The 144179-nt window shown below is 44.0% G+C and overlaps 2 protein-coding genes across 2 annotated transcripts; both read left to right on the plus strand.

Moving 5' to 3' along the window:
* Positions 1–58957: 58957 nt before the first annotated feature.
* On the plus strand, positions 58958–79367 carry LOC139240897 (protein S100-Z-like). Its single transcript, XM_070869446.1, has 2 exons — positions 58958–59098; positions 79203–79367. The coding sequence occupies exons 1-2, from the start codon at positions 58958–58960 to the stop codon at positions 79365–79367; spliced, it is 306 nt and encodes a 101-aa protein (XP_070725547.1).
* Positions 79368–92071: 12704 nt separating this feature from the next.
* crhbp (corticotropin releasing hormone binding protein) lies at positions 92072–109828 on the plus strand. The gene is made up of 7 exons (XM_070869584.1): positions 92072–92152; positions 92961–93051; positions 94678–94835; positions 97981–98191; positions 102913–103055; positions 108034–108151; positions 109671–109828. The coding sequence occupies exons 1-7, from the start codon at positions 92072–92074 to the stop codon at positions 109826–109828; spliced, it is 960 nt and encodes a 319-aa protein (XP_070725685.1).
* The last annotated feature ends 34351 nt before the right edge of the window (positions 109829–144179 follow it).

Genomic DNA, 144179 nt, shown 5'->3' on the forward strand with positions numbered 1-144179 from the left:
ATGGAATCATCTCATTACTTAACATCTGCAAATGTACATCTCACAGCTGTTCACTTGCCAAGCTCTGAAGCTGTTGCTTACTGCATTTGGAAGGCAGATTGAGCTTTATGCAGGTTGCAAGTGTTTGGAGTAAATTCTCCATCCAGTATCACCTCATTGGAACAACCTCTCTCACCATTGACCAGATCGCTTCTGTCATCTCAAAGTTTACCTGCATCAGCATTGATGTCCTTGAAACTACCTCACCTTGGTCCTCAGAATCCCACCTAGATCAGCCCCAACACCAGCAACACCAGGCACACCAGCAGCACCAACAACAACACCAACCTTCTCCCCAATCAACCGATGCTGCACAGGACACAGGGCACCTGCACCCAATCACATTGCTGCCTGGGATGCCAAGAATGGCCTCATCATGGCTAGATTCACTTCTCTTGATGCTGTACACATGATGCCACATGATGCGCCAGGTTGGCACCACCCTACACCAGCACCATAAAGCATCCCTATAATGTCCAATCCATTCCTTTCATACCCATCACCATTGCGGGGGTACCGTTATGTCTCACCATTCACTGCAACTCACTAAGCCACTTCCAAAGTTGCACACAGATCTGTCCAAGAATGCAAAGTGTTGAAAATAAAGGTTTCAATCTTTGACAACACAGTAACAGAAACTTTACATGAACATTGTATAAAACACCCAAGTACCTACCCTTGTGCGCTATTAGTTGGTATGATTAGACTAAGATGAGGGTGAGTGTGTGGGGTGGCTAGTGAGATGGGGAAGTAGGTTGAGCCTATACTCATTGGAGTTCAGAAGAATGAGAGGTGATCTTCTCAAAACATATAAGAAAATGAGGGGGTTCGACAAGGTGGATGCAGAGAGGATATTTCCACTCATGGGGGAAACTAAAACTAGGGAACATAGTCTTAGAATAAGGGGCCATCCATTTAAAACTGAGATGAGGAGGGTTGTAAATCTATGGAATTCTCTGGTCATTGAATATATTTAAGGCGGAGAGAGACAGATTTTTAAGTATTAAGGCAATAAAGGGTTATGGGGATTGGGCAGGAAGTGGAGCTGAGTCCATGATCATATCAGCCATGATCTTATTAAATAGCGGAGTAAGCTCGAGGGGCCAGATGGCCTACTCCTGCTCCTATTTCTTATGTTCTTATAATATAGATAGAAATGGGTGGAGGTGCAAGATAAGTTGTTGTGAGTAAGGATGTGCAGGGGTAGGGTAGGGAGGGCAGAGTGATGGGATATGATAAGTGGCACAGCAGGATGAGATTGAGGTTTTGCAGTAACGTTTTCGTGATCTACTGAGATCATTGAAAGGTTTGTGCCACTGCAACCTGGTCTTCCTGATGTCATCCCTGTTTGTGTCCTCCTGTCCAATGTGCAACTAGGCTGTGTTGGTCTCCTGGGGCAGCCTCTTCCACCTATTGGAAGGGAAGAGAACTATCCTGCGTGCGGTGACTCCCTCCATAAGCAAATGGAGGGAATCATGGGGGAGCCTGGGTGTGGCCGTGCACCTCTGTACAGTGCTTGTCAGTGTTTGCAGCACCTCAATGCACAAATGCCAAAATTAATTTGTGCATGGTCCCTTTAAGGAAACCGACTGGTAACACGTCATCAAGTGACGTCATCAGACCCACTTCCTTCAATTGGGCGGCAAGTGCGCTGCGCGGGTTTAACAAGCCCATTCAGGGGAAAATCATTCTACACAATGGGCTGGTGCCAGTAGTGGGTTGGGACCCGCCACCGACTTTGCCCACTACGGACCCGCTGAGGTAGGGGAAATCACGGCCTGGGTGTTTCTTTGGCTTGGCTGCATAATGATTTTTTTAGTACTTTGAGGGTTGAGTAAGTATTTCTGTTGCCACTTATATTTAGCTCTGCTCAAAGTATTGCTTTGGACTCTAAACATGGATTTCTCAATGGGAATAAATTTTATGATGTTATGTAGAGGAGGAGAAGGAACGCAGAGAAGCGGTTAGATTGGAGCCATTGGAGTCAGGCACCTCCAAAAGTATCTTCCCTACACATTGACACTTAGCCCCCCTCCCCCCCCGGATATACAGACACAGAAGGTTTTACTTAGGGTTCCTCACAGCATGACGTGGTGAACAAAATGGAATGGAAGTGGTACAGAAGAGCCAGCAGCCTGTTACCAAATTAAAGAGAGCACAAATAAGAGCTTGGAACTTTCTATAAATGCAGTTTGACTCACCAAATAAAATCACTTCACATCTTCTGGTTCTTCCCCCGTATAAGGGTACACCTATTTTTCTTGGAACAAGACACAGGAAGAGGCCATGAATAAACTGTTTTAAAGTAAAACTTTTGGACTAACTGGGAGGGGAAAAGGCACCAGCCTGAGGCAAGTGGTGACTCATCACCCATTAAAAGCAATCTCTGTGGTCAAGGACTAAACTTGGTTATGCATACAGACAAAGAGATTGATACTATCTATCAGAGGAGCACTGGAATTGATTGGCCGCACGGGGTAAAACAGTTCACCCCAAAGACTACAAGTCTGCAAGAAACCAGGACTAAAAGGACCCTACGAAATGCACATTTTTGGATAACAGGGCATTAAGGATAAGGAGTTATCTTTTGCACTGTCGACTCCGTGTGCAAATTAGTAGCCATTCAAACTCATCACCACAGCCAGTTAAACAAATCAGCACATCGATCCAGGCACATTAATTGGACCCCGGCTCAGTGGGAAACTTATTCATACTATGGATATAAATACACGAACACAGAAAGACAAGGAACGCAGAAGGGTATACAGAGAGATAGAAGGACAGGAACGGGAACAGCACTGCAGAGAACGGACAGAAGAAGAATCAACCAGTCACGGAATCAACGACCACAAACCTACAATAGCTACAGCCAGGAAAGGTGATTGTATGTCTTAAGTCAAATTTCTCTCAGAAGTCTAGTCCTGTAGTTTTAGTCGGTTTTTGTTGCATAATAAAACTGACACTGGGTTAAGCCTAAATTTTGTGCCGCATGTTGTCCTTTCCCACTATAAGTTCCGAGGTCTAAGAATCAGAGTAGAGTGAAAAACAAACACCTTACAGAAATTGGCGACTGCGGCAGGACCTCAGCGTTGGGAATAAGATCATGGACACAAAACTAGGGCAAGAACCTTGAGGGAGGCTTGGTTAAGTCTAAGGTCAGCTAAGGTAGTCGAAAAGGATCTTCTCAAGGGCAGCTAGCGCAACCAGGAGAGAAGCAGTCTCTGACAGGCAGGTGTAGTCTCGGTCGACCAGAGTAGCCATGGAGAAAAGAAGTTGCAGGTAGTTTTCAGAATGGTCTCAGGGAGACCAAAATACTCCCAAGGGCGACTAGGGTAGCCGAAGAGCTCCGGTTGATTAGGGCAGCCATTGGGAAAAGTAGTCGTGGGTAGTCTGTGAAAAAAAGGGGTCTCAGGGAGACCAAGGGTGATCTCAAAGGTGACTAGGGGACCAGGAGAGGAACAGTCTCTGACAGGCCAGAGTAGTCTCGTGTCAAATAGGGTAGTCAAAGAGAGAAGCCTGAGTAACAGGAACTGCAGGTCACTGCGAGGTGGTCTAAGGAGAGACCAAGGTAGTCAGGGAGAAATTCTCAGCCAGAGACACTGGAAATGGACTCACTGCAGCTAACAGCAGTCGTAGAAAGTCCATGGAGGCTAAGGTAGCTGCATATATATGCAACAAATTGGACATTTCAGAGCCATGGGCATGGGAAATGCTGCACTCTGGGGATCCACAGGTAAAAGCGGCAGAGTAGACAGTCAGCAGCAACCACAAAGGTTCAAAAGAGAAGGTGGTTTGGCTCATGTGCCTGCAAAAGCACAAAGTAGCCAGTTTCAAGAAAGAAAGGCAGGACAAGGATAGGAAGGAAGAAATGGCACGGAATCACTTAGAGTATTTACAATGCTAGGTGAGAAGGAAAAAGAATGGAAGAGCTATAGTGGTAGGGGATTTGCTAGTCAGGGGAGCAGACAGGCATTTCTGCAGCCACAGATGTGACTCCAGGATGGTATGTTGCCTCCCTGGTGCTAGGGTCAAGGATGTCACTGAGCAGCTGCAGGGCATTCTGGGGGGAGAGGGTGAACAGCCAGAGGTCGTGGTTCACATCGGTACCAATGACATAGGTAGGAAGAGGAATAAGGTCCTGCAGGCAGAGTTTAGGGAGCTAGGAGAGAGATTAAAAAGCAGGATCTCAAAGGCAGTAATCTCCGGATTGCCACGAGCTAGTGAGTACAGAAATAGGAGGATAGAGCAGATGAATACGTAGCTGGAGAGATGGTGCAGGCGGGAGGGCTTTAGTTTCCTGAGGCATTGGGACTGCTTCTGGGGGAGATGGGACCTGTACAAGCCGGACCGGTTGCACTTCAACAGAGCCGGGACCAATATCCTCGCGGGGGGGCTTGCTAGTGCTGTTTGGAAGGGTTTAAACTAACTTGGCAGGGGGATGGGAACCTGAGAGTAGATTCAGTAGGGAGGGGAGTAAAACTGGAATTAGAAAGCAAAAATAAAGAAAATGAGTTTGAAGGAGAGAGGAAACAAGCAGGAAAAAAGGGTTAAAAAAAACAAACTTAAAGGCACTTTGTCTAAATGCACGTAGCATTTATAACAAAATAGATGAGTTGACGGCACAAATTGAGACAAATGGGTATGATCTGATAGACATTACAGAGATGTGGTTGCAAAGTGACCAGGACTGGGAATTAAATATTCAGGGGTACTTGACAATCCGGAAGGATAGACAGAAAGGAAAAGGAGGTGGGGTAGCTCTATTGATAAAGGATGGAATCACTGCAATAGTAAGAAACAATATTAACTCAAATGATAAGGATGTTGAAACAGTTTGGGTGGAGATAAGGAACATAAAGGGGAAAAAGTCACTAGTGAGCGTAGTCTCTAGGCCCCTTAACAGTAGCAACTCTTTTGGTTGGAGCATAAACCAGGAAATAGTGGGGGCTTGTAAAAAGGGAACAGCAATAATCATGGGTGATTTTAACCTCTATATTGATTGGATAAATCAAATTGGTTAGGGTAGCCTTGAGGAGGAGTTCATAGAGTGCATAAGGGATGGGTTCCTTGAGCAGTATGTAACGGAACCAACCAATTTTGGCCCTTGTTTTTAATTGGATACCATCCTTTATTTCTTCAGTTAGCCACGGATGGATATCTTTTCTTTTACACCCTTTCCTCCTCACTGGAATATATTTTTCTTGAGAGTTGTGAAATATCTCCTTAAATGTACACCATTGTTCATCAACCGTTCTATACTTTAATCTATTTTCCCAGTCAAGGGGCTATAGGGTGGAGGAACTTAACACAATCACAATCACTAAGGAGGTGGTACTCAGTAAGATAATGGGACTAAAGGCAGTTAAATCCCCTGGACCAGATTGCTTGCATCCTAGGGTCTTAAGAGAAGTAGCGACAGGGATTGTGGATGCATTGGTTGTAATTTACCAAAATTCCCTGGATTCTGGAGAGGTCCCAGCAGATTGGAAAACTACAAATGTAACACCCATATTTAAAAAAGGAGGCAGACAAAAAGCAGGAAACTATAGACCAGTTAGCCTAACATCTGTGGTTGGGAAAATGTTGGCGTCCATTATTAAAGAAGCAGTAGCAGGATATTTGGAAAAGCAAAATTCGGTCAGGCAGAGTCAGCATGGATTTATGAAGGGGAAGTCATGTTTGACAAATTTGTTGGAATTCTTTGAGGATGTAACAAACAGGGTGGATAAAGGGGAACCAGTGGATGTAGTGTATTTGGACTTCCAAAAGGCATTTGGCAAGGTGTCACATAAAAGGTTACTGCACAAGATAAAAGTTCACAGGGTTGGGGGTAATATATTAGCATGGATAGAGGATTGGCTAACTAACAGAAAACAGAGAGTTGGGATAAATGGTTCATTCTCTGGTTGCAATCAGTAACTAGTGGAGTGCCGCAGGGATCAGTGCTGGGTCCCCAACTATTTACAATTTATATTAACAACTTGGAAGAAGGAACTGAGTGTAATGTAGCCAAGTTTGCTGACAATGCAAAGATGGGAGGAAAAGCAATGTGTGAGGAGGACACAAAAATCTGCAAAAGGAGATAGACAGGCTAAGTGAGAGAGCAAAAAATTGGCAGATGGAGTATAATGTTGGAAAGTGTGAGGTCATGCACTTCGGCAGAAAAAAAATTAAAGAGCAAGTTGTTATTTAAATGGAGAAGAAGTGCTGCAGTACAGTGGGACCTGGGGGTACTTGTGCATGAAACGCAAAACGATAGTATGCAGGTACAGCAAGTGATCAGGAAGGCCAATGGTATCTTGGCCTTTATTGCAAAGGGGATGGAGTATAAAAGCAGGTAAATCTTGCTACAGCTATATAAGGTATTGGTGAGGCCACACCTGGAATACTGCGTGCAGTTTTGGTTTCCATATTTACGAAAGGATATACTTGCATTGGAGGCAGTTTAGAGACGGTTCACTAGGTTGATTCTGGAGATGAGGGGGTTGACTTATGAGGAAAGGTTGAGTAGGTTGGGTCTCTAGTCATTGGAATTCAGAAGATTGAGAGGTGATCTTATCAAACCGTGTAAGATTATGAGGGGGCTTGACAAGGTGGATGCAGAGAGAATGTTTCCACTAATGGGGGAGACTAGAACTAGGGGGAATAATCTTAGAATTAGGGGCCGCCCATTTAAAATTGGATCTGTGGAATTTGATGCCTCAGAGAGCTGGGGAAGCTGGGACATTGAATAGATTTAAGACAGAAATAGACAGTTTCTTAAATGATAGGGGATAAGGGATTATGGGGAGCGGGCAGGGAAGTGAAGCTGAGTCCATGATCGGATCAGCCATGATCTTATTGAATGGCGGAGCAGGAGCGTGGGACCATATGGCCTACCCCTGCTCCTATTTCTTATGTTCTTATGTTCTTATGTGACCGAGTGCAAAAAGCAGCAGCAGAGCTATGTTGAACAAAGTGAAAGGCACTTAGAAAAAGCCAAAGAGGCAGAGGAACAGCTCAGGAGAATCAAGATAGCCTACCAGGTTGCACAAAAACAGGGTTAAGAGAGGGCAGATCACGGACCTTTTAAGGAAAAGATCCGCAAGTTAACGGCAGAGTTAGACGGGGCCAAAGGGATGGTTTGTCTTATGGCACCAGGAACAGGCGAGGAAGATGGGGATCCAGAGGGGAAAGAGTCAGATGATGGGCCCGAGTATAGCGAGCATCAGCCGGCTCCTGAGGCACCGGGACCCCCGAAACCAATGTGTCCTTTGAGACAGCAGAAATTCAGCCCACCCCCACCAAATGGTGGTCCGACTCAATAACAGAGTGACTATGTGATCCCATACACGCTGCTTCAGCTGCAGGAGATGCTGACGGGTGTAGTAAAGTTAAAACAAGGAGGAGATGCCTCCGTTCATTTTGCTAATAGAGAGCAGATAGGGGATATAAATAACTGCAGCGAGGAGGAGAAAGTGAAGCTAACACTGTTCTCGCTGGAGGGGAAGCTTTATCAGAGCTTGTCGACAGCCACCAAGTTAGGTGGAGGAACCCCATAGCGCTTAAAGGAGGGAATCATGACCGCGTTAGTTTACAGTCAGGGTAGTCCGTTCTGGCAGGTAGAACAGACTAGGCAGCAAGTAAACGAATCACCCGATATGTTTGCAAACAGACTGTGGCCAACTTATTTAAGGGCCACTGGAGGGAATATGGTACGGGATGGAATAGGGGAACCCAGAAACCATTGGCTGAGAACCATAATGGCTAACAGTTTGCCATCGCTCAGAGCAAAGGTCGAAGCATGGTTTGACCCAGACGACCTGCAGAATACAGAGGCAGGGGTGTTGCGAAGATTAACTTTAGCATTTAAGTCCGGGCAAGGGGAGGAGGAGAAACTAAAAGGGAAGGTGCATGAAGTTAAAGAGAGGTTAGGCAAAAGAAAGAATGGAGACAAGAGAGAGGTAATGTGGGTTGATCCCAAGAGTGTTATAACTGTGGGAAGTTGGGACATTGGAGCAGGGATTGTAGGCTCCCGAAAGGAGGGAAGCCAGGTTACGAGTGTGCTGAGGCAAAACAGAGCCACAGTAAGGCAGCCAATGACCCAGTAGAGATTTTAGTGGCCGCATTACAACAAGCTATGGGCATGGGTGGAGAAAATCAGTGAGAGAAAAGAGACCCAACGCATCAGCACCCCCACTGTGATGGCGCTCCCAGCCAGAATACCTGTGGTCTGTTCATATATGATGAGTGGGGCAGGCCATGTGTGGATGTGAAGGTGGAAACAGTTAGGGGAAGTTTTTAGTAGATACAGGAGCATTTAGCACGGTTGTCCACTCACCGAATCCAACCACTTCCCTGTGATCGAGCGGAGTCCCATTTACACTGACGGGTTTTACGGGTAATGAGCAGGCTGGGGCAGTATCGAAACCCTTAGCCATAGAGTTAGGACCTAACATAACGAAGTGGGAGTGCATTTAATGAAGTAGGAACAGCCCGGTTCTGGAGTTCTCGGGGCCAACTACATGTTGGCACACCACGCCATAGTGGATATGAAAAACAATTGTCGATGGGGGGCAGTTGATGCAGATCAGATGGGAGAGATCATAGTGATTCCCAGGGACAGTACAGAGAAAGGCAGCACCTGCACGATGAAGCCGAAAAGGAGTTATGATGTAGAAGGATTAATCGATAACATTCCGGCCAGGTATCAAAGGTATGTACGGGAGAATATGGATGCATTTGCCACGCACAAGCATGATTGCGGGAGAGTAACTGGGATAGAGGTGAAGATAGACAGGGATCCGATGGCACGGCCTCAGAAACAGTATCATTCTCCACGGAAAGTAGAAAGGGATTTGGAAACTGCTATAAATTCCCTGGTGGATCAAGGTGTGTTGAAGACCATAGCCACACATGTAAACTCACCCCTATGGCCAGTAAAGAAGCCCGATAACTCATGGAGGGCCACGGTAGATTACCGAGTCCTGAATAAAAATATTTCAGCCTGCGCACCCACGGTAGCAGTGGTAGCGGATTTGATAGGAAGTATCCCTGCAGCTGCTACAACTTTCACCGTGCTAGACATTTCAAACGGGTTTTGGTCCATACCCCTGAGATGGGAGGACCAGTATAAATTTGCCTTTACCTTTCTGGGTCAGCAGTATACATGGACATGTCTTCCACAAGGGTTTCACAATAATCCCTTGATTTTTCACCAAAGAATGGTCGAGGCATTAAAAGATTTTAGTCAGCCAGATCGGTTGGTCCAATATGTGGACGACCTGTTGTTATTCTCCGAAAGTGCGGAGGACCACGGGCCTTTATTGAGTGAGTTACTGCATTTGTTGAAAGAAGCAGGTTTTAAAGTAAATCCTAAGAAAGCTCAAATAGGCAAAGAGGAGGTGCAGTTTCTAGGTTTGACCATTAGGGCAGGAGAGAGAGCTATAGATGGAACTCAAAGAAAGACAGTCCAGGAACTATCTGTTCCTAAGGACGTGTCTGGAGTAAGGTCTTTCCTGGGAATAACGGGTTACTGCACGGAATTCATAGACGGATATGCAGCCATAGCAGCTCCTTTCTTGAGGCTTCTTAAAAAAGGAGTAGAGTGGGAATGGAGTGAGAGTTGTCAAGAAACGTTCATTCAGTTAAAAGAGGTGTTACAGACAGCACCAGCATTGGGAGCAGTAAATGAGGACCAGGACTTTAGTCTGTAGGTAGTAGCGACTGGGGACAGTTTGAGTGCAGTGTTACTCCAGGAGCGACACGGCAAGCTGAAACTGGTGGCCTACGCCTCCTGGGTTCTCACCGAAGTAGAGAAGAGCTTTTCAAACTGCAAACGACATCTGTTAACAACTTTTTGGGCAGTAAAGCATTTTCGGTCACTCACAGGGCTAGCTACAGTAACTTTGCTGACGTGTCATACTCCGACACAAATGTTACTGGATGGTAGAATGAAAGATGGGGCAGTGAGCAGTAACAGGATTGCTCGCTGGACATTGTTGCTTACTCAGTTAGACCTGAAGGTCGAGAGTTTAGAAGAATCAAAGCTAGCCCCAAACCTGGTTTATCTGGGGGTAGCTCACGTGTGTTCAGTGGAAGGAGTGTGGGATGTAGAGGTGGGATTCAAAGCAGGAGAACACCCGACAGGCAGGGACATCTACGTAGATGGGTCCAGTTCAGTGATGAACGGAGAGAGAAAAACAGGCTGTGGGATTTACGATCCTGAGGCAGCGATAGAGAATGCCATAAAACTCCTCAATACTTTAAGTGCACAACAGGCCAAGCTAGCAGCGGTAGCATACACCCAAACAAATTCCCAACTCCCGATACAATATGTTCGGACTCCATGTTCACTTGTAACTCCTGTACAGAGTATTTAACCATATGGGCTCGGCAAGGGTTTAAGTCCTCAGACGGAAAGCCGTTGGTGACAGCTCCTTTGTTAAAAGTAATTTTGGACATCACGGATAGAGACCAGAAGGATTATTACATCCAAAAGGTCAAAGCACACTCTAAGACAGAGCCCAAGTGGAAAGGAAGTGAAAAAGCAGACACACTGGCCAAAACAGGGCAAGAGAAGGGACACCTTGGGATCAATATCACTGTGGGCAGATTATGACTGTAACAGGCAGCGAGGGACCCAAAGAAGTACCATTGTCGCCTGATGTAAAACAGGCTTAGCTACGGGATGCAGATCTTAGAGCAGTGATTAGGGACAAGATAGACGGAAAGTCTGTAGTGGGACCTTTGGGAGCTGCAGACATAGTAATAAAGCAGGGAATGTTGTTTAAGGGAGATAGTTGGATCGTGTCAGGGCAGTGCAGGGAAGAATTCTTGCAACTAGCGCGTGGGGGTCCAGGAGCTTGACATCCAGGTCCAGAAAAGACGTGGAATAAAGTAGAAGTCGTGGGATGGTGGCCCGGGCTTAGAAGTGATGTAAGGGATTATTGCCAGAATTGTCTGGTACATGCCACAAACAATCCAGACCCCCACCAGAGAAATGCTCCATTGGGAAACACAAGGAGGGTAGAAGGGCCATGGCAGTCTATACAGATCGATTTCATAGGGCCACTGTCCACCTCAGGCAGAGGCAATAAATATTGTTTGGTGTTAATAGATCTCTTTATAAAATGGGTAGAAGCTTTTCCTTGTAGGGCGGCCACCGCAGTCACTGCAAAGATTCTGGTGCAAGAAGTATTTTCTCGATGGGGAGTGTCCCTGATAGTGGAATCAGATCAAGAGAGTCATTTCACCGGAGCGGTAATGCAGACCACCCTAAAGTTGTTAGGGATACGGGGGAAATGACATGTGGCATATAACCCCCAATTGTCAGGTCCAGTAGAAAGGACAAACCGGACCTTAAAAGAGAGGCTTAGAAAGGAGATAGGAAATACCCCGAAGAAATGGGATGAGATCCTACCCCTGATACTGATGAGCCACTGAGCCAGTCTCTCTAAGAGTATGGGACACTCCCCGCATGCACTGATGACAAGGAGACTTATGAGGACCCCAACCCATATCCTAGTACCAGTCCTGACTGAAGAGCAGGTTAAAGAGGTCACACGGGACAGGTTTGTCAGAGATCTGTACGATATTCTGAAGGGGCTGCATTGGGAAGCAATATGGGCAGACAGCATCAGCAGAATAAACTGCTGCTGGAACCCCATGTTACACATGAATGGAGGGTAGGGGATCAGGTAATGGTCAATAATTATGCCAGAATAAAGGCATTTGAACCACTGTACAAAGGACCATATAGCATTGTAGACAAGGCAAGCCCTATGGTGTACACGATCCAGCTGCTAAAACGTGTAAAATGTTTCCATATAAATCAGTGTAAGCTGTACAACCCCGGAGAGAAAAGTAAAAAGCGGGCCAAAGCCCAAGGAACTATGATGAGTTTGATCAGTGTAAGCCTTCCACCAATGATGTGGGATGATGAGGATGGAGAAGTAAGGGACGGAGCAGTAAGGCGGAGTGATCAGGTACTGCAACCTAGGGTGCCCTGGACGCCTCCACCATCTCCACCCCCGAGTCTCCGTCAGCCTAAGCATCGGGATAAGAGGAGAGGGAAGCAGTGATCGTAAAAAGGTGTTATGTACATATGTGAATAACTAAAGAAGGACCTGTGAGGGGGAGGCTCCCAGAGAGCAAAATAACTTTCTTTCATTTTTTGTCTTAATAGGAGCGAATCGAGCCAGGGATACGAGATGAGGTGGACGCTGTGGATAGGCCTGTGGATGGCCCGGATTATTAAAGGATTGGGAGATCGGGGAGACACCGAGCCACTCCTTATAGGAGGCAGATAAAAAACAGTAAACTATAGATCAGGTAGCCTAACATCTGTGGTTGGGGAAATGTTGGAGTCCATTATTAAAGAAGCAGTAGCAGGACATTTGGAAAAGCAAAATTCGATCAGGCAGAGTCAGCATGGATTTATGAAGGGGAAGTCATGTTTGACAAATTTGCTAGAATTCTTTGAGGATGTAACGAACAAGGTGGATAAAGGGGAATCAGTGGATGTGGTGTATTTGGACTTCCAGAAGGCATTTGACAAGGTGCCACATTAAAGGTTACTGCACAAGATAAAAGTTCATGGAGTTGGAGGTAATATATTAGCATGGATAGAGGATTGGCTAACGAACAGAAAACAGAGAGTCGGGATAAATGGTTCATTCTCTGGTTGGCAACCAGTAACTAGTGGGGTGCCGCAGGGATCAGTACTGGTACCCCAACTATTTACAATCTATATTAACGACTTGGAGGAAGGGACTGAGTGTAAGGTAGCTAAGTTTGCCGATGATACAAAGATGGGAGGAAAAGCAATGTGTGAGGAGAACGCAAAAAATCTGCAAAAGGACATAGACAGGCTAATTGAGTAGGCAAAAATTTGGCAGATCGAGTATGATGTTGGAAAGTGTGAAGTCATGCACTTTGGCAGGAAAAATCAAAGAGTAAGTTATTATTTAAATGGAGAAAGATTGCAAAGTCCTATAGTACAGCGGGACCTGGGGGTACGTGCATGAATCACAAAAGGATAGTATGCAGGTACAGCAAGTGATCAGGAAGGCCAATGGAATCTTGGCTTTTATTGCAAAGGGGATGGAGTATAAAAGCAGGGAAGTCTTGTTGCAGTTGTACAGGGTATTGGTGAGGCCACACCTGGAAAACTGCGTGCAGTTTTGGTTTCCATAGTTACGAAAGGATATGCTTGCTTTGGAGGCAGTTCAGAGAAGGTTCACAAGGTTGATTCTAGAGATGAGGGGGTTGACTTATTAAGAAAGATTGAGTAGGCTGGGCATCTACTCATTGGAGTTCAGAAGAATGAGAGATGATCTTATCGAAACGTATAAAATTATGAGGGGGCTTAACAAGGTGGATGCAGAGAGGATATTTCCACTGATAGGGGAGACTAGAACTAGAGGGCATGATCTTAGAATAAGGGGCCGCCCATTTAAAACTGAGACGAGGAGAAATTTCTTCTCTCAGAGGAAACTGTGTGGAACTATGGAATTCACTGCCTCAGAGAGATGTGGAAGCTGGGACATTGAATAAATTTAAGACAGAAATAGACAGTTTCTTAAACGATAATGGAATAAGGGGTTATGGAGAGCGGGTAGGGAAGTGGAGCTGAGTCCATGATCGGATCAGCCATGATCATATTAAATGGTGGAGCAGGCTCGAGGGGCCCTATAGCCGATTCCTGCTCCTATTTCTTATGTTCTTATGTTCTTATACGGGTGTATGGGCGGAACTGGCCGCACTGTAACTCAAGGGTGAGCCATACGGAGCAACAAGGGCACCACCGCCTATGCTCACACTGGGAGTTGGCCAGGATGGTTAGGGTCAAATCCGACCAAGTACTCCAGACAAACCGGAAACAAACTTGGAGAGGTGTCAGTATCCTGCCCCAGGCTAAACATCATGACCAGGAAGTTACGGGTGAGAGAGGGTAGATGAGTTTGTCTGGAATGTAAAGGGAGGATGGTGGTGGTTATGGAAAACAGACATAGGAAAAACTAATGCATCCACAGAGTGGGAGAAACTGGATAATAGTTCTAACAGGCGAACCACAGGAACTAAAGAAGGGGCGAAATTGTGTTGGGAAAAGTAGTGGAAGGAGGAACAAGGGATTTATGTCTGTGTGGTTGGATCTAGCCAAAAGTGCAGGGAGGTGTGGGGATTGTCTTTAACAGGAAATGGCAGGATTCTGGGTCAGGAATGAATTGGACACAGGTTTCTGATTCTTGTGTAACCTTGAGCCCGGCAAAAACAGTCAATGCAACTGAGTTGATTGCGAGCAGATTAAAATCTCTCCCTAAAATGCTGGAGATTCCAAACCAAGAAATTCCATGTCCTGTCCTAAAACCTGGGCCTAAGAATGGGCTGGTGTTAATCCCAACTGGGAAAATGTTGTATCATTCTGTATATTATGAAGTAGCACCGGTTATTCTAAATTTAACAGAGTTACAATTACCCCAATGGCGCCCACCAGAAATGGAAAAGTTATATGAAAAATTGTTAAAGGAAATGTTCAAACAATTCTATCAAAAGAATTATGGGGATGGGAGTCAGGGGAAAGCGTACAAACCAAGACGGAAAAGCGGGCTAATGAATGATGTAACTACAGCATTTACTACTGGGACATCACTGGTAAATAGTGTGGACAACACACAGTTGCAAGTCCAAGTGAATACCTTAAGTGACCAGTTAAAGAAAATACTGGAAGAGGGTAGTGACATAGGGCCCAAGTTTCGGGCCGCGCCTAGAACGCCTAGAACACAAAGTGTGCCTAAAAAATACTTCCGTATTCTCCGGCTCCCTGCAGGTTGTTTGCAGCTCGGCACAGCGCAGCACGAGCTGTAGGGAGCGGAGCTAGGTCCCTGCACTGAAAACAGTGCCGGGACCTCTGCACATGCGCGCTACAGTGGGCGCGCATGTACAGTAGCTCCAGGCGCCTAAAACTGTGTGGGAGGGGCCCGAAGCACGCAGCCCCTAGCCCTGGCCAAATGGCCTCACTGGGGCTGCGTGAATAAGGCTCCTCCCATGCTCAACTCCTGCTTCCTCCCGACCCGACTCGACTCCCGCTTCCCCCCACACCCCCGGACCGGACCCGACCCCGACACCGACCCCCGCTTCCCACCCCCGCCCCCCGGACCCGACCCGACCCGCCCCCCCGGACTGGACCCGACCCCGACCCGACTCCCGCTCCACCGCCCCCCCCCGCCCCAGGACCGGACCGGACCCGACCCCCCAGACTGGACCCGACTCGCGCTCCCCCGGCCGGCCTGACCTCCCTCTCCCTCCCTCCCTCCCCCGACCCGAACCGAACCGACCTCACCTCTCTCCCACCACCCCACCCCCGACCCGACCCGCGCTCCCGACCCCGACCCACGCTCCCCCCGGACCCGACCCACGCTCCCGACCTGACCCAATGCCACCTATCTGTAAATCTGGTGCTGGGGACGGGCCCTGCCCGAAGTCTTGGGCCCGACCGGGCCCGGCCCATTCAGCCTCCCCCCCTCCTTCCCCCCCTTCTCCTTTGCCCCCTTCTCCTTTTCCCCCCTTCTCCTTCCCCCCTTCTCCTCTCCCCCCTTTCCCCTTCTCCTCCTCCCCCTTTCTCTCCCCTTCTCTCCCTCCTTTCCCCTTCTCCTCCTCCCCCCCCTTCTCTCCCCCCTTCTCTCCCCCCATTCCCCTTCTCCCCCTTCTCCCCCTCCCCTTCTCTCCCCTCCCCACTCCCCCTTCTCTCCATCCCTTCCCCTTCCCTCCCTCACCCTCTGCCTCCCTCCCTCCTCTCCCCCTGCCCCCCCCTCTCTCCCTCTACCCCCCTCCTCCCCCTCCCCTCGCTGTCAGAAACACAGAGTGAGAGACACACACAGACAAAGAGATAGAGACGCTGACAGAGACACAGTGGGGGGGGGGGGATCCCAGCACGCTGTTGGAGGGCTCCCGGTGCTGCAGTCGGTAAGTAGAAAATGTTTTATTTATTGATTTAAAATTTTTTTATTTCTTATTAATTTTTTTTGATTGATTTATTGGTTGATTTATTGATGTTTTTATCATTTATTATTGATGATGGCTCTTTATTTGTAAAACTGAAGTGTTTAATGTTTGTAAACTTCCCTTTAAACCCCCCCCCCACCCCATTCCCTACGCCTGATTTTCTAAAGTGTAGACAAGGTTTTTTCGAGCGTACAAAAACCTTCACTTACTCCATTCTAAGTTAGTTTGGAGTAAGTTTTCACTGCCGAAACTTTGAAAACAGGCGTAAGTGGCCGGACACGCCCCCTTTTGAAAAAAAAATTCTGTTCCAAAGTGAAACTGTTCTAACTGACTAGAACTGGAGCAAACTAAATGCCGAGAATTTGAATTTCTAAGATACTCCGTTCTACACCAGTTGCTCCAAAAAATCAGGAGCAACTGAGGCCGAAACTTGGGCCCATAGAGGGTAACGAACTACAGGAGGACCAGGCAATGACAATCCATTTGAAGGAGATGGTAGCTGAGGTGGGGGACACACACTCAGACCATCAATACTTTAATCAAGGAGGGTAGAAACGCATCAGATCAAACTGCTCAGAATGACATGTGTGTCATGTATGGAGCTTGGTTGTTAAATGAAGGACTCAGTAATTTAGAGGATTTAAAACAAGGCCATGTGCCATCGTGGTTCAGTAACAAGCATCGAAAAGCATTGAGTGTATATAACAGCCTCCTGAATTCATGCCAGCTACGGTCAGCCTCCAAAGCGTATCCAGTCCCAGTCAACTATGGTCAGAATAAACAATCCATAATGAGGATAGTGCTTCGAATCCCGGTGTTGGATCAGTCACAACGACCCATACTGGTATACCAGGTGGAAAACATTGGGGTAATTCAGAACAGGGTACATGTGAAGCATCATAAAACTCTGCAATATGTAGTAAAATTGGGAGACTCAATAACCGGTGCTAGTTTGGAGGGATGCCAGAGAGGAGGTACACACGTAATATTGTGCCCCTATCATCTGAACCCTTTCGACCGGCCAGTATGTGGGTTCATGTACGAGGACGGGCCGCCTATAAGCTGTATCATGGAAGTGATGACTCACGACTATGTTCCGCCACAGGTGGCGTACAAGGGAAACAGGACATATTGTGTAACCACCAGCAAAAGTCGGTATAGAACACACCAGGACACTTGGTGCCCAGTGAGGGATTCTACCTTTTGTTTCAAACCCCAGGTAGAGACACAAGTAGCACAAGAAAGGATAATTCCTATTTCAGGACACAAACACATAAGTATCACAGTCAACGGTACTTTACCGAACCTCCAGGAATATATATCGCGTTTTGGGTAAGATATCCCGTCGTTAGCCAAACGTTTGACTGAACTATTAAAGAACATCGAGCTGTCCCACAAACATTATTCCATGTTACACCAGGAGAATGATAAAGTAAGAGGAGAAATCGTGGAAATGATGGGCACTCCACGATGGGATCTGGGACTCAATATTCAAATCCCCCCCCGCCCCGCCCCCACCGGGTTCGAATTGTATCACACTCATTAGTAATTGTACAGTTGATAATAGTGTTGTATCTACTTGCCCTGACCTGTAAATTAAAGAAAAAGACGAGGGAAGGGAATCTGGAAGGGTTATTAAAGTAAACCCAGGCTGAAGTGTTCGTAAAAAGGTATAAACCAAAGTCAGATTAAGGCCAAACATAGTTTTGTTGTAAGAAACACTGTTGTGTTGTAAAAACATTGGGTTTTTGTGGGTAAAAAGGAATGTAATAGGGAGATTTGATTGAAGGCTGCAATCACCCAAAACGCTCGTGAAAAAGAAGAAGCCACCCAGAGTAATGTCTCTGAGTTTATTATAAGAGACATTAAAAGGAGGGAATGTAAGGGTACACCTATTTTTCTTGGGACAAGGCACAAGAAGAGGCCATGAACAAACTGTTTTAAAGTAACAACTTTTGGACTACCTGGAAGGGGAAAAGGTGCCATTTGGATAACAGGGTATTAAGGATAAGGAGTTATCTTTTGCACTGTCGACTTCATGTGCAAATTAGTAGCCATTCAAACTCATCACCACAGTCAGTTAAACAACTCACCACATCAATCCAGACGCATTAATCGGACCCCGGCCCAGCGGGAAACTTATTCATACTATGGATATAAATATATGAACACAGAAACACAAGGAACAAAACGACGAAGAAAGACAAGCAGAGAGACAGAAGGACAGGAACGGGAACAGCACTGTAGAGAACAGACAGAAGAACAACAAAACCGGTCACAGAATCAACGACCACGAATAGCTACTGACAACACTTGATCAGCTCTGCTGGGCAGGCCACCTTGTTCGCATGCCAGACAGAAGACTCCCAAAGCAAGCACTCTACTCGGAACTCCTTCACGGCAAATGAACCAAAGGTGGGCAGAAGAAACGTTACAAGGACACTCTCAAAGCCTCCCTGATAAAGTGCAACATCCCCACCGACACCTGGGAGTCCCTGACCAAAGACCGTCCAGATCAGCCATGATCTTATTGAATAGCAGAGCAGGCTCAAGGGGCTAGATGGCCTACTCCTGTTCATAATTCTTATGTTCTTATGTTCTAAGTGGAGGAAGCGTATCCAAGAGGATGCTGAGCACCTCAAGTCTCATCGCCGAGAGCATGCAGAAATCAAGTGCAGGCAGCGGAAAGAGCATGCGGCAAATCTGTCCCACCCTCCCTTACCCTCAACGACTATCTATCCCACCTGTGACAGGGACTGTGGCTCTCATATTGGACTGTTCAGCCACCTAAGGACTCATTTTAAGAGTGGAAGCAAGTCTTCCTCGATTCCGAGGGACTGGCTATGATGATGACAACCAGGGATGGTGATTATATGTCTTAAGTCAAATTTGTCTCAGAAGTCTAGTCCTGTAGTTTTAGTCATTTTTTGTTGAGTAATAAAATTGACACTGGGTTAAGCCTAAATTTTGTGCCACGTGTTGTCCTTTCAACTTAAAGGCACTTTGTCTAAATGCACATAGCATTTGTAACAAAATAGATGAGTTGATAGCACAAATTGAGACAAATGGGTATGATCTGATAGCCATTACAGAGACGTGGTTGCAAAATGACCAGGATTTGGAATTAAATATTCAGGGGTACTTGACAATCCGAAAGGACAGACAGAAAGGAAAAGGAGGTGGGGTAGCTCTATTGATAAAGGATGGAAACACTACAATAGTAAGAAACGATATTGGCTCAAAGGGGTGCTGAAACAGTTTAGGTGGAGATAAGGAATAATAAGGGAAAAATGTCACTGGTGGGCGTAGCCTATAGGTCCCCTAACAGTAGCAACTCTGTTGGTCGGAGCATAAACCAGGAAATAGTGAGGGCTTGTAAAAAGGGAACAGCAATAATCATGGGTGATTTTAACCTCCATATTGATTGGACAAATCAAACTGGTCAGGGTAGCCTTGAGGAGGGGTTCATAGAGTATGTAAGGTACGGGTTCCTTGAGCAGTATGTAACAGAACCAACCAAGGAGCAGGCTATCTTAGATCTGGTCCTGTGTAATGAGACAGGATTAATAAACAATTTCCTAGTAAAGGATCCCCTCGGAATGAGTGATCATAGCATGATTGAATTTCAAATTCAGATGGAGGGTGAGAAAATTGGATCTCTAACCAGCGTACTAAGCTTAAATAAAGGAGACTATGAAGATATGAGGGCAGAGTTGGGTAAAGGGGACTGGGAAAATAGATTAAAGTGTAGGACGGTTGATGAACAGTGGTGTACATTTAAGGAGCTATTTTACAACTCTCAAGAAAAATATATTCCAGTGAGGAGGAAAGGGTGTAAAAGAAAAGATAGCCATCCGTGGCTAACTAAAGAAATAAAGGATGGTATCCAATTAAAAACAAAGGCATACAAAGTGGCCAAAACTAGTGGGAGGACAGAAGACTGGGAAGCTTTTAAAAGCCAGCAAAGAACAACTAAAAAAATGATTAAGAAAGGGAAGATAGACTATGAAAGTAAACTAGCACAAAATATAAAAACAGAGCAAGAGTTTCTATCGGTATATAAAAAGGAAAAGAGTGGCTAAAGTAAATGTTGGTCCCTTAGAGGACGAGACCGGGGAATTAGTAATGGGGAAGATGGAGATGGCAGAAACTCTGAACAAATATTTTGTATCAGTCTTTACGGTAGAGGACACTGACAATATTCCGACAGTGGATAATCCAGGGGCTATAGGGGGGGAGGAACTTAACACAATCACAATCACAAGGGAGGTGGTACTCAGTAAGATAATGAGACTAAAGGCAGATAAATCTCCTGGACCTGATGGCTTGCATCCTAGGGTCTTAAGAGAAGTAGCGGCAGGGATTGTGGATGCATTGGTTGTAATTTACCAAAATTCCTTGGATTCTGGGGAGGTCCCAGCAGATTGGAAAACTGCAAATGTGATGCCCCTATTTAAAAAAGGAGGCAGACAAAAAGCAGGAAACTATAGACCAGTTAGCCTAACATCTGTGGTTGGGAAAATGTTGGAGTCCATTATTAAAGAAGCAGTAGCAGGACATTTGGAAAAGCAAAATTCGGTCAGGCAGAGACAGCATGGATTTATGAAGGGGAAGTCATGTTTGACAAATTTTTCTGGAGTTCTTTGAGGATGTAACAAACAGGGTGGATAAAGGGAAACCAGTGGATATGGTGTATTTGGACTTCCAGAAGGCATTTGACAAGGTGCCAGATAAAAGGTTACTGCACACGATAAAAGTTCACGGGGTTGGGGGTAATATATTAGCATGGATAGAGGATTGGCTAACGAACAGAAAATAGAGAGTAGGGATAAATGGTTCATTCTCTGGTTGGCAACCAGTAACAACTAGTAACACCTATGGTAGTTAGGCGCAACTTGGAAATGTCAAATACGTGCTGTGGAAACATTTTCAAACATCATAAGCTTATTGATGCAATTGTGATGTAAGCCAGATGGCCATGTCCTGACCACAAAGGTCATATAACTGAACAATGAATGTACGCGCCTACTTGCTTTTTGTATAACTGTCACGGACCAAGACCGATTCTTTGAGATCGAGTCGGGATAGCTTACTGAAAAGCTAACTTGACCTCCCTTGCAGTAAATAAATGACTCTTTGACTTTTCACAGACTTCTCGTGGTGTAATTATTATTATACCACATCAAATGGCGTCACGAATAGGATTTCTTGGAAGGCAAACAGACGACCGTTGACAGAACATCACGGAGTGAGTATTTTAAATTACCACTCTAAAATCTGATGTAATCTGTGACGGGATGTGTTGGTCAACCAGGGAATCTGGACTTTGGAAGAAGTCTGCAGAACAGTAAGACTTGTATTATATGTAATTGAGTAATTTAGATTAAAGTAATTATCAGGAAAATTGTGGTAGTGATATATGTCGTCAAGTTGGAAGTAATTAAGTCATAATTGTATAAGTGTAGAAGATACAATATAATGGTAGTGGATAACACAGTCGCGGACAAAGTTGATCTGGGTCTAGGAAGTGCCTGAGTGTCTGATAGTTGTCTAAAGATGAGGCTAAATTATCAAGTATCAGTTCAGACGAGTGTATGGCCGACGGAGGTAAAATAGACTGGGGACCGGAAGAGTCGCTCACGAGATTTTACGCTGATGACCGCCAGGGACGTATAGATGAAATGATGAAGGACGGATGGGATCCTTCAAAAGAGCCACCAATTCAGAAAGAATGGTGAGAAAAAGAAAAACGAAAGAAGGCAACAATGCCTGGCATAATTGTAGCACGACAATTTCTAAAGTACAAAGAAGTGGTTAAACCAAAAATTATAAGAATTAAGCAACTTAAGAGAAGCTAGTAGACAACAGAGACCATCTCTGTTCGGACCAACTGACGACAACGACAGAACAACGAGTTCAGGGACAATGGGGAAAACCCCCTCCATATGTGTCCGCGGCCAGTGCCCTGGCACCAGCCGAGGATGACTATGATGAAGTATTAATGGCGCCACTGTTCACCCGAGGACGGGACCCCGATGCCAACAGTAATTTGCAAAACTTTAACTATAAGCCTTTCACAAGACAAGGCTTGTTGAAAGATCTGCCCACGTTAAAGGCATCACTCGGCAATACCGAATTTTGGAGAATATTGGGCGAACTGTCAGACATACATTATATGCATGAGCGTGACATTCATCAACTGGTAAGGGCAAAATGCCCAAGGGAAATTTGGGAGAAATTGTTTTAATGGCAGAAAAACAGGATACAAGTGCAAATTGTAATAAGCCTGCGTCTACCAAATATGGACCTCCCCTTCCACGTTTATTGCAAAGGCGGGGGCGGTTTATGGGGCTGTGGTGACACAAGTACACAGTGACAGGATGCAACCGGTAGCTTACTATTTGACTCAGCAGTCACTGATGGCAGCAGCTCTGTCCTGATGTATAGCCGCACTGGATTGTGCCACTTGAGCGGTGAAGATCAGCGAACCTGTCACCATGGCGGGAGAGATAGTGTTATACACCAAACATGCCTTGGAGGAAATGCTAAACATGGGAGGAGAGCTCCAGGCTGCCTCAAATGTACGAAGGGCAAAATGGGAAGTGATCCTACTGCCCAATGATGAACCAGTAAAAATAATCCAAGACATCAGAGAAAACCCGGCAGAGGGAATTTTAGCCCTGGAGGAACCCAACGAATGCGATGCACTCGAGTGGGAGGACTCCCCGGGAAATTTGAGTGAGGTCGCACTCGAGAATCCAGACCTGATGGACAGGTCTCGAATGTATGTGAATGGCTATCCCAGAATGGGATGGGCGGTGGTGGATCAACACCTGCAAGCATTAATAATAACTTTTATTTTTATAGAGCCTTTAACGTAATAAAGCGTCCCAAGGTGCTTCGAAACACTTGAGGGAAGTGTAAAAAGAGGTTAAAGGCTGGTGTCTGAAGTGCAAGGGGCACGAGACGGAGGACTATCGGCACAGGTGGCAGAACTGATCGCCCTGACCGAAGCCCTGATATTAGCAGAGGGGAAATCAGTAAACATTCATACCGCCAGCAGGTATGCTTTCAGAGTAGTACATGACTACATGGTCTCCTGGGGAAGACGAGGGTTCGTCACCTCAGGTGGTGAGGCCATCAAACATGAATGTGGGATTAGGCTGTTACTAGAGGCTGCTAGTAAACCCGCCAAGGTGGCGGTACTAAAGGTAAAAGCCCACCAGCGGGTGGTGGACAACATGCAGAAAGGAAACGAGGCTGCAGACAAGGCTGCTCGCGAGGCGGCAACATCTGCCCAAGTCAAGGCAGAACCAGTATGCAGCCTGACCATGGAAGAGGATATAAAAATTACATGCAGACGTTAGTAAGAAAGAAAGAGCAGAATGGAAAAGGAAGGCAGGAGTGCCTGGTTTGGCCTCTGTGTGGAGAAAGGACGGAACGGTATTAGCCCCTCCTGCATAAGGAAAATGCTCATGGAATTGCACCACAGCATCAACCACACCGGGCGCAACGCCATGTTAATAATTACCTCCCGAGATTGGTGGTGGCCAGGAATGGGACGTGACATTGCTAAGTATTGCCAGCAATGTATTACGTGCATCCAACATAATTCGGGGAAGGCCATCAAAATAAGAATGGCTCATCAACCATGCCCACGGGGAATATACAAATTGATTGCACTGGGCTATTGCCAAACTTTCAAGGAAGAAAATGCTCTCTAGTAATAATAGATTTGTTTACACGATGGGTTGACGCATTCGGCAACCGAAACTGCACCGCGACCACGGTAGCAAGAATTCTCGCAGAAGAGATAATTTCCCGCTGGGGAATGCCCATTCAAATTGACTCTGATCAAGGAACCCACTTCACAGGGCAGGTAGTAAAGTTATTGCGCACCACATTAGGAAATTTCACATCCCTTACCAGCCCCAGCGTTCGGGGATGGTGGAACGGATGAACCACACTATAAAGACAGCCCTGGCCAAGGCCATCCAAGAGAATGACAGGCCTGGCCTGAACTCTTACCTGCCATATTAATGAGGCTGAGAGCAACTCAGAACCGTACAACGGGTCTGACCCCATATGAACTCATGACAGATAGGGCCACGAGACTACCTGAGGGAGTAATTATAGGAGGTGTGGACTTGGGTCCATTAAGGGACCGCATTCGTAAATATGTAATGGAACTGAGCAAACAGTTAAAAGGCATGAGACAGGAAGTCAGGGAACAGCAGGCAGGTAGGAACCAGGATGAGGATTTAGAATCACCGGCAGACGTGCCACAGGTAGGAGAAAAGGTAATGGTAAAAGGTTTACCGGGCCGAACGAGATTTGCCCCGCGGTGGTCCGGCCCATATGAGGTACTCATAAGTGGCGACACATGCGTGTGTGTAGATATTAAGAGCGTTGGACGATGGAAATATTGGTCCCAGTTGAAAAGATACACTGACATGTAATGGATATCCCAAGGGCGTCCACCCCTTTTCCTATTTACAGGATGACCTGGAGGATTGTGGTTCTGATAATACTTTGGATCCACGGAACAGAACAGCTTCTGAGAAATCGACATCCAGAGGATCAGGGAGATTCGTATTACCAACAGGTCCTCGTGGGAGATGGAATCTATCTGACTGGCATATTCCGGTGAGAGGGCGCAGACACCCCCCTCGGATTATGCCAAATATTTCACGGGTGTAAGGGAACCCAACTCACAATATTGGGTGGCGCAATAGGGTACAATACGACTTTGAGCATTGAATGTGATATCAATAGAATATGGACCAATTTCCGGACCTATCAGAGATGCGTACAGATTAAGTTTGAGTATCTACCAGGGATGACACAGGTATTAGATGCCTGTAGAAACATATGGCCACATGCTAACTATATGCGGTGCCTTACAAAGGAGGGTAGCCACAGGGGTATCAATATAGAAGATGTCACATCAGACATCGTGCGAGATTGTTGGATATTTGACTGGGAAGTCATCCTGAATTTGGTCCAATACCAGCCTTACGATTTCACTATGTGCGTTAGGCCCACGCAAAGGTTTGAGCCTACACAGTATGTTTGTGCACGAAATGATGAGACATGTCTATCCCCAATAATGCGAGCGGAAGAAGGGACCCAGTTGTATGATAATGTAGACCACGAAATACTCCAGATAATATTCAATCTAACAGACTTGAACTTGCCAGAGAAATGCGACCCCAAGATATGAGCATCATACACTAGGTTGCTAGACATAGTACTCAGCAAAGCAAGGGACGCCTCAGGGGCCTCCCTATACTAGGGATACACAGGGTTCCAGTGCCACAAGCGAGGAATAGTCAATGATGTATTGACTGGAGCTAATATTGGCACATCCCTTGTAAATGCCCTGGATATCCAATCGGTAAAGGCAAGCTCCGAGAGTCTTAGAGAGACCATGCGGATATTACTCCAGAAGCACATGGGGTAGGCCGGGACAGGAGTATACTTGGGGCAGGAAGCCTCCAAGATACAATTAAAAGGACTGACAATATTGGAAGCACATGCTGCCACTATTAACCACCTAATTGATCAAGAATATCAGGACGTGTCTAATGGGGTAAAATGGGATATCTGTTACGCCTGTGGCGGGTGGATGATAGGGCAAGTGTGCCATAACCTGGACCAATGCAGGCTGGGAGGGTTCCGGACTGGATTAACAGCACCCACCTATTCCAGCCGGCACAGCACCCAGGACCCCTGGACGGCTGCATATTAAAGGGCATGACAAGGGTCTACCCTGTGACTTATGGGTGCACCAGTAACCACACCTCATTTGTCGGGATGGTAATAATGATCCCGGTGATGGCCGGAAACGCGAAACCATACCCACAATATGAGGTAGAGAATCTCGGGTTGATCAGAGAAAGGGACAACCTGCGGTACTCTCGAATGGATAATGGAATGATGAGAGGGGTCTAATTGAGTGGGTGCCGCAGGGTAGGAAGCCTGACAATTTGCCCTCTCCCGGTGGGACAAGGAAACATCGATGGGTGTGGATTTAATCAGACTATCGGATGCGTGCTGGAAATAAGCTTGGTAGAGTCAGAAACAACCCAGCATACTGGGGAGAGGTGAATACTGTGTGATGACCACCCAACGGATGTATAACTATGGCACACTGGTATGCAATATCACTAATCCCAATTTTTGCTTTACCCCCAAGCTTACCCGTAACCATTGGATGTGCACGAATGACGTACATTCACGCACGAAAAACAATCACTGAAAATTTAACTGATGAAATAAAGGAACCCCTCGCAGCACCCATACCGCACCACCCGGAGGATCTGACGAACCTCCTACACCAGATGCAGAGAAACATCAAATGGTATCACCTCCTGAAACAGAAACTAAACAAGCTAGAGAAGGAGATTGAGACTGAACTCTGTAAAATTCCCTGACATGAACAGGCCTGGAATTGGGGCTTGAATGTTGACATCCACTCTTGGATTCACATTATCTCACATATAGTGGTGGCAGTACAACTGGTTCTGGCTCTATGCTGGTTGGGAATGACGTGCTGCTTGCTCGAAATGAAATAATATAAAGAAAGCTAAAGCTATAGTTAAGGAGCAAGCGAGGTTACTCAAAGAAGATGTTATTTAGAGCTTAACAGGCACTGGACCTCCCTGACCCTGTAGTGGCTGCTGCATAAAGGGGGTGGGACATACAAGGTAGCATAGCATGTAGAGTGGCAACTGCAGGTTAAGATGAACATGCATCTTTATAGATAAGAGCATGCACTGTGGTCAAGAAATACAGACCATGGAGCTAAGAAAGATAACACGCACGATAGTTCGCCGCAACTTGGAAATATCAAATACGTGTGTGGAAACATTTTCAAATGTCATAAGCTTATTGATGCAATTGTGGTGTAAGCAAGATGGACAGGTCCTGACCACAAATGTCATGGACAATGAATGTACATGCCTACTTGCTTTTTGTATAACTGTCACGATGGTGATGCCGTTGAATGTCAACGAGCAGTGGTTAGATGCCCTCTTGTTGAAGATAGTCATTGCCTGGTACTTGTGTGATGCAAATGTTACTTGCCACTTATCAGACCAAGCCTGGATGTCATCCAGGTCTTGCTGCATCCGGGCATGGACTGCTTCATTATCTGAGGAGTTGCGAATGGAACTGAACACTATGCAATCATCAGCGAATATCCCGCCCTAATCTAGCCCTACATATAATAATTCTTGTCCTGCCTCAACAAACTTTCTCTTGCCAGCTCACCTCAAACTTTGCCCTCTCCCACAGCCTCTCTTGCCCATCTGTCTACTAAATCTAATGCCTCTTCATCCTACGGACCCAGTATTGTCAGTGACGGTGTTTCCCCTGCAATTATCCATCTGTGGTGCTGGTCGTATGCCCCTTTGTGCCTTTTGATTTGAGATCAAGCATATCATGATGATGAGTGGTGAAGGTGCCTTGTTCCTTTAAACAAAGTGTTGTTGAAGACTAGCAGAAGCTCTTTCAACGGGCAAAATGCGTTATGAGAGTGGTTTGGTGTAAAAAAGAAACTTGAGTTTTTGGCAAGGCTGCCCTGAGCAAAAGTGAGTTTCCATGTCACCCCACTGACAGAGAAGAGTATGATAAGTAAAGGGTGACTATAATGGTATGAGTGGTACAAGATTGGCACCAGAGCATTGACTTACCTTGGCCACTTTGTTAGATCATTCAAACTCTTTGTGCACTGTGCTCCACCACTTTCCTGCCCAAAAGTTAAAATCCACCACCAGTTTCTTTTACCTTCATCCTAAGCTATTTCAACACCATGAATTACAGGTGTTGCCTATTTTCCTTCTTATGTACAATATTTTACACTCGTCAGCATTAAGTTTCATCTGCCATTGTGCATATTTTTGTTGAGTTAATTCTATAATTTCTGTGCTACCTCTTCTAATTCCACTGTACCTCCTAATTTACTATCACATGCAAACTTACCAAGTTTGCATTAAGTTTCTGAGTCCAAGTCATTGATGTAAATTAGAAACAATCGTGATCTCAACACTCATCTCTGGGTCACCCAATCAATACTTTTCCCCATCTCAACATCAATCCTCGAGTACTTGTTGTTTTCGATCCTTTGGCCAATTTTTTTTCCTTACCCAAGGTTTAGCCTGATTACCCTAAGTTTCATACGGAACTTTGTCAAATGCCTTTTTGAACTCTAGGTACAACACATCGTGAGACTTGCCACAGTCCACTTGTGATGTCACTTCCTCAAAGAAATCAAGGAGATTGGTCAGGCAGGATTTCCTACTTCTGAATCTATTTTGACTGCTGTTTATTAAATAACTATTGTGAAGATAATCTTCAAATTTAGACTTGATAATCAATTCCATTATTTTGCATGTCATTGAAGTACGACTAATGGGTCTGTAGTTGTCTTTTTCAGATTTTTTGTCCTTTTAGAATATAGAAACATAGAAACGTAGAAATTAGGTGCAGGAGTAGGCCGTTCAGCCCTTTGAGCCTGCATCGCCATTCAATAACATCATGGCTGATCATTCAACCTCAGTACCACTTTCCTGCTTTCTCTCCATACCCCTTGATCCCTTTGGCCGTTAGGACCATATCTAACTCCCTTTTGAATATATCTAACGAACTGGCCTCGACAACTTTCTGCGGCAGAGAATTCCAGAGGTTAACCAATCTCTGAGTAAAGAAGTTTCTCCTCATCTTGGTCCTAAATGGCTTACCTCTTATTTTTAGACTGTGCCCCCTGGTTCTGGAACTCCCCATCAACGGGAACAGTCTTTCTGTCTTTAACCTGTCCAATCCCGTCAGAACTTTATACGTTTCTATGAGATCCCCTCTCATTCTTCTAAACTCCAGTGGATACAAGCCCAGTTGATCCAGTCTCTCCTCATATGTCAGTCCTGCCATCCCGGGAATCAATCTGGTGAACCTTTGCTGTACTCCCTCAATAGCAAGAACGTCCTTCCTCAGATTAGGAGATCAAAACTGAACACAATATTCCAGGTGAGGCCTCACCAAGACCTCCCTGCTCCTATACTCAAATCCCCTAGTTATGAAGGCGAACATGCCATTTGCCTTCTTCACCGCCTGCTGTACCTGCATGCCAAACTGCAATGACTGATGTACCATGACACCCAGGTCTCGTTGCACCTCCCCTTTTCCTAATCTGTCACCATTCTGATAATATTCTGTCTTCCTGTTTTTTCCACGAAAGTGGATAACCTCACATTTATCCACATTATACTGCATCTGCCATGCATTTGCCCACTCACCTAACCTGTCCAAGTCACCCTGTAGCCTCTTAGCATCCTCCTCACAGCTCACAACGCCACCCAGCTTAGTGTCATCTGCAAACTTGGAGATATTACACTCAATTCCTTCATCTATGTGTACTATGTTGGGCTGCTTCCAATCTCCTGGCATCCTAGTGTTTGGTGACCACGTCATAATGATTGTCAATGCCTCACAAATCTCCTACTCAAGTTCCTTCAGTACCCTGGGATATATATCATTCTCCCCTGATAATATCATGTTTTGGGCCCTTTTAGCCTATCAAAGTAATTAATTTTTCTGGATTAGCTCTGTTTGGGAGAGATTAGTTCCCAAGGAGGCACTGAATAGTTGCTAGGTGAGGATCTAAAAATAGGAAGAAAATGAAGGAATGGGAGTAGAAAGGGAAGGACTGTAATTTATATGGCAGCTTTTCACACCCATAGTGTGTTCCTCCTGCAATGGCCTGCATCCGTCTGTATTTTGATGTGTAAGTTATATAAATGTCCCAGATGCTCCTCCAAGTAAGGCCAATCCTGTGGAAGTAGGGGAGGAAATTCACCCATTGCCACCAACAATTTGGGCCTACTTGCCGTTGTCCAAGAACAACAACCAGATGGTCTCCAGCACCAATCCCTGACCCTGTTGAAAAGAAAAGGATTTATCTTTGGGACCTATCTCTTTGCTGCCTACCACCAACCCCCTGCCCCAACCCCCCACCCCACTCTCTTTCAAATCCTCCAATTGGAGAGGGGATGTACCCTAAAAGTGGGTGCCCTGCTGGTGAAGGTGGGCAATGAAGTTGCAATATCTCATTGAATCTGTTGTGTATCTGTAAACATGCACTCCCATGTTTCGCCACCAGGGAGCTCATCCCCTGAAGTTCCAAGGGATCCCAGCATCCCTTGGGAGCACTGTATATAATCCAGCCCCTAAGACCTATTCCTCACTCTGGATTGTCTTATTAAAGACTGAGGTCACTGTTACTTTAACCTCCCTGTGTGCAGTCTCATCTGTGTTAGGAACACAACAACTGGCGACGAGTATACAAATCCAACGCAAAGATGCAGCAAACTTTGGGCATCCTGGAGAAGTTCTCGGAGGGCGAGGACTGGAAAGCCTATGTCGAACAGCTAGACCAGTACTTTGTAGCCAACGAGCTGCATGGAGAAGGAAGCGCTGCAAAAAGGAGAGCGGTCCTCCTCACGATCTGTGGGGCACCGACCTACAGTCTCATGAAGAATCTTCTGGCTCCGGTGAAACCCACAGATAAGTCGAATGAGGAGCTGTGTACACTGGTTCGGGAGCATCTTAACCCGAGGGAGAGCGTGCTGATGGCGAGGTATCAGTTCTACACGTGCCAGCGATCTGAAGATCAGGAAGGTTAGCTTGGCGAGCTGCATTGCCGAGCTAAGGCGACTTGCAGGATAATGTGAGTTTGATGGCTACCTGGAGCAAATGCTCAGAGACTTTTTTGTACTGGGCATTGGCCACGAGACCATCCTACGAAAACGTTTGACTGTAGAGACACCGACCCTCAGTAAGGCATGCACTCCCATGTTCTGCCACCAGGGAGCTCATCCCCTGAAGTCCCAAGGGATCCCAGCATTCCTTGGGAGCACTGTATATAAGCTGGCCCCTATGGCATGTTCCTCACTCTGGAGTGTCTTATTAAAGACTGAGGTCACTGTTACTTTAACTTCCCTGTGTGCAGCCTCATCTGTGTTAGAAACAAAATACAATCCATTCTAAAAATGTTTAATTAATATGAAACGCTCAAAGGGATTTTGTTTCAAATATTTTAAAAAGGATGTCATACAGCCCTTGTGCACAGAAAAGAAAATTAGGTATGAGAGAAGATATTTGAGGCATTAATCGAACCACTCACCCTTGCATCAAACCACAGAAAAGAAGAGTGTTTACATCAGCGAATTAATCTTAAAACTCCAAAATAGATTGTAATAAAGCTTTCCTCCTGTAAGGTGAAACATTGGGAAGTAAGCAGATTTAACTGAGTTGAGTAATTGTAGCCTTTGTAGACTGTGCTTTTTATTCAGGTGGACATTCAATTGGAAGTCGTTCTAAGAGTTAATTCTGCCATGGATAACTCATTAATTTTAAAAGTTACACAAAAGATGTATGTTTTATCCACCTATAAAATGCTATACTTCAGCACCAGAGGGCGCTGTATCTATGATTTAGCAAACTGCGTCGATAAATTTATGGAAACATCTTCAGAGTATTTACTTCCAAAACAGAAAACCTTTGAGGGTTTGGTTTGTAATAACAAACATATGCCATATCCTTCCCTGTACATGATTCAAAGATTTCATAGACTGAAAATTACTTTATGCAATATTATTGTCGGAACACATATCGAATTCCTCTGTCCACTGTTTTAAATGAATTAATGCTCCTATTAAAATAGCAGATAAAGAGATCTGATATAAATGCAATAAAGTGTTTATAGGATAATATTGCACAACATAATTTACAGGTGAATATTCATTAGAATGTTCTCTGAATGTTTCATGTGCTTTGTTTCACTGTATTGTGTAATATCCGTTAAAAATTGGGAAGAGTCTTTAGGATGATGAGGTGAAGGAATGAGAAAAAATGCTTTACCTGCCAACCCTGCTCCGTCAAACAAATCAAATCAGAACAATGAAAAGTAGAATTGTGGAAATAATTTAGTTGGGATGTAATCCATACAAAAGTAGATACATTTTGTATATATTTTTCAAAGTGTTAACCATTTAGTTTGATCTTGTATGGTTCTTTACAGATCGCCTCAGCTCCATAATATTTGATGTGGAGCTATAGTTTGAGGAAATCGCACAAGCTTTGAACTGAATCAGGGAGCAGCCCAGCTACAGCGGCACATTCTCTGTAGATATGCTGTCTGACAGCTCATGGGCAGTCAGACTGGTAACATATCTGAGGTACATGTGTGCAACAAAACATAGGGCTGGATTTTGGGCTTTTGCGATTTTGGGGCGCTAAAGATAGCGCCTGAAAATAGTTTGCACCCTCGACTGCAAGTTAGCAAAAATGTAATTTGGAGGAGCATTGGCTTTACACTCAGGCGCACAACGGACTTTGTGCGCCTGAGCCGAAACTTGCGGCGATAAAGAAGTTGTATATTGTATGGTTTTATTTTGGTTGGGGGACTTTTTGTGATTTTGCTGCAGTAAACTATATGAATCATCACATGCCATTGGTGTCTTGTGCATCATTCCAACATTTACCAGTGATATGCCTTTATGGGGGCACATTGCGTGTCCAGTATTAGCTCCATCCCTTAGTTTCCTCCATTTAGGAGTGCCGGTCCATTACGAGCTGGCGACGTGCAACTCTTGGTCCGGCAGCATCTCCAAGCTGCCTCCCCTGTGGATAGGGTAGCTATCCAATGGGGCTGATGCCAGGCTCCTCTTCATCATCCTCCTCCTCCTGATGTGGGCATACAATCCCCATTGGCAATGCCTGACCCCTCATGATGGCCAAGTTGTGCAGCATGCAGCACACCACAATGAATTTGGATACCTGTTGAGGGGAGTATTGAAGGCTGCCTCCAGAGCGGTCTAGGCATCGGCCTGCCTGTAGGAGATGGCATATCTCTGTCAGCACTTCCTTTCGGAAGCGCAGCCTTCTCACACACTGCTCCTCAGAGAGCTGGAGGTATGAGCGTTGGTGCCTGTAAACCCGTGGGAGTAAGTCCTCCTCCCCAGGCGTCTTCGGCCTCTCCTCATCCGTGGGCCAACATGACCAAGAGCCCTTCTTCTAGCTTGATGCCACTGGCAATAGCATAAAAACATAAGAACATAAGAAATAGCAGCAGGAGTAGGTCATTTAGCCTCTCGAGCCTGCTCCGCCATTCAATAAGATCATGGCTGATCTGATCATGGACTCAGCTCCACTTCCCTGCCCGCTCCCCTTAACCCTTTACTCCCTTATCGCTCAAAAATCTGTCTATCTCCACCTTAAATATATTCAATGACCCAGCCTCCACAGTTCTCTGGGGCAGAGAATTCCATAGATTTACAACCCTCCGAGAGAAGAAATTTCTCCTCATCTCAGTTTTAAATGTGCGGCCCCTTATTCTAAGACTATGTACTCTAGTTTTAGTTTTCCCTATGAGTGGAAATATCCTTTGCATCCACCTTGTCAAGCCCCCTTATTATCTTATAAGTTTCAACAAGATCACCTCTCATTCTTCTGAACTCCAATGTGTATAGACCCAACCTACTCAACCTATCCTCGTAAGTCAACTGTCTCGTCTCCGGAATCAACCTAGTAAACCTTGTCTGAACAGCCTCCAATACCTTAAATATGGAGACCAAAACTGTACACAGTACTCCAGGTGTGGCCTCACCAATACCCTGTACAGTTGCAGCAGGACTTCTCTGCTTTTATACTCTATCCCCTTTGCAATAAAGCCCAACATTCCATTCGCCTTCCTGATCAGTTGCTGAACTTGCATACTAACTTTTTGTGTTTCATGCACAAGAACCCCCAAGTCTCTCTGTACTGCAGCACTTTGCAATTTTTCTCCATTTAAATTATAATTTGCTTTTCTATTATTTCTGCCAAATTGGATAATCTCGCATTTTCCCACATTATACTCCATCTGCCAAATAGGCTCCACTTAGACTGCCATTATCACTTTGCAGATTTTTTGTGTCCTCCTCACACATTGCTTTTCCACCCATCTTTGCATCATCAGCAAACTTGGCTACATTGCACTCGATCCCTTCATCCAAGTCATTAATATAGATTGTAAATATTTGAGGACCCAGCACCGATCCCTGCGGCACCCCACTAGTCACTGTTGCCAACCAGAAAATGACCCATTTATCCCGACTCTCTGTTTTCTGTTAGTTAGGCAACCCTCTATCCATGCTAATATATTGCCCCGAACTCCGTGAACTTTTATCCTGTGCAGTAACCTTTTATGTGGCACCTTATCAAATGCCTTCTGGAAATCCAAATACACCACATTCACTGGTTCCCCCTTATCCACCTTGCTCGTTACATCCTCAAAGAACTCCAGAAAATTTGTCAAGCAGGATTTCCCTTTCATGAAACCATGCTGACTCTGCTTGACTGACACCAACGATGTCTCCGAAAGATCCTTCAAATCCCCTGGGAGGACAGGCGCACCAACATCAGCGTTCTCGTCCAGGCCAATGTCCCCAGCGTTGAAGCACTGACCACACTCGATCAGCTCCGCTGGGCAGGCCGCATAGTTCATATGCCAGACACGAGACTCTCAAAGCAAGTGCTCTACTCGGAGCTCCTTCATGGCAAACAAGCCAAAGGTGGGCAGTGGAAATGTTACAAGGACACCCTCAAAGCCTCCCTGATAAAGTGCGACATTCCCACTGACACCTGCGAGTCCTTGGCCCAAAACCGCCCTAAGTGGAGCCAGTGCATCCAAGAGGGCGCTGAGCACCTCGAGTCTAAACGGCGAGAGCATGCAGAAATCAAGCGCAGGCAGTGGAAAGAGCCTGAGGCAAACCAGTTCCACCCACCCCTTCCCTCAACGACTATCTGTCCCACCTGTGACAGAGTCTGTGGCTCTTGTATTGGACTGTTCAGCCATCAAAGAACTCACTTCAGGAGTGGAAGCACTTGATTCCGTGTGACTACCTATGATGATGATAATGATGCTTGATTGAATCATGCTTTTCCAAATGTCCCGCGACTGCTTCCTTAAAAATGAACTCCAGCATTTTCCCAACGACAGATGTTAGGCTAACTGGTCTATAGTTTCCTGTCTTTTGTCTGCCTGCTTTGTTAAATAGGGGCGTTACATTTGCGGTTTTCCAATCTGCTTGGACCCCCCCAGAATCCAGGGAATTTTGATAAATTACAACCAATGCATCCACTATCTCTGTAGCCACCTCTCTCAAGACCCTAGGATGTAAGCCATCCGGTCCAGGGCACTTGTCCGCCTTTAGTCCCATTATTTTACATAGTACTACTTCATTAGTCATAGTGATTGTATTAAGTGCCTCCCTACCTATAACCTCTTGATTATTCACTATTCAGATGTTTTTAGTGTCTTCTACCGTGAAGACCGATAGAAAATATTTGTTCGTCTCTGCCATTTCCCTGTTCTCCATTATTAATTCCCCAGTCTCATCCTCTAGGGGACCAACATTTACTTTAGCCACTCCTTTTCCTTTTTATGTACCTGTAGAAACTTTTACTATTTGTTTTTATTTTTCATGCTAGTTTACTTTCATAATCTATCTTCCCTCTCTTAATCATTTTTTTAGTCGTTCTCTGCTGGCTTTTAAAAATTTCCCAATCCTCTGGCCTCCCACTAGTCTTGGCCACATTGTATGCCTTTGTTTTCAATTTGATACCATCCCTTATTTCCTGAGTTAGCCACGGATGGTTATCCCTTCTCTTACAGTCTTTCCTTCTCATTAGGATATATTTTTGTTGCAAGTTAGGAAAAATCTCATTAAATGTCTGCCACCGCTCATCAACCGTCCCATTCTTTAGTCTACTTTTCCCAGTCCACCTTAGCCAACTCTGCCCTCATATCTTTGTAGTCTCCTTTATTTAAACTTTGGACACTGGTTTGAGATCCAACTTTCTTACCCTCCAACTAAATTTGAAATTCAACCATATTATGGTCACTCATTCCTAGAGGATCTTTTACTATGAGATAATTTATTAATCCTGTCTCATTACACAGTACCACATCTAAGATAACCTCTTCCCTGGTTGGTTCCGCAATGTACTGTTCAAGGAAACTATCCCGGATATACTCTATGAACTCCTCCTCAAGGCTATCCTGGCCAATTTGCTTTGTCCAATCAATATAAAGGTTAAAATCACATGCTTATCACTGTTCCTTTATTACAAGCCTCCATTATTTCTTAACTTATACTCCGGCCAACAGTGTAGCTATTGTTAGGGGACCTATAGGCGATGCCCACCAGCGATTTTTTTCCCTTTATTTTTCCTTATCTCCACCCAAACTGATTCAACATCTTGATCCTCTGAGCCAATATCGTTTCTCACTAACGCACTGATCCCATCCTTTATTATCAGTGCTACCCCACCTCCTTTTCCTTTCTGTCTGTCCTTCTGAATTGTCAAATACCGTTGAATATTTAGTTCCCAGTCCTGGTCACCTTGCAACCGCGTCTCTGTAATGGCTATCAGATCATACCCATTTGTATCTATTTGTGCCGTCAACTCATCTATTTTGTTATGAATGCTACGTGCAGTTAGACAAGGAGCTTTTAAACTTGTTTTTTTACCCTTTTTTCTTGCTGGTTTACTCTGTCCTTCAAACTCACTTTCTACATTTTTGCTTTCTAATTCCAGCTTTACTCCTCTCCCTACTGAATCTATTCTCAGGTTCCCATCCCCCTGTCAAGCTAGTTTAAACCCTCCCCAACACCACTAGCAACCGCCCCCGCCCCACCCCACCCCACGAGAATATTGGTCCCGGCTCTGTTGAGGTGCAACCCTTCCGGCTTGTACCGATCCCACCTCCCCCAGAACCGATCCAAATGCCTCAGGAATCTAAAGCCCTCCCGCCTGCACCATCTCTCCAGCCACGCATTCATCTGCTCTATCCTCCTATTTCTGTATTCACTAGCTCGTGGCACTGGGAGTAATCCGGAGATTACTACCTTTGAGCATGGAGCATGATACGCATGATAAGCTGGCGAACTAGTAATGCCCCCATTAAATGTTATCACTGAAGTAGTAAGGGCACTGTAATGGCAGATAAAAGTGAAGGTTGCAAGTCGGAGTTTCATGAAGCATTATAGTCAATGTGACCTGTGATGTAGGATCCTCATCCCTCCATTTAAAAATGCTGCCAATACCGCCTGCCGCACCCTGGGACTGCCTGTTTTTTTCTGGTGATTCCTGGGGCGAGTGTTAAATGAGGCGTAAGGGCTGAATTTTCCATCCGGGACGCTAGCCTAGCGCAGCATTGTATGATGATTGTATCATGATCTCAATCAAAATGGATGGCGGGATGGTAAGTTTTTACGCTGGCACTAACCAGTAGCTGAATTTACCAACCGTGTGGTAAATCCTAGATGCCCGGCATTACGCCCAAAAACAGCAAAAACTCCCTGCCGGGGCACTAGCCGAGGTGAAAAATGCGCTGAAAATCCGGCCCATAGAATCATGGAATCATAGTATGGTTACAGCATGGAAGAAGGCCATTCGGCCCGTCGAGTCCGTGCCGATTCTCTGTAAGAGCACTTCAGCTAGCCCCACTCTGCTGCCCTTTCTCGTAGCCCTGAAAATCTCTTTCTTCGGGTACTTATCCAACTCTCTTTTGATAGCCCTGATTGAGACTGCCTCCACCACTCTTTCAGGCAGTGTATTCCATATCATAACCATTCGCTGCATTAACAAGTTTTTCCTCATGTGGCCTTTGGTTCCTTTGCTAATCACCTTAAATCTGTGTCCTCTTGTTCTCAAGCCTTCCACCAATGGGAACATTTTCTTTCTATCTACTCTGTTTAGACCCCTCATGATTCTGAACACCTCTATCAAATCTCCTCTCAACCTTCTCTGCTCTAAGGAGAACAACCTCAACTTCTCCAGTCTATCCACGTAACTGAAGCCCCTCGTCCCTGGAATCATTCTCGTAAATCTTTTCTGCACCATCTCTAAGGCCTTCACATCCTTCCTAAAGTGTGGTGCGTAGAACTGGACACACTACTCCAGTTGCGGCTGAACCAGTGTTTTATAAAGGTTCATCATAACTTCCTTGCTTTTGTTCTTGAGGACCTGAGGACTGGGAGAAATTTAGAAATCAGTAGAGGAGGACAAAGGGTTTAATTAGGAAGGGGAAAATAAAGTATGAGAGGAAGCTTGCTGGGAACATAAAAACTGACTGTAAAAGCTTCTATAGATATGTGAAGAGAAAATAATTAGTGAAGACAAACGTAGGTCCCGTGCAGTCAGATTCAGGTGAATTTATAATGTGGAACAAAGAAATGGCAGACCAGTTGAACAAATACTTTGGTCCTGTCTTCACGAAGTGTTGTGGGCGAATTCTAACGTGTAAATAATTGAGTCCGCACACTAGTCTGTCAAGGGTAAAATGTCAAACAGTTTATTAAGGTTTACCTAAAGGCTGATCAGGGAGTCCAGCTTAGAGTTCCGCAACTCGTTTTTGACTGGCTCGGAGTCTGACTTTCAGCATTCTGTATTTAAGCTTAGAAACCACAAATGTGAATCATTGTTCCATCAACAGACCGCAATATCCTTTTGGCATTTACAACGTTCATGGGGATATTGAGGGCTTTACAATTTTGACAGGCAAAGCGTCCTGTTATTTCAACACCTGGCATCACATGACATATTTCCACAGCCATCTCAAAGGTGCACCTGGCTCTGTGACCTATACTTTGTGACCATGGCAGATGCTCTTATCTATAGAGATGCACATTCGTCTTGACCTGTGTTTGCTACTACCGTTTGTTGGCCTAATTTTACCTAAACCATCTGAGTTATAGTATCGAGCAGCTGCGCTTAGCTGTGTGCAAAGCATGTGTGCAAATTTGCTTTTAGCTTGCTGTTGTCAGGCAAAAATGTCTTGACTGCTTATTCCTACCCATAAAGCTATGCTTCTGCTAAGTGTGATTTCTAAAAATCCACTTCGAAGGAAGACACAAATAACCTTCCGGAAATACTAGCGGACTGAGGATTTAGTGAGAAGGAGGAACTGAAGGAAATCTTTATTAGGCAGAAAGTTGTGTCAGGGAAATTGATGGGATTGAAGGCCGATAATTCCCAGGGCCTGATAGTCTGCATCCCAGAGTACTTAAGAAAGTGGCCCTAGAAATAGTGGATGCATTGGTGGTCATTGTCCAACAGTCTATCAACTCTGGGTCAGTTCCTATGGACTGGAGAGTAGCTAATGTAACACCACTTTTTAAAAAAGGAGGGAGAGCGAAAACAAGTAATTATAGACTGGTTAGCCTGACATCAGAAGTGGGGAAATTGTTGGAATCAATTATTAAAGATAAAATATTGCATTTGGAAAGCAGTGATAGGATCGGTCCAAGTCAGCATGGATTTATGAAAGGGAAATCATGCTTGACAAATCTTCTAGAATTTTTTGAGGATGTAACTAGTAGAGTGTACAAGGGAGAACCAGTGGATATGGTGTATTTGGACTTTCAAAAGGTTTTTGAAAAGGTCCCACACAAGAGATTGGTGTGGAAAATTAAAGCACATGGTATTGGGGGTAATGTACTGACGTGGATAGAGAACTGGTTGGCAGACAGGAAGCAGAGAGTCGGGATAAACGGATCCTTTTCAGAATGGCAGGCAGTGACGAGTGGAGTGCTGCAGGGCTTAGTGCTGGGACCCCAGCTATTTACAATATACATTAATGATTAGGATGAGGGAATTGAGTGTAATATCTCCAAGTTTGCAGATGTCACTAAGCTGGGTGGCGGTGTGAACTGTGAAGAGGACGCTAAGAGGCTGCAGGGTGATTTGGACAGGTTAGGTGAGTGGGCAAACGTGTGGCAGATGCAGTTTGATGTGGATAAATGTGAGGTTATCCACTTTGGTGGCAAAAACACAAAGGCAGAATATTATCTGAATGGCGGCAGATTAGGAAAAGGGGAGATGCAACGAAACCTGGGTGTCATGGTACATCAGTCATTGAAAGTTGGCAAGCAGGTACAGCAGGCGGTGAAGAAGGCAAATGGTATGTTGGCCTTCATAGCTAGGGGATTTGAGTATAGGAGCAGGGATGTCTTACTGCAGTTGTACAGGGCCTTAGTGAGGCCTCACCTGGAATATTGTGTTCAGTTTTGGTCTCCTAATCTGAGGAAGGAGGAAGGACGTTCTTGCTATTGAGGGAGTGCAGCGAAGATTCACCAGACTGATTCCCGGGATGACAGAACTGACATATGAGGAGAGATTGGATCGACTTGGCCTATATTCACTGGAGTTTAGAAGAATGAGAGGGGATTTCATAGAAACATATAAAATTCTGACGGGACTGGACAGGTTAGATGCAGGAAGAATGTTCCCGATGTTAGGGAAGTCCAGAACCAGGGGACACAGTCTAAGGATAAGGGGTAAGCCATTTAGGACCGAGATGAGGAGAAACATCTTCACTCAGAGAGTTGTTAACCTATGGAATTCTCTACTGCAGAGAGTTGTTGATGTCAGTTCATTGGATATATTCAAGAGGGAGTTAGATGTGGCCCTTACGGTTAAAGGGATCAAGGGGTACGGAGAGAAAGCAGGAAAGGGGTACTGAGGTGAATGATCAGTCATGATATTGAATGGCGGTGCAGGCTCGAAGGGCTGAATGGCCTACTCCTGCACCTATTTTCTATGTTTCTATGTTTCTATGTTCTTTATGCCTCTATTTATGAAGCCCAGGATCCCGTATGCCTGTGTAACCACTTTCTCAACCTCCCCTGCCACCTTCAACGATCTGTGCACACATACCCCCAGGTCTTTGTTCGTGCACCCTCTTTAATTTATATTGCCTCTCCTCATTCTTCCTATCAAAATGTATTACTTTGCACTTTTCTGCGTTAAATTTCATCTGCCACTTGTCCGTCCATTTTACCAGTTTGTCTATGTCTTCTTGAAGTCTATCATTATCCTCCTCACAGTTCACTAAATTTCAAGATTTGTGTCATCTGCAAATTTTGAAGCATTCTGCACATAACTGTCAGGTCCCAAATTTAAAAATTAATGTTCACCGCAATAGATGGAGGATCTGAAAAGTGCTGTAGCACATCACTAGTACACCTTCATTAATATTACTCGGCAGGGTTAATGTTACCAGGTTGGGTTAATTTTACTGGTGAGTTTTCCAGTTTAAGAACCCGCTGTCTCAAAGGAGAACTTTTAAAAATAAACTCACAGTTTGAATTTTATTTAAAATTACCGCCTCTAGCAGGATTCTCTAAATCCACTTCTTTAGTCCTCATTTTGGGATGTCCGGCGACAACAAACAAAAACAAAAGACTGGAACTGCGCATGTGCAATACTTCCAGTTCGTTGGCAGCAGTCGCATCCTTATCTATTTGGGTGAAGTCAGTTTGAGTAATAGTTCATAGTTCTCACATTTCCATATTAAATAGGAAGTGTCCTGCCTCTTTCAGCCTATTAGGTATGCTGTTATCCCTGGTATCTTGGTTGAAGTCCCCATGTTTTTCTTTTTCTTAATCCTATACTGGACAGTTTATATAACATATATGGGGAAAAATTGGGGAGCGTCTTGTTTGGGACGTTGGACTAGATTTTACACTTTTGTGCAGATCGCCCAAAAATGGACGGTATTTCCGGCGTGGGCGGTAAAAATGGGTTTTCAGATCGCCGGCTTGTCGTCCATTCTCAAAGCACCTAGTCTCCATTTTTAAAATTAGACGTTACCATATGAAATGGGTGGTAGCGTTAAATCTCTCTGACCTTCTGCCGTAAAGTCCTTAGCAACGTCATGGTATCGCTCAATTCCTGCAATTCAGGAGGTCAAGGGTTGTGGTGTATGAAATGATACAATGAACTCCCTACTGTGAGCCAGTGACTAGGTGTAACCTGATCAGTCTTTAAGGGCTTCCAGAAGTTAAGATACAAAGGTGAAGTTTAGGTTATACACGGAGCAGAGCACGAGTGTTCCTATGATCCTAGGACCTCTGACGGTAGTGTCCCCTGGTGGTGGGCAGACCTTATGTACATACATTACATCATTCCGCCCCCCCCCACCCCCCAGTTCTTGGCACAAGTCCATATTACAAGTTCAGATGATCAGGAGCCCTTTGCTCCCTGGTTGACCGTCTCAGTACAATCCCAGTGCTTTCCGAGTCTCTCATGACTTGGGGTGGGCGTTGACCACAGTGGGTTCTTCTGATGGCTGGACGTGAGTTGGTTGGTCCTCTAAGTTTGCAATGTCTTCTTCTAACTGTTCCGGTTCGTCAATGTGTCTTAGCTTGATTTGATCAATGTGCTTCCTACACATCTGCCCATTCTTGAGCTTAACCATTTACACCCAGTTACCCTCCTTATCTGTAACATTGCCCGGGAGCCACTTGGGCCCTTGACCATGGTTAAGTACATACACTGGGTCATTTACAGATATGTCGCATGACACTGTGGCGCGGTCGTGATACCACTGCTGGCGTTGACGTCGGGTTTCGACACGATCGTTAAGGTCAGGATGGACTAGAGAGAGCCTGGTTTTGAGGCCTCTCTTCATTAATAGTTCCGCAAGCGGGACCCCGGTGAGTGTGTGTGGCTTTGTCCTGTAACTGAGCAGTATGCATGACAGGCGTGTCTGCAAGGAACCATGAGTTACGCGGTTCAGGCTCTGCTTGATGGTTTGAACTGCCCGCTCCGCTTGACCATTGGACACGGGTTTGAACGGGGCTGACCTCACATGTTTTATGCCGTTGTGTTTCATGAACTCTTGAAACTCCAGGCTCATGAAACACGGTCTGTTGTCGCTGACAACGATGTCTGGCAGACCATTTGTGGCAAACATGGCTCTCAGGTTCTCAATGGTGGCAGTGGAAGTGCTGGATGACATGATCACACATTCTATCCATTTGGAGTATGCATACCCACCACAAAAAAACATTTTATCGAGGAAAGGGCCCGCAAAGTCGATGTGGATTCTAGACCATGGTTTGGATGGCCATGACCACAGACTGAGCGGAGCTTCCTTTGGGGCATTGCTTAACTGCATGCAAGTGCTGCACTGATGCACGCATGATTCTAAGTCCGAGTCAATGCCAGGCCACCAAACATGGGACCTGGCGATGGCATTCATCATGACAATACCGGGATGCGTACTATGTAACTCTCATACAAATCTTGCCCTGCTTTTCTTGAGCATTACAACACGATTACCCGACAGTAAACAGTCGACTGGATGGAAAGCTCATCTTTGCGATGGCTGTATGGTTTGGTTTCATCACCCATTTCCTTGGGGATGGTCGACCAGTCCCCGTTAAGAACACAATGTTTTACAACCGATAGGGTCGGATCCTGGCTGGTCCAAGTATTAACTTGTTTGAGCAATGACAGGCGACCCTTCACTCTCAAAGGCACCCATGACCATGAGTATCTCTGCAGGCATTGGCGTTTCCACCTCCGGTGTGGGCAACGGTAACCGGCTCAATGCATCAGCGCAGATGTCGGTGCCTGGTCTATGGTGAATGATATAATCATAGGCAGATAATGTCAGCGCCCACCTCTGGATGCGGGACGACGCGTTGGCATTGATATCTTTATGTTCCGTAAACAATGATATAAGCGGCTTGTGATCGGTTTCTAGCTTCAAGCAAAGCCCAAACAGGTACTGGTGCATTTTTTTTACCCCATAAACACATGCTAAAGCCTCTTTCTCTACCATGCCATAGACTCTTTCCGCCTTGGACAGACTTCGAGATGCATTTGCAACTGGTTGTAGTTTGCCTGACTCATTGGCTTGCTGGAGTACGCAGCCGACCCCATAGGACGACGCATCACAGGTCAAAACTAGATGCTTGCATGGGTCATACAGTACAAGTAGCTTGTGGGAACACAACAGATTTCTAGCCTTCTCAAAGGCTCTGTCTTGAAGTTCACCCCACACCCAGTCCTCTCCTTTCCTAAGCAACTTGTGCAAAGGCTCTAATACTGTCCTCAATTTTGGTAAGAAGTTACCGAAGTAGTTGAGAAGACCCAGGAACGAGCACAACTCCATCACATTCTGGACCTGGGCGCATTTTTGATGGCCTCTGTTTTCGCATCTGTAGGCCTGATTCCGTCTGCAACAATCTTCCGTCCAAAGAATTCGACCTCTGGTGCCATGAAAATGCACTTCGAACGTTTCAGCCTGAGTCCCACTTTGTCCAGACGACGCAGAACCTCTTCCAGATTGTGCAGGTGCTCGGCGGTGTCATGACCTGTGACTAGGATATTGTCTTGGAATACCACGGTCCTGGGGATGGATTTCAATAGGCTCTCCATGTTTCTCTGAAATATGGCTGCCGCCGAACGAATGCCAAAAGGGCACCTGTTGTAAATAAACAGTCCTTTGTGCGTGTTGATGCACGTAAGTTTCTTTGATGATTCAACCAGTTCCTGTGTCATGTAGGCCAACGTTAGATCCAATTTGGTGAACGATTTCCCCCCGGCTAGCGTTGCAAACAGATCATCAGCTTTCGGTAGCGGGTACTGATCTTGTTTCAAAATTCGGTTGATCGTGACCTTGTAGTCTCCACAAATCCTAACCGTGCCATCGCTCTTTAACACTGGAACAATGGGACTGGCCCATTCATTAAATTCGACAGGTGAGATGAACCCCTCACGTTGTAGCCTGTCCAATTCGAGCTCGAACTTTTCTCTCATCATGTGCGGGACAGCCCTGGCTTTGTGATGGATGGGACTTGCGACTGGGCCTAGGTGAATCTGCACCTTGGTTCCTTTGAAGCTGCCAATTCCCGGTTTAAACAGTGAGGGAAATTTGCTCAGCACTTGAGCACACAAATCATCATCCACTGATGACAAAGCTTTGATATCGTACCATTTCCATTTTATTTTCTCGAGTCAACTCCTGATGAATAATGATGGGCCGTTGCCCGGGATAATCCATAATGGTAGATCATGAACTGCTCCCTTGTACGACACTCTTACTGCTGCTGGTATGAGCTCTTTGGTGTAGGTACGCAACTTCACATTTATCGGACTCAGCTTGGGTCTCTCTGCCTTGGTCTCCCACAGCTTTTCGAAAGTTTGTGGCTCATTATCAATTGACTCGCACCCGTGTCTAATTCCACAGATACCGGCACATCGTTTAATTTTACCTCCATCATTATCGGTTGGCTCTTTGTTAGGAACGCACGTATGCTATACACTTCCTCCTTGGAGCTCTCAAATGCCTCGGGCTGCATCGCCAGATCCACACTGAATTGATCATCATCCACATGGTGTGTCGCAGCCCGCTTGCTCTGCTATGGACACGTCCGCTGAAGATGCCCCATCTTCGCACACCCTCTGCACTGATGGGGTCGGTGATTGCCCCTGCAATACCAGCACGTTGAGCTCGGATTTGTTCCCGATGACGGGCTTTGAGCGGCTCCCGTTCTCGCATACGTAGTCGAGTAGGCCCTCGATGGCGAACTTTGAGCGGCTCCCGGTCTTGCAGACGCAGTTGAGTAGGCCCTGCCATGTGCAGCTCTGTCGGCCGTTGATACAATTTTGTACACAGTACTTGCCGTTGAGTCCTGTTTTGTCACGATATCTGCTTCGTGCTTTTCTGCGTGACATGCAAGCCTGGACGATGGTGATGACCTTGCTGAGGTCCGGCGTCTCCGCAGCCAGCAGCTTACCTAAAATCGCCTCGTGGTTGACCCCGATCACGAAAAAGTCACGCAGCATGTTTTCCAATGCAGGCCTAAATTTGCAAAGCCCTGCAAGACGTCTCAGGTCGACAACAAATGCCACTATGTCCTCGCCTTCTGGACGAATGTGCGTATAGAAGCGATATCTGGATATGAGGATTTCTTCTGTGGGTTTAAGGTGTTCCCAAACTAGAGCACACAGTTCTTTGTAATCCTTTTCTGTAGGAAGAGTGGGTGAGAGCAGATTCTTAATGCATGCATAGATTGTGGGGCCACAGACGGTGAGAAGAACTACCCTGCGCTTCTCTGCATCCTTGTCTTTGTTTAGGTCGTTACCACGAAATACTGGTCAAAACGATCCGTGAAATCTCCCCAATCCTCTCCCTCATTGAATCTTTCGAGAATTCCAACAGTACTCGATCATGCGGTGCTCGCCATACTTTAGCGTGGGTTCATATTTGCCTCGTCGCCAGTTGTGGTGTATGAAATGATACAATGAACTCCATACTGTGAGCCAGTGACTAGGTATAACCTGGTCAGTCTTTAATAGCTTCCAGAAGTGAAGATGAAGTTCAGGTTATATACCGGGCCCAGCACGCGTGTACCTATGACCCAGGTCCTCTGACGGTAGTGCGGCAGACCTTATGTACATACATTACAAGGGTCATCATGACATGCACAGAAGAGGAGACAGAGAGAAAGAGAGCTGAGAGGGAGTGAAGGCGTGTGTGGGTGTGGTGTGGCTGCTTTGGGAGGAAGGAGGGAGAGTTTCGAGCTTTAAGCAAATTGAGAAAAAAAAATTAGCTGTTACCAGCCAGATATTTTCCCGAATTTTGTGCCTATAATGGAGGGTGAGGGGGAGGCGACACAGCACGCTGTGGAGACTGACGCTGGCGAGAGCAGTGAGCTGGGAGAGGAGCACATTGGAGGGCGCAAAAGAGCGAGGAGGTTCTCAGGCGAGGCTAATGCCTTCCTCCTGCAGGAGGTCGAGTTACGCTGTGATGATTTGACCCAGGCAGGGTGTGGGAAGTCCACCCCAAAGGCCTACCAGAAGATATGGGTCGAGATAGCTGAGGTCGTCTCGTCAGTGACAAACGATGGAACGATCTCGTCGGATCCGCAAGAGTAAGTATTACATTTATTTATATGTACTTATGTATTTATATAATTTGATTTGTAACAGTCATGAGTGACTATCATCAGATGTGAGGTCTTTCACTTTTACCGGGAATGTTGTACTCAAAGCCTGCAGTCACGCTGCATGACTTTAGGTAAGAATGATAATTATCCTAATGATCATGATTACATCTGTTGGTTATGTGTTGTATCAGTCTCTGTGACAGTACCTAGCAATGATATCACACAATGATCTCATGCCATGTCGTCCTGTCACCTTTTACAGAAGAAGCTATCGATGATGAGGTACGTGCAGAGGCGAACGGGTGGGGGGGCACCAGTCCCCAGAGACATCACTGATATAGAGGAGCGGGTGCTCACACTCGTGGGGAAGCACTCCCGGACGGCCACGGAAACATCTGCAGACGTGAGTAAATTTTACACCATTGCGTGATATAAAGTCATTAGATGTCACGCCCACTCATATCCGAACAATTATATATGATAGATGATTTCTAAAGTTGTCCTATAAATAATGCTGGCCTAATGAAAATCATTGTAATGCAGAATGTGTTGAGGGTCATGAAATGTGATGTCTGTGATGATTTTGATAGCGGTGGTGCTTTTGTCGTGCATATGCTGTATGTAGCGCTGGACTCACCTTGTGACCCTAGCACCCCCTTCTCCTCTAATAACCTCATTTGTATTTTGCAGCTCAGCCAGTAGAGCGTCCCAAGGCAAAACCATAGAGTCCAGAAGGTGGGGGCGCGGGACCAGACTCACCGGACGATCCTACATCTGGTGCTGAGGAGCTCCGATTCTCACCCATCAATCCGCTGGGTCTGTTCTCTACAGATGCGGACTGCGAGGAACCTGCATTGTCATGCTCCAGAAGCCATTCCACCCCAAGGCCATCTAGTGCTCCTCCGGCCATTCCCACCTCCACTCTGGAGGTACCGGGCCCAAGCACCTCACTACAGGGCACCCCATTTGTCCCCAGGACGGTGCCGAACCCGCGGAGGTTTTGTGGAAGCGGCAGGTCTGGTCCACGAGCACCAGATAAGAGCAGAGAGATGGTTAAGTTGTCCAGGAGGACTGTAGACATTGGTGACCAGATCCTCGATGCATTGGGGGGCATATCCCAACAGTTGGCTACCATGACCGAGTACATTCCGGAGATAGAGGAGACCCTGGAGGCGATAGCCAGGAACAAATCTGGCACAGGCCTCCCAGCGATCCCAGAGAGAGGCACTCCACCCCTAGGTTCCGCACCACCACAGCCATCGACACTTGAAAGACAGGACCAATATCCTGCTTCTCGATCCGAGAATGTTCCCCCCTCAGCACCCCCGCTCCCGTACCCGCCTCTGCCTTCATCCCCCCCCCCAATGAGGCACCGCCTGAGGAGTTCCTTGGCCAGGTGGCATGGAGCGAGGAGGGGAAGGGGTAGAGGTGGGGAGAAGAAGGGGAGGGGGAAAGAAAGTGAGGTGCATGCCTGCAGGTGATGGCTGTGTTATATCTCCATCTCGGTGTATGCAATTTGCTGTAATGTATGGGCGGAGGGGTCCACCCTCCTGCTTTGCATTTGTGTTCTGTGCTGCTGGACATGTTGACCATTTAATTGATGTCAATGGTCGAAAAAGTAGGGTGGGGGTTGGGTGTTTTTTGTCCGTGATACTTATGATTTCAAACCAATGGTCGTATAAAATGTTTTTTATTTAACATAACCTTGTTGCGCATTGTCTCAGATAACCGGACTGTTACACACTGGTGATTCCTTAACATGAAAGGGTTAACTAAACTTAACTTTAATCAACTTAAACTTTAACTGGCACCAAGGTGATGCCCACCATTGATGTCTGAGCAGCACACAAACAGCAATGTGTCAGCGTTGTCACTCACAGCAACGTTCTTTCAGGCAATTCATTCAGTTATGAGCTCCTGACGTAAGAGTGTTGCAGCTATGTAGCCACCATGGGCCCTTTCCTGTGGTCTGGAGGGGGGTGTAGGCATGGTTGCATAGCCAGCCTGACTGTCTGGCCCCAGGTCAGCATCCAGCTCCTCGTTCTCCTCTTCCTCTCTCTCCTGAGGTGGAGCATCAGTCCCTCTGACAATTCTTGTCCCCTCCTGATAGCCAGGTTGTGCAGCATGGAGCACACGACCACGAATTTAGCTTCTTGCTCAGGGTTGTATTGTAGTTCCCCTCCTGAGTGGTCCAGACATCTGAAGCGCTGCTTAAGCACAGTTATTGTTTTCTGGATCACATTGCGTGTGTCTCTGTGGCTCTGGTTGTATCGCTTCTCGGCCTCGGTGTGGGTGTAACGCAGGGGGTTCATCAGCCAAGTGGCTAGGCCATATCGTTTGTCACCAGGCATCGAGCATTGTCCTTGTGGCTGACTCTTAAACATGTCAGAGACAGTGCTTCCACACAGGATGTGAGCCTCATTGAAGCTGCCCAGATATTTGGCATTCACTACCATTATGATCTGGTTGTGGTCGACAACTAGTTGGACCTTCAGGGAGTAAAATCCTTTTCTGTTACGAAAAAGCTCTGGGTCCTGAGAAGGTGCCCGCATGATGATGTGAGTGCACTGTATTGCTCCCTGCACCCTGGGGAACTTAGCAATGCGGTAGAATGCTCAAGCCCGATCAGCCTGAGCCTCCGTGGTCAATTGTTACGTATTGAATAACTCCACGAGGCTAACTATGGTGAGCTAGTTCAGGCATGACCTTACTCCAGTTTATTTACTCTCAAAGTGAGGATTCAACATGGCTGCCAACATTATATACACGGCTTGCACGTGTCTGCCAGTGACCATTAGGACTCCAACAGTCGTGCCCTCCGGTGGCAGGTAAAACCCAGTTAACATACATAACATCATTCCCCCCCAAAGTCCTTGGTACAGGTTGTATTTACAAGTTGAGACGGTCCGGGGCCTTCCGTTCCCTGGTTAATCTTCTTAGTTCGAACCCAAGCTTAGGTGAGTTAGTAGGACCATTGCTGCATTGTGGAGCAGTCGGTCTGACAGGACTGTCGGGGATGGTAGGTTCGTCTTCGTGAATGACACAAGGGTCAACTGATGGTTGGATGGTCGATGATGATATCATCTTCAAGTTGTTCTGGGTTGTCTGTAAATCGCAGTTTGGTTTGGCCCTGTGCCTCTTGCACGTTTGGTCATTTAACAGTTTGACTACAAACACCCTGTTCCCCTCCTTGACCAAAACCCTGCCAGCAACCCACTTTGGACCATGACCATAATTCAGGACAAACACAGGGTCATGAACAGCAATGTCACATGATACGGCCGCGCGATCGTGGTACCATTGCTGCCGCTGCCTTCTGGTTTTGACATGATCATTAAGATCCGGGTGTACTTGGGAGAGCCTGGTTTTGAGGGCTCTCTTCATTAACAGCTCGGCAGGAGGGACCCCGGTAAGCGAGTGCGGGACAAGTGAGTCTGCAGGGAGCCGTGAGTCATGCGTTTTAAGCTCTGCTTAATGGTTTGGACAGCCCACCCCGCTTGACCGTTAGACGCGGGTTTGAAAGCGACAGACCTGACATACTTGATGCCATTACGGGTCATAAACTCGTGGAACTCCGAACTGGTGAAACACGGTCCGTTGTCGCTGACAAAGACGTCGAACAGGCCATGGCTGGTGAACATGGCCCGGAGGCCTTCAATAGTGGCTGTGGATGTGCTGGATGACATGATTATGCATTCAACCCATTTGGAGTAAGCATCCACTACCACTAAAAACATTTTGCCAAGAAAGGGCCGGCAAAGTCTATGTGGATCCTTGACCACGGTTTGGATGGCCATGACCACAGACTCAGCGGAGCCTCCACAGGTGCGTTATTCAGTTGCATGCAAGTGTTGCACTGATGCACGCATGACTCCAAGTCCGAGTCAATGCCGGGCCATCAAACGTGAGACCTGGCAATGGCCTTCATCATGACAATGCCTGAGTTGGTACTGTGTAAATCTCGCACAATAGTTTCCCTGACTTTTTTCGGCATAACAACACGATTACCCCTTAACAGATAATCAGACTGAATAGACAATTCATCTTTGCGGCGGCTATAAGGCTTAATTTCATCCTGCATTTCCCTGGGAATGGCAGACCAATTTCCATTTAGGACACACCTTTTTACACTTGACAGTACAGGATCCTGGCTGGTCCAGGTCCTAATTTGGCGAGCTGTGATGGGTGACCTCTCACTCTCGAAGGCATCCATGACCAGCACCAAGTCTGCGGGCTGCGGCATTTCCACCCTGGTTGTGGGCAATGGTAGCTGGCTAAGCGCATCAGCACAGTTTTCAATGCCTGGTCTGTGGCGGATGATATAATCATAAGCGGATAATGTCAGTGCCCATCTTTGGATGTGGGACGAGGCATTGGTGTTTATACCTTTGCTCTCAGAAAACAATGAATTGAGCAGCTTGTGGTCTGTTTCAAGCTCAAACTGAAGCCCAAACAGGTATTGGTGCATTTTCCTAACCCCATATACGCATGCTAAAGCCTCTTTCGCTACCATACTATAGGCTATTTTAGCCTTAGACAGACTTCTGGATGCATATGCAACCGGTTGGAGTTTGCCTGATACATTGGCTTGCTGGAGCACACAACTGACCCCAAATGATGAGGCGTCGCAGGCCAGCACTAACCGCTTACATGGGTCATAGTGTACCAGTAATTTATTGGAACATAGCAAGATCCTGGCATTCTCAAAGGCTCTGTCTTGAGATTTGCCCCAAACCCAATCATTACCCTTTCTCAGCAACATGTGCAAGGGCTCTAGCAATGTGCTCAAACTAAGTAGAAATTTACCAAAATAGTTGAGAAGACCCAAGAACGAACGCAGCTCTGTCACACTCTGGGGTCTGGGTGCATTCTTGATGGCCTCTGTCTTCGAGTCCGTAGGCCTGATGCCATCTGCTGCAATCTTTCTCCCCAGGAATTCGACTTCTGATGCCATGAAAATGCACTTGGAGCATTTTAACCTGAGTGCCACTCTGTCCAGACGATGTAGAACCTCTTCCAGGCTGTGCAGGTGTTGGGTGGCGTCACGACCGGTGATCAAGATGTCATCTTGGGACATGATAGTTCTTGGGACAGACTTCAGCAAACTCTCCATGTTGCTCTGAAATATGGCTGCTGCCGAGCGAATTCCGAAAGTGCATCTGTGGTATATAAACAGTCCTTTGTGTGTGTTGATGCACGTCAGTTTGTTCGACGATTCGACCAGCTCCTGTGTCAGGTAAGCGGAGGTCAGGTCCAATCTGGTAAATGACTTTCCCACCACTAGCATTGCAAACAGGTCATCAGCCTTGGGTAACGGGTACTGCTCCTGTATCGAGACTCGGTTGATTGTTACCTTGTAGTCGCCGGAGATCCTGACCGTGCCATCACTTTTCAACACCGGGACAATTGGACTAGCCCATTCGCTGAACTCAACTGGTGATATGATTCCTTCCCATTGAAGTCTGTTCAGTTTCATCTCGACCTTCTCCCTCATCATGTACAGAACTGCCTGAGCCGGGTCTTGCATGTAGGCCTAGGTAGATCTGCACCTTGACTCCCGTGAAGTAGCCGATGCTTGATTCGAACAACGAGGGAAACTTGCTCAGCACTTGAGCACACGAAGCGTCATCCACTGATGATAAGGCTTTAATATCGTTCCAGTTCCATTTAATTTTCTCAAGCCAACTGCTGCCGAACAGCATTGGGTCATTGCTTGAAACGATCCACAACGATAAATTATGCACAGCTCCATCGTACTACACCTTTACTGCCACGCTGCCAGTGACTGGTATGAGCTCTTTGGTGTAGGTATGCAGCTTCGCTTTGATTGGGCTCAGTTTTGGTCTTTTTGCCTTAGTGTCCCATAGCTTTTCAAAAGCCCTCTGCCTCATTATTGACTGACTTACACCCGTGTCCAATTCCATGGATACTGGAACCCCATTTAAGTTAACTTCCAGCATTTTTGGAGGACTTTTGGTAAAAGGATGTACCCCATACACTTCTTCATCTTGTACCTCGGGTTGAGTTGTCTGTGCCACTTGATCCACGCTGGATTGATCATCCTCAGCCATGTGGTGTGTCGCAGCACGCTTGCTCGGTTGCGGACACATTCACTGAAGGTGCCCCATTGCTGCACACCTATTGCTTGAATTGCCATTGATGGGCCCAATGATAGCCCCCGCAACGTCAACAAGGCGAGATTTGATTCACCCCCGATGGCGTACTTTGAGCAGTTACAGGTCGTATGAATGCAGACGAGTAGGCCCTGCCATGTGAAGCTCCGCCTGCCAATGATATTATTTTATGCACAGTACTTGCCGGTGAATTTTGATGCTGGGAAGATATCTGTTTCGAGTTTTCGTCCGTGGACATGCATGCCTGGGCGATCGTGATAGCCCTGCTCAGGTCTAGTGATTCAGAGGCCAGCAGCTTTCAAAGGATGACCTCGTCGCCAATGCTAAAGTCCCGCAGCATTTCCTCCAATGCAGCTCCGAAGTTGCAAGGCCCAGCGAGATGTCTCAGGTCGGTGACAAATTCTGCCATGTCCTGGCCCTCGGAGCGATTGTACGTATCGAAACGATACCTCGCCATGATGATGCTTTCCTTCGGTTTAAAGTGTTTCCGAACCAGCGTACACAATTCATCGTAAGTCTTATCCGTTGGTCAAGTCGTTGAGAGTAGATTCGTGATAAGGCCATAAATTTTTGACTCACAAACGGTGAGGAGAACCGCCCTGCGCTTAATTGCATTATCGGTTCCTTCCAATCCGCTGGCAACGAAGTACTGGTCGAGGCGATCAGTCAAATCCTCCTAGTCTTCCCCTTCCACAAATCTCTCCAAAGTTCCAACAGACATGGTTGCATGAAAGTTCATATTTTTAACTCGTCATCAATTGTTAAGTATCAAAATACTCCACGAGGCTAAGTACGGTGAGTTAGTTCAGGCATGACCTTACTCCAGTTTATTTATTCTCAAAGTGAGGATTCAACATGGTTGCCAACATTATATACACGGCTTGCACGTGTCTGCCAGTGACTATTAGGGCTCTGACAGTCGCACCCTCCGGTGGCAGGTAAAACCCAGTTAACATACATAACAATGGGGAAGCTGATAAAGTCCATCCTATGTGCATACAGGGCCTCCGTGACCTGTCGAATGCAGCGATGTGTGGCATGGTGAGACAGAGGGCAAATCTCGACCGCAGAGGCCAGAAAGGAACCGAACATGTAGAAAGACAGTGCCGCGGTGCCCTTGACCTCGACCGACACTGATGTCCTGATGGCAGGCTGCATATGTGGTCTGATGAGCTCTGATACTTCATTGATCACCACCTTGTGGAAGCCCAGTCTCCGAAGGCAGGAAATTATTGCTTCTGATTAATCACTATTATACTTTCATTGGAATGGGGCCAGCCATTTCTCAGCTTCCATTGATTAATATGCAGATGCTGCAGAGTGCAAATGGCTCAATGTCGAATGCACATCATTATGTGCCCAATTTAAGACACGTCAAGGTAAGACCTCTTCTCCCTGTAAGTGCGGGGTGTGTAAGGTCTGGACCGCCTCCTCATTCTGGCATGTCTTAAATTGGGCACATAATGATGTGCATTAGACATTGAGCCATTTGCACTCTGCAGCATCTGCATATTAATCAATGGAGGCTGAGAAATGGCTGGCCCCATTCCAATGAAAGTATAATAGTGATTGATCAGTAGCAATAATTTCCATACTAAAATACACCTACAGTAAACCCCAATCGTCCAGAGTCTGAAAATATGTCTGTTGAGATGGTCATTTCACCTGAGAAGAACTCCAGAGTCAATCCAAACTCCCCTGAAGTTGAAGCAGCCTTTTGAATGAAGTGACCTGTGATTTTAAAAATGGCGCCCTCACCGCTGTGATTCGTTCAGAACAGTTCCACTTTTTCTGTGCGGTGCTTTGGGTGAGCGATATTGTGGGCGAGATGTGTGCGAGGTGATGAAAGTGATGCTGGGCAATCTCCTGGGCGTTAGTTTCGGCAAATTTGATCTTTACGACCAAAAAAAGTGGGTGGTCTGTATTATTGAATCTCGGCCTGAATTACGTGCAAAAAGTAATGCTGGGCGATAGTATGGGTGCTGGTTTCACCCATTCTGATGATTCCGCCCAAAAAAGGTGGGCAGGCGGTATTATTTTTTCTCAGCGTTACTTACATGGCGAAAGTAACGCTCGCCGATAAGTGTCCGAAAAATGGGCGTCAGTTTCCATTTTGTAGCTAAATGGGCGATATATACCTCATTTCAATGGTAAAATGGACGTTAAGTGGGCGTTATGCATGCAAAAAAAGTGTAAAATCTAACCCGATAACTTTTAAAAGTTTGAAAAATTAGCACCAGGCGCTAATATTTTCAAACTTTAAAAAAATCCGCCGTTTGCATTCCAGGAAGGAAGTGGAGCGCTAAATCAAGCGCATTACTGGCATACATATGAAACTGACCCCATATTTATGATAATATTGCTTATAGGAGGGGCTAAAGATGGAACTGAGAGTGACCTGTGGGCACAGGAGGAGACACCATGGCAGGAGATATGCTTTTCAAAAATTAATTCTCAGGATGTGGGCGTCGTTGACAAGACCATCCCATTTATTGCCCATCCCAAGTTACAACTGAATGGCTTGCTAGGCAACTCTAGAGGGCAGTTTAGAATCAACTACATTGGTGTGGGACAGGAGTTACATTTTGGCCAAACCAGGTAAGGGCAGAAGGTTTCCTTCTCTGAAGGGCATTGGTGACCCAATAGTGATTTTACTTTAATCCGACAGCTACAGGGTCACTTTTACTGGTACAAACGTTTTTTTTTAAACTGAATTAAAATTTGGTGGTTTGGACTCATGCTCTCAGATGCAGTATAATGTGGATAGTGTGAGGTTATCCACTTTGGTGGCAAAAACAGGAAGGCAGATTATTATCTGAATGGTGACAGATTAGTAAAAGGGGAGGTGCAACAAAACTTGGGTGTCATGGTACATCAGTCATTGAAGGTAGACATGCAGGTACAGCAGGTGGTGAAGAAAGCAAATGGCATGCTGGCCTTCATAGCAAGGGGATTTGAGTATAGGAGCAGGGAAGTCTTACTGCAGTTGTACAGGGCCTTGGTGAGATCACATCTTGAGTACTGTGTACAGTTGTGGTCTCCTAATCTGAGGAAGGACATTCTTGCTATTGAGGGAGTGCAGCGAAGGTTCACCAGACTGATTCCCGGGATGGCAGGACTGACATATGAAGAAAGACTGGATCGACTAGGCTTGTATTTACTGGAATTTAGAAGAATGAGTGGGAATCTCATAGAAACATAATAAAATTTTGATGAGACTGGACAGATTAGATGCAGGAAGAATGTTCCCGATGTTGAGGAAGTCCAGAACCAAGGGTCACAGTCTAAGGATAAGGGATAAGCCATTTAGGACCGAGATGAGGAGAAACTTCTTTACTCAGAGAATTGTGAACCTGTGGAATTCTCTACCACAGAAAGTTGTTGAGGCCAGTTTGTTAGATATATTGAAAGTGAGCTGGATGTGGTTCTTATGGCTAAAGGGATCAAGGGGTATGGAGAGAAAGCAGGAATGGGGTACTGATGTTGCATGATCAGCCATGATCATATTGAATGGTGGTGCAGACTCGAAGGGCCGAATGGCCTACTCCTGCACCTACTTTCTATGTTTCTATGTTTCTATGTTTATTAGTCCAGGCCTCTAGATTACTAGTACAGTAACACAACCATTACACTACTGCACCCTATTATAGGGGGACAGGTACAATGAAGCCATGTGAGGACAATACTATAGAGGGAGGTAGACCGCAAAGGTGAGCTGCTGAAGGATGATGTCATATCAAATGCTACAGAAAGGTCAAAGGGAGACCACAGACATAGTCACAAAGAATGCCATTGGTGACTTTGACCAGGGTGGTGTCAGTGCAGTGGGTGGAACAGAAGCCAGAATTAAAGGATTTGAAAATGAAGTGATGGGACATGTGTGCACAGGGTTGGATGGGGACAACACATTCCAGAACGTAGTTGGAGATCGAGCAGTAGTTGCAGAGGGTTCAGGGGTCAGTGTTGGCTTCCTAAGCAGCAGGGTCTTTTCCAAAAGTGGATAACAGAGCCTGAAGCAACTGATCAATTCACAGTGTTGTCAAGCATTGGGCTGATAAGGTAAAGTTGAATGGTGCATGAGTGGTTAGCCAAGGGAACATGAGGTGGATCTCAACAAGGAGATGAGTCTGTTGATGGGTAGAACAGAGATGGAGAGAAGGTATAGATTGTTTTGCAGTAAGAGTTAGGTTGGGGGTGAGCTGGGGCTAGTCATGAACATTGAAGGGGCTAGGGTTAGTTGGGCTGATAGCCTCAATTTTAACAAATCATTTACAGCATAAATCAATCAAATGCTGTGATATTAAAAGCTGTTTAATTTTGAAATGTACACAGTCAGTTTTCCTATTTAAATTGTAATTATAATTGTTCATTTAGTTAGCCAGGGTCTCCACTCTAGATCATTATCATTGCTCCTGTTTTAAAATGCACTGTTGGGGCTGTGAAGGAGCTGGACTCAGTGACATTCCCGGGGTTACATTAAGCTACGAAGATTCAATATCTAGGCTGACACATGAAGAATGGTCACTTGGGCACACCAGAAGACTAACAGTGTCATCGCTCATCCAAAATTCTGCTGACCTTATCCTAACTCGCATCAAGTCCTGTTCATCCATCACCCCTGTGTTCGTTGACCTACATTGGTTCCCAGGCCAGCAAAACTTCTGGAATTCCCTCCCTAACCTCTCTGCCTCTTTACCTCTCTCTCTTCCTTTAAGACGCTTGTTAAAACCTGCCTCTTTGACCATGCCTATCCTAATATCTCCTTAGCTGGCTTGGTGTAAAATTTTGTTTGACAACCTTCCTGCCTTGGAACATTTTACTATGTTAAAGGTGCTGTATAAATGCAAGTTGTTGTTGTTGTATTGGATTGCCACTGCCTATGGGATTGTACTGCAGCATAGAGAGAAAGCGAGAGAAAGAGAGAAAGAGAGGAAATGGGGGACACTGTGTAATTAACAGGCTGTTTTATAATAGGTGACAGCGTTGAGCATATCTATTTCCCAGAGAGAGACAGAAAGGAAGGAAAAAGTATTTCCAACAAGGGGATTGTGACACCTGGCAGAAGATGCAGTAGGGAGAATAACAAACACCAATAACTTGATACTATCAATGCAAAGAAAACTAAAGGTCAGTGAATGTCGGAATTATTTTATATTGGATTACAGTGAGTATATAAAAAGGTTGGTTTTAACATGGTGGGTGGCGATTTTAGCGATTGTGTTAAAAGGTGCTGCATGAATCTTATTTACAAAGTGCAGCTGAGCCAATGCTGATGTGTAACTCATCTAAACACACCGGCTGTACAGAGACAGGAAATTACTGTTTGTGACCCTCATGGGTGATATTCCTGAATCCAACAAACTGGTGATCCAGCACTAACCTGAATACTTAGTTCAGTATCTTGGGAGGACTGTTTATGATTCTGTATATAACCAATCAAACTGTTCTTTTATGATTAATAGTTGATGCATTAATCGACTAGGTGTGTTTAAAATAATATTTCGACTATAAATCCTGCAGAAAGAGAGTTCCTAGTCAGTCCACTGTCTATCATCCCGATTGATTCCAGCCACCTTTCATACAGCAGGTAATCACTCCCTTGTTTTGCTTTCTGCTTTACTGCGCTCTTTTCATCTTCCAGTTGGTTATTGTATTTATGTGAACACTTTTTAAAACCATTTTCTGGTAGAAATTGCTATTGAGTGACAGTGCGTTCATTAATCGCACATATTCTACAGTGTTGTATTAACACTACTGCAAGGATTCATACCTGTGCTGGATGCATACTGTTAGGACAAAGACTGGCATTACTGTATTATTGACTTGGATAGATTTACCTGGCTATAATTGTACTCTTTTTTTCTGATGATCAGACTGTGTATACTCTGCCTATTTAGTGGGATCACTTGCATTTATGTCTATGTTGCTTGGTGCATGTAGGAGGCAGGTAGAGTTGCATTGTACTAAGGAGCAGATTTCCGCTTGTGCCTTGTTTCTCAGACCTCTGACAAGATGCCATCGCAGCTGGAGGGTGCCATGGATACACTGATCCACGTCTTCCACAACTACTCCGGCAAAGAGGGAGACAAGTACAAACTCAACAAAGGCGAACTGAAGGACCTTCTGCACAGTGAGCTGGATAATTTCCTGGCGGTAAGAGCATTAAGAGAGCCTGCGAAGGAGAAAGGGCACATTGGTCTCGACACAACAAGCTCCTTTCTCTTTCTCCTTTTCTTTCTTAACTTCTCTGTTGACAGTATGACTTCTTCATAGTGACCCCCCTCCTTTACCCTGTGACTCTAATGTGAAATTAAGTTGTACAGTTTCTAGTATTAAGCACCAAAACCTGTGCTAAATACTGGAGTGTAATTAAAAAGAAACTAATTAGCAGTTATACAATATCTGCTCGCTCTCTGAAGCCTATTCCCATACCTTCCATTTCCCATTAAGAATGCAGTTGTCACAGAATCTTACACACATTGTTCGGCCCATCATGACTGTGCCAGCTCTTTGAAAGAGCTATCAAATTACCTCCACTACCTGCCCTTTTTTTGAATGGTTACAGCATGGAAGAAGCCCATTTGGCCAGTTGAGCCTGTGCCAGCTCTCTGCACGAGCACATCAGCAAATCCCATTCCCTGCCCTTTCACTGTAGCCCTGCAAATTTTTTTCCTTCAGGTACTTATCCAACTCCCTTTTGAAAGCAGTGATTGAGTCTGCCTCCACCACCCTTTTCAGGCAGTGCATTCCAGATCCTAACCGCTCGCTGTGTAAAAAAGTTTTTTCTTATGTTGCCTTTGGTTCTTTTGCCAATCACCTTAAATCTGTGACCTCTGGTTCTTGACTCTTCTGCCAATAGAAACAGTTTCTCTCTATCTACTCTGTCCAGACCCCTCATGATTTTGAACACCTCTATCAAATCTCTTCTCAATCTTCTCTGCTCTAAGGAGAACAACCCCAGCTTCTCCAGTCTATCCACATAACTAGTCCCTCATTCCTGGAATCATTCTCGTAAATCTTTTCTGCACCCTCTCTAAGGCCTTCATATCCTTCCTAAAGTACGGTATCCAGAACTGGATACAATACTCCAGATGAAGCCGAACCGGTGTTTTATCAAGGTTCATCATATTTTCCATGCTTTTATACTCTATACCTCTATTCATGAAGCCCAGGATCCCCGCATTCTCAACCTGCCCCGCCACCTTCAATGATCTGTGCACATATACCCCCAGGTCTCTCTGTTCCTGCACCCCCTTTAGGATTGAACCCTTTAGTTTATATTTCCTCTCTTCATTCTTTCTACCAAAATGTATCACTTCGCAATTTTCTGCGTTAAATTTCATCTGCCATGTGTCCGGTCATTCCACCAGCCTGTCTATCACTGTCCTCCACACTGTTCACTGTTCACTATATGCCCTTTCCCCCATAGCCCTGAGAATGTTTCCTTTTCAATTATATATCCAATTCCCTTTTGAAAGTTACCATTGAATCCACCTCCACCATTGTTTCAGGCAATGCATTCTAGATCATAACAACTCACAGCACGAAAGAAATGCACCCCATTTTCCCTTTGGTTCTTTTAGCAAGAAATTTTGGGGTAGAAATTCTGGGCGTTTGCGCCTCCTGTTAGCGCTCCCAAAATTCCGCGAGAGTTTAGCGGCGGCGGTAACCGGTAGTGCCCCGCTCCGCTGCGCCGGCAATAACGACATCATCACCATATGCAGTGACCTGTTTTCCCCCTGGAGCGAAAATTCGATAGCACCCCCTGAAGCCGTCACGGGCAATGCCCACATCATCATCATCATCATAGGCAGTCCCTCAAAATTGAGGAAGACTTGCTTCCACTCTAAAAATGAGTTCTCAGGTGGCTGAATAGTCCAATGCAGGAATTACAGTCTCTGTCACAGATGGGGCAGACAGTGGTTGAAGGAAAGGGTAGGTGGGGGACCTGCTCTCACAGCAGTAACCCGAATATAGGTCGCGGGGACCTCTGCATCTGGTGCAGGAACTCCTGCTGCTACCGTCCCCAAACGGGGTGGTACGCAATTTTGGGGCAGTTGTGTTCAATTAGCACAAGGCTCTTCAGCAGTCAGGTCTGAGTAACATTACTTGTTACAATAGACTTAACCAGTTTATATCATTTATTCGTGCCATCTGAGGTTAAATATCGAAAGGGTTAGAGAATGTCAGGCCAAACCAATTGGATACTGTAATGCAAGGAGTGCAGATTCTTTCTGGCAGTACAGCTGAGCTAAGATTGGCCCAATAGCCTTCCTGGTCTATATTTATCTTCTAAGCCCAGGCCTGAGAGATTCTGTGTGGAACTCGTTACCACATGGAATGGCTGAAGCGAATAGCATAGATGCATTTAAGGGGAAGCTAGATAAATACACGAGGGAGAAAGGAACAGGAGGCTATGATGATAGGGTGAGATGAAGTAAGGTAAGAGGAGGCTTACGTGGGGCATAACCACCGGCATTGACCTGTTAGGACAAATGCTCTGTAAAATTCGATGTCATTGCTGAACTGTATATAACAATGACTCAGTCTGGTACTAGCTGGCGACCTCTGCTGCATGGTCCGCACTGAGATTTTCATGGAGTTGCTTTGTCATGAAATGGAAGCGAGGTCAATGAGGAACGGATTAGCTTTGCATCTGTCTGCATTTCAGGCGATCAGATCTCAAATTTTCACTGCTACCCATTCGTTTTTTGGGTCACAGCACCTACTTTTCCTTTTTGTTTTATGTCTATACTAACTCCATTTTTATGTCATGATTGTAATTTCATCACAAACAAGATCATGATGGTGTAAAATTTTTTTAAAGTATTTTTTTTTTAAAGTCTGTATTATTGAAGTTTGCCATTTGATTTTTTTTCTGTTTATAGCAAATAACTCTCGAATCAGGCACAGTACTGCACAACCAATTACAGAGTAAAACCTCAATCATGTACTTTAAACCCAACTTCAGAAAAGCACCTTCTACTGCACCAGTCTGGCATTTTTGCCAATTCCCACACCAAATCAAACATCCTGTTTGAATAACATTGGCAATTAATGCCAAATTGGGCTTCATTTGATCTGTTAAGAAAATGTCAATCCTAGAAGGATTTCTGTATAAGCACCAGAGGAGTGCTACTGATAGTAGGCAACACCTTCTGTACACTTAAATCACCTTTACAGAATTTGCTGTGGGTCTTTGATATGATCTAGTTCGTGAAAATGACATTACTAGTTATTATTACAAGCTGAAAGACTGAAAGGTCAATGGCACAGACGACTATCAACTAAGGTGCCCATGGCCTCCCTGACATATGTTTTTTTGTCTATATATTTATATAATAGTTTTGAGACACATCTATCACACTCAGGGTGTCACACATGCAAAATTCTATCACCATTTTTTTAAGAAAGCCTCTTTTTTTAAAAAGAAAAGTCAATCATTTCCAATTTGCAGAAAGAAAATCCCACCAACAGAAAGTAACTTCTTGGGATACAAAAATATTGGACAGCCAATTTGATCCAGTAAGTTTTTGTTGTGAGGGTTGCAAGTGACCATTGAATTTCTTGTAATGCTTGAAGCCATCATTAGACACATGTAATCAAGTCTGTAGCTCTGGACAATAGTTCACAAATCGTTACCAGTCAGTATTGTACCATTGGATTACATTTTGTTATCTTGTTTCAGCTATTTTGGCAAGCTATATCACTAAAACAGGATATAGTCCTATGTATCCTTGCTCCCTCACCCACCCCACACCCCACCTAACCCCCTGCCCATTTAAATTGTTTTTTTTTTCTTTTCTGCTTGCTTTTAGTCCCCAAACCCTATTTCCTCCACAAGTTAACAAATTCTGTTGGCAGACCTCAGCCAGTGCCACTCGATGTGGATGTTTGGAGCTTCATAAATGTTACATGGGGTGTATTAAGGCACTCGTAAATTCTGCAATCACAGTGGGTCCTTGACTCAAGGAGAGCTTCTGATGCGGAGGTGCACAAGTCTTACACAGCGCTGATCTATCTTTTCAATCTAGCTAAATTGATAAATAATATTAACTGTTGCTGGTTAGACTCATACAGCCTCACTCAGACATTTGTTTCCTGACTCTTGAACACAGAACAACTTGTTGTGTAACACAGTTTGCCAACACTGTGCACTTTGGCAGGAGACAACCACCTTTTTGGTAGTGCCATGCAAATCACTCTGCTGTTCCTTCACATCAGAATCACTGCTGATGTGTATGCTGCACTGCTAAATGTGTTGTTTTTGCTGGAACCAAAACAAATCAATATATAAAGCAGGGACTGTACTGCTCATTCGGTTGCTACCTGTCACCTGTGGGAACATGAGAAGAACTTTGGGATTCAATAAGATAGAGATGGTTATCGTGTCCACGAGATATCTAGTGTAAGAAGCTCAAACATATGTATCTGATTTGCAAATTTACAATGCTATACATTATAAAAGCTTTTTGGAGTCAATTAAAATATGAATAATTTTATGAATTATTCTCACTCACAGCTCAGGGCATCATCTACCAGGAATGCATATCACTCATAATTGTATTGTTACTGTGCCCTTCTGTTTTATAATCTATACCTATATGTTATTAAAAATCTTGATGCACACTTCCTGTCCACAATTGTTACTTCCAGTAACATATTTTATGTCAAAACTTACAATGGAAATTGTCTATGAAAACATTTATAGTGGGGAAACCCTTTCTAAGCATGTCAATATTTTATAATGAGGAAACCATATGAAAACTATTTGTTATCATGGTTTATTGGTTAACCAATCAAATCACGTAAAATTAATTTACATTTTTCCCTCAACAATTGAAATTTCCATGTCAAAAATTAAAATTTAAAAAATACATATTTCACAATAATAGGATTACATTTATCATTGAATTATAACAAACCTTAATTAAATTTTTTATCTGAAGGCCTCAGCCTCTCCCAAAAGCCCGGTACTCAGATTTATTTTGCTCAGAGCAGTGACTCGATAAGCTGCAGATCCTGCAGTCTGAGCATATGTTATGTGCACAGGTTGCTCATGCACTAATCAAATGTTCAAGGATTGCTGCAATAAAATAATACAGGATACCAGGGAATCTACTGGTGAGTCAAATCGCACATTCTATCCCTTGTTCTGTCAACCCCCAAGTTTCCCCTTGCGCAGCACTACCGAGTCTAAGGATCTCACCATGATTCCCACCCCAGTTCTGCTAAAGTCCAACAGGATTTTTCCCCAGTGCTACTAAAGTCTAGAACTGTCCTCTGTGCCCTGTAATAAAAATAGAATTTAACTTTGTAATCATTGTAAATCAGAGGCCGGATGTTATCTTTTACATGGGGTACACATCCCGATTGTAAAACAGCATATCCTCCAACTCACTTCAAGCAATAGCACAGGGGATTGGTTAGCTATATATTATTTCTGGTCGAGAACATTTATTGTTGTTGTGGATTGTCTGTACCCTGTATTATAATTGCACTAATTACAAAGATTATTATTGATATCTAGAAGGAAATGAGGCTGAAGCCTGGTGACAGTTTGCCGGACAAGGGACTGGAAAGCTGGGAGGAGGTTGATATAGAAGCCAAAGCTGTTTATTTGTGGCCCCAGGTCCAGGCCTGTTTGTGACTATTTAGCTGTCGTATCAGAGATATGACTAGGAAGCAATAATACAATAATTTCAGGGTTAGGAACATAGGAACAAGAGGAGGCCATTCAGCCTCTCAAGCCTGTTCCGCCATTGAATTGGATCATGGCTGGTCTGTGACCTAACTCCATCCATCCGCCTTGGCTCCATAACCTTTAATGCCCTTCCCTAACAAAAATCTATCAGTCTCAATTTTGACATTTTCAATCGACCTGTTGTATGGAAGCAGGCAGGTTAAGGTTGAGGCCTGGAGGCAGCAAGATGTTGATGAAATAAATCAAGTAAATAAAATCAGAAGTTCATCAGAGATGAAATCATACATCGAGGCAGATGTAAAGGAAGAAGTGTTTTCTGTTACATGTGCATTGGAGTCCTAGTCATGCAAAGGCTACTGGTAATTGTGGTCTTGCACACTGGAAGTAGGCTTCTGTACCTGGAAGCAAGCTCGTGTATATTTAGTTTGACTGCATTGGGCTGTTACTTTGTGCCTCCAGATATCAGTGGAGATTCAGTAGGCCGGGTAAGGATTGCACTGTTGGTCACAAATGTTCAGAGGCTCCTTGAGGTATATTGTGCTGTTTCTTGAAGGGTGTGGTGTGCAATATAGTTCCATCTAGTGGATCACTGTGGTAATGCAGCCATTGCCGTAAACACAATAAAGGCATCAAGTGACAGGTCACCTGACAAGTTCCTGTGTTAAGAGCCATCTTGTAAAGTCTGTGTGTTTGTGAAGTCATAGAGAATATACCACATGGAGGAGCAAAGTTTATGGGTAAGTTTGTTATTTTATAATTGTTGAATTTATACATTTGATTTTTAGGGTATAAAGTGGACTGGGTGAGGAAATATTATGGTGGCTGTATGCTACAGAAATTTATTTTGATCGAATGTGATTGGTCAATGATCAATTAGACAGGACACTCCAGAGATATTGTGGGATCTGATGAAAACCTGGTTTCATGGCTCTGGGAAACAAAAAAATAAAACACGGCAGATGCTGGAAATCTGAAACCAAAACAGAAGAAGCTAGAACCCTCTCAGCAGGTCAGACACAACATCTGTGGAGTAGTGACAAGTCAACGTTTCAGGCATAATCCTTCATCAGAACTGGAAGATATTACAGATGAACAGGTAAAGGAAGAATCAGAGCAAGAGAGAGGGAGAAAAGCACACAAAAGAATGAGCTGTGAAGTGATTAGATACAGAACAGAAAATGATTAAATGACAGAAGTGAGACTAGCATATGGAAGCACGATGAGAGAAATCAGAGAAATAAAAGACAAATAAGAGACCCAGAATACATGAACAGTTAAAGCAGGTTAGTTTAGTTAGAGAGGAGAAGCATGATAATCTACCAAAGTGGAGCAGACTTCAATGGCCCAGAAGTCTGGTAGAAGGAAAAAGGAAGTCAACACCAGGGGTTCAGATCACTCCGCCAATGATGTGTTGATTTGGTGATCTACATCCCAAGCTCCAACTCACTCCTCTCCCATTCACGGAAGCGCTGGTATACTGCTCCTACTTTATCAGCACTTACTGTCAAGGAAAAAATGGGAGTTGTGGTTAACGTCCAAAGTTGTTAAAGTCAATATTAATGCCCAGACAGCTGCATAGTGCCTAGTGAAGAGATGAGGTGCTGTTACTCAAGCTTACATTGAGCTTCACTGGAATACTGTAGATGGCCAAGGACAGAGAGGTCAGAGTAGGAGTGGGATGATGAATTAAAGTGGCAAGCCACAGGGAGCTCAGGGTTGCACTTGTGGACAGACTGGAGGTATTCAGCAAATTGATCACCTAATCTACATTTGATCTCCCTGATGTAGAGGAGACCGTATTGTGAGCAGCGAGTATTCTCCACTACATTGGGGAGACCAAACATAGATTAGTTGATCACTTTGCTGAACATCTCCGTTCTGTCCGAAAGTGCGACCTCGAGCTGAAATCAGTGAACTCAAACAATGCACTCAGTCACTTCTTGAAAAAACCCATGTAAATTTGTCAAACACAACTTGCCATTTAACAAATCTGTGTTAATTGTCTTCGATTAATCCTTGCATTGCTAACGGCTCAGGAATTTGATGGGGCAAACCCATATCCCTATTCCTTTGCCTTGTTAGCCCTCTCCAAATGCATTACCTCACACTTCTCCGGATTGAATTCCATTTGCCACTTTTCTGCCCACTTGACCAAACCATTGACATCTTCCTGCAGTCTACAGCTTTCTTCTTCACTATTAACCACATGACCAATTTTTTTTACCATCTGCAAACTTCTTAATCATGCCCCCTACTTTGAAGTCTAAATCATTGAGCAAAATAATTTGCCCACCATCGAGGTTAGACTGACTGGCCTGTAATTACTCAGTCTATCCCTTTCTTCCTTTTTAAACAATGGTACAACGTTTACAGTCCTCCAGTCCTCTGGCATCATACATGTAGCCAGAGAGGTTTGGAAAATGATGGTCAGATCCTTGCTTCTCTTGACAGCCTGGAAGACATTTCATTTCTACCTTGCAGATAGGCATTATTGAAAGGATCAGTATACATCTGCTCAATTGAAAAAGGATAGCACAATAATAATAGTGATTTTCATATCAACAAGGAGCAAAATTTAATTTCTGTAAACATATACTGACATAGTGATGCTTCAGTTAAGGACAAATGAAAGGGAAATAATGTTTGACAAATTTGCTGAAATTCTTTGAGGATGTAACCAGCAAGGTGGATAAAGGGGAACCAGTGGATGTGATGTATTTGGATTTCCAGGAGGCATTCGATAAGGTGCCACGTAAAAGGTTATTACACAAGATAAAAGTTCACTGGGTTTGGGGTAATATATTAGCATTGGATAGAGGATTGGCTAATTAACACAAAACAGAGAGTTGGGATAAATGGGTAATTTTCCGGTTGGCAAACAGTAACTAGTGGGGTGCCGCAGGGATTGGTGCTGGGGCCTCAATTATTTACAATCTACATTATTGACTTGCATGAAGGGGCCAAGTATAATGCAGCCAAGTTTGCTGATGATACAAAGATGGGTGGGAAAGCAAATTGTGAGGAGTACACAAAAAATCTGCAAAGGGATATAGACAGGTTAAGTGAGTGTGCAAAAAGTTGGCAGCTGGAGTATAATGTGGGAAAATGTGAGGTCATGCACTTTTGCAGAAAAAATTAAAGAGCAAATTATTATTTAAATGGAGATAGATTGCAAAGTGCTGCAGTACAGCGGGACCTGGGGGGTACTTGTGCATGAAACACAAAAGGATAGCATGCAGGTACAGCAAGTGATCAGGAAGGCCAATGGAATCTTAGCCTTTATTGCAAAGGGGATGGAGTATAAAAGCAGGGAAGACTTGCTACAGTTACACAGGGTATTGGTGAGACCACACCTGGAATACTGCATTCAGTTTTGGTTTCCATATTTACAAAAGGATATACTTGCTTTGGAGGCAATTCCGAGAAGGTTCACTAGGTTGATTCCAGAGATGAGGGGGTTGACCTGTGAGGAAAGGTTGTGTAGGTTGGGCCTCTATTCATTGGAATTCAGAAGATTGAGAGGTGATCTTATCAAAACGTATAAGATTATGAGGGGGCTTGACAAGGTGGATGCAGAGAAAATATTTCCACTGGTGGGAGAGACTAGAACTAGGAGGCATAATCCTAGAATAAGGGGCCGCCCATTTAAAACTGAGACGAGGAGAAATTTATTTTCTCAAAAGGTTGTAAATCTGTGGAATTCGCTACCTAAGAGAGCTGTGGAAGCTGGGACATTGAACAAATTTAAGACAGAGATAAATAGTTTCTTAACCGATAAGTGAATAAGAAGTTATGGGGAGCAGGCAGGGAAGTGGACCTGAGTCCATGATCAGATCAGCCAAGATCGTATAAAATGGCGGAGCAGGCTTGAGGGGCCATATGGCCTACTCCTGCTCCTATTTCTTATGTTCTATCATTGACAGAGATGAAGAAATAGGTTGTTGAATGGTTTTCAACATGTTGGGGTCCAAAAATATTGCCAAAAATACCCTATAAAATGGAGTAAATATGTCACAAATAGGTTGAACAGTATATAATGCAAAACAAATAGTTGTATTTTATGTACGTCATACTGTAGGGCTAATATATTTGATTATACCAAGCAGTCTCTTCTGTAGCCTCTCCAAAACCTTCACCTCTTTCCTAAAGTGTGCTGCCCAGAATTGGACACTATACTCCAGCTGGAGCCAAACTAGTGTTTTATATAGGTTTAGCATAACTTTCTGGCTTTTGTACTATGGCTCTATTCATGAAGCCCAGGATCCCCATTGTGTTATGTATGTAACTATGTAATACTTGCCACCAGAGGGCGCGACTGTTGGAGTCCTAATAGTCACCTGCACACACGTGCAGGGCCAGTATAAAAGGTTGGCTGCCATGTTGTTTAGGCACTCTGGAGTTGTAATAAAGAAGACTAAGGTCACTCTAAGTTTAACTCACAGTACTCAGCCTTGTGGAGTTCTTCTATACACAACTGGCGACGAGTAACAGAATACAAACCTTCACACAACCATGGCTACCGTTGGAATATTAGAGAGATTCGTAGAGGGTGATGATTGTGAAGCCTTCGTCGAGCATCTCGACCAATACTTCGTGTCCAACGAGCTGGAAGGAGACACTAACACGGCCAAGCACAGGATGGTTCTCCTCACCGTCTGTGGGCCTAAAATATATGGCCTCATCAATAATCTGCTCGCATCGACAAAACCAATGGAGAAGGAATATACAGAGTTGTGCACGCTGGTTCGGGACCACCTCAAGCCGAAGGAGAGTATCCTCATGGCCAGATATCGTTTTTACATGCACCATTGCTCCGGGTGGCAGGACGTGGCAGATTATGTCGCCGACCTGAGACGCCTTGCGGGATCTTGCGATTTTAGAGCTGCGTTGGGGCAAATGCTGCTGGACTTTTTCGTGCTGGGCATCAGCCACGAGGTCATTCTTTGAAAGCTGCTGGCTGCCGAAACCTTAGACCTGAGCAGGGCCATCGCGCTCGCCCAGGCATGCATGGCCACAGACGATAACACCAAACAGATATCTTCTCAACATCAAAGTTCACCGGCAAGTACTGTGCATAAAATAACATCGCTAGCAGGTTGAACTAGCCTATACGTCTGCGGCTGCAAGACCTGTGATGACTCAGAATCCGCCATTGGGGGTGAATGTGAATCCATTAGCACGATATTAGTGCTGCGGGGGTAATCATCAATGTCGATTCAAGCACTACGTGTGCAAAGGCTGCGCAATGATGGGGCACCTCCAGCGAATGTGCAAACGTGCTGCGACACACCACGTGACAGAGGATGATCGATCCAGTTTGGATCATGAAGCACAGCCAACTCAACCCGAGGAAGAAGTGTATGGGGTACATACCTTCACCACCAAGAGCCCTCCTATAATGCTGAAAGTCAAATTAAATAGAGTTCCATTATCCATGGAGTTGGACATTGGTGCGAGTCAGTCAATAATGAGCCAGAAGGCTTTCGAGAAACTGTGGGGCAACAAAGCACAAAGGCCCAAACTGAGCCAGATTAATGCAAAGCTGCATACCTACACCAAAGAGTTCATACCAGTCATTGGAAGTGCGGCAGTGATGGTATCGTATGATGGAGCTGTGCATGACCTATCATTGTGGATTGTTCCAGGCAATGGCCCAACGCTGTCTGGCAGAAGCTGGCTAGAAAAGATTAGATGGAATTGGAACAACATCAAAGCACTATCTTCAGTGGATGACGCCTCATGTGCTCAAGTGCTGAGCAAATTTCCCTCACTATTCGAACCAGGCATTGGCAACTTCACAGTCACCAAGGTATAGGTTCATCTAGGCCCCAATACACAGCCCGTCCATTACAAGGCTCGAGCGGTTCCATACATGATAAGGGAGAAAGTCGAGATTGAACTGGACAGACTCCAACGCGAAGGAATCATATCGCCAGTCGAGCTCAACAAGTGGACCAGTCCAATTATTCCGGTGTTGAAAAGCGATGGCACGGTCAGAATCTGTGGAGACTATAAGGTAACGATTAACTGAGTCTCGCTACAGGCCCAGTACCCACTGCCCAAGGCGGATGACCTGTTCGCAACATTGCGGGGGGGATGTCGTTCACCAAGTTAGACCTAACCCCTGCCTACATGACACAGGAGCTGGCTGAATCTTCGAAAAGACTGATGTGCATCAACACACACAAAGGGCTGTTTATATACCACAGGTGCCCTTTCGGGATTCGCTCGGCTGCAGGCATTTTCCAGAGAAACATGGTGAGTTTGCTGAAATCAGTTCCGCGCACCGTTGTGTTTCAAGACGACATCCTGATCACTGGTCGTGACACCATTGAACATCTACACAACCTGGAAGAGGTTCTAAGTTGCTTAGACAGAGTGGGACTCAGGCTGAAACGCTTCCAGTGTGTTTTCCTGGTGCTAGAAGTTGAATTTTGGGGGAGAAAGATTGCAGCAGACGGCATCAGGCCCACGGACTCAAAGACAGAGGCCATCAAGAATGCACCCAGACCACAGAATGTGACGGAGCTGCATTCATTCCTGGAACTCCTCAACTATTTCGGTAACTTTCTACCCGGGTTGAGCACGTTGTTAGAGCCTTTGCACATGTTGCTATGTAAGGGTGACGACTGAGTTTGGGGCAAATCTCAAGACACAGCCTTTGAGAAGGCCAGGAACCTGCTATGTTCAAATAAGTTACTTGTACACTATGACCCATGTGAAAGTTTAGTGCTAGCTTGTGACGCCTCATCGTACGGGGTCAGCTGTGTGTTACAACAAGCCAATGTATCGAGCAACCTCCAACCGGTTGCATACATGTCTAGAAGTCTGTCTAAGGCTGAGAGAGCCTATAGTATGGTCGAGAAAGAGGCGTTAGCATGTGTATATGGGATTAAGAAAATGCACCAATACCTATTTGGACTTTGGTTTGAGCTTGGAACCGACTACAAGCCGCTCATTTCGCTGTTTTCAGAGAGCAAATGTATAAGTACCAATGCTTCATCCCGCATCCAAAGATGGGCACTAACATTATCCGCCTATGAATATGTTATCTGCCACAGACCAGGCACTGAAAACTGTGCCGATGCTCTCAGTCGGCTGCCATTACCTATCACTGGGGTTGAAATGGCGCGGCCTGCAGATTTGCTACTGGTCATGGATGCTTTTGCGAGTGAGGGGTCACCCGTCACAGCTCGCCAGATCAGGACCTGGACCAGCCAGGATCTTGTGCTATCATTAGTATAAAGAGTTACGTCCTAAATGGGAGCTGGTCGGCCGTTCCCCAGGAAATGCAAGATGAAATTAAGCCGTTTCACCGAAGCAAAGATGAAATGTCCATCCAGTCGGATTGTCTCTTATGCGGTAACCGCATGGTTTTGCCAAAAAAAGGCAGGGAAAGGTTTATGTGCCACCTACACAGTACCCACCCAGGCATTGTCATGATGAAGGCAATTGCCAGGTTGCATGTTTGGTGGCCCGGCATTGACTTGGACTTGGAGTAATGCATGCATCAGTGCAACACTTGCTCGCAACTGAGCAATGCACCAAGGGAGGCTCCACTGAGGCTGTGATAATGGCCCTCCAAACCGTGGATCCCCCATAGATTTTGCCGGCCCCTTTCTAGGAAAGATGTTTTTAGTAGTTGTGGATGCTTACTCCAAATGGATTGAATGTGTAATCATGTCATCCAGCACGTTCACAGCCACCATTGAAAGCATCTGGGCCATGTTCGCCACCCATGGCCTGCCTGACGTCCTTGTCAGCGACAATGGACCGTGTTTCACCAGCTCAGAAATCAATGAGTTTATGACCCGCAATGGCATCAAGCATGTCAGGTCTGCTCCGTTTAAGCTTGCATCTAATGGTCAAGCGGAGCGGGCAGTCCAAACAATCAAGCAGAGCATGAAACGCGTGATGGACAGCTCCCTGCAGACCCGCTTGTCTTGCATTCTGCTCAGTTTCCAGACACTACCCCATTCGCTCACTGGGAATTGTTAATGAAGAGAGCCCTCAAAACCAAGCTCTCCCTAGCTCTCCCTTAATGATCACGTGGAAACCCGGCGACACTGGCAGATCATGTACCACGTGGCTGTTTCACGTGACATTGATGTTAATGACCCTGTGTTTGTCCTGAATGATGATCATGGTCCCAAGTGGGTTGCAGGCACTGGTTTGGCCACGGAATAGAATAGGGTGTTTATAATCAAACTGTTAAATGGCCAAACGTGCAGAAAACATTTAGATCAGACCAAATTGCGATTTACTGACAACCAGAAACGACTTGAAGAGGACATCACCATCGACGATCCACCAACACAAACCCAACCAGCAATCGACCTCACTGTCAATCACGAGGATGAACCTACCGTTCCTGACAGTCCGGTCAGACCAGCTGCGATGCAGTGCAGCAATGATCCGGCCAACTCACACACGCCAGGGTTTGAACTTAGACAATCAACCAGGGAGTGAAGGGCCCCGGATCGTCTCAACTTGTAAATAACTTGTACCGAAGACTTTGGGGGGCGCGGGGGGGGAGTGATGTTATGTATGTAACTATGTAATATTTGCCACCAGAGGGCATGACTGTTGGAGTCCTAATGGTTACCTGCACACACATGCAGGGCCAGTATCAAAGGTTGGCTGCCATGTTGTTGGAGTTGTATTAAAGAAGACTAAGGTCAGACTAAGTTTAGCTCACAGTATTCAGCCTTGTGGAGTTCTTCTATATACAACACATTGCGTTATTAACTGCTTTGTTAACCTGTCCTGCCGTCTTCAAAGATCTGTGCACAAGCACCCGCAGATCTCTCTGTTCTTGCATCATCTTTAAAATTGTACCATTTGGTGTGTATTGTCTCTCCTCATTTTTCCTACCAAAATGTATCACCTCACACTCTGCATTGAATTTCATCTGCCATGTGTCCGCGCATTCCACCAGCCTGCCTTTGACTTCTTAAAGTCTATTACAATAGTCCTCACTGTTTACTACACTTGTAAGTTTCATGTCATCTGCAAATTTCAAAATTGTGCCCTTTACCGCCAAGTCAAAGTCATTAATGTATATCAAAAACAGCAGTGGTGCTAGGACTGAACCATGGGGAATGCCACTATATACCTCCCTCCACTCTGAAAAACAGCCATTCACAACTCTCTGTTTTCTATCCCTTAACCAATTTTGTATCCACTGCCCCTTTTATCTCATGGGCTTCAATTTTCTAACAAGCCTAGTATGGGTACTTTATCAAACGCCTTTTGAAATTCCATATACACAACATCGACTGCACTGCCCTCATCCACTGTTACCTCATCAAAAATCTGAATCAAGCTAGTCAAATACAATTTGCCCTTAACAAATATGTGCTGGCTCTCATTAGTCCATGCTTCTCCAAGTGGCTGTTAATTTTCTCCCGGATTATTGTTTCTAAAAGCTTCCCCACTACCGACGTTAAATTGAATGGCATGTAATTACCAAGCTTATCTTTCTCCCTTCTTTGAACAAGGTTGTAACATTTGCAATCCTCCAGTTTCCTGGTGCCACATCTGTATCTAAGGAGGATTAGAAGGATGCGGCCAGCACCTCCACGATTTCTACCCTTGCGTCCCTCAGTAACCAAGCATGCATCCCATCCGGACCGGGTGACTTATCCACTTTAATTAGCGCCAGCCTTTCCAGTACCTCATCTATCTATTTTTATCTCATTCAGTATCCCAGCAACCTCTTCGTTTACCATAGCTTTGGCAAAATCCTCTTCCTTAGTAAAAACCAATACAAAGTACTAATTTAGTACCTCAACCATGCCCTCTGCCTTCACCTTGGTTCTCTATTTTGGTCCCTAATTGACCCCATCGCTCCTCTGACAAATCTTTTACTGTTAATATGCCTATAGAAGACCTTTTGATTCCCCTTTATGTTAGTCGCTAATCTATTCTTGTACTGTCTCTTTTCCCTCTTATTTCCTTTCCCACTTCTCTGTACTTTTTATATTCAGCCTGATTCCCATAATACAGTATGCTTTCGCCATGACAGACAAGCTTTAAAGCTCAGTATCTAACCAACTGAACCAATTATTAGCTCTTAAAGATTTGTTGTTCTGTTTTAGTTCCCATTTGAATCCACTTTGGGTTTGACATGTTTCCACCGGGTTGTAAATTATTTTCTTTTTCCTTTTACATTATAGATTTGATTTATTTGAACATGATTAATATTTTGTTGAAGTATACACAATTGCTTTTGTAACTTTAGGTAAAGCACAGGTAAGTGGCCGTGAATGCCTATGGGGGTTAAGGTTAACCAGATCTCCTGCTAGGTGGGAGATCTCGACTTCGGTCGTCCAGATCTCAACTTTGGCGGTAAATTGGCAAAATCCTCAGAGAAATGGCATAAACGGATGGAAACCGTCCCTCTCCTGGGGTTCTTCCGATCTCTCACTGAAGTTACCGCAGGAGATTGGAACAACACCCACTGAAAATCAGAGCCAATAATTTTAGAGGGTAGTTACAGTTTTGGGAAATCGCTCCATACACATACACATCAATCTGGAAAATTGGCAGAAACTGACTGACTGCTTCAAAAAAGCTGATACAACTCCAACAAGCTGATAAACATTAATGTGGACCTTATGGGACGTGAAGGCTAGGGGTTAGAATGAAAGTGCCTCATGAGCCCACTAAAAAAAAAAATTTGGTGGGCTATTCTTTTGAGTGGCCACCAGTTCTCCCTTTAAAGATTGCAGGGTAGGCCGCACAATGCCTGAGTGCACGGTCCATCCATTTGTTCCTGAAAATGACAATAGGGGTCCTGCAACCAGTGTAAGACCCAAATTTGCATATTTTAGCAGCCATCTGGTTGCATGTTACTTGCCCATTTACAGGCACGCCTGAAGATTGCATGAGGCAGACCTAGAGTGCCAAGGTACCCCCCACCTCACGATTTTCTGGTGAGAAACAGACACCGAATGTTGAAAATGTCCTTTATTTTCCTGCATTTTGAAGCTGACTGTAATTCTGCCTTTTGAGCTAAAAATAATTTCTTCTCAAATGGATTACAGATACCTTAAATGTGAAAATGGAAGTACCTGTACAACTGACCCCAAACACATCATGTTAATTTGTGAACTGAAATACTTTACAACACACACCTACCATAATCTCATGTAGTGATACAATCTACACCTACAAAGCAAGCTGCCTCATTATAAGTATTAGCATGGATAGAGGATTAGTTAATGGACAGAAAACAGAGAGTAGGGATAAACTGGTCTTTTTCAGGTTGGCAGGCTGTAACTAGTGGAATGCCGCAACGATCTGTGCTGGGGCCTCAGCTATTTACAATCTATAGTAATGACCTAGATGAAGGGACCGAGTGCAATGTATCCAAGTTTGCTGACAATACAAAGCTAGGTGGGACAGTAAGCTGTGAGGAGAACACAAGGTGTTTGCAAAGGGATATAGATAGACTAAGTGAGTGGGCACGAAGGTGGCAGATGGAATATCAGGTAGTGAAATGTGAGGTTATTCACTTTGGTAGGAAGAATAAAAAAACAGAATATTTTTAAATGGTGAGAAACTTTTAAATGTTGGTGTTCAGAGAGATTTGTGTGTCCTTGTGCAAGCAACACAGAAAGTCAGCATGCAGGTACAGCAAGCAATAAGGAAGGCAAATGGCATGTTGTCCTTTATTGCAAGGGGGTTGGAGTATAAGAGTAAGGAAGTCTTGCTACAATTGTACAGGGCCTTGGTGAGACCACACCTGGAGTACTGTGCACAGTTTTTGTCTCCTTATCTAAGGAAGGATATACGTGCCTTGGAGGCGGTGCAATGGAGGTTCACTCGATTGATTCCTGGGATGAGAGGGCTGTCTGAAAATGAGAAATTGTGTAGAATGGGCCTATACTCCCTGGAGTTTAGAAGAATGAGAGGTGATCTCATTTAAACATACAAAATTCTGAAGGGGATTGACAGGGTCGACAGGACTGAGAGGTTGTTTCCCCTGGCTGGAATATCTAGAACTAGGGGGCACAGTCTCAGGTAAAGGGGTAGGCCATTTAAGACCGAGATGAGGAGGAATTTCTTCACTCTTAGGGTTGTGAATCTTTGGAATGCTCTGCCCCAGAGGGCTGTGGATGCTGAGTCTCTGAATATATTCAAGGCTGAGATAGATAGATTTTTGGAGTCTAGGAGAATCAAGGGATATGGAGATCGGGCGGGAAAGTGGAGTTGAGGTTGATAATCAGGCATGATCTTATTGAAAGGGGAGCAGGCTCGAGGGCCGTATCACCTACTTCTGCTCCTATTTCTTATGTTCTTATGTTCTTATAATATCTATACTGTGTCTCCATACCCACTGATAGCCCAAAGCCAAGTGTGGGATTATGTGAATTGAGAGTACACTGAGGTAACTATTTTAAATAAACAACTTCTATTTTTGAGGAGCTTCAGGATGGATAAGGGTGAGTCAGTATCATTGAAAAAGAGAAAGTAGAACCGAGTTGTGATAAAGGGTCACACATAAACATTAACCTGCTTTTACATTGTTTAGATGCTCGCCAACATGCTTCGCATTTCAAGCATTTTCTAACATATGAAGCCGCAAATTGTCATCGGTGATAATAGCAGATAAATGCTTCATATGCTCGAATGACATTACTCTGTTTTTCTAACATAGTGATTTTACTTGCTTAAAGCATAGGGTATAATGTCCACCATTAATATAGCAGAGGAAAGTCATTTGAACATATTCATCTGCTATTATCACTAACAGTGATCTGCTTTCTACTCTTTTGACACTTTAAAAGAGGTATATTCTACTAGAAATAAAAACCTATTCCACACTGTAATTATTTAAAAAATACAAAAAATGAGCTTAAACATGGGGTCTGAAATTCTGGTGTCCCTGCTCCTCTCTTTGAAGGATGAGTGGGGGGAGGGGTGTAAATTCCAGCTGCCATTGATCCCTGGAGTTGACTCCATCTAAAATTGTGGGGACAGGGACCTACAGAAGTACAATTGAGACAACCACCCTGATGCTACTCTAATGGGGGGAACCCAAGACCTGAACAGGGCCGAAGAACAAGGCAGTTCTATTTTCTTTCCTTCGGGAAGGATTCACAAAGTAATCAATCGTTCCTGACATATCCCTGTGGTTGTTGCTCGCTCTAATATGGATGGTGTGAATTCTCTCACATATAATGCATGATAATAAAGGTACACCCACCATGAGTGTGTAAACAAATTGAAAGCTGCTTTCAAAGTTCCCGAACCTTACTGGTCACTGCAACTCTGTCTGAACACACATCATAGTAGCAGACTGTATTAAAATTGTATATATAGGCATTTCAGGGTAATTGTTTAAACTACGTAAAGCTCATCAGCTTTCCAAGCCTCTGCTTTGTTTCTAAAGTCCAGCAATTGGGTAAGTGCAATGACCAGAATGCTCAAGTAAAGCTAGTTAATGTATGCACAACTAGAACAGCCTTCAAGTATTAATAAAAACGCTGCAGCTAGTCTTGAAGAAAATAAACTTTCACATAAGTCAATTGTTTGGCATGCTCTAGAAAATTTCAAGAAAATTAAACCGATTTAAAATCAGCATTTAGCAGCTTAATTATTATATATAACGCTGGAAACTAGCACTAAATTAGCAGACCTGTAATTGCAACTCTCCAAACCCACCCTGCTCATCTGAAATTATTTCTGGCCCAAGATTGTGAGCAATTAACAGTGGGAGAACGTAATCTAACCCGTTGGATGGGGAACGGGTGGGTTTGGGTGGACTGTCCATTTTATATCCGCCTGATTTTAGTCTCTATTTAAAATTAGCTGAGTGTAAACTGGGTAGCCAACCTGATTCCGTCTGATTTCAGCTGTGTCGGGGGTTTGGGGGGGAGGTGGGGGTGGATAGGTTAAAATGATCCCCATTGCTTCTACCAGCCTTCAGTCCCAGCATTCAACCAATCTGGTTGATACTGACAAATTTCAATCCCAGGGAAAATAACATTATTTTAAAATGCTTACAAGCTGATATTGGGTTAAAATGCTGTCACTTAAAAAGCACATGATTGAAATGCCTGCACATAATCATTAATAAAAGCACAGCTTTTTGGAAGGGCTGTTGAATGCATGTGATGAATTAATCTACTTTTTCAGCAAACAGTTTTTAACACCAGAGCAAGTGTTCAATGGCAGCTATTATAATTTTGATATAGGCCTTAATTTTAATTCTGTACCTAATGCTAAATAAAGTTTTAATTCAAGTGTTTCCCTACCTCTAGGTGTCTTTGTGACATTTAACAGTGTACAAGTTCAAGGGTGGGGACAACCCATCCACCTCCAATTGAAATTTAGGAGCCACATTTTCATAAAAGTCTTAATTCTTATTCATTTTGTTTTCTATGCTATTTTTTCTTCCTTTTTTAACATTCAACTATATTATGTGGGATAGGAGTATTTAAATTATGTTGTATGATTGACATTAATTCTCTTCGGTGGTATTTCAATGAGTCATACCATTTATTAAGTTAAATGTGTCTAATCATCTTCCTCTTTTTTTTTCAGTCTCAGAAGGACCCATCTCTAGTGGACAATATTATGAAAGATCTTGATTCCAATAAAGATAACGAGGTGGATTTCAATGAATTTGTTATTTTAGTTGCCGCACTGACTGTTGCCTGCAATGAGTTCTTTGAAGAAAAGCTTAGAAAAAAAGGAAAAGCCAAATAGAACTGAATATCTTAAACAGGCATCTTGGTGAACACCATGTTAAAAAATGATAAAAGCCTGTCCCTTTCCCACGTGGAACTGCTATAACTTCTATGTCTATGTATTTTGTAAGTAAGAATATATAATTCACTTCGAAGGCAATAAAATGTCTAATAAGTTACACAAATGCTTTAAATGAATTATTTTACACCAGTTTATAACAAAGGAACATGCCCCCCCAAAAAAAATCCAGAGGTCGAAGGATGATGATCATTCATATCGCACTCAGTCATAAAGAATGACCATGTGAGTGTAGAATGCAGTGCCATCTATTACAGCTCCTCAGTGTCTGTTTCATTTAATTTATTAAAAATTAGAGTTGAAATAGTTTTTCATCTTCGACACAGATAATACACTATGGCGAACTGTGAAATAATCAGTTTATTCCAACCTTGAATCATGAAGTCATAAACACATATTGGGACAATATTTTGAATGCATGCCACAAGCTGGGAGCCTTGCAAGTTGGATACATGTATTGGGAAATCACAGGTGTACTGCTTTGCTTCCTCTATATGTGCTGCTAACAGTCGAGGCTCCCAGTCAGTAGCATGGATTTGTAAAATTACCCATATAACGAATACCTCCCATACATGGGATAAGCTGAGCATTTAGTGTTCTTTATCCTCAAATCATTTGGTTTGAAATTCAGCTTAAATTTTATATTTTTTATGTAATATTAATCACTATTATTCAAAGTATCAAAAAGAAAAAATATACACGACTACCAATTTGCATGCAGCAATGTCCCAAAAGCAGCAAATAAAATGAATGACCAGTTAATCTGTTTTTCCCTGATGTTCATTGATGGAACAATATTGTCCAGGATAGCAGGAGAACCTCTAGCTTTTCGTTGAATAGTACCAGAGGTTATTTAACTTAAAATAGAGTCTCAGTTTACCATTTTATCTAACAAATAGTACCCCTAACAATAAAATACACACTCAATGCTGCACTGAAGTGTCAGCCACAATTATGTGCTTAGGTCCCGGAGTAAGGCTTGAACTCACAATCTTCTGAGTTAAAGTCAAGAATGATACTAATTGAGCTAAGCTGACACTTAGGCCTGGATTTTACCAGCACTCAGATTGACAGTGAGTCCGGATCCTATTATGATCCTGCCTCTGTCAGTTTCCCAAGTGCCAGGTCTGCCTGCGCTTTACAGATTCGACACTAAGTGTCAGGTGAGCCAATTGAAATAGTTAAAAGGGTGTTTAAAGGTACTTAAACAGCATTTTACGATCTACTTACCATTTTCCCAACTTTTTGATGACTTTCACGACATTTGAAGATCACATCAGGTAAGTAGGCCAGGTTTTCATTCACTCTCCATTGCTCTGAATAGGTGACAGCTGCAAAAGTGGTATAAAAGCTACCATTTCACAGCTGTTCATGTTCCAATGTTAGAAGCTGGAGCCTTCAAGTTTTGGAAGACACTTTTGAGCTTTATGCAGTTTGGAAATGTTTGGACTAATACTGTCACCTCCTTGGAGCAAACTCTCTTACCATTGCCAGATCTCTTCTGACATCTCAATTTCAGCTGCCATTTATTCTACCAGCATAGTGCCCTTGAAAAAAATCTCACCTTGGTCCTCAGAATCCCACCATGATAAGCCCCAACACCAACATCACCAGGCACACCAGCAACAACGACAACACCAACCTTCTCCACAATCACCTGATGGTGGACAGGACATAGGGCATTAGCACATGACCACATTGCTGCTCAGGAGGCCAGGGATGGCCTCACCATGGCCAGATTTACTTCACTTGATGCTGTATACCCTGGCTGCCACATGATGTGCCAGGTTGGCACCACCCCTCGCTGGCACCATAAAGCATCCCTGCAATGGCCAATCCATTCCTTTCACATTGATCACCATTGCGGGGGGTATCCTTATGTCTCACCATTCACTACAACTCACTAAGCCACTTCCAAAGGTGCACACAAATCTGTCGAAGAAGGCAAAGTTTTCAAAATAAAGATTTAAATGTTTGACACCACACTAACAGAAACTTCACATGAACATTGCATAACACACTCAAGTGCCTACGCTTGTATATTGTTACTTGGTATGATTGGACTACGATGAGGGTGATTGTGAGGGGTGGCTAGTGAGATGAGGGAGTGATAATGTAGATAGAGAGGGATGGGTGGAGGTGCAAGGTAAGTTGGTGTGAGTAAGGATGTGCAGGAGTAGGGTAGAGAAGGCAGAGTCATGGGGATATGATGAATGGCATAACAGGATGAGGTTGTGTGTGGCTTTGCAGTAATGTTTCATGATCTATTGAGATCATTGAAAGGTTTGCGCCACTGCAGCCAGGTCTTCTTGATGACATCCCTGCTTGTGACCTCCTGTGCAATGTGCAATCAGGCTGCGTTGGTGTCCTGCGGAGGTCTCTTCCGCCCGTTGGAATGGAAGAGAACCACCCTGCATGCTGTGGCTCCCTCCATAAGCATCTGGAGGGAGTCATGGGAGAGTCTGAGTGCACCCGTGCACCTTTTTGCAGTGCTTGTCAGTGTTTGCAGCACCTTAATGCTGTAGACACCGACAGCACAACTGTTAAAATAAAGTTGGCCATAGTCCCTTTAAGGAAACCGGCTGAGGACGTGTCATCAATTGACATCATCAGACCCGCTTCCTTTTAATTGGCCGAAAACCAAACAGGATGGGCTTAACAAGCCCCATAAGCAGAACATTTTTCACACAGAGCGGGATGGCGCCGGGAGCAGAGTCGCAGTCTGCTAGCTACCTTGGCTGCACTGGACCGGCCTCGGTAGGCAAAATCCAGGCCTTTGATTGGCTTTCAAGCTTCTCATCAGATGTGATTGGTCACCGTCCTGAAATAAATCATCTAAATTAAGTTTTAAATTGATGGCATACCTCAGCCACAAACAGCAATTACTTCTTTCTGCATTGACTCATGGAGCTTATATTAATAGTTAGATTCCGAACTCTACAAAAGGAAAAAGATGGAAACCTGTGCAGAAAGTCAAACCAGTTGCTGCCTAAGTGCTATGCAAGAGACCATGGGACCGAAATTCAGCTCCCCAAAAAGGTCCGTTACCGTCAGAAAGCGGCGGCTAGGCGGCAAGTTCAGTGCTGTTTCATAGGATGTACGACAAAGAAGCAAGCCATTCAGCCCAACCAGTCCATGCCAGTGTTCATGCTCCACCCAAGTCTCCCCCCGTCCCTCCTCATCTAAATCCATCAGCATAGCCCTCTATTCCCCTTTCCCCCATACGCCCGTCCAGCCTCCGCTCGAATGAATCCAAACCACTCTACCCAACCACTCACTGCGGCAGCGAGTTCCACAACCTCACCACTCCCCAGGCAAAGAACTTTCCTCTCAACTCCATACTGGAAGTGCTTGGAAATAAGTATGAGCGATGGAGGTCTATAGTATTATGCTCTCTAAACAAACAAAATTATATTTACTTGAGAATATAGTTTAAACAATCATTACAATGGCTGTTGCTAAATAACATAGAAGGGACATTTAGTAAGTTTTATGCAAACCTATTAACTTGATGGTTCAAGATAGTTAATGTGATAAATGTGCATATGAATTACATTTTTGTACCTTCTTTGTTTAATCACCAATACACCCATCAGGCAATTTGAGATAGCATAAATGATGGATAGCATACACTACTTATGTAATGGACTCCAATTATCTCTGTGCATTGGTTCCAACTGGCCTATGATGTAACTGAAAAACGCTTGGTTACTTCTGAGGCATTCCATGCTAAGAGTCATTTTCAAACAAGCAAAGCACCAAATAATCATACCTGCATGCCTGCAATTCAAGTGGGTCAACAATAACGAATGCCATATTTTAAATAAAGGAGCTGATTCATATTCTGTAAAGAGCATCTTTAAATATTATTACCAATGAGTCACTTCACCCATTATTTTTATAACTAGCCACAGGCAACATCCATAAAGGACAAAGTTCTAGGAAGCACATTGCTATCTCATATCATGGTAAAAAATATTTTCATATTCACTACAAGATTAAATATCACAAAACTTTATTGTAAACTAAAAGCTTGCCAAACATCAGTAAAATATTTTGTAACTATTTTTGTACTATTTAAACCAAAATTTGAAACATTTTACCGTAAGTCATTCATGAGATTCTTGCCTAGTTCAATAACAAACAATGTGAGTCTTTGAGGAAAATTAGTGTATTGGAAACAAATGATCAAATCTAGATTGGCCTAAGTGAGCACACTGCACTTTCACCTCTATAACCTGCGGTTAAATCCAATGCATTCGATGGTTTGAAAGTATCTCACTGCCAACTGCAACGTTCTTTGTGACGTCCATTTGCCCAGTTTCACACTTCTTTCCAGCAAGAATGGGCCCACATCTCTCTCAACAAAAAAAAACTTTTATTTGTAACAGCTAGTGATGTTGTCACAATGATTAGAATCAGTCCCCCATCTAAAAGTTTGGCTCGATCAACTGGGAAGAGTAAAAGATGCATTATCTGCAGTTTCACTCTGGCCCAGTTAGCACAGGTGCCCTCTGCAACCTCGCTCACCAAGCGAGGCCCTGTAAGATAAATGTAAAACTTCTTATTGTGGGGCCTGGAGAAACAAGAGCTATGCCGGGACCCACAAAGAAAGCTTGGGGGCTGCTCCCTCTTCCCACCCACGAGAATGGGCGCAGCAAGTTCCAATTTAATCCCTGCCATCTTTCAAAGTTAAAGTTGGAGCTGGATTACATAATTCATAATAGCAGTGTCTGGCCCACACAATATCCCACCTGCACACACCTAGAAAATTATTCAGAACTGAAAACATTTTACTATATTAAAGGCACTATATAAATGCAAGTTGTTACTGTTGTTGAATGGGGCACTTAGGAAACAATTGGTGTTGCAATTTCTAATGCATGACCGTTAACCAAGTAGAAACCTCAAGAAGTCATTTACAAATGTGGCACCTCGATTAAACAAGCTGTGGCTTTAGTGCCATCCAATTTTCAGTTTGACAAGGTATAAAGCACTTTCTAGTGCTACCAATTTACATGTAAACCATCGAATTAAGTTCAAAATAATTAAATCATTGATGGATAGGAAATGGATGCTAAGAATTCATGGGGAGCTTAGAGAGCTCATCAAAAACACTAATCACTATTACAGGTACAAAGGCAAATGCAATTATATATAATATACATATATAAATAATGCATAACTTCTGGCTACCATCGTCCTTGCAGAGACTTAGAAGATGAGTCAGAGTACGTGGGTTACAATGTATCGAGCAGCTGGTAGTTAAATTCATGCATTTGCTTTATGAAATTGTTGATTGTAAAATGTTTCAGTCATTCCCTTAGAATTATCAACCTACTGTTAAAGTTTGATGTTTTTTCAACCAAACACACCCAATGACATTTCAGTGTACCCTGCCTATTCATCCAGCAATCTTATCAATACTTGAACTAGGTTCCCATTATCCACGATCAGAAGAACTCTGTGATGACATGTGTTGCACACACTGCTTTCTATGGCTTACAAATCAATATTCATCAACGTCTGTTATGGTCAGTTATTGAAAGGTTAGAAGCAATATGTGTCACTGAGCACATCAGTACCTGTCTGTCCTCAAGGCAATGCTTTGCCTTTTTATACTTTACAACATTACATCAGATGTGTAGCGTGCGTCATTCCTTTTACTCAGAATAACCCCAGGAATCAGTTTCATTTTCACATGTATTTGAAAATAACTATGGCAACTGAGAATGGACTTCATACCATTCTAGCTGGCATCATTCATTGTTTTTTAGATTTTAGTCAATTTTTAAGAGTGACAGGGCTTAACTGCTATCAATTCTGCTTCTAGTCATGTTCTATAGATAAGTAAACATGGATGAAGCTTTAGCCTGCTAAAAAAGGATTCAATGTGTGGCCAAAGAAAATGTGTGGATATAGGTAGATGCAAAGAATTATAAACAAAGAAAAGATCAACATAAACTGTTCACTTTACTGGTTCAAATCCAAGGTCATTATCAAAATGCCATCGACATTTATAATCTTGTAATTTACCTCCAAAATTGAAAGATGTCACTTTTTAACAGCAACATTTAAAATATATGGGGAAAGCCGAATTAAATTTTGAAGGACTAAATAACTAGCATTTAAATTTTAGTAAAGATTCTTTTTGTGAAGTAGATTATAAAGGAATAATTTTCTGACCACATGTTCCCAGCAGGGAGCCTCATCCATCAAGAATACATATTCAAAATTTACATGTGTACTGACCATGATTGTTCAATCAAAATAGTTGCAAGCCCAAATCTATGACATGCACTCTCAGTAGGCAAGGCATCCTGTTGGGACTGCAAAGTCAGAAAATTACCCCCTCAAATGTTTATATGTTACAAACTTGTACCTAACAGGCCTGAGATATTCACACCATGAAAATATTGTTGAATCTTTTAATAGTTTTCTCTTCATATTCTCCTTTCCTCTCCTGACGACATTGACCTCATGTTAAGCTATGGTTCTAAATGCTTCTGGTACCTTCCCCAAGGGGTGATTTTTTTGTTTGTTTTGTATGAGCTTAGACATTGAAGAGGTGATTCTGTGATTCACCATTGCTGGGGGCAGGGGGCAGGGGGCAGGGGGCAGGGGGAAATTACATTTACTGGGAGCACATCTTTGAAAATCACAATCGCGTGGCCCATGAATTTCCATCCATAGTGATTGGAAAAATATCATCAAATGTCGGCTCGCACTATCCCAAGGTGCACCCACTGTTTCCAACATGGAATCGCCCCATGACTGAATAGTTGGATCTGCAACCACAGATGGTTCTCTAATCATCCTTTTCTCACCAAACATGTTCACTTTTCACCGGGTGTCATTGGATAATGATCAGAAGTAGGAACTCTTCCTAATTTTATTTCTCTCTCCCGAGCACAAGGGCACAGAGACCATTTGTAGCCAAGAAACTGCATCCCTAACAGAAACCAACCATCTCAGCACAGACCATCAGCTGAATCAGGAATCTTTCTGATCTATATAGTTCAATTGTAATAGCACCACACAGGAAGCCCAATTTTTGTTAGACGTTGCGCACGAAGCTTTGCATTACAGATGTTACTAACCAGATATCCCATTCACAATTCTGCTGCTGTTCATCTAAATCCAGAAAATTGATTGTAAATCTTTTATGATGCATTTACCATGCTCTTATAACATTTATACCAAGTGTGGTGATACTTGGTATGAGGATTACAAAGCCAGTATACAATAAGCAGATCAATTCATTCTTCCTGGAATTTTAATGCCAAATGTTTTGTCAAACTTTTTAAAGCAAAGGTGCAGAATGCTCTGTGGCAATTACCCAAAAACAATAAAACTGTTAAATCAAATGTATGTCCTTCTTTCCCCAAGGCTAGATCTGCAACAACCTATTGCCTGTCAGGCATAAAGCAGAATGTATGTTATTGAGTGAAATTTTTCAACTTGGAGCAACCTTGCCTACCAACTTATTGGATATATTTCAGCCACCCTACCCTCGGGCTTTCAACCATTCTCTTAAATGGTCGTCAAATCATGTGTAGCATGCTTTGCAATTTCTGATATGCATTCTAAACATGTGAGGCTTTCTGCTAGTAAATCAGAATTGGGAAATTATCCCTTACAATTGTTGACTCAGAATAACGTGCAAAAATTAAATGTAATGCATCGTTCCCAACCCCATTTCTAATTAGACAGAAAAAGGAAAGCATTTTCATATAAAATCCTGAGGCAAGCGATGTGATCCAAGATGTGATCCAATTATTTGATTCTGACTGCTTTCCATAAGGGTTAATCTAATGCCAAGTTTTCATAAATATATTTCAGAAGTCTGAGCAATTCTGTGTACATCATGGTTTTGTTGAGTGTTTTCTTTTGTTAAATTAAATTACTAAATCATTGATTAGTTTAGTTCTGGTAAAGATTGTTTTGTCAGATTATAGAAGTCAAGATCTTAGCACATTTTTAAAGATTTACTTCCAATTTACTAACCAGCCTTGGTTGATTGCTAAATACACAGCCTGACTCTAGTAGTCTGACTCACAAGTTGTTTGAGCAACCACTCCTATCTGTTACATTGATTTTAAATATATATATTCTCACACTGCCCTCAGATCATATCCTGATATGTTCATTCAACCTGTGGGATGTTAAAATTCCCCATGATTAGTGCATTACAAAATTCTACAGCCCTATATATCTGCCATCTGTCTGTCCACCTTGTGTAAGTAGTCTATTGCAGCTATCAGTTAATAGTTTGCCATCCTTATTTTTATTTCGTTTTATCCATATTGCTTCTGCTATTATATCAACTCGTTCTATTGACACAGATGATCAAACACTATGGAACAACATCTAGCTGTGACTTTATCCTTACTGGATTCCCAGGCTCCAATGGTATATAATCTATCACTTGCATCTTATCTCAAACTAGGCTCCACTCAGTTATCACCACTGTCTTTGTTGCCCTTCATTAGCTGGGCTCCAAAATTCTCCTATTCTTTTATAAACCCCTCCATGACATCACCCCACCTATCTCTGCAACTTTGTCTATGATCCAGCTTGCATCCTCCACACTTCTGACTCTGTCTATAATGTATTCTCCCTCCCACTTCCTTATTGAGGAAGAAGGAGGGAGAATACATTAAATGCCAGAGCATTTAGCTACCACACTATTACGTTCTGCAATTCCTTTCCTCAATCCTTGCACCTTGCTATACTTCTCCTCACATTCAAAGACTTTCTCACAACCTATTACTTTGGCTGTTCCTTCAGTTATTCCTTTAACTTTTATCCTACTCCTGTTTTGTATACATTCTCCCCATTGTTGTGAAGTACCTTGGCACGTGTTGATACATTGAAGGTGCTGTATAAGTGTGAGTTGTGTTGTTGCTGGTTGTTGTTGTCACAATGGCACATCATTGTGAATGTTTGATTGATATTCTGGGATTTACCTCTGGTTCATTTTTAAAGAGTTTTACCAGTTGTTATTATCTCCATTAAGAAATTAAATGCATTAAGAAGAGTGCAAATTGTATATATGAAAGTTGGGTATCGGGGAAACCATTAGGGCTTGATAGAGGAACTGACATTGACTTTTCCTATCACAGTTTACAAAAACAGCAAACTTGATTTAGAGACTGGAAATGGATTGGGATAGGAATTTACAAAAAATACTATCATGGCTACCTTGCCTAAGAATGTAAGAACACAAGAATTAGGAGCAGGAGTAGGCCATACAGCCCTTCAAGCCTGCTCCACCATTGAATAAGATCATAGCTGATCTTCGACCTCAACTCCACTTTCCTGCCCGATCGCTATATCCCTTGATTCCCCTAGAGTCCAAAAATCTATCGATCTCAACCTTGAATATACTCAATGATTCAGCATCCACAGCCCTTTGGGTAGAGAATTCCAAAGATTCACAATGCTCAGAGTGAAGAAATTACTCCTAATCTCTGTTTTAAATGGTTGACCCCTTATCCTGAGACAATGCCCTCTAGTCATAGACTCTCTGGGCAGAGGAACAACCTCTCAGCATCTACCCTGTCAATCCCCCTCAGTATTTTATATGTTTCAATGAGGTCACCTCTCATTCTTCTAAACATAGAGTATAGGCCCAATCTACTTAATCACTTCTCATAGGATAACTCTCTCATCTCAGGGATCAATCTAGTAAACTTTAGTTGCACTGCCTCCAAGGTAGGTATATCTTTCGTCAGATAAGGAGACCAAAACTGTGCACAGTAGTTAAGGGGAACTAAGTTTTCTGAATGTTGGTTTAATGTATTTTTTTACTAATCTTAGGAGATATGCTTTTGATACAAATGTGATTATAGTCCCAATAAAATCAGGAAGGAAAAATGTTTTTTTTAACCCTATCTTTGGCTGTAGACCACTTAATTCCATAAAACATTTGAATACAGGTTGAAGTAAAGGATGCTTTGACACATTAAAGGTAGCTTGATTTCTTATGGATATTTTGATACAATACCATTGCCTCTCCAGATACTGAATTCAGGATAGTGAATGAGTAGGATTGGATTATAATGGATCCAATAGAGAGTTTCAGGTTATATTATAAACTATGATTAAAACTCAAATAATTTCTTGGAATGAGTTTGCATTCTTTTTGGTGCAAAGCTGAAATTGCTTCAGTTCACACCAGGTGTTAAGGCCTGAACTGACTCTGAAGTGACATGGAGTGTGACTCCTCCTTCCAGGGGATCTCTTTTTCACTTTGGGGCTACATTCTGCTTTGCTCAGGTGTCCCATCGCCCCAACACCAAGTTCAGGCTGGATTTATACTATAACGATGACTATCTCGAACCTGCCAGCAATTAAGTAATTTTAAAATTGCATGTAATTTGTTTTTCTGCCTGTACATCGGTTGTTGAATGATGATATGAAATGACACAGGTTCTCCCAGAATATTAGGTAGTGGTGCAAAGTATATAAATAAAGTACAAAATATCTAATACTTCCACCACATCCATACATTCCCTATAGTGATTACTTAAACAGTCCACAACCATTTGTGCTTGTACAATTTATCAAAAATATCTCCCGAGATTGCAGGTATTATTTAATCGTCCAGATGTTATGGGGCCTATGATGGTGTACGCACCCCATCTTAAGTGCCCCACAGGTTTCCTCATGCGATGGGCATGCACGAAAACCCGGAACTTGCGATCTGTCAAGTTGCAGCTTGACAGATCGTACTCATCTGCTGGAAATTAATTTTTGCTGGTGCAGATTTGGACTATTTGTCCAACTACTGCCCAGTGAATACCCATCAAACTCTTATGCCTGGTAAAAACAGAAGTAAGGCCTTCTGTTACCAGGTAACGGGTTTAAGTAAATGTTTAAATACTTTTTTTATAAACATTCACTTACATTTAAACGTAGTTTAGGTCAATTTTGTCCCAATTAAAAATGTTAAAATTTATTTTTCAAAAAATTAAAGTTTTATTTTAAATGTTTAATCAATTTTGAACCTGTGATCATTTAGTTTTATTTCAGTGTTGTGAAATTGTATGTCTTAGGTGATTTCTCATGTTTATTGGGATTCCGTATGTAAATAGAATCCCATAAGAATAATAGGAATCTCCCTTTGTCATTGGTTGGCCTGGCCCACATGATCCCAGAGTCGTTTGCGAACTGCCTGCGCCCCTGGGATGCGTGAGCCTGTACCGTACACCTGCAGGCCCAGAACAGCAAGAGTCCGAAGCTCCGGAGACAGCAGGTAAATGTGGAGTTTTCTTGCGTTTCGGAGGTATATGCGGGTGGCAAGCCTCCGACTGCAATTTCCAGCCCAATGTCTTTGCTTTATGAAATACCTATAACAACTCCCCTTAAATGGGTTTGCTCCATGATTTCTATTTCCCTCTAAACAGAATTCTATGCAAGACCCTTCCAAGTTATGAAACTAATCCAGAGTGTGTCTTTCTTTTCATTTAGAAATGTAAATACCGATACACTGTATCACTTTGGCAGCACCTCCCAAACCGGCGACCTCTACCACTTAGAAGGACAAGGGCAGCAGGCACATGGGAACATCACCACCTGCAAGTTCCCCTTCAAGTTACACACCATCTTGATTTGGAAATATATCGCCGTTCCTTCATCATCGCAAGGTCAAAATCCTGGAACACCCTCCCCCCCCCCCACCATCAGCACTGTGGGAGTACCTTCACCACAAGGACTGCAGCGGTTCAAGAAGGCAGCTCACCACCACCTTCTCAAGGGCAATTAGGGATGCACAATAAATGCTGGCCTTGCCAGCGATGCCCACATCCCATGAACGAATTTGTTTTAAAAACCATGGCAGCTCATGCCCTTAGAGTACGAGGTATTTTCGCCCTGCTTACACCGTTGATAGAAACGGACAGATAGCATTATATACAAAATGAAATTTCCAGATTTGTACATTTGTAAAGGCATTGATGTAATCTTGTTTAATAAAGATACAGACATTAAGCTGTTTAGCATTAACTGAAAGGTACACCCCCACCCCTTTTAGCTTTTCTGGAACATATATGCCCGCAATTGCAAAAGCGTGAGAGTGGCCCCCCAGCAGATTAACAACAGAATGTGCACAGCATTCCGAGGGCTGCGACAGACCCATCCGTATTCTGTAGTTTGGAAGAGTTTCCCGTTTGTTAATAATTCAGTGTAAATGTTAATTGGGAAGTTTGGCCAGTGAGGGAAAAGTTCAAAAATTCTTTTAACGTTATTTTTTTAAATGGAAAGCAGAGAGAAGAACTGGAAATTCTAAAGTGGAATATTTCCAACTATTCCCCTTGGTGGGAGATCAGCGTTGTTTTGTTAATTGCTGATGGAGGCCCGCTGTTCGGGTTATCGCTTCTGGCGTCGCATTGCATCTAAAGTGAACATTTGGGCTGATTTTTCTGCCTCTATGATAATGAGAATCCGTGTTCTGCCACCGTCACATTCACGCAACTTAGATGAAAGCGATAGGGTAGCCTAGTAACTCGATTGTTATCCGCGACTTTTGCCCACAGCATAAATTACAGACAGTATAAAAGGGGGGCGGGGGGGATTGCAATCCTGTTCTCCAATACTCGTCAGTCACTGAAAGCTGCTAACACACCGAGAAAGAAAGAAAAATGTCTTCTGGCTTCAAGCTCCCGCTGCACATCGCGCTGCTGTGGATGGCGATTCTCCAGGGACAAGCCAGACACATCGAGGTGGGACACTGCCATCAGTCTGTCCATCCATGTATTCACCCACTCAGCTGGCTCTTTTAGTCTTTCCTTTTTTTCTGTGATAATAAGAAATATATGTTTTAACTTGTTACTATATTTTGATATCCTTCTGCACTGAAATAAATCTTTTTTTAAAATGTTGTATTGATAACTTTCACATGTAATTCTCAATGTACGAGTTAAATTAAGTAACCCATTCTCAGTCCTGTATTCCATTTGATGTCTGCAGCAACGTTATCTTGTCTTTTGTCATTTTATGGACTGTAAAAGGTGCGGACCCTTTCCCTCCTTACTGTCCAACTACAGAAAGAAACTTTACAGAAAGCGTTTTATTCCTTGCTTTTGTTAAAGCTTTTTTCACCTTTTCTTTTACCCGTCATGTTGAATTTATATTGGAGACTGTCTCTCAGCTTAGTGTAACAGTGTGCAGAGGCGTCCTATAATCAGGGTTGGAAAATCCTGATTCAGGTACTGCACATTATATAAAGCTGGTTCAATGTGCTGGTTCTCAAAGGTTAGGGGTAAGATTTGTTCAATCTAATTGATGGGAACTAAAAGGGGGAGACTAGTATCCAATCTGCCCGTGTAAAGTACTAAATCTGGTCCATCTCAACTTTTGTTTTAGAAATCCAGTTTAATACATTTCGAAGGAAGTTTGCAAAAACTTTTTTTCCGCACACTTTAATGTGGCTTACGTTTCATTTTCAGTACAGCATAACATGGCTCTATAATTTGTTTGTAGATTTCAAAGATGTCTTATATTTAACATATCATTTCCAACATTTTAAAGAAAAATGAAATAATCAAGGACGCATTTGGGCTTCTAAACTCGGAGCTGAAACGAGAACTTTCTCAAGACTACATTTACAGGCGAAGTCTGAGTGAGTATTATGGGCTGGGTGGGTGAGAGGGTCTTTGCTGTTTGCGATTCCAGGCTGCACTGGGTGGGAGGATTCACACACCCTGAACCGTTCAAGTTCAGTTTGAAGTTCTGGTTTAAAGAAACAAGCACAGATTCTAAAGTTGCAATCCTCAGGATGTGTGCGCTATTGAACGAGACAAATCTGTTCACTTATCTAACTCCTTGTTATAAGGATGCTACAGTGATAATCTTGCCCATTGATTTATTGACTCATGTACTCTTGACAACTGGTTAGGTTTGCCGCCCAAATTTGTGTTCTTAACGATTTTAACCATCTTTTTTTTCGCTTTATTTCAATTCTAAATCGGAGCCCCAATGCGACCTGTCTATTTGGACCGAATGGCCTCCTGTGCTGTAAATTTTTATGATTCTATGTTGACTAAACTTGAATGGCTGGGGTTTGCACATGACCAGGCCTCTCTCTGAACTAGAAACTCTTTTTGGAGTTTATCTGCAAAAACAAAAGACATTAATGTCTCTGAACTAGAAACCAAAAGCAAAATACTGCAGGTGCTGGAAATCTGAGGAAATCTAAAAAAACGAGAAAACGTTGGAGCTCATCTGCGAATTCTAGTTTAGAAAAGAATGTGCCTGAGATGGGCTCAGTTTGGCCACACCTGAAAGAGAACCTGGCAAGTTGGGTGTTTGCTCAGAGCCGCGTCCTGGCTCGAGAGGGAAGTTTCCTGCAGACACGGATGAGGTCATGAAGCGATGGCATTAGCCACACCATGCCCGCTGTACCAGCTGTTGGAGCTGTACCAGTGTTACGTTGGCTCAGGTTACTTTGGAGTGAAGGTTCCTAAATTAGATTTCTTGAGAGGGAGTGGGGGTGGGGGGGGGCGGGGGCAGTGATGTGGACACGGACATATTTACATCTATTAGTATTTAAATGTAAGCCTTGCCATCAGTAGGACTTTTCGAATCGTTACTAAGATTCTCGATTATTCCACTATCTTTTAACTTTGTTACTTTTTTTTTTGTTCATAGACAACAATAAATAAATAAAGATTGCTGCTTGTGTGCTTGTTTGATAATTGGTTTGGAAGAATTACTGAGACCAGCATGATGAAAGCTGAATTAATATCAACAGCCCATGGTACTGTATGTAGCATTGCATCATTTTAACTGCTTCTGTTAATTTGATTCTGTTACACTTGAGGGGCTCAGAAACTCCTCCAGTCTCATTTCCCAATGTCGCCATCATTGTCTAAACTACATGCAAATTTGATTTGTTGAAAAGGAGCACTGATGGCGAAGCCTGTTTCTGTGCAGTGTATCCTGTGTAAACCTACTCTTCAATAGCAGGTATCTTTTAAAAACACAACTCTGACATGGAACTCGCTCACAGTAATTTAAAAGAATTGAAAACATGCTAAATAAATGGTAAAAAGACAGATTCTTCACCAATTCAAAATCTTTATCGAAATTACTGTTATAATCTGCAGATTATTAAAATAAATGTTTAATTGTTTTCACTTTAGAAGACTTGTAATTTGGAAGCTCCACAGTTCAATTTTAGTAATCATTTAATGGCAGTCTTCCACTTGACTTATGGGTATCTTAATGCAATCCCTTCTGTCTGCAGAATGCATTGACATGTTGAGTGTAGACGGACAGTTCACATTCAGTGCAGATCGACCACAGCTCTATTGTGCTATCTTCTTCATTGGCAGTCCAGATGAGATTATCTCCTTTGAATACAATTATGTCAACATAGATTGTCAAGGTGGAGACTTCCTCAAGGTAAGCACAAACAAGCTTGCTATTAAAAGCAAATATTCACACTTTAATAAATACTGCTGTTTCAAATGCGTATTGCTTGATCTTTGTCGAAGGAAGCCCAATCTGATTAGTACTGTCATCTTTTATGTTTGTTGGTTCCATTGTTTGTCATTTTTCATCTGATGATGTTCTTGGCGGTACATCCCCTCTGATTCAAATGGAGCCCTCACAAGTCCTTCATTACTGAAATTTCCTCTTTCATGTGATAATTTGTTTTCCGCTCCACAATTATTAGCTTTCTTTTAAAACCAAGATCAGGGTAATGCTCATCCTCTGGGGAAAACTCTTGTAATAATTCATGTATTGCTGGATAGAATATAAGAAAAAGGTTGTTGTCTGACAGACAACTGCTCTCTCACCTCCACAGTCCAAGTTTTCACTCTCTGTTGGAACCTTTCTTACTATTTTCACAATACTATTACAGTCAGTTTGCTTCTGAACTTCCCTTCCTTGATTATTACAGTCTCCTAAATGGGTTCAATAACTTCAATGGAGAGGAAATATCAGGCAGGGTGTAAAACGGTGTCTGACTCGAACTCGCCCATTTACACCCAGCATGTTAGGTTAAAAGTTCCCCATTCTTTCCCTGGACAAAACTATTTGGGACTCCTTACCTCCCTCAGTCTTTCCTTCCTCCTACAATCTGCAGGCTCTTAAAATATAATCACTACTTCCTGATATATTCCATATTTTCCTTTACTACTGAGAAATAACCCATTAAGTGACATCCATCTCAGCTCATCAGTTGCTGATGTGCTCCAAGATCAGCATGCTGGTTTATTTCCCAGGTAACTTTAGTGCTTCATTCTTTGTTCTAGTTAAACCAAACATTGTATAATTCTTTGTATTTAAAGAAAGAATAATTTATTTCATTGTTTACAGAAGGAGCAGGGGCACAGAAAAGCAAAAGCCTGAAGCTGCATAAAATGGCTGTGTGGCACTGCCAGACTCAGTTTCATACTGATAGCTGTGGAAAGAAGTTGGCAGCAGATGGAATCAGAAACATAGGCGTGGGAGGAAAGAAAGCAATTGGGCTGCTGTCAGCCCTGGGAGTTAGAGAAATGTGCCAAGTGAGTGACAGACAGTGGTTAAAAAAAAACAGCAGAAAAGAGAGAGGAGATGGCAGCGATAATGATTAGAGAAATGTAAGACCTAGAGAAAGTCAGCACGATGGAAAGAAGTTAACATGATGGAACAGTTCCAATTTCTTGGGATGTGGGCATTGCTGGAAAAGCCTGCATTTATTGCCTTTGTTGCCTTTGAGAAGGTGGTGGTTGACCTTCTTGAATCGCTGCAGTCCATGTTGTGAATGCAATGTACTTCCACAATGCTGCTGGGTAGGGAGTTCAAAGATTTTGACCAAATGGCAATGAAGGAACGGTTATATATGTCCATATCAGGATGATATGTGACTTGGAGGGGAAGTTGGAGGTGATAGTGTTCCCATGCACCTGTTGCCCTTGTCCTTAGAGGTAGTGGAAATCACAGGTCTGGGAGGTACTGTCAAAATGTAACAAGAGGAGGGGATCAAAGTGGAAGTAGAATGATTAGAAAAAAGTGGATGTTGAATGACAGGTTGAGAGAAAAAGCAACATAAGATGGATGGTGCAGTAATCCATTAATCCAGCATCTTCCTCTCTCTCTAATAATCAATGAGATGGAGAGAGAGAAATGAGACTTGGACTAGGAATAGAAAAATGTGTGTGGTTATCTGAGAAGCAATAAAAGCAGTGAAACATATAAAAATCATAGAATCATTGAATCTTAGAATGATTACAGCACAATAGGAGGCCATTCATCCCCTCGAGCCTGTGTCGGCTCTCTGCAAGAGCACTTCAGCTAGTCCCAATGCCTCGCCTTTACCCTGTAGACCTGCAATTTTTTTCTTTCAGGTATTTATCTAATACCCTTTTGAAAGTCACAATTGTGTCTGTCTCCACCACCCTCTCAGGCAATCTATTTCAGATCACTCGCTGTGTAAAAGTTTTTCCTCATATCGCCTTTGGATCTTCTGCCAATCACCTTAAATCTGTGCCCTCTGGTTCTCAAACCTTCCACCAATGGGAACAGTTTCTCTCTATCTACTCTGTCTAGAACCCTCATGTTTTTGAACACCACTACCAAATCTCCTCTCAATGCTCTAAGGAGAACAACGCCAGCTTCTCCAGTCTATCCACATAACTGAAGTCCTTCATCCCTGGAACCATTCTTGTGAATCTTTTCTACACCCTCCCTAAAGCCTTCAGATCCTTCCTAAAGTCCGGTGCCCAGAATTGGACACAATACTCCAGTTGAGACTGAACTAGTGTTTTATAAAATTTCATAACTTCCTTGTTTTTGTACTTTATGCCTCTATTTATAAAGCCCAGGATCCCGTATGCTGTTTTACCGTTTTCTCAACCTGCCCTGCCATCTTCAACGATTTGTGCACATATACCCCCACGTCTCTCTGTTCCTGCATCTCCTTTAGAATTGTACCCTTTAGTTTATATTGCCTCTCCTCATTCTTCTATCACTTCGCACTTTTTGGCGTTAAATTTCATCTGCCCTTTCCACCAGACTGTCTATGTCCTCTTGAAATCTATCCCTATCCTGTTCACAATCACAGTGACAGACTAGTACTGGAGCAACAAAAGTAGTCCAGGTGGATAAATATATCATCATGTCTCCGAGCATATGTGGCATAAAAGTTATCAAACCAGCCCCATTTTATTTATGTACAATGCACACTTCATTAGTAATGCTAGTTATGGCTCTACTGGTAAAACACAGAAAATGTTGGAAATAAGCAGCAAGTTGATCAACGTCTTGGAGAAAAAGATAAATTAACATTATCCTATCTTTCTCTTTCAGATGCTGACTTAACTGGTTGTGTGTTTCCTACATTTATGCTTTATTTCAGATGCCCAGTGTTTTTTTTTCTTTTTGCCTCTTCCTATTACTGGCTTTTGTTCAATTTTCATCTTGAAATTTCCTGCTTTAGAACTTCAACATGGTTCATTGGCTGTGAAGTGCTTTGTAACATCCTTGGGCCATGAAAGGCTTTATATATCTAAATACAAGTTCCTTCTTCTGTTCTTCTAAATCATTTTGTATTGATGCACAGGTCTTTGATGGCTGGATATTGAAGGGGGAGAAGTTCCCAAGCACAGTAGATCACTCCCTCCCCATCTCAGAGCGTTACATTAATTTTTGTGATGGCAGCAACACCAGGACAATAATCAGGTCCTCACAAAATGTGGCAATGCTATTCTTTAGAATTCACATGCCTGGAAATGGATTTTCCTTAACAATAAAGAAATTAATCAATCCTTTCCGTAAGTATAAAGAGGTATTTATTTTAAGGAAAATTTTTGCATAACATGTACTGTTTAGAAGTGATAAACTATCATGATGTATTTTAGGAGTTAATTCTTTGCTCTCTGAATGTATTCCAAATTTCTCATTGTTGTCTCCTGAAGGCAGCGATTCAGGCCGGGTTACAGTTCCTTTATCATTGGAAACCCTCACCTAAGAGACCATTTGTCATATGTGGCCTTAGACAGTGACTGCTATTTAACTGCATGTGTGTGTGTGTGGTGGGGTATGTGTGTGTGTGTGGGGGGGGGTGTTACCACAGCCAAACCTGACATCCATAGGTAAGTATTTTCTGACATGGGTCACTGAACAGCTAATGAGTGGTAACACTGGGTGATTAGTCTTTTTTTTCCCCTTTCTTAGCCGATGATGCTGAGGCCAGTTGTAACATCTCATTGCCATTCAAGCTGAGACCAACTAACCAATAGTCAAGTTATTGAAATTTGGTAACTTTCTTATTTCTTGCCATTAAAGCATCAAGTAGGGAGCCGATCAGCTGGCGTGTTAAACTTGGCAGGGGTATAATACAGGCAATATTTGGATCGCTCGCCCGGTATACAACTGCCTAATTTTCCCTTCCATTGAAGTCAAATATCACCTGATTTACACCGCTGCTGAAGTTGAAAATTCCACCCAACATGTCTGCATTCTTAAGAAAGTACCAAATCTAAATCCTACATTGGATTTGAATTATGGTACACCATTAGCCTGTGTGTCTAAATATTCCCTCCCTCCACCATCGGCATATCATGGCTGCAATGTGTTCTATCTACAGGATGCACTGCAGCAATTTACATGGGCTCCTTTAGTCCTAACATTCAACCTCCACCACCTAGACGGACAAAGGCAGCAGGTGCATGGGAACACCATCACCTCTAAATTCCCCTCCAGCTTGACTTGGACATATATATCCATGTTCCTTCATCGCCACTGCATCAGTATCATGGAATGCCCTACCTAACAGCACTGTGAGAGCTCATTCACCGCATGGATTGTACTGGTTCAAGTAGGCAGCCCACCACCACCCTCTCAAGGGCAACTACGGTTTTGGCAATAAATGCTAGACTTACCAGCAATGCCCACACCTCGAGAATGAATTTTTTTTAAGTGCCATGAAATTTGTCAGCAGATTTTTCCCTTAGGCTGGATGTTATCCTCTTATGTAGTCAAATTGCAAGAATAAAATAGAATGTTGATCATCTATGCAACCCAATCATCTAATGAATAAAGGACATCCAAGGGGGAAAAACGTTTTCAAATGAAATAAATTAAATTACCAAATAGGAAGATGGGGGTGATGGATGAGTGAGCAGGGTGGGGGGATGTCAATTACTAGCTACCGGGAGCTTTGAAAACTTGAACACCATACCAAATCTGATAAAGTAACACATAAATCTAAAGTAGCACAACAAATTGCAAGGATATGGGGATAGGGAAGAAAAAATTGCAGGGATATGGGGAAAGAGCGGGACTAACTGGATTGCTTTTTGAAAGAGCCAGAGCAGACTCGATGGGCCAAATGGCCTCCTTCTTTACTGTACTATTCTATGAAATGCCTACCAGAAAATGACTCTGTGAGAAATTGTGGAAGCTCATCCTAACGCTGCCATTGCTCCCCAGCATTGACCGCCGGGGTTACCCATAAACCATACTATCAGTCTCACTCATGATCACAAAATATGCAATGAATATGTAACAATATATTGGCCCTGAAATTCTGGCCCTCCCAGGTTCGTACGGAGTGTGTATGGACCCGGGAAGGCATTGGAAAAGCCGGTTTGCGGCGCGCAATGCGCATGCACTGAAAACCAGCTTTTCCGATCTGTCAAGTTTCTGGCCGCATCTCGGGGAGAAGGACATTTCCATGGAGAGATTGGGTTATTTGTCCATCTCTTGCCCTGCAATTGTCCTTAAGACTCTTGCGCCTGGTAAAAGCAGGCATCAAAAACATATTAAAATAACATTTAAAAATACATATTTATGTTAAAAACCATGTCCACTCAGGTAATATTATTTTAAATCATAATTAAAACTTAAAAAAAAATCAGCAAATATTTTTTTTTCAAAAACATTTCTAGCAACTTTAATTTCTATAATGTATTTATGTGGGTGTTTTTTTAATGTTTTATGTCGTCTTTGGGTGTTTGGGGGTGTTTCTCATTCATAGTAATAGGAGTTTCGGAGTTATGAAACTCCTATTACTATAAATGAGAACATACTTTACCGTGATTGGGTGTCCAGGCCCACGTGACTCCTACAGACTCCTAACTTGAACGCGCTCTGTTGTGCAAGAAGAGGAGGCCTCAGGACCAGGATCTCTGGTGAGCGTTCGACCGAAAGGTAAGTGCGCATCTTTTCTCCTATTGTTAGTCGAACGCCCGCGGGAAGAAGAAGCCGAGATTTCAGGGCCAATATATGAAAACACATTGCAACATGAGAACAATTGCAATATTAAAAAAATATATCTAATAATCTTTGGAGAACATTGCAATCATAAGTAAGACAAACATGTAGAAATGAGGAAGGGTTGGGACATCATTGTTGCATTGAATAAACATAGCACATCCCTATGAAAAATTGTATTATCTAAATTTTAGTCATATACCATAAATCAACTGAATGGCATTATTAGACTAACATCAGTAGCACAGACAGCCATTGGGAGCTTTAAAACATGGACTCACATTAATGTTTGATCATTCTGAATCCACTAGGTTACGGTAATACACATGAATATTAATACAGTTTCATTTTGAAAAATAATTTACCAGTATGCCATTAGCCTGATCCTCTACAGACATCTGCTGTAATATTTTACAGTGGAGCTGTTAAATTATGTTTGTCTGAAAGAAAATCCTGAAACTATTAAACAAAGCTGCAAAAATTGTAGAATGTTTACATTTGACCAAATTCTTTCATTTTGTTTATTATTGTAAAATAAAGACAATACAAATTGGATATCTAGCCAAGCTGTCGAGTGTGGCAAAGAAATTGGTATCGAGTATGCGGAGCAGGCTTGAGGGGCCATATGGTTTGCTCCTGTGCCTATTTCTTATGTGCCTGTTTTTCAGGCATAAAATCGGCGCAAAGGACACAAATTCAGCAGTGGGATAACCTGCGCAGGCGTTACCTTACCTGATGGTCACTGCTGGTGAGGCAGGTGGCCCAAAATTGATGTGTCCCTGTTAGGCGTGCGGCGCAAGGAGGGGTGACTAGCGGCAGCTCGCCCCAATTATTCAGATGAGGCCCGAGGACCAATTTCTATCGATCCTCAGGCTTCTTGCTTTGACCGCATGCTCCCTCTGCAGCATTGAGTCTGGTCCCGCAAACTGGGCAGGACTGATTTCAAGCCCTATATCTCTCTCAGAACTCATATTTGGGAATTAATTGGTGAATAAATCAACACAAATTTCACCTGAAAACCGTGTTTTTTTAAAAACAAATATGCTTTAACCAAAAGGTATGAAGCTTTCGTCACAGTCTAGAAGCAAAAACAAGCTTCCAAGTACCTACCACGTGCTACAGTTAGTACAACAAGCACTTAGTAGGGCCTCATGCATGATATCTTTCAAACATTATATAGCCATTAGCTTTTTTATGGTTATAGCTGAGCGAATACTTTATGAGAATTGTATATCGCCCCCCTCAGACAGAAGTAACACAGCACACTGAACACTTGCATTAGAAAAAAAATCCATAAGCAAATGCCATTCTAACCGATATAAAATACAGAATATAAAAATTACAATAGAGTCATTTATCCTTTCAAGGTTGCAAACTATATTAACTGTATGTGCATGGTCATTAAATCCAGCTAGAATTGTTTGAAATAACTTGTTTTAAGGATCGTTTGAAAAATTTACGAAGTGAGAATCGGTAATAATCCAGTGTGACATGTGTACTCATCGGTACCATGCAGAAGAAAGTCAAGCGCCAGTGCACTTTCAGGGGAGATTGGGTGCAGGAGATCCCGACCCAAAATTTGCCCCTGAAACGTTGATTCTTCACCCAAAGAATGTTGCAACTATGTTCTATTTCTCCCCCCATATATCAACTGCGATGGAACATTACCCTAAGAAAGTCACAAAGTATACCCACATTTGTTTGAAGGTTACATTTAATGCCTCATTCAATTGACTTTAGTTGAACTGTAAATGGCAGTAGTGAACTTAAGTTTCTTTAGAATACTTTTGGCCCAGGTTTTATGCTCTGATGGAAGTAGGCGACATTTATTCGCCAAATTGATGCATTCCTAATTTGGGCCAATTATCCAGGCCATTTGGTAGACTGCATGGGCTGCAGTAGGGGTCCGCTTCTACTGGGGACAGAATTTCACTTTTTAGGCCTCCAAGCTAATGGTAAAATCCAGAATGTTTAAAAATAAAATTTGAATTTTTCCTCTGGCCTATGTAATCAATTGACGTTGAGGGCTTTTTGGATTTAAAAAGTTCAAAATCCTTCTCTCCACTCCTGTAGCAATGTTGGGCTCCAGGGCTGAACAGGTTTCCGAGACATCCAGCATTGCTATGGTGCAGGTGATGAAAAATACACCAACAAAAGAAAATGATGGAAAAAAATCATTGGCATTTGAAGCAAAATGCCACTGCAGAACATTAAGAGCTGAAGAATTTGTACGTTGTAGCTATTCTGACTCTCAAATATTGTTTGTTTTTCCTCAAAGCTTGCAATGTGATTTCCCAGACTCCTGATGGAAGGTTCACGATGGTCATTCCTCATCAGAAGAGAAATTGCAGCTTTTCCATAATTTACCCAGCAGAAATCAAGATCTCTGATCTGACCCTGGGACACTTCAATTATCTGCAGGTAAAGATGATTCCCAAAAGGATTCGGGTTGGGTTGTAATGTCATATCATTTATCACATCACATAATAATTTAGCACATATATAATTTATTTATAAAATTATGATTTAAAGAGCATGCTGCTGGATCCTACATACTCTGAAGAATCTTACAGGTCAGTATGCTGCAGCATTTTGGATATTTTAGGGACAGAAGCAAATACATGAAAGCACATTAAAGCTGCTCACAAACTTTCCAGGGACTGACGAGAGCAAGAGGTTATAAAACTGCTTACTCCAGATTGGAATAACGGATTGAAGCCTCCCTGTATGTCAGCCAGGGATTTTAAGTTTATGGCTTTCTCTGTCCTGGCCATGCAAAGCTTGGGCCTAAAGCACGGAATCAACCGCGGTTTGGCACTAATTGCCATTAAGTTGCTAATTTCACTTCAGATGTCACAAAGGTGATATAATGGGAAATATAAATATGACGCTAATGAATGTTTTCCTGGGACTGGTTTTAAGGCATTATGTTGGGGTAGACTAGAGTTAATAGAATAGAAATAGCTAAAATTTGCTTATACCTGACTATACTTGACCTAGAAGACTTGTTGCTAATACTTGATGCAAAAGTGTAAAATGTTCCATTTCTCAGTTTGATGAGCAAGAAATTCATACTCACGCTAAAAAAAGCAAATTGGAGAAAATTTAGCAAATTTCCGTGTATGAGTAAGTAGGAATCATAACTCCTTTCACAAAATAATTGTCAATAGTATATGCTAAAATAAGCCTATGTCACAAATCTGCCATGTATTAATTTTGTACAAATATAACCAACCCACCATTTTAATATATCTTGCTGCCTGGTTTCACTAATCATAGCTACATTAGTTGCAATCTACATTACATCATCCTTTACATAGAAATAAATAGTCAATCTTCCACTCACACATTAAAATTCAACTCATCATCATACTGAAGGTAAAAACTAAAAATGACAAGAGTCATTAGATGTGATGGGGGAGTTTTAACCACAAAAAATTGGAGGGTTGTGGTCGGGTGGGCTGTTAAAATGTTTAAAAAACAGAATCCCGACCCCAACCCACCCACTTCCAGTTTAAGCGGAGGCGGGCAACCAAGTTAAATATTATAATGAGGCGTGCCTCAAATTTAACTCCAGTTGGTTGCGTCTCCTGAACCTCGGGGAACCCACTAGCTAAAGTAAGGTGAGAACTGCCTAATCCAGGAGGTGCACTTACCTCCTGGATCCAATACCACAGCCTCACCCACCCTTGCGACTGGAGACTCTTCACAAGACCTCCAATACCCCCTCGCAAGGTCTCCGATCCCCCCCATGAGGTCTTCGATCCCTCCCCCGAGATCTCTGACCCCCTTCCATGGTGCCTCTGATAACCCCTTCCCGCTGCCCCCATGAGGCCTCCAATCACCTTCCTGGATTCCCCCCTCCAGTCCTGATACTTCTCAGGCCCCAATCCTCTTCTCCTCCCTGTTGCTCTACCCCTGATGCTTCCCTCCCCCTGATGCTCTGGCCCCGATGCTTCCCACCCTCCCTCCTCCTCGATGGTCCGGCCCCCGGCCACCCTCCACCCGATCCTCCCTCCATCCTCTCTACTGCCTAGTGCCACAGGCCTATCCACTTGCCTGGGTGCAGGAGGGAAAGGGAGCTTTGAAATGCTAAGGCCTGGGGGAAACCCATTCTCCCAGATTTCCCGACCACTTCCTGGACCACTTCCCCACTCCTAACCCGCCTTCAGATTAAACTTCCAGCCAGTGTCATTCTCTGGCCAGTGAAAATGGATTTCTGCTCATGTGAGTTTGCATGCATACGCAAAGCTCTGCTCACCGACATCCAAATGCTGGCTGGCTCCCCGCTAAGAGAACAACTTTAAATTGAATCTTTGAATTATACTGCAGCTGCTGAGAAGACAAAGCAGTGTGACACAACCCCCTGAAGTTATCATGGGCGACTTTAATCTACATATAAATTGGGCTAACCAAACTGGTAGCAATACGGTGGAGGAGGATTTCCTGGAGTGTATTAGGGATGGTTTTCGAGACCAATATGTCGAGGAACCAACTAGAAGGCTGGCCTTCCTAGACTGGGTGATGTGTAATGAGAAAGGACTAATTAGCAATCTTGTTGTGCGAGGCCCCTTGGGGAAGAGTGACCATAACATGGTAGAATTCTTTATTAAGATGGAGAGTGACACAATTAATTCAGAGACTAGGGTCCTGAACTTAAGGAAAGATAACTTCGATGGTATGAGACGTGAATTGGCTAGAATAGACTGGCAAATGATACTTAAAAGGTTGACGGCGGATAGGCAATGGCAAACATTTAAAGAGCACATGGATGAACTTCAACAATTGTTCATCCCTGTCTGGAGTAAAAATAAAACAGGGAAGGTGGCTCAACCGTGGCTAACAAAGGAAATTAGGATCGTGTTAAATTCAAGGAATAGGCATATAAATTGGCCAGAAGAAGCAGCACACCTGAGGACTGGGAGAAATTTAAAATTCAGCAGAGGAGGACAAAAGGTTTAATTAGGAGGGGGAAAATAGAGTATGACAGGAAGCTTGCTGAGAACATAAAAACTGACTGCAGTGTGAAGAGAAAAAGATTAGTGAGGACAAACGTAGGTCCCTTGCAGTCAGAATTAGGTGAATTTATAATGGGGAACAAAGAAATGGCAGACCAATTGAACAAATCTTTCTTCACGCAGGAAGACACAGATAACCTTCCGGAAATACTAGGGGACCGAGGGTCTAGTGAGAAGGAGGAACTGAAGGAAATCCTTATTAGTCAGGAAATTGTGTTCGAGAAATTGATGGGATTGAAGGCTGATAAATCCCCAGCCCTGATAGTCTGCATCCCAGAGTACTTAAGGAAGTGGCCCTAGAAATAATGGATGCATTAGTGATTATTTTCCAACACTCTATCGACTCTGGATTAGTTCCTATGGATTGGAGGGTAGCTAATGTAACACCACTTTTTAAAAAAGGAGGGAGAGAGAAAATGGAGAATTATAGACCGGTTAGCCTGACATCAGTAGTGGGGAAAATGTTGGAATCAATTATTAAAGATGAAATAGCAGCGCATTTGGAAAGCAGTGCCAGGATCAGTCCAAGTCAGCATGGATTTATGAAAGGGAAATCATGCTTGACAAATCTTCTAGAATTTTTTGAGGATGTAACTAGTAGAGTGGACAAGGGAGAACCAGTGGATGTGGTGTATTTGGACTTTCAAAGGCTTTTGACAAGATCCCACACAAGAGATTAGTGTACAAAATTAAAGCACATAGTATTGGGGCTAATGTATTGGCGTGGATAGAGAACTGGTTGCCAGACAGGAAGCAGAGAGTCGGGATAAACGGGTCCTTTTCAGAATGGCAGGCAGGCAGGCAATGATTTAGATGAAGGAATTGAGTGTAATATCTCCAAGTTTGCAGATGACACTAAACTGGGCGGCAGTGTGAGCTGGGAGGAGGATGCTAAGAGGCTGCAGGGTGACTTGGACAGGTTAGGTGAGTGGGCAAATTCATGGCAGATGCAGTATAATGTGGATAAATGTGAGGTTATCCACTTTGATGGCAAAAACTCGAAGACAGACTATTATCTGAATGGCGGCAGATTAGGAAAAGGGGAGGTGCAACGAGACCTGGGTGTCATGATACATCAGTCATTGAAAGTTGGCATGCAGGTACAGCAGGCGGTGAAGAAAGAAAATGGCATGTTGGCCTTCATAGCTAGGGGATTTAAGTATAGAAGCAGAGAGGTCTTACTGCAGTTGTACAGAGCCTTGGTGAGGCCTCAGCTGGAACATTGTGTTCAGTTTTGGTCTCCTAATCTGAGGAAGGACGGTCTTGCTATTGAGGGAGTGCAGCGAAGGTTCACCAGACTGATTTCCAGGATGGCAGGACTGACATATGAGGAGCGACTGGATCGACTGGGCCTGTATTCACAGGAGTTTAGAAGCATGAGAAGGGATCTCATAGAAACATATAAAATTTTGATGGGACTGGACAGGTTCGATGCAGGAAGAATGTTCCCGATGTTGGGGAAGTCCAGAACCAGGAGTCACAGTGTAAGGATAAGGGGTAAGCCATTTAGGACCAAGATGAGGAGAATCTTCTTCACTCAGAGAGTTGTTAACCTGAGGAATTCTCTACCGCAGAGAGTTGTTGATGCCAGTTCGTTGGATATATTCAAGAGGGAGTTGGATATGGCCCTTACGGCTAAAGGGATCAAGGGGTATGGAGAGAAAGCAGGAAAGGGGTACTGAGGTGAATGATCAGCTATGATCTTATTGAATGGTGGTGCAGGCTCGAAGGACTGAATGGCCTACTCCTGCACCTATTTTCTATGTTTCTATGTTTCTATGAAGGTGGACTTGCATCACTTTGATAAATTGAATTCAGGTAACTTTACATCTGAATTATACTTCACAGCTTATGTTAATGCAACGCCAAGAACTGCGTCACATTTATGTAAGCTGTGTCGTATAACTGGAACAGCGGAGTCAGCTATTTCAATATAGATAGAATTGGCACATCGCTACCATCTCTATTTCCATTTCCTACCTGTAAACATTCAGAAAATTGAACATGAACCTCCTGCAGAAATGTCACACATCCCCTGACAGATATGACGTCTGGAACATGTTTCCAAGTTATACCCTGTGGGCTATAATGTGAAGTCTGATTTACATAATTCCACAATAGTGTCACCAGAGGAGAGTGACTATGCATGGTTTTAGAACAAATACAGGATGGATTCATTTCATCAATGTAAACATTAACCAATATATCATTTTTCAATTAGAATTTACATTTTCAGTTAAATGTAACGGATTTGCCCAATGTCTTTAGCTTCTGTGAAATGTGGACTTGGGTAGATTATTTTGTTCCGTTTTATGATATGCCCTCTATGGAGTACCGTATGTGGAAGAGCTTCATGGATTTCCTTGTGTCTCCTCCATTAGATACCTGTTAAAAGTTGTGGTGGAGCAACTGATTTTGTGCAACTTTTGGGAGGGAATAGACTAGATCCCAGCAGGATGTACCCAATGGCTGACATTTGCTATTCATTCAGTGGACCAGGTGAGAAAGATTGAATTCATAAATCCAACCATCCACAGATGGCTCAAAAGTACATTTCAACTTAAAAGAAAATGTATTTCTATGTTTCGAAGGACTTTTTTTGAATATATATATCTATATTTCTGTCTGTATATTGGACTTATTAATTTATTCATTAATAACTGTAATAATTACTTCTGTGCTGATCTTTTGGGATGTTTATTGGGATTTGCAGGGCCGTGGTGAAAGAGCAGGTGAGTGGGATTAATTGAATGTTTTTTTCAAAGAGGCATGATGGGCTGAATGGCCTCCTTCTGTGCTGTATGATTCTGTGATGTCAACCTTTTAAATTCAGTTTTGCCTAGTCTTGAGGATTCTTTCCTGTCAGTATTTTAATTCCTTGGGATATGAAAGAAATTTTTGATCTAATGAATAAGTCTGATAGTTTTAGAATAATTCTCATCCACAACAGTGCTCATTGCTTCAACAGTCATTATCTGTTTGTTTAACTAATAAGCATGTTTTTAACAATACTCTGTCAGGTAATGGAAATTACATATCATCAAAAGCCAACAAAATGAAAGAAAAACTTGCATTTATATAGTGCCTTTCATGACCTCAGAACATCCCAAAGCACCTTGCAGGCAATGAAGTACTTTTTGAAGTGTAGTCACTGTTGTAAATGCCACTGGTTATGCTGGAGGCCTGCGGCAATCTGGTAACACAGGTGATAGAATCCCAGCCAGAATGTTGTGAGCTATCCCAGCCTTGTTGCCACTCAACCTCGGGAACTTCAGCTGGGAAATTTTCATTAGTTCTAGGCTGCCAATAGTTCACTCAGGAGAAGAAAAATTGACATTATCCAATTTATCTATGCAAAGATTTCATTTCCTGCTGGCTTATCATCAGGTATAACTGATAACATTTGCAGGGACATCTGTAGCCCAGACCGTCATGTTCCCCAGCCTCTGCTGGATATATGACAGTAAGCTTTTGTGAGGAAGATTTTTTTAATGTAATAGGGGAAGCAGGAAAAAATATAACAGCTGTAAAACAAATTTGTAAAATATGTGAATATTCTGACTTTAATTTAATGCTGTTCCAATCTTTTGACTAAAATCTTGGTACATCTTTTACCATAGCTATACTGCATTTTGTATCAGTATAAAGTAGTTTCTTGTACCAATGCAAGACACATATTACAACTCTAGAGAATTGGATATATACTTGAAAAGGAAAGGTTTGCATGGCTATGGGGGAAGAGCAGCGGAGTGAGACTAATTGGATAGCCTTTTCAAACAGCCGGCACTGGCACAATGGTCAAATAGCCTCCTTCTGTGCTGTGAGATGCTGATAGTATAACTTTGCTGAACTTTAGAATGTGGGAATTTGAGTTATTGTTTAGACTGCCATACAATTCTTTCAAATCCTTCTGTGCTTCCAGGAAACCACTGCAGTCAGATTCACAGTAGCTGCCTTTGATTCTTTTTCGTTCCAGTTGAAAAATATTTTTTTTAAACTTAAAAGTCTTTAATTACAGCACAAATGAAGATCGGCTGTGACAACACCGTGGTGCGCATTGTGTCCAGTGGCAAGTACATAAATCGGCTGACGTTCGAGTACCGTCAGCTGGGGCAGCACGAGTTGGATAAAGAGAATGAAAACGGGGTGGAGGATTTCTGCTACCCTGCTGATTGAGTGGACTCCTCTGTGCAGATTCCTCTTACTCACCGATTAAAGGATTAAAGCTGTGACGTAACTGTAATTCTCTCAAAAATACATTGTGGGATCTGTGGTGGGTGTCTGCTGCTACTTTGTTAATTCATTTATTAGAACTTTGCCAGGTAGCTGCTGTTTTATCTTTCTGATTAATTGATGAACTATGTGATGGGTTCATGCTGCTTTCCCAGCCAATTAGCCAGCAAATGTCTAGTTAGATCAGTAGCCAGAATGTTCAATAGGCCAACAGAAAAATATTCCATTGCTTGCTAAGACTTTATTTGATTCAATAGTGATGTCAAAATATACTGACTTTTATTTATTGTTTAGAAACAATTCTGTTACACCGGACCAGCAGCACTGTATAAACACTTTGTGAGGAAATGAAATATTGTGTAAATAAAGATCATTAACAGCAATGTCTTTGATCGGTGCCATGTGCTGCAAAGTGTAGCCATTTTCTTTTGTTCTATCAGAAAGTGAAAACTCATATAGTTGGACAGTGTTAGAATTCGTCCGAGTAAGGAGCAGTATTCCCTCTTAACTTATCTGTAAATTTCAAAAGCGTAGCACAATCATATTTAACCTATTGATTGCAAATACTGAAAGAGAGAAAGGAAAGATTAGACAAGTGTTCTCCTTAATGTGCTGATACAGCATTACCATTATGAGTATAGCCATATCATTATATAATATCTAGTTGTAATTAAATCCTTTTTAATAAACTTTTAATGGCATGGGAATCTGTATATTCAAGTCCAATCATCTATATCTAACCCAAAGAAAAAATAAGGTACCGTAGACCATCCACATTTTTCAAACATACTGTTTTCATCATCATCATAGGCAGTCCCTCGGAATCGAGGAAGATTTGCTTCCACTCTTAGCATGAGTTCTTAGGTGGCTGTACAGTCCAATATGAGAACCACAGGTGAGACAAATAGTAGTTGAGTGGATTGGTGGGCAGGGAGCCTGGTTTGCTGCACGATCCTTCTGCTGCCTGCGCTTGATTTCTGCATGTTCTCGGCGATGATACTCGAGGAACTCAGTGCCCTCCCGGATGCACTTCCTCCACTTAGGGCGGTCTTTGGCCAGGGACTCCCAGGTGTCAGTGGGGATGTTGCACTTTATCAGGGAGGCTTTGAGGGTGCCCTTGTAACGTTTCCTCTGCCCGCCTTTGGCTCGTTTGCCGTGAAGGAATTCCGAGTAGAGCGCTTGATTTGGGAATCTCGTATCTGGCATGCAAACTATGTGGCCTGCCCAGCGGAGCTGATCGAGTGTGGTCAGTGCTTCAATGCTGGGGATGTTGGCCTGGACGAGGACGCTAATGTTTGTGCATCTGTCCTCTCAAGGGAGGACAGACGCACATCGACGCAGCCCTCTTCTCAATACTGTTTTATTGACTACCAGTATCACTAGTCATGACATCTCCTTCCTGTTTATACCCTGCAATTCATATTAAATATATTTTACTCTGTAAAACAGTTCAAGTCGCAGTATGTTAACTCGAGCTGCAATCTAGCACGTTTTATATGGATTGATTCTGCATCACTCAATTTTTAATCTCTATTATCTCTATTAATAATTACATAGGAACATAGGAACATACAAACAGGAGTAGGCCATTCAGCCCCTCAAGCCTGTTCCACAGTTCAATGAGATCATGGCTGATCTACGATCTGACTCCCGCTTTTGGCCCATATCTCTTAATATCTTTGGTTAACAAAAAGCTATCAATCTCTGATTTAAAATTAACAATTGATCTCGCATCAATTGGCGTTTGCGGAGGAGAGTTCCAAACTTCTACCACCCTTTGACTGGAATCTTCCCAGCTCTGCGAGTTCGGATTTGGCCCTGATTGACAGCGGGTTGGGATCCCACTCCAAACCTGCCTCCGTGTGAGTTTCTCAGCTGTCAGGCCTACTTTTGGATAGCAGACCCGACAGCAAGCGGTGGGATAGGTCATCTACATAATTGAAAAGTACTTAAATGCTAGTTAAGAGGCTTAAAAGAAGGCAGTTAAAATTTTACCAACCTTTTGACTGGTTTGCTGTGCCACAGAGATTACGCCAGGTAAGTGGAGTCGGGTTCTCAGTGACTATTGCTTTGGCTAGTTGACAGCTGCAGAAGTGGTACAAAAGCTATCATTTCACAGCTGTTCACTTTCCAATGTTAGAAGCTGAAGCCTTCAGGCTTTGGATGAGACTTATGCACTTTGGAAGTGTTTGCAGTAAACTATTCACTGTCACCTCCTTGGAGCAACCTCTCTCACCACTGACAGGGCGCTTCTGTCATCTCAACCTCACTTGTCATCTATTCCAGCAGCATCGGTGCCCTTGAAAAAAATCTCACATTGGTCCTTAGAATCCCACCACGATCAGCCCCAACACCAACATCACTAAACATACCAGCATCACCAACAGCAACACCAACCTTCCCAAGCAATCACCTGATGCTGTACAGAACACAGGGCATCAGCACCCGACCACATTGCTGCCCGGGAGGTCAGTGATGGCCTCCCCATGGCCACATTTACTTCACTTCACACTGTACACCCTGACTGCCACTTGATGCACCAGATTGGCACCATCCCAAACCAGCTCCATAAAGCATCCCTGCAATGTCCAAACCATTCCTTTCACACTCATCACCATTGTGGGGGTACCCTTGTGTCTCACTAAGCCACTTCCAAAGGTGTCCACAAATCTGTCCAAGAACACAAAGTGCTGAAAATAAATATTTCAATGTTTGACTACACATCAACATTAACTATACACGAACATTGGCTAAAGGACCCAAGTGCCTAGCTATGTATTGTTAGTTGGTATGATTGGACAAGGATGATGGTGAATGTGAGGGGTGGCTAGTGAAATGGGAAACTGAAAATGTAGATAGAGATGGATGGGTGGAGGTGCAAGATCAGTTGGTGTGAGTAAGGATGTGCAGGAGTAGAATAGGGAAGGCAGAGTAATGGGGATATGATGAGTGGCACAACAGAATGAGGTTGAGTGTGGCTTTGCAGTAACGTTTCATGATCATCTGAGATCATTAAAAGTTTGCGCCACTGCAGCCTGGTCCTCCTGATGACAGCCCTGCTTCTGCCCTCTGTGCACTGTGCAACCAAGCTGCGTTGGTCTCCTGGGGAGGTCTCTTCCGCCCATTGGAAGGGAAGAGGATCTCCCTGCGTGCTGTGACTCCCTCCAAAAGCATCTCGAGGGAGTCATGGGAGAGCCTGGGTGCAGCCCTGCATCTCTGTGCAGTGCTTGTCTGTGTTTGCAGGACCTCAATGCTGTAGAACACTGACAGAAGAACTATCAAAAGCAATGTGGGCATGGTCCCTTTAAGGAAACCGGCTGATAACACATCAGCAAATGACGTCATCAGACCAGCTTCCTCTTATTTGGCCGGGAAGCCCACAGGACGGGCTTAACAAGCCTCACCATTGGAAGATTCAAGACAGTGGGCGGGCTCGAGTCCGGAGCGGGCTTACCACACACCACCAATCCCGGCCGCATCAATCCAGCTGCGTGTGGCGAAATCGCAGCAATTTCACTCCTGAAAGGTCTGGCTCTAATTTTTGGACTATGTCCCTTAGTCCTAGAATCCTCAACCAGCAGATCTACCAACTATCTACCCTATCTGTTCCCCATAATATCCTGAAAACTTTGACAGATCACCCCTTAACCTTCTAAATTTTGGGGAATAAAACCCAAAACAGAAATACTGTTTTAAAAATAGTGCAAAAAATGCATATCAAGTAAAAAAATGTTGCCCTTCTGGACTTGGAGAAATCACCGGATTAATTTAGCATCAACATTACACTGCAGATATTATTGCATTAATTCATAACTCTTAAAATAAACAATCTAACACTTCTGTTGAAATAGTGAACAGAGGACTATCCAAATGATAATATTGCAGCGTAATTTCTGTACTTTATAGACCGAACATGTATTTGACATCTTGAGAGGAAATTGAAGCTCACATCTCCTGTTCTTCGGGCGTGAAACAGGTCCACAGCAAAGCAATTTGGAGCATAGATCTCATGCGACCACATCAGACGTGCGTTGGGGAACCCGGGGGGCCCTCATAACAGCTGTTTCAGGAATGTCTGAAGTGTCTCCGATGGATTCCAGTGTTCAGCAACAACAGTGCTCCTCTTCAAAAAATGTAGACTGCCTTTAAATACCAAATAACGTTATTTTCATGACCCCAATTAGGTGAGCTGGCAGACGAACTATTCAAAGTAAATGAGGTACCGGGACCAATTTCACTACTTAAAGATGCCCATGTGTTCTGGCATGGGTTGAGTGTGCTGCGCAGATTTGGTGATCAAATTTCTACCCCCATGTGACTCTTGCAAGGTTAGGAGATTTCATATAGGTTCATTATTCCTCTATCTTTGATAATCCTCTTCACTTCGTAATTTTCATCAGCAAATTTTGAGATTTTGTTCCCTATATCCAAGTTCAAATCATCTAAATATACTGGAAACAAAAATGATCCAGCACGGACCCCTGAAGTACACCACTTCCAACCCTTCTAAACATGCAGCGTCTGATGGCCGATGTCTCAGCTATCAATGCAGCACAAGCAGAAGGCACCCAACATCTGAGTGCTCCAATGGAAGCTCGGACTGCTGTCATGCAAGCTCAGCTTGCTACCTCACAAGCACCAACTGTTGCCATCGTGGCTGAGTGTACTAATGTTGAAAGGGACTTGCAGGATGTTAAAGGAGTCCAGCAGTCTGTACTCCAGCAGATTACTAGGATTGCTGAAGGGCTGCCTGAGGGAGTGGCAGTGGCTCCGTGGAGGATGAACCTGCAGTCCTTTCTCAGGATGACAACATCGTACCCCTAGCCAGCTCAAATTGCTGCTGCCCACGCCAAGGTTGTGCAGTCTGAAGCCAGGCTTACTAGGCCCAGAGCTCCTCAAGGTCATCCACCAAAACAGTGATGGCAGCAGAAACAATGCCGCAGGAAAAGCAACGCCGGAGCACTCAAAGATCCTGCTAAGAAAGCCCAATTCAGCCAGCGCCTCACCCGACCAACCTGATCCCAGTGATCCAGAGATGCAGAGTGTCCACAGTGCCTGGTCTGCTCTCAAGGCTTCTATAATCAGCACCTGTGAAGAGACGCTCGGTCACTGGACCAGGAAACACCAAGACTGGTTTGATGAGAACAATCAGGAGATCCAGGAGCTAATATGCCACAAGCACAAGCATTCTCAGACTGAAAGCAGCAACACAACTTGAGGGCAAGAAAGCAGCTCTACAGACGTCTGAAGGCCGAGGTCTAACAGAAATCCCGTGACCTAAAGAACAGCTGGTGGGTGGAGAAAGCTCAAGATATCCAGCAGCCAGCCAACAACTATGACATGTGAGGATTCTTCAGCGCAGTCAAGACGACCTGCGGCCCAAGCACCCAAGGCCCTACCCCACTACTGATCAAGAATGGAGAGATGCTTATCAAGAACAGAGAGGCAGTCAGTGCCCGCTGGAAGGAGCACTTCGAGGATCTCCTTAACTGAGACTCTTCGACGTGAGTGTCCTCAACTCCATCCCACAGCACACTACCCGCCGCCACCTCAGCACAACCCCAGCCCAGCACAAGGTTGAAAAGGCCATCCGACAACTGAAGAACAACAAGTCATCAGGAGCAGATGGAATCCCCGCCGAAGCACTAAAACATGGTGGAGAAGCACTACTGCCGTGGATTAATGACCTCATCTCTCTTATCTGGAAGGAGGAGATCATGCCAGGAGATCTCAGAGCCAGTAGATCACTGTAATCATGACCATCTTCAAGAAAGGCCTGAGTGAGAATACTGAAGGTGCATCTATCCTGTCAATGGATTTGCTGGATCTTGCGGAGGCAATGTTTGTGGTATTTTTCCAGGTGCCTGCTATACATAGTCTATGTCTCTGAACCATATAGGAGTGCGGGTATTACTACAGGACAGGTAAGACAGAGTGCTATATAGGAGGGTGGGTATCACCACTGCTCTGTAGATCATGAACTTGGTGCCGGGTTTGAGGTCCTGGTCTCCAAACACTCTCTTCCTCAGGTGACCTAATTCTGCACTGGCACATTGAAGGCGGTGTTGGACCTCATCGTCAATGTCTGCCCTTGTTGACGGTAGGCTCCCGAGGTATGGAAAATGGTCCATGTTGTCCAAGGCCTCGTCGTGGATTTTGACATAACAACGCACCAGGAATTAATTGCATTGTCCATCAGTGAATAGCTCTTTTAGATCTGATAATTTTGATTATATTTCTGTTATTATTTGACAGGTTTGACATTTTTTTTAAATGTCAAGTGCAACTATTTCATTTAATAACATTAGATAACGGCTTTGTATTATAAGCCAGCAACTGAGGAAAAGAGATTGCCTCTTTCATTCTTCAGCCTATAATCTTTGAGAAACAAAATAAAACTCATTAATAACAAAAATAGATATCAGACACCAGCAGTGAAATATTCTTCCGTTAAGGGTATCAACATAATTCACATATTCCCTTGTGACGGAGAGATGTCAGGCTCTGCTGGAACAATCAATAACAATATTCTACTTTTGCTGGTTGTAATTAACTTTAATCACATCCCCACAATCCATTTAGCAATTTCTCCATTGTTACTAAATGTCAAGTGTACGATGAATGCAGTCGCTTGCAAGGATATATTTTCTCAATGAATTCCAAGGAGAAATAAAATGTTTCTTTCTCTACGGGCTATGAAGAATCTACTCGATATTTCAAGAATTCAAATCAGCACCCTTTATTTTGTTTGACACTAAAGTATGTCTTTCTTTCTAGAAAATTAATGCTTTTTACAAGTTGCATTTAGAATATATTGGTCGAAATTACTCTTGGCTACACTATTGTGTGGGTGCTTAATGTGTTCGGATCAATTGTGTCTTGTTCCCATTTTAACAGAGGCATGTATCCTTTTAAAATAAATGGGTTAATGGGTTAATCCTCGCATTAAAATACTGGAGAGAGTAATTTGATTACCATGTTAAGGGTTTATATGATACCATATTTGAACCTTATATCTAAAATGTGTAATATTTACAGTCAAATAGGCACCTTATTGATAAACTCTAAAAAACCCTTTTAATCTGTAACAATGCAGTCCAGTATTTGGGCATTTTATTTCAAGTTTTTTTTGGCAAAACATATTTTCATATAACCATCAGATTTCTCAACCAATATTCAAATCTACTTGGTTAAAACAAGCGTAGAATTCTAATTCCAGGGCGATGTTTTATTTTTCTAAAGGAGGGGCAAATGTTAGACACTAGCAGCTCCCATCTGAGGAAACAATGTCAGAGATATTTGGCCGGACTTTCTTTAACATTCCATTGTAGTGCTTCTGTTTCTGCTTACAGTTGTAGCTGCAGTAATTCACATCTCCGAGTTAAAAGCTGTCCGAACTTGTCCTGGCTCTGTATAAATTATGCCTTCTTCTATTGCCTTGTACTAACTAAAGAAGGATCGGCTGCAGCTGGGGAATTGTGTTACCATTACTGCAGTTTCCAAAACAATTTGTTGGGACTTGTTTCCAGTAAACTGGAAAAATTATTGTTTCTCGCAAGTGGTAATAGAGCAGTATCAAAATATGCATGATCGTGTTGAGTGTAGTCTCCTGTATGCAAATCTCATCTTTACAAGAAAATAACTGCTGGTTTCTAAATAATAAAAGGGCTTAAAAAGACAGCAGGCATGCAATGAGGCTCATTCGGCACAAGTATTTTAATCACTGCTTGGTTCTGTTATTAGCAAAATGTATTTTTAAGTCAAATGGAATGCAGATAAAGGAACAAGTTGGTACTTGTAAACAGGAGATGAATTAATGAAGGAACACTCAATAGGGAAATTGTGATTTTGTACTTTCCCATCTGGCTAATGACGCTGTCGTTATCGGGGGCACTCTGCAAGGGGACATGTTAAATGCTGCAGTCTACATTAAACACAGTAACAAGAACGGTCTGCCGTCCTAACAGAACGTTTTGCATTGATCAACTTTAATCATATAACTTTCTCTGAGTCAGCCGTCACATCACTATCTGTTATTCACTTTAAAGATGAACTACCCAGCAGTTTAAATAATTTGACTGTACTCATCACATGAATCATTTATGTCAAAATGCGAATTTAGCACACGAGCAACAACAACGTGCATTTATCGAGCACCTTTGATTGAGCACAACATCTCAAGATGCTTTAGAAAGAGGAACAGAACAAAGAGCAGGAATTTGGGAGAATTAGGGGAGGCAATTCAAGAGATAGGTTTTCAGGAGACTTTTGAAAGTGGAGAGAGCTGTGGTGGGAGAGAGGCTTTCAGGAGCTGGGACATGATAACTGTAGGTTCCACTGAAAATGGGATAGAGGAGGACAGGGGTGACACCGAAGGCCAGAGTCAGAACAGCAGGGGGTTACAAACTAGGACTGAGCTTGGAGAAGTTTGCAGAGGTTCGGTGGGGCAAAAGCAATGAGAGGTTTGTAGAGAAGTCCAAGGATTTTGAAATCAATAGACTGGGGGATAGGGACCCAGTGACAAGGATAAAGTTTATTAATTTTTTTAAGACAAATATAGGTGACTGTGGCACAATACAGAAGGATCACAGGACAGAATAGCAGTTTGCAGTCTTCATTCCTAAATGGCAGTCCCAAAAATAAGAATGAGATAAGGTCAATAAAATAGATAAACTGGGCCCAAGTTTCCACACGTGCCTAGAACGGCACAGTCCCGACCTGGACGCCCGTTTTTCGCGCCACAAAGTGCGCCTAAAAAAATCCTCCGTATTCTCCACCTCCCTGCAGGTCCGCTGGCCCTCGGCGCAGCGTAGCACGAGCTGTAGGGGGCGGAGCCAGGTCCCTGTGCTGAAAACAGTGCCGGGACCTCTGCAAATGCGCGCTACAGTGGGCACGCAAGTGCAGTAGCTCCAGGCGCCAAACTGTGTGGGAGGGGCCAGAAGCACGCAGCCCCTAGCCCTGGCCGAATGGCCTCACTGGGGCTGCGTGAATAAGGCTCCTTCCACGGCCAGCTCCTGCTTCCCCCCTCCCGACCAGACCTGACACCCGCTCCCCGCCCCCCCCGCCTCCGGACCGGACCCGACACCCGCTCCCCGCCCCCCCACTGCCTCCGGACCAGACCCAACACCCGCTACCCCCACCCTGCCTCCGGACCAGACCCGTGCTCCTGTTCCCGCTCTGACCCCCCCCCCCCCGACTGGACCCGACCCGACCTGAGCTCCTGTTCCCGCTCCGCCCCCCCCCCCCCCGACTGGACCCGACCCGACCCGCGCTCCTGTTCCCGCTCCGCCCCCCCCCCGACTGGACCCGACCCGCGCTCCTGTTCCCGCTTCCCCCCCCCCAACTGGACCCGACCCGACCCGCGCTCCTGTTCCCGCTCCGCCCCCCCCCGACAGAACCCGACCCGCGCTCCTGTTCCCGCTCCCCGCCCCCCCGACTGGACCCGACCCGACCCGACCCGTGCTCCTGTTCCTGCTTCCCGCCCCCCCGACTGGACCCGACCCGACCCGCGCTCCCGCCCCCCCGACCCGAACCGAACCCCCCCCCCCCCCAACCCGACCCGACCCCCCCCCCCCCGACCCGACCCGAACCGACCCCCCCCCTCCGACCGGACCCGACCCCCCCCACTGGACCCGACCCGACCCGACCCGACTCCCGCTCCCGGACTGGATCCGACCTGACCTCCCTCCCTCCCTCTCTCTCTCCCTCCCCCCTCTCTCTCTCCTTCCCTCTCTCTCCCTCCCTCCCTCCCCCCCCCGAACCGAACCGAACCTCCCCGACCCGACCCAACCCAACGCCACCTACCTGTAAATCTGGTGCTGGGGACGGGCCCTGCCCGAAGTCTCGGGCCGGCCCGTTCAGCCTTCGGTCCCGAAAGGCCTGCCTGAAGCACTTTCACACAGGTAGGAAGATGGTTTATTTTCTTTGCTTATAAATGTTTATTCAGATTGGATTTATTTGTATAATATTTGTATAAGTATAAATAAGGATTTATTATAGAATTTAATGACTTCCCTTTCCCCCCCCACCCCCGCCACCTCGTTCTGGACGCCTAATTTGTAACCTGCGCCTGATTTTTTAATGTGTTGAACAGGTTTTTTCAGTTCTACAAAAATCTTCACTTGCTCCATTCCAATTTAGTTTGGAGTACGTTTTCACTGTGGAAACTTCCAAATCAGGCGTCAGTGGCCGGACACGCCCCCTTTTGAAGAAAAAATTCTGTTCCAAAGTAGAACTGTTCTACCTGACTAGAACTGCAGAAAAAAAAATGTGGAGAATTGCGATTTCTAAGATAGTTCGTTCTCCACCAGTTGCTCCTAAAAATCAGGCGCAAATCATGTGGAAACTTGGGCCCACTATAACTCAAAAAAGTAAGAACAATGGTTGCATGTCCTTTCAGGTCAGGTTTTCTGTTCAGCATGGCTGGTGGCTGTGGCATGGAACAGGCATGTGGGCCAGAAAACCGGACGGAGATCCATATTGCCAGATTGCTGCCTGTTTTGCAAAGTATGCAATCCTTCAACTGGCCTTTTACTCCAGTTTAAAGTCCCCATGCAAACATAACAGCTTCATTTCAAATTAAATCAATGGTAATGTCACTATAATGATTATAATTCCCCAATGTTCTCACGTTGTCGGGTGTTTAGTTGGCTCATTAATCCACTTCAGGCCAGTTAAAAAGTGATTGCTTCAAGAAAAATCAGCAGATGTTCCCATGCACACTTTCTAAAGTAAACCCAAACATTGAATTTGTGAGAGCTGGATTTCTAAAAGTTTGATTTTCTTGAATGTTTGTTTTTAGCACTTTTTTTGCTAAGATGTTTTGCAGCAACATTTTGAATTACTCCAATTAAAAATATGGGCATTTCTTACATAAGAACATAAGAAATAGGAGCAGGAGTGGGCCATACAGCCCCTCGAGCCTGCTCCACCATTCAATAAGATCATGGCTGATCAGATCATGGACTCAGCTCCACTTCCCCGCCTGCTTCCCAAAACCCCTTATTCCCTTATCGTTTAAGAAACTGTCTATTTCTGTCTTAAATTTATTCAATGTCCCAGCTTCCACAGCTCTCTGAGGCAGTGAATTCCACAGATTTACAACCCTCTGAGAGAAGAAATTGCTCATCATCTCAGTTTTAAATCAGCAGCCCCTTATTCTAAGCTCATGCCCTCTAGTTCTAGTCTCTCCCATCAGTGGAAACATCCTCTCTGCATCCACCTTGTCAAGCCCCCTCATAATCTTATACGTTTCGATAAGATCACCTCTCATTCGTCTGAATTCCAATGAGTCGAGGCCCAACCCACTCAACCTTTCCTCATAAGTCATAAGAACATAAGAATTAGGAACAGGAGTAGGCCATATAGCCCCTTGAGCCTGCTCCGCCATTCAACAAGATCATGGCTGATCTGGCCGTGGACTCAGCTCCACTTACCCGCCCGTTCCCCATAACCCTTAATTCCCTTATTAGTTAAAGATCTATCTATCTGTGACTTGAATACATTCAATGAGCTAGCCTCAACTGCTTCCTTGGGCAGAGAATTCCACAGATTCACAACCCTCTGGGAGAAGAAATTCCTTCTCAACTCGGTTTTAAATTGGCTCCCCCGTATTTTGAGGCTGTGCCCCCTAGTTCTAGTCTCCCCGACCAGTGGAAACAACCTCTCTGCCTCTATCTTGTCTATCCCTTTCATTATTTTAAATGTTTCTATAAGATCACCCCTCATCCTTTTGAACTCCAACGAGTAAAGACCCAGTCTACTCAATCTATCATCATAAGGTAACCCCCTCATCTCCGGAATCAACCTAGTGAACCGTCTCTGTACCCCCTCCAAAGCCAGTATATCCTTCCTTAAGTAAGGCGACCAAAACTGCACGCAGTACTCCAGGTGCGGCCTCACCAATACCCTATACAGTTGCAGAAGGACCTCTCTGCTTTTGTACTCCATCCCTCTCACAATGAAGGCCAACATTCCATTCGCCTTCCTGATTACCTGCTGCACCTGCAAACTAACTTTTTTGGATTCATGCACAAGGACCCCCAGGTCCCTCTGCACCGCAGCATGTGGTAATTTCTCCCCATTCAAATAGCATTCCCTTTTTTTGTTTTTTTTCCCAAGGTGGATGACCTCATACTTTCCGACATTGTATTCCATCTGCCAAACCTTAGCCCATTCGCTTAACCTATCTAAATCTCTTTGCAGCCTCTCTGTGTCCTCTACACAACCCGCTTTCCCACTAATCTTTGTGTCATCTGCAAATTTTGTTACACTACACTCTGTCCTCTCTTCTAGGTCATCTATGTATATTGTAAACAGTTGTGGTCCCAGCACCGATCCCTGTGGCACACACTAACCACCGATTTCCAACCCAAAAAGGACCCATTTATCCCGACTCTCTGCTTTCTGTTAGCCAGCCAATTCTCTATCCATGCTAATACATTTCCACTGACCCCGCGTACCTTTATCTTCTGCAGTAACCTTTTGTGTGGCACCTTATCGAATGCCTTTTGAAAATCTAAATACACCACATCCATCGGTACACCTCTATTCACCATGTTCGTTATATCCTCAAAGAATTCCAGTAAATTAGTTAAACATGATTTCCCCTTCATGAATCCATGTTGCGTCTGCTTGATTGCACTATTCCTATCTAGATGTCCTGCTATTTCTTCCTTAATGATAGTTTCAAGCATTTTCCCCACTACAGATGTTAAACTAACCGACCTATAGTTACCTGCCTTTTGTCTGCCCCCCTTTTTAAACAGAGGCGTTACATTAGCTGCTTTCCAATCCGCTGGTACTTCCCCAGAGTCCAGAGAATTTTGGTAGATTATAACGAATGCATCTGCTTTAACTTCCGCCATATCTTTTAATACCCTGGGATGCATTTCATCAGGTCCAGGGGACTTGTCTACCTTGAGCCCCATTAGCCTGTCCAGCACTACCCCCCTAGTGATAGTGATTGTCTCCAGGTCCTTCCTTTCCACATTCCTGTGACCAGCAATTTCTGGCGTGGTTTCTGTGACTTCCACTGTGAAGACCGAAGCAAAATAATTGTTTAAGGTCTCAGCCATTTCCACATTTCCCATTATTAAATCCCCCTTCTCATCTTCTAAGGGACCAACATTTACTTTAGTCACTCTTTTCCGTTTTATATATCTGTAAAAGCTTTTACTATCCGTTTTTATGTTTTGCGCAAGTTTACCTTCGTAATCTATCTTTCCTTTCTTTATTGCTTTCTTAGTCATTCTTTGCTGTCGTTTAAAATTTTCCCAATCTTCTATTTTCCCACTAACCTTGGCCACCTTATATGCATTGGTTTTTAATTTGATACTCTCCTTAATTTCCCTGGTTATCCACCGCTGGTTATCCCTTCTCTTACCACCCTTCTTTTTCATTGGAATATATTTTTGTTGAGCACTATGAAAGAGCTCCTTAAAAGTCCTCCACTGTTCCTCAATTGTGCCACCGTTTAGTCTGTGTTTCCAGTCTACTTTAGCCAACTCTGCCCTCATCAATCCCCTCATCTCCGGAATCAACCTAGTGAATCTTCTCTGAACTGCCTCCAAAGCAAGTATATCCTTTCGTAAATATGGAAACCAAAACTGCACGCCTCACCAATACCCTGTATAACTGTAGCAAGACTTCCCTGCTTTTATACTCCATCCCCTTTGCAATAAAGGCCAAGATTTGATTGGCCTTCCTGATCACTTGCTGTACCTGCATACTATCCTTTTGTGTTTCATGCACAAGTACCCCCAGGCCCCACTGTACTGCAGCACTTTGCAATCTTTCTCCATTTAAATAATAACTTGCTCTTTGATTTTTTTTCTGCCAAAGTGCATGACCTCACACTTTCCAACATTATACTCCATCTGCCAAATTTTTGCCCACTCACTTAGCCTGTCTATGTCCTTTTGCAGAATTTTTGTGTCCTCCTCACACAATGCTTTTCCTCCCATCTTTGTATCATCAGCAAACTTGGCTACATTACACTCAGTCCTTTCTTCCAAGTCGTTGATATAAATTGTAAATAGATGGGGTCCCAGCACCGATCCCTGCCGCATCCCACTAGTTACTGGTTGCCAAACAGAGAATGAACCATTTATCCCGACTCTCTGTTTTCTGTTAGTCAGCCAATCCTCTATCCATGAAAATATATTACCCCCAACCCCGTGAACTTTTATCTTGTGCAATAACCTTGGGGTATTCCTCTTCTTTTGCATTATTTAGTAGAGGAAAAAAACTATGAAAGATCTGCTGCATGGAGCCTCCTCCTCCTAGTAGTTGCCTGGTTGTCTACCACCATTCTTGACTGGAGTGGTCGGGCTACAGAGCTTTGATCTGAAATGGGGGTGTGGGACCATTTAGCTCTGTCTATAGGCTGCTGCTTCTGCTATTTAGCATGGAGGTAGCCCCGTACGGTTGCTTCACTATGTTCACATGTCATTCGAAGCTATGCTCCTGGTACTGTGTAAGCTGTGGCTCAGTGGTAACACTCTTGTCTCTGAACCATTAGGTTGTGGGCTTGGGTCTCACACCAGAGTCTTGTTCATAAAACATAGGCTGACACTCTACTGTAGTACAGTACTGAGAGAATGCTGCACTGTTAGAGGTGCCATATTTTGGATGAGACATTAAACTGAGGCCCCATCTGCCCTCACAGGTGGATGTAAAAGATCCCACTATGTGAAGAAGAGCAGAGGAGTTCTCCCTAGTGTTCTGTCCAATATTTATCCGTCAACCAACACCTAAAACAGGTTATCTGGTCAATGTCACATTGCTGTTTGTGGGAGTATGCTGTTACTACACATCAAAAGTGCTTCATCGGCTGTGAAGAACTTTAGGACGTATTGAGATTGTTGAAGGCATTATGTAAATGCAAGACTTTCTTTCTTCTTTTACGCCTTTCTTTACTCCTCATTGAACCAATATTGATTTCCTGGCTTACTGGTGATCACGGAGTGGGAAATATGCTAGGTTGCAGGTTATTGTGGTGTACAATCCTGCAGCCGCTGATGGCTCACAGCACCTCATAGCTGTTTCGTTTAGGGCTGCTAGATCTGTCCTTAGTTTGCCTGCACAAACTTTCCCCTTCACCATGAGGATGTCCTCCAATGTGTCGGGCAATGTTGTCCAATATATTAGCCACTAAACACACCCAACTAATTGGGAAGCCAGATGTGGCTAATTGCATTTCTGATTAGTAAATAAGAACATAAGAAATAGGAGCAGGAATAGACCATTTGGCCCTTTGAGCATGCTCCGCCATTCAATAAGATTATGGTTGATCTGATCTTGGCCTCAACTCCACTTTCCTGCCTGCTCCCCATAACCCTTGACAACTCTATCATTCAAAAATCTGTCTATCACTACCCTAAATATATTCAATGACACAGCCTCAACAGTTCTCTGGGGTAGAGAATTCCAAAGATTCACGACCCTCTGAGAGAAGAAATTCCTCTTCGTCTCCATTTTAAATGTGCGACCCCTTATTCTGAAACTCTGCTTCCTAGTTCTAGATTCCCCACGCGGTAAAACATCCTCTCTGCATCTACCCTGTCAAGCCTCTGCAGAATCTTATACGTTTCAATAAGATCACCTCTCATTTTTTTATACTCCAATGAGTATAGGCCCAATCTGCTCAATCTTTCTTCATAAGACAATCCCTTCATCTCAGGAATCAACCTCGTGAACCTTCTCTGAACTGCCTCCAATGCAAGTATATCCTTTGTCAAATAAGGAGACCAAAACTGTATGCAGTATCCAGGTGTGGTCTCACCAATGCCCTGTATAGTTGTAGCAAGACTTCTCTACTTTTATACTCCATGCTCCTTACAAAATAGGCCAACATTCCATTTGCCTTCCTACTTACTTGCTATACCCACATGCTAATGTTTTGTGTTTCAGATCCCTCTGTACTGCAGCATTTTGTAATCTCGCTCCATTTAAATAATAATGAGCTTTTTTATCCTTCCCACCAAAGTGGATAACCTCATAGTTTGCCACATTATACTCCATCTGATAAATGTTTTCACACCATCTTAACCTTTGCAGATGCTTTGTTCTCCTCACAACTTGCTTTCCCACCTATCTTTGTATAATCAGTAAATTTGGCAAATGTACATTCGGTCCCTTCATTCAAGCCATTAATATAGATTGAAAATAGTTGAGGCCTCAGTACTGATGCCTGCGGCACCCCGCGAGTTACAGTTTGCCAACCTGAAAATTACCCATTTATCCCGACTCTCTGTTTTCTATTAGTTAGCCAATCCTCTATCCATGTTAATATATTAGCCCCAACCCCATGAGCTCTTATCTTGTGCAGTAACCTTATGTAGCACCTTATCGAATGCCTTCTGGAAGTCCAAATACACTACATCTACTGGTTCCCATTTATCCACCCGGCTCGTTACATTCTCAAAGAACTCTAGCAAATTTGTCAAACATGATTTTCCTTTTCTAAAAACCATGCTGATTGTATTCTGATTTTCTAAATGTCCTGCAACTACATCCTTAATAGCAGATGTTAGGCTAACTGGTCTATAGTTTCCTGCTTTCTGTCTCCCTCTTTTCTTGAATAGGGGGTTACATTTGCAGTTTTCCAATCTGGTGGGACCGCTCCAGAATCCAGGGAATTTTGGCAGATTATAACCAATGCATCCACTATCTCTGCAGTCAATTCTTTTAAGACCTTAAGATGCAGGCCATCAGGTCCAGGGGATTTGTCCACCATTAGTCCCATTAATTTGGCTAGTACTTTTTCTCTAGTGATAGTGATTATTTTAAGTTCCCCTCCCCCCTTTCCCGATCACTGCTTAATTATGTATTATTCGAATGCTTTAGAGGGAAGTAAAATGGGGGCAGAAGCAAAAGGTAGAAAGGAGATAAGTAAAAGTGGTGGGCATAGAAATCAAAGGCAAAAGTCAAAAAGGGGCAAATTACAACATAATTCTAAAAGCACAAAGAGTGTTAAAAAAACAAGGCTGAAGGCTCTGTGTCTCAATGCGAGGAGCGTTCGTAATAAGGTGGATGAATTAACTGTACAGCTGTTAATGGATATGATGTAATTGGGATTACGGAGATATGGCTCCAGGGTGACCAAAGCTGGGAACTCAACATCCAGGGGTATTCAATATTCAGGAAGGATAGACAGAAAGGAAAAGGAGGTGGGGTAGCGTTGCTGGTTAAAGAGGAGATTAATGCAATAGTAAGGAAGGATATAAGCTTGGATGATGTGGAATCTATATGGGTAGAGCTGTGGAACACCAAAGAGCAGAAAACACTAGTGGGAGTTGTGTACAGACCACCAAACAGTAGTAGTGAGGTTGGGGATGGCATCAAATAGGAAATTAGGGATGCGTGCAATAAAAGTACAGCAGTTATCATGGGTGACTTTAATCTACATATAGATTAGGCTAACCAAACTGGTAGCAATACTGTGGAGGAGGATTTCCTGGAGTGTATAATGGATGGTTTTCTAGACCAATATGTCGAGGAACCAACTAGAGAGCTGGCCATCCAAGACTGGGTGTTTTGTAATGAGAGAGGATTAATTAGCAATCTTGTTGTGCGAGGCCCTTTGGGGAAGAGTGACCATCATATGGTAGAATTCTTCATTAAGATGAAGAGTGACACAGTTAAGTCATAAACTCGGGTCCTGAACTTAAAGAAAGGTAACTTCGATGGTAGGAGACGTGAATTAGCTAGGATAGACGGGCGAATGATACTTAAGGGTTGACGGTGTATAGGCAATAGCAGACATTTAAAGATCAAATGGATGAACTTCATCAATTGTACATCCCTGTCTGGCGTAAAAATAAAACGGGGAAAGTGGCTCAACTGTGGCTAACAAGGGAAATTAGGGATAGTGTTTAAATCCAAGGAAGAGGCATATAAATTGGCCAGAAAAAGCAGCAAACCTGAGGACTGGGAGACATTTAGAATTCAACAGAGGAGGACAAAGGGTTTAATTAGGAGGGGGAAAATAGATGATGAGAGTAAGCTTTCAGGGAGCATAAAAACTGACTGCAAAAGCTTCTATAGATATGTGAAGAGAAAAAGATTAGTGAAGTCAGAATCAGGTGAATTTATAACGGGGAATAAAGAAATGGCAGACCAATTGAACAAATACTTTGGCTCTGTCTTCACTAAGGAAGACACAAATAACCTTCCGGTAATATTAGGGGACCGAGGGTCTAGCAAGAAGGAGGAATTGAAGGAAATCCTTATTAGGCGGGAAATTGTGTTAGGGAAATTGATGGGATTGAAGGCCGATAAATCCCCAGAGCCTGATAGTCTGCATCCCAGAGTACTTAAGGAAGTGGCCCTAGAAATGGTGGATGCATTGGTGGTCATTTTCCAACATTCTATAGACTCTAGATCAGTTCCTATGGATTGGAGGGTAGCTAATGTAACCCCACTTTTTAAAAAAGGAGGGAGAGAGAAAACAGGGAATTATAGACTGGTCAGCCTGACATCGGTAGTGGGGAAAATGTTGGAATTGATTATTAAAGATGTAATAGTAGCACATTTGGAAAGCAGTGACAGGATAGGTCCAAGTCAGCATGGATTTATGAAAGGGAAATCATGCTTGACAAATCTTTTATAATTTTTTGAGGATGTAACTAGCAGAGTGGACAATGAAGGACCAGTGGATGTGGTGTATTTGGACTTTCAAAAGGTTTTTGAGAAGGTCCCACACAAGAGATTAATGTGCAAAATTAAAGCACATGGTATTGGGGGTAATGTATTGATGTGGATAGAGAACTGGTTGGCAGACAGGAAGCAAAGAGTAAGAATAAACTGGTCCTTTTCAGAATGGCAGGCAGTGACTAGTGGAGTACCGCAAGGTTCAATGCTGGGACCCCAGACGTAACAGTCTTAATCATTATATATTAATGATTAAGACTGTTACGTTTTAGATGCTCTGATAATGACTCCATGAGGCAAAGTATTGCATTTGAACTGTAGTGACCTTAGTCCATTCAATATAACTCCAGAGTGAGGATACCACATGGTGGACTCCCTTTTATACCTGGGTACCTGTGGTATACAGGTGACCCCTGAGCCTCCACCAGTTGCGCTCTCTGGAGGTGTCAGCATAGCGTATACAGTGTGAACCTTGTTGATGGTACCTCCGGTAAACAAGTCTCCATCTTATGCAATTATACTGTGACTGCACAGAGAGTATATCTATAGTGTACATATATAACATCACTCTCCCTCAAGTCTTTTGTGCCAATACCTTTGCACTTTATGCTCTGGCTTGGCTCTCCCCAGACTAAAGTGCCAATAGCCCTTGCACCTTGGCTGTGCTTTGGCTTGGCTCTCTCCCTGTTAACCCACATGTCCTTATTGGCACAAAGTTGGGTAGGATTACCAGTTGGGATGGCTCAATGATGCAGTGGGACTTCAGTGGGTTCTGGGTGTGATCCATGTATGTGTCCATGGCTACATGCATCCATTTCCCCCCCCATATGTAGATCATGCCGGTGGCTCATCACATTCATATACATTCATATACATTCAAATCCAGAAAAGGAAATTTGCATTTACATCATTGCATTTGTGGTACAGTTGTGAGGCAAGTACAGTTGATTGGTGAGATACGTTGATGGTACATCTTGGGGATCAGTGCTGGGGTCAGCATCAGTGCGTGAGGACAAACTAGTTCCAGGATGGTGTCCAGGCAGCCTGGTGGCAGCGCGTTGCCTGGTGCTGGCAGTGGGAACCCGGTTGGCTCTCGGGGCCTTTGCCATTACTCCTGTCATCGGGCAGGTTCACAGATGCCTGTGACCTCCCTCCCTTCTCCTTGCGCCCCGGGTCGCTGCTGCTCCCAGAGGAGCAGTCATCTAGCAGTGCACAGGGACCTGCTAACTCGCTTGCCTGGGCATTATTTAATTTGAGATCCTGGCTGGTCCTGGTCTCAATTGGGAGAACCGCCATGGGTGACGGAGCTGATCAGGGGCAGGGTATCGATACCGGTGCCGTTGCCCTCCTGAGATCGTTTGCTCTGCAGCTTGTCTATTATAGCTGCTTGTGGCCACACTCCGTGGTGCATCACCCTGGTCCCAGGGGCGCAGGCTACAGCATCGGGTAGCCCGTTGGACCTGTGTGCTTCCGATGCGTGTTTGCCCGCTACATAATCAGAATACAGTTGAAATTCTGCATCTCACAACATTTCATTGCTTATTGTAGATAAACTATAGCTCCCATCGCAATCGCCTGATTTTCTTTGCTTATTACATGTATAAACCTCTGATCATCAATTACAAGCTTTACATTTATCTCACAGTTGTTATTACACTGTGTGAGAATGTGGGACTGTCCCTTTAAGTGTGGTGGGTTGCTGGTCTCCTTTAAGAGAACCTTGCTATCTTTACCCCAATCCTCTTCTTCGCTTGGTACCATGTGTTGCTCCATCAGCGCTGCACCTCGTGGTCTGGCCGCTGCCATCTTTTCCTTCATTGCTTCACCTCGTGATTTGGGCGTCATCTTTCTTCCATCCACGATGTCGGCTGCTGTGATCCTCTTTTCCCCAGGTTCTGCCACCAAAGCTGAGAAGTCACCTTTGGATCCAATTTTCTTGCTCTGGAGTCCTGCCATTGGAGCCTGGAAGGTGCGTTCAGGTCGTCTAAGCTGGATCATCTCCACGCAGTTGTGCTGAGCGGTCTGTGCCTCGGGTGCTGTGCTGGTCTGCTCTCTGGTGGCGGATCCAACCTCAGGTGGGGGCTTGCTTTGCCTCTGAGCGTGGGGGATGTCGATTGCTGGAGTGATGAAATCTTCCCAGCTCCAATGGATCTTCTCCATCTACCTTCTTCCGAGTAACGTTGGTCCATCACCTGCAACAATCCACAGAGGTAACTTGTGCACCACGCCATCATGGAGTATCTTAACATTCGCACTACCAACGACTGGGATGAGTTCATTGGTGTAGGTGAGCAGCTTTGCTTGAACCGGGACCAACTTGGGTCGTTCAGTTTGATTGTCCCATAGCCTCTCAAAGGCTTCTTGATTCATTACTGACTGGCTCACCCCCTGTCCACCTCCATGAAGACTGGAACGCCATTTATCTCGACTTCCATCCTCAACGGGGAACATTCTGTGGTGCAGGTAAACATTCCGTACATCTCATCGTGGGGCTGAGCTGCCTCTCTGATCATCTTTTCATAATCCGTGCTGGATTCATGGCCTTCTGCAGACTCGTCATCAACACGGTGAGTCCTATTTCTTTTACACATTCACTGGAGGTGGCCCTTTGCACTGCACTCTTTGCACACATAGTCCTTAAAACGGCACTGGTGAGCCCGGTGATTTCCTCTGCAACGCCAGCATGGTGCTAACCGATTAGCCCCCCTCGGCTGACTCCGAGTTAAGGGACTCAGGGGACTGTTCTCTCTCCTCTGAGGAGATTCACGTTCTACAGTCCAGCCTCTAAAAGGTGCCAGTCTGTGTGCAGTACTTGCCGGGTTTGAGTCCTGAGAATGAGTTATCCGCCTAGAGCCGCAGGTCGAGGTCATGAATGCCTGGCTCATGGTGATGGCCTTCTGCAGTGTGACTGTGGTATCCGCAGATAGTAGCCTGTGAAGAAGGCCCTTGTGGCCGATTCCGATGACAAAGATATCCCGCAGCGCTTCGGTGAGGCGTTCGCCGAAATCACACGGTGACGCCAGCCTCCTGAGGTCTGCAGCATATGTCGCGATTTCCTGGCCTTCGGGCCATCGGTGGGTATAAAACCGTTGTCTGGCTGTGAGGATAATCTCTTTGGGGCTTGAGTTGTTCTTGGATCAGTGTTACAAACTCCTCATACGTCTTGGTCGTTGTCTTCGCTGGTGCCAGCAAGTCCCTGACGAGGCCATAGGCGGTGGGCCCACAATTGGTGAGCAGGATAGCTCTGCGCTTATCAGCCAGTGTGGCTGGATCATCGCCTACCAGGACGTTTGCTGTGAAGAAATGGTCGAGCCTCTCCACAAAGGTGTCCTAATCATCCCCATCGGCGAACTGCTGCACTGTACCAAAGTTAGCCATTTTCGCGTGAAAGTCCTTAATCTCATCGCCAATTGTTATGTCTTTAGATGCTCTGATAATGACTCCATGAGGCAAAGTATTGCACTTGAACTGTAGTGACCTTAGTCCGTTTAATATAACTCTAGAGTAAGGATACCACATGGTGGATTCCCTTTTATACCTGGGTACCTGTGGTGTACAGGTGACCCCTGGGCCTCCACCAGTTGTGCCCTCTGGTGGTGCCAGCATAGTGTATACAGTGTGAATCTTGTTGATGGTACCTCCGGTAAACAAGTCTCCATCTTATGCAACTATACAGTGACTACACAGAGAGTATATCTATAGTATACATATATAACATAGACAAATGAATTGAATGTAATATCTCCAAGTTTGCAGATGACACTAAGCTGGGTGGTAGTGTGCGCTGTGAGGAGGAAGCTAAGAGGCTACAGGGTGACTTGGACAGGTTAGGTGAGTGGGCAAATGCATGGCAGATGCAGTATAATGTAGATAAATGTGAGGTTATCCATTTTGGTGGTAAAAACAGGAAGGCAGAATGTTATCTGAATGGTGACAGATTAGGAAAAGGGGAGGTGCAACAAGACCTAGATGTCATGGTATATCAGTCATTGAAAGTTGGCATGCAGGTACAGCAGGCGATGAAGAAGGCAAATGGCATGTCGGCCTTCATAGCGAGCGGAATTGAGTATAGGAGCAGGGAGGTCTTACTGCAGTTGTACAGGGCCTTGGTGAGGCCTCACCTTGAATGTTGTGTATAGTAATCTGAGGAAGGATATTCTTGCTATTGAGGGATTGCAGCGAAGGTTCACCAGACTGATTCTCGGGATGGCAGGACTGACTTATGAAGAAAGACTGGATCAACTAGGCTTATATTCACTGAAATTTAGAAGAATGAGAGAGGATCACATAGAAACATATAAAATTTTGACGGGATTGGACAGGTTAGATGCAGGAAGAATGTTCCCAATGTTGGAGAAGTCCAGAACCAGAGGTCACAGTCTAAGGATAAGGGGTAAGCCATTTTGGACCGAGATGAGGAGAAACTTCTTTCCTAAGAAAATTGTGAACCTGTGGAATTCTCTACCACAGAAAGTTGTTGAGGCCAGTTTGTTAGATATATTCAAAAGGGAGTTAGATATGGTCCTTACAGCTAAAGGGATCGAGGGGTATGGAGAGAAAGCAGGAGTGGGGTACTGAAGTTGAATGATCAGCCATGATCACATTAAATGGTGATGCAGGCTCAAAGGGTCGAATGGCCTACTCCTGCACCTATTTTCAATGTTTCTATGTCTTCTACAGTGAAGCCCAATACAAAATATTTGTTCAAAGTCTCTGCCATTTCCCTGTTTCCTATTATTAATTCCCCAGTCTCATCCTCTAAGGGACCAACGTTTACTTTAGCTACTCTCTCTTTTTATATATCTGTAGAAACTCTTACTGTCTGTTTTTATATTTCTTGCTCGTTTACTCTCATAATCTATCTTCTATCTCTTTATTTTTTTTAGTCACCCTTTGCTGGTTTCTAAAAATCTCCCAATCCTCTGGCCTACCATTAATCTTGGCAACATTGTATGCCTTTGTTTTCAATTTGATACCATCGTTAACTTCCTTAGTTCGCCATGGATGGTTCATCCTTCTCTTAGAGTCTTTCTTTCTCACTGGAATATATCTTTGCTGAGTGTTATGAAATATCTCCTTAAATATCTGCCACTGCTTTTCTACTGTCTTACCTTTTAATCTATTTTCCCAGTCCACTTTAGCCAACTCTGTCTTCATACCTTTGTAATTGCATTTGTTTAAGTTCAGGACATTAGTTTGATTCCCAAGTTTCTCACCCTCAAACTGAATTTGAAATTCTAACATGCTATTATCACTCTTCACCTGAGGACCCTTTACTATGAGACCATTAATTAATCCAGACTCATTACACATTACCAGTTCTAAAATAGCCTGCTCCCTGGTTGGTTCCACAACGTATTGTTCTAAGAAACCATCCCAAATCTAGTCTATCAACTCGTCCTCAAGGCTACCTTTGCCAATTTGATTTGTCTAATCTATATGAAGATTACAATCGCCTATGATTATTGCCGTATCTTACTTACAAGCCTCCATTATTTCTTGATTTATACTCTGTACTACAGTGTGGTTACTGTTAGGAGGCCTGTAGACTACTCCCACCACTGACTTCTTTCCCTTATTATTTCTTATCTCCACCCGAACTGATTCTACATCTTAATCTTCTGAGCCAATATCATTTCTCATTAACGCACTGATCTCAAGCTTTATGGCCACATGTGAGCTACCCCACCTCCTTTTCCTTTCTGCCAATCCTTCTGAAATGTCAAATACCCCTGAATAATCAGTTCCCAGCCTTGGTCACCTTGCAACCATGTTTTTGTAATGGCTATCAGATCATACCCATTTATTTCTATTTGTATCGTCAACTCATGTATCTTGTTACAAATGCTACTTGCATTCAGATAAAGAGTTTTAATTTTGTCTTTTACCATTTTTCCCTACTCTGACTCTACTTTCTGGTGTACTCATGTTTATACACTCTGTCTTTTCCTGTCACATTTTGGTTAGCATTACCCCGATTGCTATCCTGCACTATTGCCTTCTCCTTTCCATTTGACTTTTTAGATTTCCCCTCACTGAATGCTCCCCCTCCCCCACTCCCCTGCCCCCCCCCCCCCACTATTTATTTTAAAGCCCTATCTACAGCCCCAGTTATTCGATCAACCAGGACACTGGTCCCCACATGGTTCAAATGAAGCCAGTCCCAACGGAATAGCTTCATCTTTCCCCAGTACTGGTGCCAGTGCCCCATGAATTAAAACCCATTTCTCCCGCACCAACCTTTGAGCCACGCATTCATTTCTCTGATCTTATTTGCTCATGGCTGAGGTAGTAATCCAGAGATTATTACCTTGGTGGTTCTGATTTTTAATTTAATCCCTAGCTGCTCATACTCCCTCAGCATGGGCAGGGGGGTGGGGGGGGAGGGGGTGCTGGCGACACTGCAGGACTGCAGCACACCAGTGACAATACCCCCAACACAGGGTATACAGACAGAGGATGAGCTTCCTCACCATGACTGAGCAACAGTGCTTCAGGAGGTTCAGGCTATCGTGCCAGTTCATCGCAGACATTTGTAGCCTGCTGGAACAAGACCTGCAGCCCAGAGGTCCTGGTGGACACGCCTTGCCAGTGGTTGTCAAAGTCACCACCTCCCTCAACTTCTTCACCTCAGGCTGCTTCCAGGGATTTGTAGCAGACATTTGCGGGATCTCACAGTCGGCCGCCCACAGATGTATCACAGACGTCACTGATGCCATATTTCACAAGTCAGCCAATTATCTCAACTTTGCCACTGATGAAGCTACTGTTACTAAGTGAGCGCTCGGCTTTGCGACGCTGGCTGGCTTCCCACAGGTGCAGGGCATCATTGACTACACACATGTGGCCATGAAGGTACCCCAGCATCACCCAGGAGTGTTTGTGAACCGTAAAGACTTCCACTCCCTCAATGTGCAGCTCGTCTGCAACCATAGGAAGATGATCATGCATGTGTGCGCCAGATTCCCCGGCAGGTGTCATGACTTTTTTGTGCTGCGCCAGTCCACCCACCCTCAGCTCTTCAGACCTCCAAACAGACTTACTGGCTGGCTACTTGGAGACAAGGATATCCACTGAAGATGTGGCTCATGACACACCTGAGGAGGCCAAGTACTGAGGCCAAGGAGTGTTATAATGAGAGCCACTTCTCCACCAGATGTGTCATAGAGCAAGCAATAGGTATGCTGAAGTTACGCTTCAGATGCCTTGACAGATGTGGAGGTGCCCTGCAGCACACGCCAGTCAGGATCTCTGGAATCATCGTCGTTTGCAACACGCTGCACAAGATAGCGCAGCAGTGATGATTGAAGCTGCAGGAGGAGCATAGGATTACATTGGCTATATGGCACATAGACAGGTCATTTGCCCAACCAGTCCATGCTGGTGTTTCTGCTTTACTCGAGTCTCCCCCCCGTCTTTCCTCATCTAAATCTATCAGCATAACCCGCTATTCCCTTCTCCCTCATATGCTTATCTAGCCTCCCCTTAAATGCATTTATACTATTCGCTTCAACCAGTCCCTGTGGTAGCAAGTTCCACATTCTCACCACTCTTTGGGTAAAGAGTTTTCTTCTGAATTCCCTAGTGGATTTCTTAGTGACTATCTTATATTGATGGCCTCTAGTTATGCTCTTCCCCACAAATGGAAACATTCTTTCCTTATCCACTCTATCAAAACCTTTCATAATTTTAAAGACCTCTATTAGGTCACCCCTCAGCCTTCTTTCTGGTACCATCCTTGTAAATGTTCTCTGCATCCTCTCCAGTGCCTCTATATCCTTTTTATAATATGGCAACCAAAACTATACGCAGTACTCTCACCAAGGTTCGATACAGGTTTAGCATAACTTCCTTGCTTTTCAATTCTATACCTCTAGAAATAAACCCTAGTGCTTGGTTTGCTTTTTTATGGCCTTGCTAGCCTGTGTTGCAACTTTTAGCAATTTGTGTAGTTGTGCTCCGAGATCCCTTGGTTTCTCTACCACACCTAGATTCTCACCCTCCAAGTAATATGTGACCTCCCTATTCTTCCTACCAAAATGTAATACCTCACATTTATCTGTGTTAAACTTTATTTGCCCATTATATGCCCATTCTGCAAGTTTATTAATGTCTTCCTGTAATTTAGAAACATAGAAACATAGAAATTTACAGCGCAGAAGGAGGCCATTTCGGCCCATTGTGTCCGCGCCGGCCGACAAAGAGTCAAACGGCCCTCGGTCAGCAGCCCTGAAGGTTACATAAAAACTTATGAACAATGAACAATGGTGGAAAGATAAAGAGCATCTGGCCCAACCAGTCCACCCCACACAACTGCAACATCCCTTGCACCACAAGATTCTACACTCCACCCCAACCAGAGCCATGCAATCTCCTGGGAGAGGCAAAAAAACAGATATAAACCCAGGCCAATTTGTTGTAGTCCTCCTCAGTATTGACTATCTGGTCTCATACGCAAATTTAGAAATTGTTTTTTTATTCCAAAGTCTAAATCAATAATATAAATTGTGAACAACAGTGGTCCCAGCACTGATCCTTGTGGAACACACCACCAACTTTCTGCCACTGTGAATAGCTTGAAGCCAGCCAGCTATCCATTCTGCTACTTGTCCCCTGACTCCGCATTCTCTGCCCAAGTTCATCAGTCTATTATGGGATACCTTATCGAAGGCCTTTTGAAAATCTAGATAAATTACATCTACTGCATTACCATTGTCTACTCTCTCTGTTACCTCTTCAAAAAATTCAATGAGGTTGGTCAAGCAAGACTCCTTTTTGAAATCCATGCTGACTATTCGCTATTATATTTTTGGTTTCTAGATGTTCTTCTATTTTTTCCTTTAGTAGGGATTCCATTACTTTTCTTACCACAGATGTTAAGCTGACTGGTCTATAATTCCCTGGACAGGTTCTATTCCCCTTCTTAAGTACAGGTATTATGTTAGTTATCCACCAGTCCTCTGGCACTACACCATTTTCTAATGAATTATTAAATATATGTAGTAAGGCCTCTGCTATCTCTTCCCTAGATTCTTTTAGAATGCGTGGATGTAATCCGTTTAGACCAGGGGTTTCATCCACTTTGAGTTTGATTAGTTTATTTAATATCTCCCCTCTTTTTATTTTAAATGTATCTATCTCATTACTAATCTCATCATCCAATGTCATGTCCACCTGTTCTATCTCCCTGGTAAATACTGAAGCAAAATAATTATTTAATATTTCTGCCATGTCTCTATCGTTAGCTATGCTATTCTTTCTATCCCTTAATGACCCTATTCACATCCCAACCTTCCATTTTTTATTGATGTGCCTGTAAAATATTTTACTATTTTATTTTATGTTCTATGATAATTTAATTTCATAGTTCCTCTTTGCATTCCTAATTGTTTTTTTGACTTCTCTTATAATATTTTCATATTCTCCCTTATCATACATACATAAGAAACATAAGAAATAGGATCAGGAGTAGGCCATGTGGCCTCTCGAGCCTGCTCCACCATTTAATAAGATCATGGCTGATCTGATCATGGACTCAGGTCCACTTCCCTGCCTGCTCCCCATAACCCCTTATTCCCTTCTCGGTTAAGAAACTGTCTATCTCTGTCTTAAATTTATTCAATGACCCAGCTTCCACAGCTCTCTGAGGCAACGAATTCCACAGATTTACAACCCTCTGAGAGAAGAAATTCCTTCTCATCTCAGTTTTAAATGGGCGGCCCCTTATTCTAAGATTGTCCCCTAGTTCTAGTTTCCCCTATGAGTGGAAATATTCTCTCTGCATCCATCTTGTCGAGCCCCCTCATTATCTTATAAGTTTCCATAAGATCATCTCTCATTCTTCTGAACTCCAATGTGTATCGGCCCAACCTACTCAACCTATCCTCATAAGTCAACCCCCTCATCTCCGGTGGATGATGGTGGAGAGGCATTGGAGGAGGATGGAGTGGTCAACTGTGTCAAGGCTGCAGGCAGGTTGAGAAGGACGAGGGGGGATAGTTTATCTTTGTCACAGTCGCAAGGGAAGCACACAGCTTCTTCAGAAGAAGAGAAGGATGACGAGCAGGTGGAAGATGAGGAGGAGGATGAGGAGAAAGCTGAGATGTAAACGCCACCAGCAGCGGTGCACATTGCTGCCCAGCAGGCCCAGGATGACCTCATCATGGCCAGATTTACTTAACAACATGGTTGCCAAATGCTGTATTAGGTTCCCAATCCCCGCCACTAACAACACCATAAAGCATCCCTACAATGACCAATCTATTGCTCTCACCCAAAGCTCCAATGCTCAAAGTTAAATAATTTGTCCCCTTTCACTCCAAGTGACAAAGCCATTTCCAAGATTTGAAGGAAAAATGGACAAGACCCGAAAGTGTTGCAAAGAAAACATTCATGTGTGAAATCAAAATTACTGAAACTTAGCACTAACATTTTTTGATACACCCATATCCATACACTTGTGCATCTACTTTTGTGTAATTTTTCTTTTTCGAGTGCTTCCACGATGAACAACCCATGAGGCTTCAGCAGAGGTAGAGACAGGCTGCTCACTTCCCTGCTGTGACTGCATAGATACTTTTGGCGGACGTCCTCTGGGTTTTGGAGCCTGTGATGATTCCGCCAAAGTCTACTCCTCCTGTGTCTCTGCAGGGACAGACTCAGCCATCGGGATCTGAGAAGCCATCTGGGAGTCTGACTGAGGGGGAAACAAAAGGGAGAAATGGGAGCGCTTTGAAAAGAGCCCCCACTTCCATGTCTCCTCTCGCCATCATTCTCGCATGGGCCACCCGCACATCCCTGCTAGCAATGTTTACATCCCTCCTTGAGAGGAGGTCAGTGAGCACCTGCCATCTGTTGTCCACAGCTAGCATATGCTCATGTGAGTGGCTCATTTGCTGTGCCATGAACGTGGCCATCCTTTCCATGGAAGAGCACATCATCGCCATCACCTGCAACATGATAGTACTCATTTTGGAAATGGACTCCTCCATTCTCTGAACATTTGCAGACATCGCAGCTTCCTCGATCTTCCTCGCTGCCATGCTCCACCTCACACTCAACAAGCTCCCCGCTGGAGTGGAACTAAACTACAGAACCAGCGAGATCCTGTTCAACCTTCGTCATCGCCAGGCCAGGTCCAAGACCATCCCATCCTCTGTCGTCGAGCTACAGTATGCCGATGACACTTGCGTCTGCGCACACTCAGAGGCTGTACTCCAAGTCACAGTCAACATCTTCACTGAGGAGTACGAAAGCATGGGCCTTGCACTAAACATCCGTAAGACAAAGGTCCTCTATCAGCCCACCACATAGCACTGCCCCCCCAGCCATCCGGTTCCACGGCGTGGCCCTGTACAACGTGGACCACTTTCCATACCTCGGGAGCCTATTATCAGCAAGGGCAGACATTGACGACGAGGTTCAACACCACCTCCAGTGCGCCAGCGCAGCCTTCGGTCGCCTGAGGAAGAGAGTGTTTGAGGATCAGGCCCTCAAATCTGGCACCAAGCTTATGGTCTACAGGGCTGTATTGATCCCCGCCCTCCTGTATGGCTCAGAGACGTGGACCATATACAGTAGACACCTCAAATCGCTGGAGAAATACCACCAATGATGTCTCCGCAAGGTCCTGCAAATCCCCTGGGAGGGCAGACGCACCAACGTTAGTGTCCTCGATCAAGCCAACATCCTCAGCATCGAAGCACTGACCACACTCGACCATCTCCATTGGGCAGGCCACATCGTTTGCATGCCTGACACAAGACTCCCAAAGCAAGCGCTCTACTCGGAAATCCTACACGGCAAGTGAGCCCCAGGTGGGCAGGGGAAACATTTCAAGGACATCCTCAAAACCTCCTTGATAAAATGCAACATCTCAACTGACACCTGGGAGTCCCTGGCCAAAGACCACCTTAAGTGGAGGAAGAGCACCCGGGAGGGCGCTGAGCTCCTCGAGTCTCGTCACCGAAATCATGCAGAAAACAAGTGCAGACAGCGGAAGGAATGTGCGGCAAACCAGACTCCCCGCCCACCCTTTCCTTCAACGACTGTCTGTCTCACCTGTGACAGAGACTGTAATTCCCATATTGGACTGTTCAGTCGCCTAAGAACTCACTTTTAGAGTGGAAGCAAGTCTTCCTCGATTTCGAGGGACTGCCTATGAGGATGAGTGCTCATTTTCGAAATGGACTCCTCTATTCTTTGACCATATGCAGACATCGCGGCTAAAAAAGGTGCCAGCAATTGTTGCTGCACCTCCAAGATCACCCTTTTTCTCGATGGCCCCTGAAGCTCAGCGTCTGCATGCTACTCAGCAGAGCTTGGAGCGTCCCGCGCCAACCAGCGAGGAGTCTCCACTGCTGTCCCTGTCAACACCACCTGCTCTTGCTCACTTGTGAATTGTGAGACACTAGGTGACAACTTTAATCTATGGCACAAAGGACACAACAAAGTGTGCATATCTGCACTGGTGGTGGGTGTGCTTGGATCTGCTGATGCTGCACCCTCAGAGGCTGCAGGTTCCTTTGAGCAGTTGTTTCCCACCTCCGGGGGAGGATGGTGGTGGGGGAAGTGCAGTTGATGGATCAGTAGGAGAGTAAAGAGACACATTTGGAGTGTTATAATAAGAATGGTTAATATTACAATTATGCACATGATGACATTTCACTGGCTGCTGATATCAGCCACCATATGAGTAACTGTTGTATGCCATGTGGCTTTATGAACTGTGATTCTGTCACCAGGTTGTTGCAATGTCCCACTCTCTCTGTCTCCCACCACCAGCAGCTCTCGAGCTCCCAAAATTTTCAGAGCCACCTCCTCTGCTGCTGTGGCCACCTCCGGTTCTTTGTCTCCTTCTGTTGTGGGTTGTCTTCACCTGCAAGACGGGAAAGAAGAGAAGCTTTAGTGAGAGTGATGGAATGAGTGTAAGGAATGGATGGGATATATCTGTAGAGGGTGATTATGAGAGAGTGGGCTGCCAATGCCAAGTGGACTCCTTCTGTGGTGTTACTTGCTATGATTGCCTTGGGATGAGGGTGAGTGTGAGGGGTGGTTACATAAGAACATAAGAACATAAGAAATAGGAGTAGGAGTAGGCCATTTGGCCACTTGAGCCTGCTCCACCATCCAATAAGATCATGGTTGATCTGATCTTGGCCTCAACTCCACTTTCCTGCCCGCTCCCCATAACCCTTGACTCCCCTAGCATTCAAAAATCAGTCTATCTCCATCTTAAATATATTCAATGACCCAGCCTCCACAGCTCTCTGGGATAGAGAATTTCAAAGATTCTCTACTCTCTGAGAGAAGAAATTGCTCCTTATCTCCATTTTTAAATGGGCAACCCCTTATCCTGAAAAGATGTCCCCTAGTTCTAGATTCCCCCACGAGGGGAAACACCCTCTCGGCATCTACCCTGTCAAGCCCCCTCAGAATCTTATATGTTTCAATAAAATAATCTCTCATTCTTCTAAACTCCAATGAGTATAGGCCCAACCTGCTCAACTTAAGACAAGCCCTTCATCTCAGGTATCAATCTAGTGAACCTTCTCTGAACTGCCTCCAATACAAGTATATCACTTCTTAAATAACGAGACCAAAACTGTATGCAGTACTCCAGGTGTGGCTGGCCTCACCAATACTCTGTACAGTTGTAGCAAGACTTCCCTACTTTTATACTCTAACTCCCTTGCAAAAAAGGCCAACATTCCATTTGCCTTCCTAATTACTTGCTGTACCTGCATACTAACTTTTTGCCCATATATAAGAACCTCCAGGTCCCTCTGCACCGCAGCATTTTGTAGTCTCTCTCAATTTAAATAATAAATTATTTTTTTATTCTTCCTACCAAAGTGGATAACATCACATTTTTCCATATTATACTCCATTCGCTACATTTTTTCCCACTCACTTAACCTGTCTATATCCCATTGCAGATTCTTTGTGTCCTCCTCACAACTTGCTTTCCCATTTATCTTTGTATAATCAGCAAATTTGGCTAAAGTACACTCGGTCCCTTCATCCAAGTCATTAATATAGATTGTAAATAGTTGAGGCCCCAGCACTGATTCCTGTGGCACCCCACTAGTTACTGTTTGCCAACCATAAAATGACCCACTTATCCCGACTCTTTGTTTTCTATTAGTTAGCTGTATGAGTAAAAAGGAGGCTTCTCTCCCTCGGGGTGGATTAACTGATATAGTTAATCGACACCTCGCCCGTCTGTTGGGGTAAAAGGAAGGCTTATCTTCCTCGGGGTGAATTAACTGATATAGTTAATCGACACCTCGCCCGTCTGTTGGGGTAAAAGGAAGGCTTATCTTCCTCGGGGTGGATTAACTGATATAGTTAATCGACACCTCGCCCAGCTCCCACTGTATAACGACCATGGAAGTAAACAAACAAAACCTCAGGGTTTACTGGCTTTATTTCAAGCAGTGCACGGGAAGGTTCAGTCGTGGAACCTCCGAAATACAAGTTTTCAAGTATAATTTATACAGGTTTTGGAGAGGAGCTACCCTTCTACAAAATCATCGATAGATCTATTGTTATCAGAGTTACATTGATTTGTCGACTCTTATCAGACTGGCTCTGAGTGATATATGCAATTGTCCATCTCCCATTATCGTGTTGTTCCATTTTGCTCTCTAACCCAATCTGTATGACATCTAGTGTGGCTGTACCAAAATACTGGCTTCCTTATATCTTCCTCAGAGATTTCTAATCAAAAACTGCTGACTTCGACTGTTGAAGTGTTATTAAGGTTAAGGATACAGTTTAATGCATTTTAAGTATGCTATGCCTATATAAGCAAGTGTTACATGCATAGGCAATTTCTCCGACCCTCCTAATACTGATTAGTTCACTACCTTCAGCATAATTCTGACCACCTATTTGCAACTCTTACCATTTATCCCTTACATTAGCCAATCCTCTATCCATGCTAATATATTACCCCCAATCCCATGAGCTCTTATCTTGTGCTGTCACCTTTCATGTGGCATCTTATCGAATGCCTTCTGGAAATCCAAATACACCACATCTACTGATTCCCCTTTATCCACCCTGTTCGTTACATCCTCAAAGAACTCTAGCAAATTTGTCAAACACGATTTCCCTTTCATAAAACCATGCTGACTCTGCTTGATTGTATTATGATTGTCTAAATGTCCTGCTACTTCTTCTTTAATGATGGACTCCAGCATTTTTCCAATGACAAGTTAGTCAGCTGGGGATGTGAGTATGTACATAGAGAGAGAGGGATGGGTGCATGTGCATGTTGGTGTGAATAATGATATGCAGGCTTGGGAAGGCAGAGTGATGGGGATGTGTTGACAGGCACTTCAGGATGAGGATGAGTGTGACATTCCACTCACCTTTCCTGATCTCATGAGATCATTGAAGTGCTTCCTGCAATGTATCCAGCTTCTCCTCACCACATCCCTGTTGCTAACCTCAGCTATATCCAGCCAGGCTCTCTGTGTTCCTTGTGGCGGTCTCCTTTGCCTGTCAGCAGGGAAGAGGACCTCCCTGCTTGCTCTGACAGCCTACACAATGAATATGCAACGAACAATTAGAGAACCGGGGTTCAGCTCTGTCCTTGGCTATCCATGTTTCAAAAGTTTTAGCTGTACTGTGG

The sequence above is a fragment of the Pristiophorus japonicus genome, chromosome 1, assembly GCF_044704955.1.
Source record: "Pristiophorus japonicus isolate sPriJap1 chromosome 1, sPriJap1.hap1, whole genome shotgun sequence".
Taxonomy (NCBI): domain Eukaryota; kingdom Metazoa; phylum Chordata; class Chondrichthyes; family Pristiophoridae; genus Pristiophorus; species Pristiophorus japonicus.

What these genes read in the sequence shown, in the direction of transcription:
- LOC139240897 (XM_070869446.1), top strand. Translation starts at nt 58,958, where the DNA reads ATGCCATCGCAGCTGGAGGGTGCCATGGATACACTGATCCACGTCTTC. An exon ending in AGCTGGATAATTTCCTGGCG is followed by an intron (nt 59,099 to 79,202) that starts GTAAGAGCATTA and finishes TTTTTTTTTCAG; the next exon opens with TCTCAGAAGGACCCATCTCT.
- crhbp (XM_070869584.1), top strand. Translation starts at nt 92,072, where the DNA reads ATGTCTTCTGGCTTCAAGCTCCCGCTGCACATCGCGCTGCTGTGGATG. An exon ending in GACAAGCCAGACACATCGAG is followed by an intron (nt 92,153 to 92,960) that starts GTGGGACACTGC and finishes AACATTTTAAAG; the next exon opens with AAAAATGAAATAATCAAGGA. An exon ending in GAAATTAATCAATCCTTTCC is followed by an intron (nt 98,192 to 102,912) that starts GTAAGTATAAAG and finishes TTTTCCTCAAAG; the next exon opens with CTTGCAATGTGATTTCCCAG.